Source organism: Talpa europaea, assembly GCF_964194135.1.
Source record: "Talpa europaea genome assembly, chromosome: 4".
NCBI lineage: Eukaryota > Metazoa > Chordata > Mammalia > Eulipotyphla > Talpidae > Talpa > Talpa europaea.
The window spans coordinates 41,649,729-41,793,907 of NC_140070.1; the positions used below are offsets into that span (position 1 = coordinate 41,649,729).

At 41.7% G+C, this 144,179-nt stretch overlaps 1 protein-coding gene across 1 annotated transcript; it reads left to right on the top strand.

The window, feature by feature from the left end:
- Positions 1 to 29,576: 29,576 nt before the first annotated feature.
- Positions 29,577 to 109,043, top strand: MFHAS1 (multifunctional ROCO family signaling regulator 1; the record flags this gene model as incomplete). The annotated part of the gene is made up of 3 exons (XM_084232186.1): positions 29,577 to 32,574; positions 98,475 to 98,601; positions 108,585 to 109,043. The coding sequence occupies 3 exons, from the start codon at positions 29,577 to 29,579 to the stop codon at positions 108,616 to 108,618; spliced, it is 3,159 nt and encodes a 1,052-aa protein (XP_084088312.1). The 3' UTR covers positions 108,619 to 109,043.
- Between the last annotated feature and the right edge of the window lie 35,136 nt (positions 109,044 to 144,179).

Genomic DNA, 144,179 nt, shown 5'->3' on the forward strand with positions numbered 1-144,179 from the left:
AGGTCTTTTATTGAGATTACCAGGTACATGGCAGGCAGAGGTGCTGGGGGGCCGAGAGGCTGGCAGTCCTCCCAGCCCCCAGCAAGTCCTCACTCTATCTGGGCTCTCCGGCCTTCTCTGCTTCTCTCTCGGCTTCTGTTCGTTCTCAGCTTCTTGGCTTCTACTGGCGTCCCCATGACGCCGCCCTTAAAAGCCCAGTCTCAGCCCAGGTGAATCCCATCTACCTATGCCCACACCCTACTCCAGGTGCCCACCATCAGGCATGCATTCAGGACCGCAAGGATCCATCATCTATCCTGATGGCGGGAGGGCAGAAAAGCCTGACATTTTTCCTTTACCCTACAGAGGCATGCCTCAGGATTAAAGAAAATGTGACTATTTGCCTTTGGGAAATTGTGGTATGATTTTATTCGTGCTGACTTAGTACCACTGCTAGGAGTAGATTTAGTTTTGTAATTCATCTGAGTTGTGGTACATCATAATTAACTAGTTTTTTACGCTAAGAAGATTTACACCATCTAAAGAAGAATGTCTCAACTACTATTTGGACACAGTTACTGCACTTCCAGGAATTCATCCTAAGGAAATATTTCAGAAAAAAAAATGCTAATCATGCAGAGATGTTTATAATCAACTTGATTTATGATAGCAAAGAGCAAGAATGAGCAGACAATTAAACAATGATTAAATAAACCATGCTAACAATTCAGTTAGAGTAATACATACCATTAAAAATGATACACAGAAAAGCATGTAAGATGCAATCACATGTGAGTATTATGCCTCATAATTATCCACTTTAGAGTTTACAAATTGTGTTTATATTGCATTATCTCACTAGTTGTCACAACAACCATGTGAAATAGAAGCAATTTCCTCCAATTTCAGATAGAAAACAGGAGCTGCATATTTTGTGTGGGGCTGCTAAAGAAATAATATTCAACACATTGACCAAAATTATTTAAAAAATAGGTGCATAGATCAAGATTGGAAAGCTCTCAAGTTGCAATAGTTGATCCATGAAAACAGTGTTTTTCTCAATCAGTATATCTGTGTCTGTGGTTTTACTTTTTTTGTAATGCTCCTTTAAACACTGAATATATTTAAGAATATTTTTCCTAACTATTGAAGCTATGTTCTTCAGCTTCCTTATTAAACATAAAAATCTGGAGGTGAACTGACATAGGATCTCTTTGCTTTTTGCAGAGACACAATTCATATTTTTGATCTGCATTGCTATATAGACTGGAAAAGTTCTCCAAGGTGGTCAAATAAATTCTCCAGGTGACTTTTACATGTGGCTTGCCTACTGTGTCTGTGTCCCCAATTCTAACACAGCTATGGCCCCAAGACAGCCCATCCCCACCCAATCTTGCTTGAGCAATCACTTATATGATAATTAAAGTGACTCCTCTCTGAAATTCAAGGCATGAGCTTGTCCTACATGGTTGGAGATGCTTTCAGGGGAGGTGCCCTGCAGTAGCCAGAGTGATGGGATAAATGTTTGTGATGAGGTTTTCAGCTTGTGCTCTTGTTTTAATCTGACAAATCTCTCATCAATATTTTGCTCCTTCTGTTCCTCTTTGTTGCTTTTGAATCTCAGTGTCGTTTTTTAGAACTTAAGCATTCTCTTTAACTTTGGGGATGTTCATTCTGATTCAAGCATCTTCAAAGCTGGAACACGTAGAACATAAGACAGAATTGTGATTCTCCTTGTCACCACAGAAACAGACCTTCACTTTCATGGAGCTCATTCTTCTGAGGATAAGAATGAAAATTTCTATTAAAAGTCATCTTTACAGGGTTACTGCCTGCCTGCAATTGTATACACAAATATACCAGAGGAACTAAAATCCTGAAATAATTTTCAGTTTTAAGTGGGCATCCTGGGAATATTCTCTCTGTCTGTTTAAATTTTCAAGTCTTATGAACCAAGATTACTTTCCCAGATCTCAGTTTGAAGAAAACAAAAACAAAAACATTGTGGACTTTTGGCTATAGCCCTCTTTTCTCTCCTCTCTTTCCAAGTCAAACTATCTGAAAGAGTTGTTCACACACATTAGATCCACTGCACTCTCTGATGACCCCATGACATGCCACTATAGCTGTCCTCTGAGCATCTCTTTTGGAGAAGACACAGTTTGCACTTAGTCTCAGCACCATTGTACAGCATTTTTGTTCTTTTGACAGTTCCCTGCTCTTTCTTATCTTCATAAGTAGATCTGTAGTGCCTCATCTAAAGTCCCTCAATCCTAGCTTTCTCATGTACTCTATTCTCGGGTCAGTTCTCAGCTCATCGGCTGAGACTGATGGATCTACTGAAATACACTGCTGAGGGGAGCAGCAGGCGAGACAGGAGCGGTCTGCTGCACCACGTGGGCCATCTCCCTGGCCGGAGATGGAATTCAGGCTGAAGTGGCTGCCAATAGCTTCATAGTGCTGAGGACTTAAGCCCTTGCCACCAGGGAGGTCCCATTTTAACCATTTTTAGGTGTACAGTTGATTATCATTAACTACATGTACAGTGTCATACAATCATCACCACTACTAATTTCCAGAAATTTTTCATCTTCTATTTTTCCATCTTTATGTATTTGACTGCTCTAGGTATTTTGTGTAAGTGAATCATGCAATACTTGTTCTTTTGTGACTTGCTTATTTCACTTAGCATAATACTTCAAGGTTCAGCTATGTTGTAGCCTATAGCAGAATCCCCTTGCTTTATAGGCTGGAGTACTCTTCTATGTATAATATATTATGTTTTAATTATCTATTCATCTGTTGATGGGCAATTGGATTGTCCCACCTCTTGGCTATTGGGAATAATGCTGATATAAACCTTGGTGTGCCAATGTCCATCTGAGGTTCCATGACTTTCGATTTTAGCAGAATTCTCATTTTTAAACAGATAGCATATATGATGTGTATTCAAACTTTATTGAAAGGTTTTCTTTTTTCGAGAAGTTAGATCTCAAAGCCATTACAGTGAAATCATACAGATGAAAGATTTTTTTTTATGATTGAAATACACAAAGAAAATAGGTATAAACAAGAAGGGAGACTTAACACAAAGGAAATAAAGGTACAGCATAATGACAGGATATAAATATCAAATACCACAACCACTGTAATGCATCCTGTATTTTTCCTTTTATAGATATTTGTTTTAGTTTCCTGGAACTGAACATAAACAGATGAAAACTTGGGAGGTGGAGTTAAAGTGTTTTTAGAATGATACTAAACTTCAGTAAGAATTATTTTATTTTTATCTAAGACTAATTTAAACTCTTTAAACATCCTGTTCGTGTAAGTAAACTGTTAATTTTCTTACTTAAGAATCTATTTATAAATTCACATAGCTGTTATCCCTACCATTTAAGAAGTTGGAGACATGGTTTTTTTAAAAGATTTATTTATTTATACAAGAACTGGGGTACAGTCAGAGCACGGGAGGGTGAGAGAATTCATCAGCAAGAGAGCGGGGAGCAGAACAGGCACACGGACCAAAGACACTGCTGAGGGGAGCAGCGGGCACTACAGGAGAGGTCTGATACGCCATGTGGGTTTCTCCCTGGGCTGGCTGGGGATCAAACTCGTGCTGCAGAGGCTGCGGACAGTGTCACAGTGCAGCACTCAACCCGCTGTGCCACCGGGGAGGCCCAACATGTTGTTTTTTTTATAACTTCAAATATTGTCAATTTTTTTTATAACTGAAAGTGGCTTTCTAGAAACACAGAAAGCACATCTACTCCGTCAGAGGGTGAGATAAGACAAATAAAACAGGTGGTCATTTGCACATCAGCCCTCAAAACCCCCAAAAGGTGGTTTTTATTTTGAAAACCACACAGATGAGAATTTTTTTGGAGCAAGTAGGTAGCTCAAGCAAGCTTTATAACTATAAACTTCTGGCACTATTCCTTGTAGCTACCGTCTGGGACAGTTGCTAAGTAACCATTTGAAATGGACACCTAGCAACTATGAACTGCCATCTTCCTTTTCTGCTCTATCATCCTATGAACAGATGTGCGATTCCTAAACACAGTATAACATTAAAGGCCCAGGAGGGAGGGGCAGAATAGGAAGAATGAGAAAGAGAGAGAAATCTTAGACTATAACTGCCAATTTATGGGAATACCTAAAAGAAAAAGAGCATGCCATTCACAAGTGATTATTTTCTTAGTATTTTCATTGTTTTGGGCCCAACACTTACTACCTCCTAAACCAACATTTGCTGTTCTTATTCTATGTTGTTATACATTTTTAAAGGTTATGCTTCTTGGAATTTCTCCAAAAATTTAGTAAGTATGCTGTTTTAATATAAAGAAAACAAAAGCCAAATTTATACTGTTGCTTGGCTCCTTTTAAAATCTCTTGTGAAGATGATGAGTTAATACAAATTATGCTATGGATCAATTGTTATTCCACGCAAGGGCATAATTCTTTTGTGAGCAAGAGTCCAGTTTGTGAATCACTTACATTAGCTAGAATTAGATACTTAAAGACATTTAATGCAAAAATCATAGGGTATTCAAATTTATATCATGAAGTTATGTAGCCTCAGTTTTTTTTTTTTTTTTTTAAGATTTATTTATTTTTACACAAGAGTTGGGGTACAGGCCAGATGGTGAGAGATGGGATGGTGAGAGAATTCACCAGAGACAGAGCAGGGAGCAGAACAGGCAGATGACAGAAGTACACTGCTAAGGGGAGCAGCCGGCGAGACAGGGGAGGAGGTCTGCCGCACCATATGGGATTCTCGCCGGCCAGCCGGGATGGAACCCCACTGCAGAGGCTGCAGACAGCTTCACAGCACCAGGGAGGCCCTAGCCTCTTTTTTTTTTTTTTTTTTTTTTTTTTTTGAGGGATTCAGGGTTTGCTGGAGGGGTAAAAGGCTGGAGGAGAAGATAAAGTCTTTTTTATTTGGGATTAGAATCATCTGTGGCTGGAAATTCAAAATAAAAGTAGATTAAACAGGGCTAAAGTTTCTTTTCCATTCCATGTAAATACAACTGGTTCACAATCATGAGAAGACAGCCTTCTATATTCTTGTTCCCATGGTCCTTAACCCTGTCTTCCACCTCATGGCCCAAGATGGGGATTCCACCTGGACCTCATGATCTTTTTACCAGGTAGGAAAGAAGAAAAGTGAGGAGAAGACACCCCCTTCCTTGTAAGGGCACTTACTGAAAGTTCACCTAACTAGAACTCAGTGTTCATGTGTAGTTACTTCTGCCTGTAATGTGACAGCCTCCACTCATTTCCAAAGTTACTTAGCTTAAGACTCCCCGCAACCTCTGCAGTAATTTTGTCACATACATTTCTAATACAGATAGATTGTTTTGTTGCATTCTTCATTCCATCTGAGATCCTTCTACTCCAAAATGGCTTATAAATTTGTATACATTAAAGTCACTGTGCTATAAAATTCTCTGGGTTTTGGGCCTCCCTGTTGGCAGAGTGGGTTGAGCACAGCACTGTGAAGTTGTCTGCAGCCTCTGCAGTACTGGTTCAATTCCCGGCCGGTCAGGGGGATTCCCACATGGCACAGCAGACCTCTCCTGTCACACCCACTGCTCCCCTCTGCAGTGCTTTCAGTCCGTCTGCCTGTTCTGCTCCCCACTCTGTCTCTGGTGAATCCTCTCATCCTCCTGTGCCTCTGGCCTGTACCCCAGCTATTGTATAAATAAAATAATAATAATAATAAAAAGATTTAAATATTTTTAAAAATTCCCTGGGCTTTTCACATGTCTTTCTAAAAATTAAAATATATTATTTTGATGTTATTTAAAGACATGCTTAGTAAATTAGCAAACAATTTGTGACAATAACAAACAACAGCAAATAATTTGCTCAGGACTGTTAAGCTATTAAATGGCAGAGCTGGGATTTCAACCTGAATGAGGGGCTCACCAAGACCCCCTTTCCTTTTACCATGCCATTTTTTCTTTTTTCAAGAATCTTAAATTTTTTTTTTAAAGATTTATTTATTTATTTATACAAGCACTGGGTACAGTCAGAAACGCGGGAGGGTGAGAGAATTCACCAGAGCCAGAGCAGGGAACAGAACAGGCAGACCAAGGAAATACACTGCTGAGGGGAGCAGTGAGTGTGGCAGGAGAGGTCTGCACACCATGTGGCACTCTCACTGGTGGTGGGGGATCGAACGAGCGCTGCAGAGGCTGTGGGCAGCTTCGCAGCCCAGCACTCAACCGCTGCGCCACCAGGGAGGCTCAAGAATCTTAAATTCTGAATCTTTTCATATGCTAGGGAAATCTTGAGATTCCCTGTGTGGAGTTACTTGCTCTTTCTTTGTATATGTAATATTTCCTTGACAACAGTTCAAGTTTGGAGAGAGGGTATGGAAAGATTTATTTTTAGAATTACCAGGTGCCACTGGATGAAAATAGCACATTGACAACTGATTAGATAGTAGATCAATGAAGGGGCACAGACTCGTCAAAATTGTGGGGGGACCTCATTAATGGTCCACTGTAAAAACTGGACCCATCACTCACATTTCTTTCCCCTTGTTGTATTAATATCTTGGGCCAGTCAACACCTTTGTAGTCTCTGCCACCATCAGCTTCCCAACAACTAGCTGATACTTCCATCCACCATTCCCTGCCACCTCCTTACTCTGCTGTGCCCTCTCTGACAGTTTATAATGTACTCAATAAGGTTTCTCCCCTTCTGTTAGTGATGGCTGATGACTGCACTGGGTGAGAGAAGATGCAACTGGCAAAGTGACAAAGGAAGGAAATGAGCATGTGTCGAAAGATTGCAGTCTGAAGAAGAAAACAACTGATCTTTTCATAAAAATGCAGCTAAAATTCCAAACAAAGCCATTGTATTTTTCTCTTTCCAGTGCATTCTGTGGTGAAGACCATTATGTGTCTTCCCTTATTGATTCTGCCCTTTTCCCCTGGGTGACAGTTGTTGAATATTACCAAGCTCATGGCTATCCAGAATAATATTTTCCAGACACTCTGGAAAACTACTCTAGTTGACCTGATAGTTGATTGTCATCTCCCACAGGGTACAGGTTAACAAATTAGATACATGTAGATACATGTATATTGGGACTGAACAATTAAAAAATGGAGTGTGGTTGACCAGGCCCAAGTTTTCACTGATGGAACAAGGGGAGGAACTAGAGTGATCCATATGGTAAAGGATTAAATTTGTAGACATCTGCATGAGCATATGTTTAGCTTAATATGGATACAAATGGTTACATATGAAAATATTTATGGATATATGTAAATACATGGATTAATAGATCCACATAAAGTTCTTCTCTCTTTCAGCTGTGAAGCAAAGGCATCCAGTAACAATGAGTATACCTATCATTCAGATCTTGATTTCTAATACCATTCTCTAGGGTTCCTTAGAGAAATGGTTAGTTCCATGACTGGGGCATGATATAGACAAGATGTTCCAGAAATATCTTGTAGAACCTGAAATTTAGGATGTCCTGGAAAAAAAAAAAAAACCCTCATAATGAAGGAGTAGATCAAAGGGACAAGGAGTCAAGTGAAAGAACTTCCCACGCCCGGCAGCTCTCCTGCCCAATTGTGACTATACAGGTGCTTCTCTTTTTCTTCTCTCCCTCATAAACCTGTCCTTTTAAAATGCTAAAAAACAAACTTTCCTTGCCCAAAGCTACAAAAAAATTGCAAGGAAGTAAATAAAGATATATTGGATTATAATCCAAATCATAAAAAAATCTTGAGTCCATACTGATATAAATAAATGACTCAAAAAAATAGGAACTTCAAATAATTGAGTCTGCCTTCAAGGAGATGGATCATAACTCCCCACACCATAAGTGTGAGGTACTCACAGTGACTTTCTTCAAAAGAGTATGTTAGTACATGTCTGAGGGGACACCCAGGGACTCCAAACTGTTAAGGGGTACACTCTCTAAAGAGATCTACCATCCATGCACACAAAGGCAAAGAAAACAGTTTCTTAGTGTGAAAGATCTTTAATAGAACTAGTGTACATCGAGAGAGAAGAGGAGAAAGGATTTCCCGATTATCCCCACCCTCACAACCAGTTACCTGTCACCCTCATAGGCAAATGCCCAACCAAACAGGCTTGGCCCAAAGTGGGGCTGCTGAGGGCCAATAGCTTGCCACAAATCTAAGGTACCTTCTGGCAGGGAGCCACAAGAGAGGAGTAAGACAGTTGTTAGAGAAATGGGACAAAAGGAGAGATTCAGAATTCAAAATGTACCAAATAATGCACCATGAAGTCAAGACAATGACTGCTATTGTCTTGTCAGGAACCAGGATAGCAGCTTCCCCACATGTCCCTTACTCACATGTCTCTTTCAAGTGTCTACATGTCTTTTATCACATGTCTCTTCCAAGCCCCCTTCCAACAATACCAGGGTGTATATCAAGGTCACAAGCAAGATTGAGAGAGCCCAGTATCTAAACTGTTATAAATTTTCAACTAGCCACTCAGCTCCAACTTTAGTTCCCAGTGGCTCCCCTGCTCACAACCTGATTATGGCATCCTGGGACTTGTGATCCAAGGTAACTGTATGTATTGTAAGTGGGAGCAGTGTGGGGGAACGGTGCCTGTTCAATGTGCTGTGATGCTCCTCCCCCTTTGATGGAGATACATTCTATATCAAGTACAGAATGGAAAGGGGCAAAGAATAAAGTTACTGTAAAGTTGCAGTAGAGAAATTTGGCAAATGATTACCTCGGTCAAGTAATCAAGATTAACATCAACGATGATGTCACATCGATGGTATATGCCGTTGACATGACATGATGAGAATGCATACTACCTCTAATCTTCCTCTTGAGAACACTTAACCTAAGTCTAATAAAAAAAATATTAGACAAATCCTAATTAAGGAACAGTCTACAAAATACATGACCAGTACTCCTCAAAAATGTCAAGTTCATCAAAAAGAAAGTGTGAGATCTGTCAGTCAAGAGGCGCCCAAGAAGACATGATGACCAAATGTATTGTATCTGGGATGGGATCTAGAAATGAAAAAGAATATTAGATAAAAAATAAGGAAATGTCAATAAAGTATGGATTTTAGTTAATAGTAATGTATCAATGTTGATACATTCTTGTACCATTATACAAATTGTATCAAATTATACTAAGCTGTATTAATAGGAGCAACTGGGCTTGGGGATATATGGGAACTCTGTACTACCTTTGTAATTTTTCTGTAAATCTACAACTGCCTCAAAATAAACCATTTATTTTTGAAATTATGATCTATGAAAAGCACTTGGCACAGTATCTGTGGATTGTCCTGAACTACAGGACTATTTGTATTATTGGTACAAATTCCCAAACTGAGGGAACAAATGGCTTCTTGGCCCTGGGAATTTTGTATAGTGTGCTAACTTTATGGGAATTACTTCCAATTCCTGTGGAGTCAGCTTCAATCCTGAGAGGGAGTATAGAATATATTCTCAGAAAGAAAACAAACAACCTTTCTTTAAAAAAAAATCTTCTGTCTGTAACAAACGTAGACTTGAACATTTTGAGAGCAGGGAGTGACAAATGAACACAAAGCTAAAGTTGAAACTGACTCACTTCATAGAAGATAACAGCGGTGCTGTGAACTGCTGTGAACTGACTGATTGGTCACACCACCCTGCTCTAATTGTGATACCAAAAGTCAAACTGTTTTTATGGGAAACACCCAAGGAGACAGACTAAACGGGAGGAATTAAGGGAGTGTTTGAATAGGAATGCTGAATGATGACACCAGTTTCTGTTGCTTCAGAAAACCTACACTCCAAAAGCAAGCCCAGCAGCCTGGAGCAAAAAAAGAACAAAGAACTTTTAAAAAGAGTTTTAGTAATCAAGTGATAAGAAACCCAAGACCCAATGTCAGTGAAGTGGGGGAAGGACCCGGAAGAGTAGACTTCTGGAGACCTCCAATTAGTTGCCAAGCATGATGAGACAGGATTTCTTGTTCTAGCTGTTAGAGAGCTAAGCACATGAACTTCTTGCTGATTTTTTAAAAAAGATTTATGTATTTATGCATACAAGAACTGGGGTACAGGCCAGAGGTGCAGGGGGTGAAAGGATTCACCAGAGACAGAGTGGCGAACAGAACAGGCAGATTCACTGAAACACACCACTGAGGGGAGCAGCAGGCAAGACAGGAGAGGTCTGCTGCACCATGTGGCAGCTCCCAGGCGGCCAGGGGATGGAACTCGTGCTGCAGAGGCTACTGATAGCTTCATAGTGCTGTACTTAACCCCTTGCATCACCAGGGAAGCCCTGGAGTTCAAAATGTTGAAGAAGGTACAGAAAACAAGCTAACAGTGGAGAGAAAATGGAATCCTAGTAAGCATTCAAGTAATCTAAAAGAAGATAGGGAAAAAGGAACAAAGATGAATTTTGCTATTTGTTTTGTATTTTTCTCTTGTTGACTTCTTAAGAAGTAATTCTTTTTCAGTGATTCTTTTCTCATTGCATCTATTTTTCCATGTTGCCTCTGTTACCACTCACAACTAAGCAAGCACTCAAATCAAATAAGTATCAAGTGGAAGTACTTGATAGAAAACAAATAAAAACCTCGTATGGGAGTGACTCTTCATAATGGTTTTGTTATAGAGGAATCTGAATTGTTAAATGTATTAACCAATGTGTTACAGTAGTATTCTGTTTTACTTTAGCTGTAAGCATCAGAATGTGTAGAATTTTTCATGCGAGAAAATACTTTTCATTTTCCTCTAAGTGCGAGTGATTAATAATGAAGGCAAAACATCTCCAAAAAAAAAAAAAAAGGGCACTTTTAAAGTAAATGTGGTTTAATATTAAGAATTATTTTGGAAGCAGTTTATATCACTTGGTTCTGTAGCATGTTGAAGTTTTTATTAACAATAACAGTCATATTTCACATTTTGTGGCCTGTTACATGTTAACAGATGTTTAATATACTTTAACCCAGTTGTCTTCTTGAAATCCTTTTCATTATCTTCCTGGCATACTGAATTTTGGAATCACATTTCTAATAATGTTTGAAGAAACAAAAGTCAAGTTTGACTTTGAGAATATCCTTTACAGATACTGCATAAAGGGTTTTCCCCGTACTTACAGTAGATTTGGAGGTGATGTAATCCATTTTAAAACTAAATAAATCTAAGTGGTAAGTTACTTACAGAACATATATTTCTGATAATGATAGCATGTAATGAAGAAGTACACAGGAACCCCAACTCTAAAAGGAATCTGGCCATCTGTGTGCATAAAAGGAAGAAAGAATACTCCTACTGTGAAAGCTTTTTAATACAGTTGATGTGGGGAGAGAGAGAGAGAGAGAGAGAGAGAGAGAGAGAGAGAGAGAGAGAGAGAGAGAGAGAGAAAGAGAGAGAGAGAAGTGATCTCAAATAAGAGTTTCTTAATAAAGCTCCAAAATTACCATCCCATTGTGGGCAAATACCCAGCTAAACAGACTTGGCATGAATTGGAGTCACTGAAGTCCAAAACCTTGCCACAAATCTAAGGTACTATCTGTCAAGGAACCATAAGAAAGATGTTAGGCAGTTTCCATAGAGCTGAGACAGAAGAGACCCAAAATTCAAAATATACCATATAATCTCACGAAGTCAATATAAGGACTGCTGCTATCTCTTGGCCATGGACCAGGCCAAGCTTCCCCATCTGTCTGTCACCCACACATCTCTTCCAGATAGCTCTCCCTATCTCTCTTTCACATGACTCCTTTAAATATATCTTCACATGTGTCCCTCTTCCAAGTGTCTACCCCTCAATATATCCACCTCATTCCTTCCCAACTGCTCCCCATTCAGGAAGTCTGGTGCATGGTATGCTAGGACTTGTAGTCCAAGGCAATGGCATGGAAGTGGGGACAGGAAAAATGGCACCTGTTCAGTGCTCCTCCCCTTTTTATAGAGATGCCTCTGTAACACTAATACAGAAAATCATTTTGTGAATTATTGGATAAAGATTGAGGAATGTGTTCTTGAAAGACTATTTACAGGGCCTCCATGGTGACACAGGGGTTAAAGTCTTAGTTCTATCAAACTTTAACCAGACACTGCTGCGTGAGTTTGATCTCCGGCCAGGGAGCTAACCCACATGGTGCAGCAGACCTCTCCTTTCTCACCTGCTGCTCCCTCAGCAGTGTATTTCAGTGGATCTGCCTGTTATGCTCCCTACTCTGTCTCTGGTGAATCCTCTCACATCACCGCACCTCTGGCCTACTACCCAGTTCTCATATGCATAAATAAATATTTTTTTAGAAAGAAAGACTATTTAGAGTAACTGAGTCACCTGCTGTTACAACACCCCAATTTCTTGCCTGAGAAGCTTTTGAATTCAAGAATAATAAATGCTTTTAAGCAAATTGTAACAAGCAGGTGACATAGCTAAATGACTTTGGGGAGTCAGTTGCTCAAGACTAAATAGCCAAAATTCTTCACTAAATCTAGCTATTACTCACTCATTGATCTTTAGGGATTCAGGGTTTTATGTGCTTTAGTTTTTCCATCAATAAAATGGTGTATTAACAGGTTTCATGGAGGTAGTTAAGAAGTTATTAATTATAATGCATTTTGACAAAAAAAAAAAAAGTACCTGTAATTGAAGTCCAAAAGGGTTCCTGGGAAGGCTGCTAAAGATTTAACAGAACTAGCTAGAAGTTAGACTCTCATTAACTGTAATTTTATTTTCAACTCTTCGTTCATTGATTCAACAGATATTAAATTGTGATCTACCATATGCCAAGGTCCAGACCTGTGGTGAAAAAGTTCCTTGTCCTCACGAAGTTGGAGTCTTATGTGTGAAACAGACAACAAACAAACACATACAGGGTAGTGATAAGCACTTGGGGAGGACGTAGGAGAAGATGGGTAAAGGAAGATAGATTTAGACAGGGTAAGACTGAGGAGCCAATTCAGTCTGTGGTTAGAAACAGTATCTAGGGGGCCTCCCCGGTGGCGCAGTGGGTTGAGTGCCACGCTGTGAAGCTGTCCGCAGCCTCCGCGGTGCCGGTTCGATTCTCGGCTGGCCAGGGAGAAACCCACATGGCTACGCAGACCTCTCCTGTCTCACCTGCTACTCCCCTCAGCAGTGTATTTCAGTAGATCTGCCTATTCTACTCCCCGCTCTGTCTCTGGTGAATCCTCTCACTCTCCTGAAACTCTGGCCTGTACCCCAGCTCTTGTATAAAAAAAAAAAAGAAATGTTATTAAAAAAAAAAAAGAAAAAGAAACAGTATCTAGGGAAGGTGAGAAGCAAAAGTGGAGTAAGCAGGTTCATTCCAACATCTTAGAAAAGGGATTTGCAAGCAGAAGGACCCACAGGTGGACTATGCTTAGCACCTTCAAGAATAATACAAAAGTTGTGGAAACTGTGTTATAATTGGAGGATTTACTTTAGTTTCAGCCCATGCATCAAAAGAGTCAGAATAATATACCTAGATTTTTTCAAGTATATCATAACAGTTTACATATCAATTTAGGAAATCCAGAAATGAAGTCTTGAACTTTTTTCTTACTCAAATATTTATTTGTAACTATAACTATTATTTTTGAGATTAAGAAATACAAATCTTCTTCCCAAGATGTATACACTTCAGAGAGTATCTACATAAGTACACTCTCAGTTGAATGAATCTAAATTAAATTAGTATTAAGTTTATATCAGTGTTTATGCAGTCTATGGTGATATGTCAAGTTTTTTAATCTAGCAAAGTTGTATAAATAAAAGTGACATCCAAAAAATAACGACAGTGGAATGAGGCTCCAAAGGAACAATTTCTATTTTCTCTATGATCTCAAACAAGTCAGTAAATATATTTGAGACTGAAAGATCATTCAGAAGAAAATAGTGAATGCTTTCTCAAAGTTTGTATCTTATAAAATATAGAATTAACAAAGAAAAACATATTAAGTTGTTTATAATCAAAATAACAAGTTTTGAAAAAATATTAATATTTTAGACAAAGCAAAAAACTATAGATAAAAATGAAATGATAATTGGTTAAACATAGTTTATAATATATATTTTTTATTTTATTTATACAAGGTTAACAGTAGTACATGCTTTTAAGCTTCCTCTTTTTCTGTCTTTCTCTTTTTATATTTAATCAATGAAACTAAATTAGTATTAAGTTTATATCAGTGTTTGATGATCAAAACTGTTTCACCTATACTCAAATGACAGATATCTTATGATTTTATCTGTAAATATTTTATGATGCATCTCAAAAAGAGTCTTAAAAAACAGAGCAATACTTCCTTTATAATAATTATATATCCAGGGTTCAAATCTCCTTTATTTTCATAATATGTTAAATTCAGTGGATTTTAAAAAACTCTTGTGAAATGTATATAACATGAAATTTATCATTTAAGACTTTTAAAAAAAAAAGATTTATTTATTCATTTACACAAGAACTGGGGTACAGGCCAGATGTGCAGGAGGGTGAGAGGATTCACCAGAGACAGAGCAGGGAACAGAACAGGCAGACTGACAAAATACACTGCTGAGGGGAGCAGCAGGCGAGACAGGAGAGGTATGCCACGCCATGTGGGACCCTCACTGGCTGGCAGGGATAGAACCAGCGCTGCAGAGGCTGCGGACAGGTTCATAGTTCTGTGCTCAAACACCTGCGCCACCAGGGGAGGCCCTCATTTAAGCCATTTTAAGTATACGTTTCAGTGGCATAATTACATTGATTATTGCTGGCTGGGCAATACCACCACCCGCCTCCAGAACTTTTTCATCTTCCCCAGTTGAAACTTAAGTTGACTCCCAATTCCTTCCTTCTTCCTCCCCCAGCAGCATGACCACCATTCTATTCCCTGTCTCTATGTGTTTGGCTCTTCCAAGTATGTCATATAAATGGAATCAAGCAATATTTGTGCTTTTGTGACTGACTTACTCATTTTACTCACCATAATATCTTCAAGATTCATCTGTGTTGTAGCATGTATCAGAATTTCCTTTCAAGACTGAGTAATATTTCATTGCGTGTCTATACCACATTTTGTTCGAGATGTTTCTTAATCCTTTTTAACTTGTAATTTGATCTTTATTTGCAAATTCACTGAACTCTTTAGAGGTAAATCTGTGCATTGGATCGATATCAGTGATAGTTTTCAAAACCCAAAGAAATGAGGAACCTAAGAATCAAATGAAAGAATTTAAATGTTTTGTAAGACCTTTATAAGAGCCCTGACAATCCAAAGGTAACTACTCCAAACATAAAAACAAACTGCTCTCCCCAGTTGAGGGGCTTGGCTGTTCTTGTTTAGTGGATACGGTATGTGTCACATAGTGAGACTTCCTTGTGGAGAAACAGCAAGCTTGGCTCTAGGGCCCGGCTTGTCTGGCTGGGAAAGAGAACTGTGTTCTGGCATGTTGATTCATTGCCCCTGGCAAACACACTGCCAGAGTTCGTTCCCAGACAGAATTACCCAACACATCTGAAGTCAGCTTGTAGAGCAACAAGATACTGTGTGCTTGTATCATCACTAAGTCATTTGTAATGTGGCCTCTGGAAAGAATATGCAAATGTCAGCGAAGCTGATGTGAATATATTTGCACTATTGATGCAAGTAGAGAATGAAAATCTGAGGATCTTTACTTCATTATAGTTACTTACATTTGCATGAGGTTGGGGTCTTGGAATTACCATTTTATGAATTTCCCAACTTCTTTCCATCTGACTTTAAAAACGTTCTATTGGGCCTCCCCGGTGGCATGGCAGGTTGAGCGCTGTGCTGTGAAGCTGTCTGCAGCCTCTGAAGTGTGGGTTCCATTCCCAGCTGGCCAGGGAGATTCCCACATGGCGTGGGCAGACCTCTCCTGTATCAACCACTGCTCCCCTCAGCAGTGTCTTCCCTTCTTCTGCCTGTTCTGCTCCCCGCTCTGTCGCTGGTGAATTCTTTCACCCTCCCACACCTCTGGCCTGTACCCCAGTGCTTGTATAAATAAATAAATAAATCTTTAAAAAAAATAAAAAGAAACTTAAGTATTTAAAAAAATAAAAATAAAAATGTTCTATTAAGTTCAGCATCAGAACCATATAGTAGGAACACTGTATAAATTAACATATATTAAAAAATTCTCATTAGATCAACTAAATTAGCAAATTGTGTCTAATTTCACATAATTGCAAAATGTCCATCATGATGAAAAATAATAGATGTCAAGAACTTTATTTTCTTACTGGCTGCCAGTGATGGCTGGATGTGGGTCTGACTCATCATTTTCAGTGCTCATTGGTTTGACATGTGGGCCATTATACACTCTCAGCAGATTCCAACATCCATGGTCATGATCCTGCTGTTAACTATTTTAACAATAGTTTTAATAATTACACACTTTCTGTGCTTTGTGTCCTGCGTGCACACACACTTACACAGACTCTTGATAAAGAAGAGAGGAAATGACAATATTCTCTTCATGTTGAAATCTGACTTCACCAGCTTGAACTGTGAGTAAACCCATTCAGGTCAAAGTACTATTCCAAATGTGCCAAAATGAAGACTCATAGACTATTAATGTTCAATGGAATTTAAAGACTGTATAATTCAATGGCCCATAATCTCTTTGGATTCATGAAGTGAGAGTCTCATGAATGCTATGGCTCTTCAGAACAATTCATATGATTTTGCTTTAATTTCACATGTCCATGGGCCTTTGGATGCCCATTGTCGGACTCCAAATTAGGCATCTGATGTAACTCCTTCCTTTCATGTTCATGGAGTAGAGTCATGTGGCTAGTGATTCACCCACAGCTAGAGAGGGAGGGTGGGTGTGGTTTTTACTATCGCTTGGCTTGGCTCTGGGACTTCTAAATGAGAGTTCATCTAACTGAGTTGGTTAGTGTGGGAGGAGACATTGGCCCAAATAAGTCTCCCCACCCATCCTGGGAAGTGCCTCGGATATGCCCATGTGGGGTCTTCTAGTTGCAAACTTCCATTACCATTGACCAGACATGAGGCACTGTCCTCCTTTCAAATGCCAGTTGAGGCAAACTAGGGCCTGGTGTATCTCATTAGATCAATCTCTTTTTCAGGCTGAAATCTTTTTTAGGATTTATGATCCTCTTATCTACTACTGACTTTGACCTCTTTATACATTTGCATACTTCTCCAACAAGCAACTCAGCAGAACGAGGAGGAAGGGCTAGAGGAATCTGTGTCAAAAAGATGGGGTGGGACAGAAAACTTTCTTCAGTAGGATTCAAGTTAAAGGAAGCATCGTTATTCAGAATTTCATCTGCTTCAAATATTTTTGCAGCTAGAATTGAGAGTTCCAGAAATGTTTTATAATACGAGGCAACCATATTCCTGACATTATTGAAACACATTTAGCTCCCACTCTGTCTCTGGTGAATCCTCTCACCGCCCCCCCACCTTGCCCACTCCCTGAACCTCTGGCCTATACCCCAACTCTGGTATGCATAAATAAATAAAATAAATCTTTAAAAAAAAATAAAAAGCCCCGATTTTATGAGTTTCATGGAATTAACTTGGAGAAATTGCACATGTTCTGGAAGGTTTGCATTGAAGCCAAGAAGGAAGCTTAGATTGATATTCCAGGAAATGGGGCATTTCCTTGTGAACATATTTGCTCTCAAACAAATCACAAATTGAAATATAGAAATGTAATATTAAATATATCAGGTGCCTTTTGTGATTGTCTAAAAAATATCTTATAGTTTTTTTATATTTTAATTATATTTTATTTTATATTTTTTACATCATTTTTCATTTTTGCACAATGTATGCTTTTGCATTTTGGTTATAGTCCCCATACAATTCCCACTCCCCTTATTTTGACCGTAATCCCTGCTACCCCTCCTACCCCAGATCCCCCCGTTAGTGTGTCTCTGGCTTATTGTTGGTTGTTGATTTTGATTTTTACTTTATTATCATTAGTCTTTCTCCTGGTCCCTTATTTAGGTTTTCTAAATACCTGCTATGATATCTTGTACTTTTTTGGCATGACTTTCTTTTGAAATATTGTATAACTCATTTTAATGATAAAGATAATACCTATTATAAAAAAATCTAGGAAATAAAAAAGAGAAAAATAAAATCGCTATAATCCCAGCAAGCAGAGATAACAATCACTGAAAATTTGATGCATATGCTTCAGACATTTTGCAGTGAATGGATATTTATACACACATACTATCTACATCTACACCTACATCTACGTATGTGTGTGTCTATTTGTAATGAAGTATGGTCATGCTTTACATGAAGAACTATTCTTCATGTAACTTTCAACAAATATTACAACATATTTATTAAAGCTATTGAATTTTCTTGGTTACATAGATTTGAATCATGTATGCATGCCAACATTTACTTAACCATTAATCTACTGTTGAAAATCTAGGATGTTTTCCATTTTCCCTACTGAATATCCTTATATGTGGATCTTTGGTTACATCTTTTTTACAAAATAATTCCCAGGAATAGAATATTTCCTTAGAATTTTGCTGCATATTATAAAATGCCTTATACAAAGTTATAACAATATACTCTTAGCTGGAATATCTGAAAGTGCCCCTTTTCTCTATTCTCCTATTGATAGTGTGCTTAAAAATCTAAGCCAATTTGATTGATTAAATATGCTGTCCTATTTTAATATTCATCTCTTCGATTACTCTTGAGGTTAATATTTCTTATAAATTTATTTATTATCTATTTGTATTTCTTCTAATATAAACTAGGCTTTTTCCTATTATGGTATTTATCATTTGCAAATTGATTATAGAAATCCCTTAAATTTCTTGAATATAAACCCTATGTTGTATGTATTAAAATACTTCCTATATGTCATCTTCTTTAGCTTATGATGGCACTTTTCCACTTTAACATATTATGCAATGTCATCCCAAGTTGATTTAGCTAAACTGATTTTCAGTGAGGGCAGGTCTTTTTTTTTTTTTTTTTAAAGATTTGTTTATTTATGCATACAAGAGCTGGGGTACAGGCCAGAGGTGTGGGGGGCGGGGCGGTGAGAGGATTCACCAGAGACAGATTGGGGAACAGAACAGGCAGATTGACTGAAATACACTGCTGAGGAGAATAGCGGGTGAATCAAGAGAGGTCTGCTGCGCCATGTGGGTTGCTCCCTGCTCCATGTGGGTTGCTCCCTGGGATCAAACTTGTGTTGTAGAGGCTGCAGACAGCTGCAGAGGCTGCAGATAGCTGCAGAGGCTGCGGACAGCTGCAGAGGCTGCGGACAGCCTCTTAGGTTGCATCTTAACCCCTTGCTCCACCAGGGAGACCCCCTAATGAGGGCAGGTCTTATTGCATTTATCTGATGGGGTAAATGGAGGGTTAGGGGAGGTAGAGTTGAAGACCTCAGTACTTCTGGTTATCCCCAGACATCCCCATTCTAATTGCTGAAATTGTGCATTTTCTCAAGGAGCACACTGATTTTAGTTTCAAAAATGGCTACAATATAGAATCTGGTTGTACTGAATCGTATCTTTTTAGGTGCGCTTTATGCTGACATTGAACAGTCTTACACTTTCAAAGTCAGAAGGGTTTCGGTATATAATTGTATTCTTACTCTGCTTTACTGCTTGCATCTGGTTAGGCAACCTTGTCCAGGAGCTACTCTTCTTTTTTGCTCTTACTGCACTTCCTTGAAAGGTTTTAAGAATTGAATCTACTTGAACACGCGCTCCTCTGTTTCCAGGGCTACCACTTCTCACCCCATCTGCTGTCACATAACCATTTTTTAGATGGTCCGTAATTTGAAAACTCACTTCCAGACAAAAATTTCTATGCTAAGATTCTTTGCATGATTCAAGGATACTCCAGCAAAGGCAAGGAATTTATTGTAAGTCTTTAGGGCAGGGAATGTAGCTAAGCCTTAGGAATACTGAGCAAGAAACTAAAATATTGATGGAAATTCAAGAAACATGTTCTTGCTCTCATATCTGTTATCATTTAATACCTGCCTTTTTTCTTTTTTGGTGAAGTGACTTTCCTGTGTCCCCAAATCTCTCATCTAACCTGGAGATGCTGCTTGTGGCTTCCAATTTAAAACCTGGACCAAAAGAAAGATTAACTTTGCTATTCTTGGTCCTTAAGGGAAGCAGAAGACTCACTCAACTCCATACCCCTCTCCTCCCCCACCCCCAAAAATTTTGGATTATTTTGAACTGAGAGTTAATAAAAAAAAAGCAGACACAAGAAAAGCTCTTTGCCCTCCCCTTATTTGCCTAAAAGTAGGTCATAAATTGATAAGGGTGTCTCTCCTCCCTTTCTACCAGGAAAGACAAAGGTTAATCCCTAGAGACAGTTCTAGACCCTAATCCACCAGAAAGGCACTAACTTAAATGTGCACAGCCCCTCTTCCCACCACCCTAACTGGCCTCCCTCACACCTGTCTATGTCTTCAGGGAAAATACTAGGGAAATCAGAGTTTGAAGATATTGCACTGAGTTACTCATTTTCTGCTTGCTATCGCACATGTATGTATACAAGAGGTCTATGCTAAGACACTTTGGTTTGCTTTTCTCTTATTAGCTTATCTTTTACTGCAAGGTTTTCAGCCAAGACTCAAAGATTAGAGGGAGAATCATTTTCCTCCCCTACAATCTATTCCAATCTATTGCAATTGTCTAGAATAGGAACTTTGGCCTGGATTTGATTAAATATCCATCTCAGGTCTAATTAACTGAGGGTAGGGGTTTGTGGTCACACTGGACAAATGGCTGCTATAGTCCACTGCTGAGTTGGACATGAGACTGCTAAAGGGACTACTGTGAATTTACGCTAATACCATAAAGTCATGCATCATAACAATTGTATTTTAAAGACTCACATCCTGTAATCTTCTATCATGGGTTTAATGTTATATACCAGAGATTTGAAAATCCACTAAAATTATCTATTTTAAAAATATCACCTGCAAGAAAGTGAATATTAACACACCTTGTTTTATTGCACTTTATTGCATTTTACAGATGCTGTGCTTTTTATAAATTAAATGAAAGCAACCCTGCATCAAGCAAGTCTATAAGTACTGATTTTCCAATAGGTCAGATGATGGTTAGCATAGTTCAGCAATAAAGCAGTTTTAAATTGTTATCTACATTGGTTTTTTAAGACATGATGCTATTGCACACATAGACTAAAGTATAGTGTGCATTTAACCTCTATATGAACTAGGAAACAACAAAAAAAATGGTATCGCTCACCATTGTGATTTTTGTTTTATTGCAGTGGGATGGAACAGAACTTGGAATGTCTCTGAGTTGTGCCTGTACTTAATGTTAAGAAAGACCTTGAGTGTCTGGCCCTAGTTAATTCAGTTGTATTGCAGAGACAGCACTTCTGATATGATAATGACAAGCAATAGGCTCTGCAACTATGTAAAAATGTGCATGGAACCAGAATGTGCCACACCCAACCATGGCCGAATTCAGAACATGCCACCTTAAAATATGCTGCTTTGGTGTGTTGATTATTTTGAGCTGTAGGCACCTGAGCACATGTCAGGAAAGGCTTTCTCCAAGTTCCCCTTATCTGTCTAAAGACAGATCTTCCAAAAGGAATTCAACTGTCATGGAACCCCTTCTGGCAGTGTCATCAACCAAGGGAGGCTGACCATCATCGCAGGATAGGAGACCAGAAGTGGATACTTGGCCAGACAAACTTTGTCACAAACCATCATTTCTTCTAAGGGACCATTTGTCTTTCCTAAAAATCATTTCCTCTCCTCTGAGGGGCCTACATCCTGGTCCCCTTTTCATATTCATTTTCCTCTGGGCACGACCCACACATACATGAGGTATCATGCTAATATTCTTCTGTTTGTTTTTCCCTTGTGAACCTGTCTTTATTACAGGTATCTCAGAAAAGTAAAGGGAAAGTGATTTTTTTCCCCTCCCCTACAACCCTAAGCTGTTAGGAAAAGGGGCCTATAATTTTTCCTGGGGGATATATAATTTCATTTGCATCTCATATTAAATTTATTATTAAAAAGTTATTAAAAGAAGCTAAACTAAGAAAAAAGAATTGGTTTAATGTTTTATGCTAGAACAAACCTGAAATCCTAACATACAAACTTAATACTCTAGTTTTGAAAATGTAAATTAAGTGTTAATATAATATATTCTAGAACCACCAAAATCATGGAACAATGTTACCTTACAGAGGAAGGGAAGGGCTTCCTCAAATTGTTCTGTACACCTGAAGAACAATTGTTGTTCAGGAACAGAGGAATAAAACTGAGGAGTCTGCTAGAATTCTATCAAATCAGCGCTACGAATTTTGAAATAGTATCTTTTTAACTTCTGAGGACAACAGCTTTTGAAGATTGTCTTAATTAACAGTGAATAAATATTTTTATACCTTGATGATAAGAATGGAGAAAGGTGTCTCCTCATGTTATCTTGTACTCAAATACCCTGCACAGACCCTTCCAAAATGCATATTAGGAAATGATAAAGTTATGATCAAACTGTGTGATGCTTATAATGAAAACTATGGTCCTTTATGTTTACATGGTATCATTTCAAAACATCTCGCAATTTCGTAGGATGAAGTGGTATAGATAGTGATCTGACTTTATTCTGATTTACAGAAGACCTGACAGAAATTCTTTTTTTGCTACAATAAGTACCAAGAAGATCACAAATGTAACTTTGACTTCCCTGTCTTTTAGATACTGGACTTAATATTTGGCAATAGTTAAAATGAGAGTTCTTTGGGAGCAGTTCATATATTTTTTTAAAGATTTATTTATTTATGCATATAAGAGCTGGGGTACAGGCCAGAGGTGTGGGGATGAGAGGATTCACCAGAGACAGAGTGGGGAGCAGAACAGGCAGACTGACTGAAATACACTGCTGAGGGGAGCAGCAGGTGAGACAGGAGAGGTCTGCTGTGCCATGTGGGTTGCTCCCTGGCCAGCTGGGGATCAAACTCCTGCTGCAGTGGCTGCAGATTGCTTCATAGTGCTGTGCTTAACCCCTTGCGCCACCAGGGAGGCCCAGGAGTTCATATTTTTCATACTATTCTATGTTTCATGGTGTATGGCTATGCCACCATAGCCTTTTAAAAAATTTTAGTAATACACTGTTTAAAAGGAAGTTGCCATTTACCTGTCATTTATTTCAAAGCTAGCAGTGAAGGTAATTTGTTTTTAATGTAGGAGGTACATTTTTCAAAACAGTGCAGGCAAGCTTAAGGTCTTAAACCATTTGTCTCATTGTCACCAAATCACACAAACAACATGGAGACTCAGAGATTCCAACTCCTCTTGAGGTTGCACACAGCTCTGCACCACATACTGGAGGGGGGTGGGGGGCTGGAGGTTGACAGCACCTGGGCTTCTTTGCTCATCAGGCCAAGGAGAGGCCAGGTCTGCTGCAGTGGTACCTTGCTCAGCCTTTCACTAAGGTACCCATGGGCGCCATTCACCAGGATGTACTATACAGTGGTCTCCTGCCCATGCCTTACCTTCAGCATTGGGCATAAAAGGGAAAGGGAAGATCTCTGCTCCCCATCTTTCTCATCCCTTCCCCGTAGATATGCTTCATCTCAAAGTCCCAAGTGTGTGAGATCATTAGCTTCATTTGTCCTAATGATTTCACAGATGTCTTTCATTTTTCTTTCATTAAATGATTTTCTTTCTTATTTCTCAAAAGGAGAACATTTGCACCAGGATTGGGACTGAGAATGGTGGGAGAGTAACAAGGGGAGGACACTCATGGTGCCCTAGGGTAAGTTCTGGAATTCTGGGTGACATTGCAAAAAATGCTTTGGCCTTTAGAGAAATAGACTGGATCCTGCAGAATATCTTCAACTGAAAGTACTTCCAACGGATGCTAAAAATACATTGCAGTTTATTTTCCTCACCAGGGAGCATATGTGTTCCTACTTGACCTGGAAACACAAAGAGATCCAAAGTTAAATTTAATGCTGCCCATTCCAAGATAAATTTGTTTTCTGTAGAGCAAAGGAAAGAAAAAACAACAGACATATATGTATAATTCTGCTTTTGCTCTCTGGGGGAGGCGGTGTCTGGAACACATTTTTTATGCTCCCTGTTGGTAGTTAAGTGACCACTTAGCCAATGCTGATACGAACTGGCTTGCATTCAAATCAGACAGAACATTTATTAAATTTTGAGAGAGGCATAAGGAATGTTGAATTTCTCTACTCAAACCAACGATGCCAGAGTCTTTGTACCTAATCTCAGTTTAATAATTTAAATCTCCTATCTTTTTGTTTTTAATGTTCTTCTCAAATGACAAAAATCTGAGATGCTCTCTAATTGAATATAGATTTTATGGGCACCAGTGTTAATTCCTTTCCTTTAAAGCAAATAAATCAACTTATCTGCAAATGGCATAGAAATTCTGTGTCCTCCTATAACAGTTAGTAACAGTTCTTACAGTTTGGGAATACTGTTTGTTTAAAGCTTTTGGTTGCCCCATATGACATTGTTCCAAAGTTCATTTCTACCAAAGACTGAGTGTTGACCTTGTGCTCCAGCTGGTACTGCTCTTTACCGTTTAAAGCATACAGTCCGCTCACAGTGAACTGAAACTAACTCCTCTCTGGCCTTCTGCCTAACACCCCGAGAAATAACATGCTGACAAAAACATAAGCCTTATTTTCAATCTGGGTTCTGCTACTCAGTAGCCCTGCTTTCATTTTCCTCCACTGGTAAAAGGAGGAGAGTAAGGGAATCCAACCCACTATTCAACTTGGTGAAGGCTAAGTGCAATATTGGTGCCCCAGGGTAAGTTCTGGAATTCTAGGTGACATTCTATGCAGCATGCAGCCCAGCACCTGCACATAGAAAACCTTTAATACAAGTTAGCTGTGATTACTGGTGTCTTTCCTAAATACCTCAGTCAGTCATCCACAATAGGAGAGTTTAAATGACATGACCTCAAAGATTCCCTTTGACTAAACTGTCTTATGTGTAAATTCTTAAGGCTTTATTTCTAATCTTTGAAACAAGCCTAAGATCTTTTAGAAAACTACCCCTTTCTTTTCCTTTTCCTGTTTAGCTAAGACGGATGGGGCTTGATTAAGATCAAGCATTGTTTGTTATTGTATATATAAAGCAAAATACTAGTGAGATCTGAAACAGCAAAAAAGGAGAAATGTGGAAAGCTCCCTCCCTCTCTTCATGATAAAGGCAGCATAGTCTTGACACCTCCAGACTTCAAGGAGAGAACTAAATGAATCTTCTCATGAAATGTTATAAGCCAGCTATGCATCTCATTTGCTCTGAAGTTTTAAGGAATCAAGACTAGACAGGTAGTTTCTATCCCCAAAGTTAGTTAGAACCTCAAGCCCAAAAATGTCTTTTCTGACAAGTAAGCAAGCAGTTAAATAAATTAAATCGGCCATTTTGGAAGTCTGAAGTAGCTCAAGCAAGTTAGTGCTGAATTTCTGCTGGGCAGCTGTGCTTTCTGAACTCCTGAAGGTACAGAGAAAGCAAGATAATGGTTTCTTTTTAAAGGCCAAGAAGGTTAACAAATTGTACTAGTTTCCTAGGATCACCCTGGTTTTAAAGTGTATTATGTCCCTTATGTTGGGGAACCCCTCAGTCTAGAGCATGCTGGGACATGGTCATGCTACAATCAAGCCTTGATTAAGTTGTGGTTGATAATATTGCAATTCAGTAGAAAAGGGTACTTACATAATATTCCAAATTATGCATCTTTAATATAAATAGAATCATACAACTATAAGTGGAAAAAGCATAATGACTAAATGCTCTCCTAAGAAACTATGCATATGTACGTCATTGGTGGCTGTGTCTTTGCAACATTAGTGGTTCATTTGGCAGCACTTATTCTAAAGACAAACTTGATTTCTATAAAGAAATAACTGGCCTTTTTAGCACTAGTTTGTTTGTTTTGAAAATCCAGATCTTAAAGAGAAACCAGTCATGCTACCAGCCAAGAAAAGAGAAAGTTCCCAAAGGAAGTTGTTTAACATTTTCATCGATGGGAGGTCAAGAAAGGAGAAAGGGTGAGTTGGCCATTTAGAGAGAAATGCTGATGGCTTAGTGTGGATGGAGGCCAGAATACTGGGTCCAAGGAGGGAAGCAGTGCAAGGAACCAGACGTACCCTAGACCACTAATGTAAAGTATTTGACAGGGAAAGGAAATCAAGCAGTGAGGCAGTATCTGGGGGTTAGCAAGGTCAAGAGAAAAATCTGTCATGATGGAGAAAAGTCGAGTATTTTGAAGACAGAGTGAAAGAAGCCAGGCACGAAAGCTTGCTTGGAGCTTGTTGCTAGACTTAGGAAGGGGCGAGAGAGGAGCATCCCTGTCCCTGAGCCATTCAGACTGCTATTGACAGACATTTAAATGAAAGACTCTTGTCCAGTGAAAGACTCTAACTCCTTCCTCTAGTTTGCCCCATCTTTTAATGTTCTAGCTCAAGACCCAGCCTCTTCACATGCGCTCTCCCCGGCCCCTAACACAGGGTCTGCACTCTGGGAGGAAGCCAATGGCAAGCACACGACAGAAACTAAAATGAAAACAGTCTTAGAGTAAGAAAAACAAAAAAAATGAAAGGTTTTGGAAAATTTATAGTTTAGGTTCATGATATTGGATAAACATCCGAGGCAAGAAAACTTGCAATAACTATAGTCCATTTTTTTCCAGGTTGATGTTTTTGTAGCTTTAAGGAAAACCCTAACCTAGGCAAGGCCTCTTGATTTTATCAGGGTCTAGAGCATGAGTACAAATGGAGGCCCCTACTCTATATGCCTAAATACTTAAATGTGCTACATTAGACTAATAAATGTGACAACCCCGCCTCCATCCTAACTTGGGCTGCATCCAGCACAGCAAGGAGATTGTGGGGACAGTCACATTCCACCCATTCTCTGGCGGCTGAGGTACACTAATACTAGCAACTCCTGAATGACTATGAAGTGTCCCCCCCCCCCCTTCCCAAGCAGGCTCGAGGGTGTTCATACTGGGAATTCTGGATTCTTCCCATCCGGAAACTTCCTACCAAGAATATTCCAGAAGACCAAGGGGGCAGGTTCATCACGTCCCTTGGCCCTCTAGAAATGACACCACAAGGTGTGGGTGTGGCAAAAGGAGAACCAAGTTGGTGCTTGAGTTTAAAGAACATACTAGACTCAATTACCTTTCCTGGAGTTTCATTTCATCATTGCATTTTCCTTACCTGAACTTTTGAGTTTTTGCATATTGACCATTGACGACTCTAGGACAAGATTTTATATAACAGAGAACTGTTCCTAGACATACCCTAGACCACTAATGCAAAAACTCACTTACACCAGGCTGTGGTGCTCTAGTAAGGACCCAGAGTCCCCTGAAGGGGTGTTCCCTGATCCTAGCCAGCTCTCTATCAGATAAAGCAAATTACAGATTATCTCCTGACAAAGGAAAAACAGTTTTCAAAGACATTTAAAATAGAAGTATAATTTTGTGATGGCCCCTAAAGGAGAACAATTTAGCACAGATTATTTAAGTCTAATCCAGACAGCTTTAGGACTTCAGTTTAGCTATTCAAGGCGGGCAGGACGCAGATGCTTTCTATAGTCTGCTTCCCCTGGCAGAAATTCAGATTTGCATAGAAGGATGGAGGTGAGCTCTGATTCAAGACCCCTTTGAAGGTGAAGCAGGAGGAGAATAACTCCACGTGGAAAGTTAGCACACCTGGGTCTGCCCTTTACCTGGTTGGCTGGTTGGGAAGATCTTATCTAAGCCTGTTTTCTCCTGTGGGAGGAGGGGGGAGGTTTAGCCTAGATGATTTCTTGGGCATGGGGATTAGAGTAACCCTTGTGCAACTAGATCTCACAAAAAGTCTTTCAAGGTGAACACAGATCTTTTGATGAACACAGCTCTCTCTTAAAGTGCACACATTTCACCTGTACTGTGAAACCTTCCAGAACTGACCCAGTCTGGGCTTAATAACCATTACTGAGGTCTATGTTCATTGCTCTCCTTCAAGAGACAAACTATTCCTACCCAAATAACTGCCCCCAATGTGCTTCTCCAATAGACAGCAGTGTCATAAATGGGGGAGAGCCGTAATGTGCATTAAGTGGTGCATTTAATCATTAAATTCGTTTGTGCCCTGGCAAAACTACTTGCCTCATTGTTAGTCAGTTGGAGGCAGTGGTGGTGGTGATAGCCAGAGATTTAATAGGTTTCGAGGTTATGGTAAATTCTGAAGAAATTATTTGTGTAGATATGACCTCAAAGAAACTTCCTCATAGAGGAAAAAATAAACCGTAATACTGATCACTGGACTGTGAATTTTGTCAGATACAGCTGCCATTTTCTTGAATCTGCAGCATAACAAGTACCGTGCAGTTGGAGATCTGGTATTCCTTTCACCAGGTTGTTGTGAGGCTAAATGGACACACCAGATAAGATATCTTGCATTGCCCCTATTCTCACCCCTTCCAGGCTGGCGGGAGCTGCTCAAAGCCTTCCCCAGGCAAAGCGGAGAATGTCCGTGTCAGCAAATGTGCCACAACGTAGGGCCTTAATAAATATTTACCAATGAATGAATGGCAGCCCGCTTTCCTTTTGTTTAGCCACGCTCCGGTCCTAGGCTCCTACAATGAAACCCAGGCTCCAGGGTTTTGAGTGTTGCCAACGCCATCACGGTGGGGGTGCAGGCTGAGTGTGGGTGCAGAGGGAGTTAAGAATGAATAAGGGAAGTCGGCGGGAAGAAGAAAAAGAAATCCTTAGAGGCATGGGGCTAACAAAGAGCCAGACTCAGGCGAACCCACCCAGGTAAGCCCGTGAGCCCTGGAAGAGCAGCCGGGACCAGCTCCCCGGGCGCCCCCAGCCGAAGGCGCCCTCGTTGCGTACCCGCACCTGGCGAGGCGCCCCGGTCCCGCACCCGGTGCCGGCCCCGCGCTCCCGCCCCCGGGGCGGTGCCGGGAACACGCGGCGCCTCCGCCGGTCACGTGGGGGCCGCTCCGCCGGGCGGCGCTGCCGCTTCCCGATCGCGCCCTCCCAGCGCCGGGGACGCGGCGCTCGCGCTCCCGCCGGAGCCGGGGAAGCGGAGACAAGGAGGCGCCGCCGCCCCTCTCCAGGCTGCGCGGGGTCCTGCGCCCGCATCATGCCCGCCGCGGGGCCGGGCGCCGCCCTCCTCGCGGAGCTCGCGGAGGCCACGGCGCTGCCGGGCGCGGAGCCGCGGCTGCTGGGCTAGCGGGGCCGGAGTCCGCAGCGAGGAGCCGCGAGGCGGGCGGAGTCGGGGGAGGAGCAGCAGGCATCCTCCGCGGCGCGGCGGGCGGCGGCCCTGCTGCCCGGCGCGCCCATGGCCCGGGAAGAAGGAGAATGCGAGCTGCACTCCCCGCCGGCCGCCGCCGCCTTCCCCCGCGCCGCGTGCTCGGCGCCCCCCGGAGCTGCGTGCGTCGCCACCGCCCCCCGACTGCGGGCGCCCGGCCGCCGGCTGCGCTAGGACCCACGGCCGCCGGTCGCCGAGGGGTGGTGGGAGGCGAGCCCGGAGAGCCAGAGGGCCCGGGAGACTGGCGCCCGCCGGGGCGCAGCGTGGCATGTAGCTGCGGGCTCCCGCGCGAGGGTGTCAGCCCGGGGCCCCGCCATGGCTGGGAAGGACAGCGGGAACCTGAAGACGGTGAGGCTGTGGCGGGACGCCGCCCTGCGCGCCAGGAAGCTGCGGAGCAACCTGCGCCAGCTGACCCTCAGCGCGGCCGGGGGCTGCCCGGGGGCCGGAGCCGACCAACCCGGCTCCCCGGACGCTCCCCAGCTCGTGCTCCCGGCCAACATCGGGGACATTGAGGTGCTGAACCTGGGAAACAACGGCCTGGAAGAGGTGCCAGCCGGGCTGGGGTCGGCGCTGGGCAGCCTGCGAGTCCTGATCCTGCGCAGGAACCGCTTCGTCCGGCTGCCCCCGGCGGTGGGTGAACTGGGCCACCACCTCACCGAGCTGGACGTGAGCCACAACCGGCTGGCCACCCTGGGCGCGGAGGTGGTGAGTGCCCTGCGGGAGCTGCGCAAGCTCAACCTCAGCCACAACCAGCTGCCAGCCCTACCCGCCCAGCTGGGCGCCCTGGCCCACCTGGAGGAGCTGGACGTCAGCTTTAACCGGCTGGCGCACCTGCCTGACTCCCTCGCCTGTCTCTACCGCCTGCGCACCCTGGACGTGGACCACAACCAACTCACTGCTTTTCCCCGACAGCTGCTGCAGTTGGCGGCCCTGGAGGAGCTGGACGTGTCCAGCAACCGGCTGCGGGGTCTACCCGAGGATATCAGTGCTCTGCGTGCCCTGAAGATCCTCTGGCTGAGTGGGGCTGAGCTGGGCACCCTGCCCAGTGGCTTCTGCGAGCTGGGCAGCCTGGAGAGCCTCATGCTAGACAACAACGGCCTGCAGGCCCTGCCCGCCCAGTTTAGCCGCCTGCAGCGGCTCAAAATGCTCAACCTCTCCTCCAACCTCTTTGAGGAGTTCCCTGATGCGCTGCTGCCCCTGGCTGGTCTGGAGGAGCTCTACCTGAGTCGCAACCAGCTCACCTCAGTGCCATCCCTTATCTCGGGTCTGGGTCGCCTTCTCACCCTGTGGCTGGATAATAACCGGATCCGCTACCTGCCAGACTCCATTGTGGAGCTGACCGGCCTGGAGGAGCTGGTGCTGCAAGGGAACCAGATCGCAGTGCTGCCTGACAACTTTGGCCAGCTCTCCCGGGTGAGCCTGTGGAAGATCAAGGACAACCCACTGATCCAGCCCCCCTATGAGGTCTGTATGAAGGGGATCCCCTACATCGCAGCCTACCAGAAGGAGCTAGCTCATTCCCAGCCTGCAGTGCAACCCCGCCTCAAGCTGCTCCTGATGGGCCATAAGGCTGCAGGGAAGACCTTGCTCCGTCACTGCCTCACCGAGGAGAAAGTGGAGGGAAACCAAGGAGGAGGAGATGAGGAGACGAACTACCCACCCTCCCCTCCTCCCATGAGCAAGGGCATCGAGGTGACTAGCTGGACGGCAGATGCTTCCCGGGGCCTGCGCTTCATAGTGTATGACTTAGCTGGAGATGAAAGTTACGAGGTGATCCAGCCCTTCTTCCTCTCTCCTGGGGCCCTGTATGTGCTGGTGGTGAACCTGGCCACCTATGAACCCCTCCGTTTCCCCACCACTGTAGGCTCCTTTTTGCATCGGGTGGGGGCCCGGGTGCCTCATGCTGTGGTGTGCATTGTAGGCACTCACGCAGACCTGTGTGGCGAGCGGGAGCTGGAGGAGAAGTGCCTGGACATTCACCGCCAGATTGCCCTGCAGGAGAAGCACGACGCGGAGGGCCTGAGCCAGCTAGCCCAAGTGGTGGATGAGGCACTGGCCCGGGACTTCGAGCTGCGTTCTGCCAGCCCCCATGCAGCTTATTATGGTGTTTCAGACAAGAACCTTCGGCGGCGCAAGGCCCATTTTCAATACTTGCTCAATCACCGGCTACAGATCCTCTCCCCGGTGTTGCCCGTCAGCTGCAGGGACCCTCGCCAATTACAGCGCCTTCGGGACAAACTGCTCTCTGTAGCTGAGCACCGGGAAATCTTCCCCAACTTACACAGAGTGCTGCCTCGATCCTGGCAGGTGCTGGAGGAACTGCATTTCCAGCCACCGCAGGCACAACGGCTTTGGCTAAGCTGGTGGGACTCGGCTCGCTTGGGCCTGCAGGCAGGTCTGACCGAGGACCGGCTGCAGAGTGCCCTGTCCTACCTACACGAGAGCGGCAAGCTGCTCTACTTTGAGGACAGTCCGGCCCTCAAGGAGCATGTCTTCCACAACCTCACCCGCCTCATTGACATCCTCAATGTCTTTTTCCAGAGGGATGCTTCCTTGCTGCTGCATAAGCTGCTCCTTGGGGCCAGTGGAGAGACGGAGGGCGAGGGGGAGAGCTCCCCTCTGACGGGGCTGCCCACCCCGAGCCAGGACCTGCTCAGGGTCACCCAGCTCCATCATTACGTGGAAGGCTTCCTGCTTCATGGACTCTTGCCAGCTCATGTCATTCGGTTGCTGCTTAAGCCTCATGTCCAAGCCCAGCAGGACTTGCAGCTGCTGCTAGAGCTTCTGGAGAAGATGGGACTCTGTTACTGCCTCAATAAACCCAAGGGCAAGCCTTTGAATGGGTCCACGGCCTGGTACAAATTCCCATGCTACGTGCAAAATGAGGTGCCCCACGCAGAGGCCTGGATTAACGGGACCAACCTGGCCGGGCAGTCATTTGTGGCTGAGCAGTTGCAGATTGAATATAGTTTTCCCTTTACTTTCCCACCCGGGTTGTTTGCTCGCTACAGTGTCCAGATCAACAGCCATGTGGTACACAGGTCGGATGGTAAACTTCAGATCTTTGCCTACAGAGGGAAAGTTCCCGTGGTGGTGAGTTACAGGCCCTCCAAGGGGGTCCTGCAGCCAGACACTCTGTCCATTGCCAGCCATGCATCATTACCAAATATATGGACAGCGTGGCAAGCCATAACCCCCTTGGTGGAGGAACTGAACGTGCTGCTTCAGGAGTGGCCTGGACTGCACTACACCGTGCATATTCTCTGTTCTAAGTGCCTTAAGAGAGGGTCGCCCAATCCACACGCTTTCCCAGGTAAGTGCGGAGAGGGACGTGATTCTCCCGTGATGTGCTTTAAGGTGCAGTTTTGAAGATACTTGCTTTTCATTTGGCGGAATGTTTGCTTATCCTCTCAGGTTCCCAGGAAAGCTTTTCCAGGAAAATACAGAGGGACTTGGGGACAGACAGAGGCAGTAAGTACATGAGCAATGAGAACTACATCCCCAATATCTTATTCCTACTAGGAAAGTTCAGACCTCCAAAGCGGTTGCATTCAAAACGTGGGCTTCCTCTTTCCCAGCTTAGCCAGTCTTTCATGGGAGGAAATTTCAGGTGAGCAGTGGGTGGAGAGTGTGAGGTTACTCTTCTGCTAAGCCTTGGTTGTAAAGCATGGTCCACACAGCTTGAAAGGGTGCTGTGAACTTGAAATGTCTCTTGTTGTCTTTATTTGTTTAGATTCAGAATGTAATCATAAAGTAACATTACTGCTCACTTTTCCTAAGAAATTCCAGGGAAGAATGTTTTGTAACATGGGTGAATGATGATGTAGAAAAGACAAAAATGTCAGTCTGAATTTGCGTGACTAAATCCTGGGGCACAGTTTCCACCCAGCCCACTAGGGCATGAAAGAGTACAGCAATCTCTGAAGGGAGTTTCCTTGGGTATTTCCCGACAAGTTTTGCTTTACAGACATCTTAAAGTTTGGTTTTTGGTAAGAGAGAGTGGGACTCTTTCGAAGTACTTTGTAAGCAGTAGATGGAAAGGACAAGCTATTGGGGAATGTTTTCCAATAGCCTTTTTTTTCTATTTTAAACTATTCTAAGAGAGTTGGACAATTCCAGGATTAGTTGTCTTGACTTGAACCTGACTAATTGGAGTCCTGAGGCTTTTGGAACATATCCAGCGGTAGGCTTTTCTTTAAACAGCCCTGGCTTTTTTTTTTTTTTTTTTTTTGAGAGCAGGTTTGGATAACAATACCCCAGCTGTCCTTAGCACAAACCTGCTGATAGCATCCTATCCGTTTCGCCCCTTGGTCTACACTGCCAGGCCACATTGAAGGTGATGAAATTAAGAGGCGTGCACTCTGATTTTTAGTCTAGTCTGAGTATAGCTTGTAGTACCAGGAAGGAACTGGATACTAGTATTTCTGAAGGGCAACATCTTCCCGTTGCCCTAGATCTAGGCTGTTTCATTCTTCAGCTTGAAAACAGCCACCATATTCAGTTACCAGTCACCTGAACCACACATTCCCTGTGGTTATCTGGTCTTTGCTAGAGTTCCTGACTTGGTAGAGTCTTTAGTTTGTTTTATATTTGCCATTGTATTCATGAAAACAAAATGCTTCTCTTTTGGGTTACTAAATTAAGTGAAGGGGCCCATAGTTACGTATTTATAGAGTAGCTTTTTGTAGAAACTACCTAAAGCCAATTCTTAATTCAGCAAAAGGGCATTAATAAAACTGATGTTATTAACAACAAAGGGAAAGACATCAGTTATTGAGCAAGTGAAGATCTGTGCAAAGGAATTCCAAGAACTCTAAGGCATACACAATAGGGCTGGAATTTAACCCCCCCCACCACATTAACTCCTTATTTTTAATGTTTAAGAAATAAATTCCACAAACAAGCTTATACAAGAGGCAGAAAGTAGCCCATTCTCTTGTTATTGTTTTGACTGCCTTTCAACAGGGGTACACCTGGTTTGCAATCCAGGCTCTAAGGAAGAGGTGATTTTTTTTCACTATGTGAAACAAATAAATGGTGGAAAATCATAAAATTTTCTTATAAATTAAATAGGATTTAATCATCAGTTGCTTTTATTATATAGACTACATTTCTGTCTGTGGTCAGAGAAATAAGCTTTTTTGCTTTGTCTAGCATTGTATCTCTTTCAAAAGTGGAAAAGGGCACAGAATATTGGAAAAAAATAATTATAGTTCATTCATTACATTAGGAAGACAGAAAAAAACCCATTTTCCTTCTATTTTTCTGATCGCCACCATTTGTTAACATTGTCACAATTCTGAAAGATACAGGAAGAACAAAATAATAAAATACTAGGAGGTGATGCAGAAATTATAATGTTGGGTGTTCAGTTATAGAGCATCGATTTAGAAATATATTCATGGAGAACCTGATTACTAAGATGTATTTTAATTTATCAGACACTGTTGAATGTACTGGTAGCCTTTTGTCTTTTTAAGAAGTCATTTTACTTTTTAGAGACATTAAACATTTGTTGTACATTTTATGAAAGTGCCAAGTTCTATAAACTATAACCATTTTATATACAATTGTAAAAAACACTGGATTTTTAGTTTTTTCAAGTTTGGGGCATTATGAGTAAACAGAAAATTACTATTGCCCTTGATTTTATACAGAAGGAACTGAGTTACGTTAGTATGTTAGAATACTAAGTGTGAAAAGCTTGTTTTGGCCTATCAGTGTGGACAGGACAATGAATTTTTAGGACTTGAGCTACACTAATATCATCATCCTAGGGAGATAGAAAGATAGATTTCTCTTATTTGGGTTACAAAAGAAAAGTAATGTTTTGGAAAATCTTCAGCCAGTTACCACTTAGTTTGAAAATTTCTTATTAAAAAAGATCAAATCACACTGTCAGAGAAATTACCCATTTGTCTGATTTAAGACCAATGGTTGAATGACAGGGGATGCTATTGGAAACGCAAAGGAAGTCTCTGAAGACGCCTGTGTGTCCGGTGAGTGTCTTTGCCTGCTGTTGTAGGTACAGGCAGTACCACCAGCTTTGACAGGGAGGCTTCCCACCTCCTTGGTTCCTTGAGTGAATGTTTCTGTCCTAGAGTAAGTGGAATATTTTTGCTTTTGTTCAACTTCTCTTTTTTTTATGCCAGTTTGACATTTAAACCAGAGAAGCTGAATACTCCTAATGTTGGGCGAGTATATTGAGCAAGAACAGAGGCTAGGACATAGGCCTGCAGCAAGATTCTAGTGCTTTTACATTCCATTTATGGAGTTGAATGAATGCTGTTAAATTGCAAGTGTGTGTCTTAGTGAGTGGAACTGGGGTGAATGTGACTTTTCACTGAATTTCCTACTCTCCAAATTATTAAAGGTCATTTCCAGAGATGTAGGCAGCGAATTGGTAAGATGTAGGCAGCGAATTGGTATATGGTCTTCATATTTGGTCTCTTTCATTCACTCATTAGGACATCTTTCCATATCCTTCCCAAGTAAGGGCCTTTGACCTTGTTCAGTTTCTTGCAATTGTGCACATCTCTGAGGCAATCTGGGCATTTTATGTTCTGTTACTCTTTGTTTGTCATATCATCTCTTAGATGAGCTGTTCACTTGCTTCCTTGGAGCAGGAGAGGCTTTGTCAAGTCTGTCAGAGTCTCTCAGATGTTTGCTGAATGATTATTTGGTGTTTTGTGAGCATTGCCTTTTTTCCCTTTGTCACACACTGTCCATGTCCCAGGTGGTATTGTATTATTATTTTGTTTTGTTCTGTGTCCCAACACGCCCTGTCCCCACTATGGTCCTTCAGTGCTCCCATTGGGCCTGGTTTCCCTTGAGTGGGTGCTTTATTTTGACCACTGAAGCAGAGCAAAATTCTTGCCTTATTATATCTAAGTTTTAGGATTCCTGGAATTTGAGCTTGACCTAATTGTCTGGATTGAATTAGTCATTGTTTTTAATTTTACCAAGGTTGTTAAATATCTTATTCAGTTTAGCCTTATTAATATTGATGCCTCTTGGCTTTTATTTTTACGAACAGTCCTCTTTGAACTCTCTTGGGCTTTGTTTCACATAAAAATCAAAACCTTAATCATACAGTGGAAGAAAGAAATACGTGCATCATTGGATTCAAAGATGAGGAAGGCCTTTAGAGCATTCAAATTATTTTAAGTATTAGATGCCTCTTCTTTAAACTCTAGACTAGAATCCATCCCTGTTGTTTAGAATTTCCTAGAGAAAGTATTTTTTGTTTGTTAACAGACATTTGTATCCTATTCTGCCACCTGCTCATCTTACTCCACAGTAAACCTCACTTATTTATTTTAGTTCTTACTCATTTACTTCATCTTAACACCCAAAACACTTACAGGGTGTACTTCACAAGGAGTGTTGTGTCAATGAGACTGTGAGGGGCCCCTCCTGTTGTGTCGGGGGTTAGGTGAGAGAATATGTTGGGTCAATGAGACTGTGAGGGGCCCCTCCATCATAGAGGAGCTACTGGGGGCTGTGGGTTAAATATTTCTGGTTGCTTTGTCCATCTACCCACTAACTCGCTTCTCTGCTGGGGAACCAAATGTTTTGATTAAGGACCTGACTCTCCATCCATTAGGGAACTTATTTTTATAATAAAGAAATAATCTGAGTATTTCTTTGGCCTTGTCTCTCGGCTTCCTTGGCACTCCTGTGCCCGGGGGTGGAAAGGAGAATTGCATTGTGCTGCCAGGCTCTGTGGAAAGCACCCCAGTTTGGTCTTTGTGGGGCAGGCCCAGCCAGGTCTCTGCTGTCCCTGGTTCAGCAGCTCTGGTTTTAAAGCCGGTTGTGGGGTGGTTGCCAGGTTTACTGCTTTCCTCTGGGCCCTGGCTGCCTTCACTTCAGGGCGAGGCCTAAGGAGGTCCTATCTTGGCCTGTACTCTCAGTCCTGCTCAGGCAGCAGTGTGGCCCAGCCTCTGCATGCCATTTGGCTCCTTGTGTTTGTGCAACCCGTAGAACCCAGAGCAATCTGATGGGTGTCTCAGCCAACATAGAACCATGTGGTGCCATGTCCTTGTCCAGCTACACAGGTTCAGGGTCCTTACATTCTGGATCCACCCTCTTTTCTCTGAGTTTGGAGCCTCATGTGGCATAGCCCTCCCTGTGCATTGCCTGGCACATGGCTGAGCAGGTAGAAGAGGCTCAATGCGAATGTGTTATTTTTGAAGAACTCAAGAAATTCTAATGTTTCTTAATTGATTCTTTGGCAAAGTGTTTTCTTTGGTTGTTTATGATGTTCTTTATCTTAAAGTGTGTACTTGAGGGTGAGTTTGCAAAATTTTCCCATGTAGATTTTTTTTGGCTACATATCCTGCCCTCTGTCAACATTACCTCTTAAGATATGGGGCTGCTTATCAGTATCCTGAGGTGAATGGAGAACAGGAGCTGACTCCAGGAAGCCTCCTTCCACCTGACCTCTCAAAGCAGCCAGCACCCCTCCACAAAGCCAGCTCTTTCTTTCTACCCATCTCTAACCTTCCCTTGACCTTGACCCCTAAAAGCCAAAAAATCTCAGTGGTGAAGATAGTGAAGGTGTTGATGGTGGACATGCAGAAACGAAGACGTTTTCCATGGAGTAGACCGGCTGTTTTGTCTTCTTCCAAGTGTTGTTGCTTTCCAGAGGTTCACCTATAGGGTTGAGGTTGCAGGTTTGATTTCATGGAAGAGCCTGGGAGAGTTGCTGGCTGTAATGAACGCCGAGATGGTTCCATGTGTACTATATACTATGCATAGCAGTTCCCAGACACCACTGCCAGTAGGGATGACTTATTTGTGGAGAGGGAAGAGGAAAATTTTTTGGTTATTTTTAATTTTGGCACTGAATGCTTGAAAACATTTTCTCATTTTCCCTTCCTTAACATAATCTCTAAGCTGAAAATACTGGTGCTTTGTTTCTTAAAGAATAAATTAGTGGAAATCATCACTAAGCTTGTTTTTTCTTTAGCTGTAGGTTCACAGAAGGCAGAGAATAAAAGGAGAAGGAGAGTGGTGCAGGGAGAATATGGAGGCATCAGGTAGAGGCACTGGGGTCCTGGCAGTGGATTCCAAGGGGGCATTGTGAGCCTGGAAGCCCATTCACAGCCTCAGGAAGTAACTTCCTGCTCTAGATGGGCAGCCCCAAACACCCAGTCTGTTCCAGCTGTTTCCTTGCTTTTGCAAATCTGTGTGCAAAGACAGGGAGAACAGGAACACTGGGGTGGTGTCAGGGCTGCTCTTTGCAGGCTTCTGATTTTATGCCCTTTCTGCCCTTTGGGTGGGATGGCTTAATGAGTCAAGTGCTGCTCCTACTACTCCTTCCTACTCCTCTTCTTCCTCCTCCTTTTTAGCGAGGTGAAATGTACATAACACGTGATAACCATTTTTAAGCGAACAATTCCTTGGCATTTAGAGCATTCACAATATTGTGCAGCCACCCCTTTATGTCAGGTGCCTCTTGAGGCTGGGGGCAGCTTAGGTTGGTGGCTTCCTCCCTGGGACAAATGGACTGGGAATTCCTTTGCTAGGTTCTTTGTGGAACTTGCTGTCGAAGGTGTGACTTAGGAAGAGAGGAGCAATTTAGGCTTGACTTTAAGAGTCCATGTTGGTGAACATGGCTTTTAACATAACTGCAGTGGGAATCACTTACTTAGCAGTGTTGGTGAGAGACTTGGGACATGGGCCTTTTGCTCTGTTCTGTGGCATATGTGATTTAATGTGGGGTGGGAAAGGGAGACTGATACATAAAAACACATAGAAGAGAAGCACAAATAAGTATTGTGTGATTGCTTATCTTCTCTATGGTGCTTTTCTTCACACACATTTTGTTTTTGTTTTTTTTTTTAAAGATTTATTTATTTATTTATTTATTTATTTATTTATTTATTTATTTCTACAAGCACTGGGTAAAGTCAGAAGCGCAGGAGGGTGAGAGAATTCACCAGAGCCAGAGCAGGGAGCAGAGCAGGCAGAAGGACCGAAGTACACTGCTGAGGGGAGCAGCGGGCGGCAGGAGAGGTCTGCGCGCCATGTGGGATCCTCCTGCAGTGGCTGGGGAGCAGCCGGGGATCGAACCGGTACTGCAGAGGCTGTGGGTAGCTTCACAACTCAGCGCTCAACCGCTGAGCCACCAGGGAGGCCCTGTTTTTGTTTTTTTAAAGATTTATTTATGCATACAAGAACTGGGGTATAAGCCAGAGGTGGGGGAGGGGGAGAGGATTCACCAGAGACAGATTGGGGAGCAGAACAGGTAGATGTACTGAGATACACTGCTGAGGAGAGCAATGGGCATGACAGGAGAGGTCTGCTGCGCCATGTGGGTAGCTCCCTGGCTGGGGATGGAACTCATGTTGCAGTGACTGTGGATAGCTTCATAGGCTGTGTCTTAACCCCTTGCGCCACCAGGGAGGCCCTCTTCACATACATTTTAGATAATGGTTCTCCAGTGATTGGCAAGGCCATAGGTGGATATGAGATTAAGAGGATGGGGTTGCACTGCTACAAAATTAGGTCATTGCCAGATTAGACAGACAAGTGTGCCATAAGTTTATTAGCATCAGTCACTATTGAATACCTGCTGGTACAGAAGTTTATGCTGAACTGGGAGTGTTAGGAGAATAAAATGGAATACATGGCCTTGGCCATGGGCCATTGAATTAGGTTGTTAGTTGATGCAATTGTTATTTTTTTGTGTGTCTGTCTATACACATAAATATTTCTCCACATATGGAGAAATTTATTTGCATGTTTGAGTAATATAATAGTTACTGGAAAACACTTGCTTTGGGTTATTCCAGAAAAAAAAATTTGATAGTGAGAAAAATTGGCTCTAAGTTTGAATTTGCTTGGTGTAGATGAGTAGGTGGAAAGCAATGCCGACGTCAGTCTTTCATGTGGTTTTCATTTTGCAGCATTTGATTGCAAAAAATTTCAGGCAGATCTTGAAAAGATGCTGAAAAAGAAAAATGCATTGTGTCTGAGGATTTCTAAAAACTTCCAAAACTTATCAGCTTTTTGAGGGGGAGTCTTTACATTTCTCACAGTCTTTCATGGATTTGCTTCCTTTGAGAGGGATTGAAGCCATCCGTCATTTTTGAATGAACACTGACTGCATTGAGATTATAAATTAAATTGGACACTGTCATCAAAATGACATGTGGCTGCTAATTATAGCTATCTTTGTTGAGGGATGCTTCATTGAGGTGGGTTTCTATTCTCAGCATATTAAGTGTTGAGAGGATTAAAGAGTTAATTCTTTCAGATCCTCCCACTCCTAAAATGAAGCCTATGATGTTTTAACATTGTGTTAGTATTATATTAGAGTACTCGTGAATTTTGGGGTAGTGGAACAAGCCATTCTCCCCCTACCCTTCCTGCCTTTCTTATTTATTTATTTGGAAAAGAGGGAGCTAAAAACAGAAGTTATGAAGAGGAAATATGTATAAAACCAGAAAAGTGATATTTCTATAGGTGGTGTTGTTTTAATACCTACCAGTGTTGTTGTTTTTGTAATGTTCTTAATTTTCTTGCCATGAAGGTTTTTGTATTAATCGTCATGTTGGTCTTGTAAAAAGTATAGGACTAGAAAAAAACAGGACATGGGTGGTGACACCATTGAGTTCTCACCAAGTTCTAGAGGCAGTGCTGAGTGCTTTTCGTTCATGCTCCTCGCATCACCTAGGAGCTAGGCATTATCATTGTCTTCATTTCCAGGTGGAGATATTGAGCCTGGAGAGCTAAGTGAATTCTGACACTGACCACTGCCCTGCCCTGACTCTGAGGGACTGCTGCCCTCTGCTCTCTAACGCGCACGGATTCGCCCCTGTCCCCCTCTTTCCTAGGTGTCCGTTCTGTTTTACTGCGAGCTGGGCGTGGGGCAGCTGGTCATGCATGGGAGCTGCCCAGAGTTGGTCAGCAAGGTCGTGGTCAGGTGTGGGGGAGAGGTGGGATCTCAGACAGGGATTTCTGAAAGTCTATGCTGCAGCTGAGTATTAAAGGGCATGATTTCCATTTAACCACCTGAAGAAGTGGAAAAGGGTATTTAAAAATGAAAATCCATTTAAAAGGGCGGGGGATGCATGCTGCCCCTGTGGGCTTGTGAACACAAAAGCAATTTTAGAGAGGAAGAGGCATCTTTATTTTAATGACATTTATGGGCTGGTGAGTTTACCAGTTACCGCGGCTAGCCCCTCCACTACAGTCTTGCACACATGGTCCCAGCCTGTGGCTTTTCCATCAGGCAGGGCTCCTTCGAGATCATGGAAGAGATTGACACTGGGAGAGCGGGAGGGTGGTTCAGGTGATGTGCTCAGACTCCTCCCGTTGGGCTGATGACATCTGTCCTGCAGAGCCCTGTCTGAGTGCCGGGGTCGCTTTCTTCACGTCTGGGGAGAAGAGGAGCTCTGGTTGTTCTAACAGCCAGATGGCCACATACCTCTGTGATCCCTCGGAATGTGTCTGGAAACATCGATTTTCCTTACTCTAAATCTTACCATAACAGATCCTGTGATAATAGCAAATTTGGCAGACACAATTGACATTTTATTGTGGACTGAGTTTCACTATCTTTCCTTTTGCTTTTTTTGTGGCACCACAGAGTGATTTTTTTTTTAATTAATTTCACATGTGGGGGTCACTGTGCTCTGTGCATTTCCTTTGTTTGGGCAGCACTCACCACATCGCAGTGTTTCCTGGCATCTCCCAGTGCCAGCCTTTGGCGACATCTTCCCTTGCCTCTCAGTTTATCAAATGAGCTTACATACCTTTTAATTGAAATCCTGGGAAAGGCAAGATATTTTGAAGTTTTACTTTATATTTTGTTTATATTTACTTTGTATCTTGCCTTGAAACATTTGGGATTTTGCCTTGCAGTTTAAAATGGGGGCATCATGATATAGTGCTTAGTGGCAGGCACTCTTGCGTGGGCTGCTGGGACCCAGCCCTGTTCCACCTCTTGTTGGCTGTGTGACTTGGGGTGTCATGACAGTTTCTGTCTTGCAGGGCGGTCCTGACAATACAGTGAATATGTAAAATGCTTAGAACAGTGCTTGACTTGTGGCAAAAGGTAATAGGTGGTCACTGCTGCCTCTGCCATTACATTTATTCCAGGGAGCATGTGAATTTCAACATATATTTGGGAATCTGATAAGCTGGTGGATAAAACTCTTCTTTTTTTCTTGAAGGAGTATAGAGCAGTGTGATCGCTATTCATAAACACCTTGCACCCTTTTCAGAGTTGTCCCCGCCCCCCCCCCCTTATTAAAGTAAAGGGAAAAATAAAGGGGAAAATAAAGGGGAAGGTAAAGGGGAAAATTCACTCATAGCTGGTATCTAATATAGCTACAACCTTTGCTCCATTTTTGTTCAGCTTTCCCCTTTAAATTTAGGTTTATTAAAATGCGTAGCTATAACCATCTTGCCTAAATAATTTAAATGTTGTTTTACTATACCTAATATGTTATGTATCACTAGCAACTACACAATAGTTATAATTATCCACCATGGGGGCTTTACCTTTATTTAACCTCTAGTTATGATTGTTTATTTAATCATTGGACATGTAAGTTATTACAAGTTTTTGTTATGACTATTTCTATGGTCACTGCATTTCTTTATAAAATCTCTTTCTTATTTGGGCAATAATCCCTGAAGTGGAATCACTGAGTCAAAGGCAAGGAATGGCTAAGAGTCACACGTGTTTGCATTGCTTTCCATGTGAGTTCATTCTCCTACATGCTGCTAGAGCACTATTGGCTTCTCCATTTCTCAGGCACTAGGCATCCTCTCAAAAAATGCCAGATGGTGTCAGTTATGTGTGGGATATAGAAAAACAAAACAAAGGAGCAGGTAAAACCAAACCAGTAACAAATCCTAGAAACCAGACTGTAGAATTGAGGCTGTCAGAGGAGGGAGGGCAATGTGGGGAGGGGGGCACAATGAATGGACTTTGATGGAAAACTTTTGGGTGCCTTGGTGATGGGTGTGGTAACATACACACGTAGTGTTATAAATGATGTTACCTCAGTAAAATAAACTTGTAATGCACTAATAATTAATGGAAAAGCATTATGTCATTTATGGTTTAAGATTTTAATTAGTGAATGTGAATGTTTTAATATTGTCTTGTGTTGTCCTTTTTTTGTTTGAGATGTAGCTGCCAGATAACTATTCATTTCAGGTGTGCCGAATTTCTTCTGTTTTGTGAATTGCCCGATGTTGTCTCTGTTTTTTTCTTTTTAATCACTGTGATTTCATATTTCTTAGAATCACAGAATTCAGTTTACATTAACTCTATTAAAGAGATATGACCTTTTCTCTATCATACCTAAGATGTTTATTTTGTAGACTGTTTGCCTTTTTCATGTTTAAAAAACAGGTTTTTTTAAGTTTAAAATTTTATTTGATACAATGCCTTGATGGCCTTCTTTGTGAGCAAATGATATACCATTACTAAATACCATTTATAAATGCCATTTATAAATACAGAGAAAACAAAGAATCTGACAGTGAACCCTACTCTCCACCCATATGACCTCTACTGACAATAAAAAAAGTATACACGGACAGTAAATTCAAAAGCAAAAGCCCTTCTCTCATCACCCCATCCCTGAGATCTGCAATCAATTTCTCCTTTGTAAACCATTTCTTATGATTTTTTTTTCAAGGAAAGAAAACATATCTGCATATATTATAACCTGATAGAGATCATGCTATCATTATTTTTCACCTTTCTCTTACTATATTCAAATACATTAAGATGTATTTTGGAGATGCACTCAGATGAGCAGTTAACACTGTTGTGTGTGTGTGTGTGTGTGTGTGTGTGTTTGTGCGCGCGCGTGCACACATGCATACTTACAGAGTATAGTATCTAGCTGTGGATGCACTGTTAAGTCAGTCCTGTGCTGACAGACTGTTGATTCTTTCCTGATTGTTTATAGATCTTAAGCTAAGTAAGTCCTTCACCTTCCAGATTTTTGAGACTCTGTTTCCTTCAAGGAATTCCTCTTCATGCTCAGAACTGTTGAGTGCAATTAGAAGGCGAATCTTTGAGTCAAAATAATGGGACTTAAAAAGGGGCTTGGGAACTGTAAAAGCTTAAATTTGTGATTTAAAATAAGGGAATCTTATTAATTGACTTTTGTGATGCATATTGGAATGCCATTGTTCTCAGCACAATTATGCATTTCACAGCTTAATTCACGCAGGACGGTGTGATACAATGTTTAGACATAGCAATAATTACAAATCTTACATGCCTACAAATAAACATATCCCTGATCATAACCAGATTGTGGCAGTAAGAATAATGCTGTGACTGTGTGAGAAAATAAATAAAAAATAACTGATAGTCAACTGTACCTCATTGACTGAAAACATTACTTTGCCTTTCTTCTCCAACAATCCTTGAAAGGAAAACCCTCCAGTGCCAGTAGGGCAATTTTCTCTTCTGTTATCTAACTAGCCTCCAGGGTTCCAACCATTGTATTTTCTAGACTAAGTGTGGGGTGTTATGCACAGGAAATGTGCCTTAGAGGTTTTATCCTGGTACCATTAGGAGTTTAGAATTGAAGAGATTACTAGCATGGTTTGCTCTGTGTGTGTGCGTGTGTGTGTATGTGTGTAATGAATAAATAATGGGTCTGCCCTCCTATACGAACATGTTTTGGGCCTGTTAAAAAAAGCAATAGAATCCTTTCATAGTGGCTTTTGTGTTTAAAAGATACATAACTGTATATGTTGTTTCAAGCTAAGGAAATCATCACTGTGGTTCTTGGAGAAAGACTTTTCACCTGGCTTATTGAAATGTTTGGTCTTTAAAATCCTTCAGCTCACATTAAATGTCCAAATCAGTGCAGACAGTGTAGAGGAAAATAGCACAGCATGTTTTCTGAACACATGATTAAATGTAGATATTCCCCGGGATACTCTGGACTCATGCATGGGCATGGCACTGCTGCTGTGCCCTTAGTTCTGGGGGCTTGTGGCTCATGAATTACATGGGGAGTTGCTCGTGAATTTCCAGAGCACTGTGATGCCAAACAACAGCTCACTGACCTGCTGAGAGCCCAGCAGTTGTGCCCATGGTGCAGTAACAAAAAGTGGGATGCCCTGTCCCCTGCTGACCGCTCACCCCCAGATGGCTGGTGAGTGGCACTGCCTAGGGTGGGTCCCCTCTCTAGATGAGGGCAGGTGTTCTTTTGAATTTATATCTATTACAAACCCTCTGCAGCTGTGCACGCCCTTCCCCAAGAAAACCGCACACATACTTGCTGCCTAGTAACTAGGTAATATATTGTACATTTTCCCTGGTTACTGCATTGTTTCCATCTTATGTTCCTGTATAGGGAAAAGGTAAATCTGCTTGTTTTCTCTTTGGTCATTTTAGGAATTTGCCTTTTGGGCTGTTGGGCCAGATTTTACTGCTGCCCAAACAGCTAATAAAGTCTGTGTTCCTCTCAATCACGTCTAGAAAACTGTCACCGTCATCCAAACCTTGTCTGAGCTTACCCAAATAGCAGGATTGATTGCATCTTGTTGATAACCAGGGTTGTTAAATTCTCTTTGGGTCCCCCCCAAACAGGTGACAGTTTCCTGGAACTGAAAAAGCTGCTGCCTGCGGCCCCAGATGTTCTGTGGGAAGGTGGGAATACTCACGCCACCCTTTTTTTACAGTCCATAAATCTTCTGATTCATGGTGCCCTTTGTGACTTGAGACAATTTAATTCACGGGGGGATTGAAATCAGAGACCACTGTAGGAGGAAGAATCAGGATTTTGAGGAAGCACATTGTTCTTTTGTTTTAGAAAAGAATCCTGGTTCTTCTGTCACAGACAAATACTTGCTTTTGAAGAATCTGGTGGTGTGTTAGCGGCTTTGTTCACATCCAGGCACAAACACACGCTCTCTCTCCGTTTAGGGATACAGGCACACGTGTGTTGCGGGTAATTTTATAATGCTTGGAATCTGGGTGTGCTACTTAAAGTATGAATAACGGACTCCTTCCCCCTCCTCCTGTAACTTAGCTCATTTCTGTAGTGGGGCAGATCCTACCCATAGGAGCCTGCAATGACTCTGATGTGGTTTCCCTAAGAGGGTGTCCAAGGACCGTGTCCCTTTAGCTTCAGCCAGTGATGAATGCTGCCTGCAGCTCTTGTGCTGTGCTTGCCAGCATCAAGGGAGGCCTCACATCTTTTCTTTCAAAATCAGTGGATGAGAAAGAAGTCTGGACACGGGAAGCTGCCCTGAGCCTCAGTTTCTTCATCTGTAAACTAATAGAAATAATTTTACTAGTTCCTGAGCAGCTCTTCCTGTCCTCCCAGCCTCTCTAGTCATTGTAAGGATTATGATTTAATGGCAGTCAAGCATCCAGTCGTTTTTACTGCATAACAAGTTCTCAGTAAATGTTAGCTCCCCTTACCTTCACCCCTTGTTACGGGGGGCGGGGGGGGGGAGTCATAGGAGGTTGGAGTCATATGGCCAGGTAGTCACCATTTGTGGCAGGGGCTGGGCTGTTCTGTACAACCTCTGCTCTCAGCCACCTTCTGGTACTGCCTCTCAGGAAAATGAATGCTTTCCACGTGCCAACGAGGAGAGTTACTTGAATGAAAAACAGAGTAACGGGTATGAAAGGCGGTGTCTTATTCTCTAGTGTTGTAAAGGGTAACGGACCCTGCAGTGCTGAGATCTTGGGGGAAGGTGGAGGAGAGTCAGGTGAATGGGCCTGGGTCCCAGGTGGCTGCAGTCGCAGTGGAGGGAAGTGACACAAGCTCTGAATGCACAATTGCAGTGCTGTGTGTAAATGCCCAGATAAAAAGTTCTGCAGGGCCAGGAGAGGGCTGACAAGGGGTGTTATCTGGCAGAGCTGTGGGGGTGGGCATGGATGAACAGGGGAGTCTCCTGAGGTGGTAATGCTCAGGGACTTTCTGCAAACCACCAAGACCCTTGCTGGAGAGTAAGGTGGGGGAGAGAGGGTCTTGCAAATAAATGGCTGGGAGCCAGCTATTTTACTTATCAGTGTGCATGCCATGTCAATTTATTTTTAGTCTGTCTCCCTGTTCAGCTAAGAATTTTTCTTGTTGGTTGGCAGAGCAACACAAAGCTAAATTACTTAGATTTGATTTGATGATTTTTCCCCACCCCCCCAACCCCCAACTCCGTGAGGGGGAACAGTGAACAGTGAAGGGTCAAGCAGGCAGTGTCACATTTATGTTTTGTAAGAACACTCAGGGCAGCAGCAGGGAAGATGGACTTAGAAGGAGTAAGAATGGAGTCAGGGGAACCACAGTGATGTAATCCAGACAATAAATGATAGAGGATTTGAGGATGAAGGAAACAGGCAGGGTTGTCGCTGAAATGGAGGCCTGGGCCTGAGATTTGGGGCACGCCACATAACTGCGGTGGACTTCAGTTCCTTTGCTATGATGTAGAAGGCATGGCTTTTTGATTTGGGTGTATGGGATGGCGTGAATGTTAACCGTGGTAGGAAGAAAATCGGAGGATATATTTTTAAAACAGAAAGAGGAAGTGACCAGGGAAGATTAGTTTCCACAGGATTGATATATATGGCCTGCTTACTTAATGGGCTTGTTAGGGTTGTTTAGCGATCCTCCTATGATGGATACCGAGTGGATTCTAGAAGGTTTATAGTCTTACTTTTTTTTTTTTAAAGATTTATTTATTTATTTATTTATTTATTTATTTATTTATTTATTTATTTATTTATTTATTTATACAAGCACTGGGTACAGTCAGAAGCGCGGGAGGGTGAGAGAATTCACCAGAGCCAGAGCGGGGAGCAGAGCAGGCAGAGGGACCAAAGTACACTGCTGAGGGGAGCAGCGGGCGGCAGGAGAGGTCTGCATGCCATGCAGGACCCTCCTCCGGTGGCCGGGGAACATCTGGGGATCGAAACGGTGCCACAGAGGCTGCGGGCAGCTTCGCAACCCAGCGCTCAACTGCTGCGCCACCGGGGAGGCCCTATAGTCTTACTTTTTAAAGTAATATCATTTGCACAATAATAAAGTTCCCCATTTGTTCTTACATTTGGAAGGGTCTTGTAGAAATAAGAGACTTTATAAATATCTGGTAGCTTCTCACCACTTTAAAATATTGAAAGGATAAATGATGCTGCTTCCCTTGCATCATGAATTATGTATGTAGCGTGTGTGCCCTGGAGTTCTTGATGGCTGTGCATATCGAATTGCCTTTTGTTCTAGCTTATTTTCAGTGGTGGGACTTGTAAAAGAAGAGGTCAAAGCAAATGCATTAGAACGATCTGTCTGGTGCAGGATGATATCTCTCTCTCTTTCTCTCTTTTTTTTTTTTTTTTGCTGTCCTATTCTATTAGTTGCTTTTGTTTGTGCTTTGTTTATTCATTATCAAATTGGTCTTCTGTAGGGTGGGATTTGGGAACAGTGGGAGGAAAAGCCCCTGTGGAGTTAACAGCTGCGGGTCAGGGAACAACAGAGCACAGAGCTGGCATGTCTCTTCTTGGTTCACCAGCTTCTAGAGGTTCTCTTTTGCCCCCTTCTTTCTTGCCTATGCACCTTCCTTATGTTTTCTTCAAGGTGCTGGGCCCCCATGAAGATCTTTATGCTGTATGTAAGAGCGAGTCAGGGCTTAACTACTTTTTAGCCTAATAACAATAAAACAATAAATGGGAAAAAATTATGTAAAACATGCTTATCATCCTGTTTATTTTCTCCAAATGCTAGAGGCAATTAGAGAAGATTGAAACACCCCAAAAAGCAAAAGGGACTTGGGTTGTTCCTTCTTTCCCTTTCCCTCTCCTCTAGCAAAAATTCCATAATGAGTAAGATATGAAAGGTTCTGTTTAAATTTCCCATAAGAAGTAATGATGGGGCCTCCCCGGTGGTACAGCGGGTTGAGCGCTTGCTGTGATGCTGTCCGAAGCCTCTGCACACGGGGGTTTGATTCCCGGCCGGCCAGGGAGAAACCCACATGGCACGGCAGACCTCTCCTTTCGCTCCCACTGCTCCCCTCAGCAGTGTCATTGGTCCGTCTGCCTATTCTACTCCCCGCTCTGTTTCTGGTGAATTCTCTCACCCTCCTGTGCCTCTGACTGTACCTCAGTTCTTGTATAAATAAAAAAAAAAAAGAAAAAGTAATGATGACTGCAAGTGGAAGTCCAGCACTGCTTTTTTTAGTCATTCATAACGTTTCTCTCTCTCTCTTTTTTTTTTTAAGATTTATTTATTTATGCATACAAGAGCTGGGGTATAGGCCAGAGGTGTGGGGGTGGGGGAGGGGTGAGAGGATTCACCAGAGACAGAGTGGGGAACAGAACAGGCCGATTGAAATACACTCCTGACAGGGCAAGACAGGAGAGGTCTGTTGCGCCATGTAGGTGAGCAACGTGGCTGGGCATTGAACTCGTGCTGTGGTGGCTGCCAATAGCTTCATAGCACTGAGACTTAACTCCTTGCATCACCAGGGAGGCCCTCATAATGTCTTTCTACAGTGAAAGCACCTACCTACTTTATGAAGGTGGATACTCCCAGATAGAGGTATCACGCCTGGCTCGAGGGAGTAAATGGGAAAAGATCTGCACACCAATGTGGGTTGGTGACTGTGTCATTTTTCCTGAGATGATCATTTGTGGCGATGATTCCAGGCAAACATCCAAGTAGTGGCTTCAGATTCAGGTGAGCACATGTCCCGTGGGCCACCTCTGCTTGGAGGGACATGTCTGCCAAGGACTGCTTCCATAGGAGACAGAATTTTCATTTTATAGTCAGTTGAAAAATGCTGGGGCTGTTCTTCTCAGTAGGTAATTATAGTTTTATCTTGCAGCTGATTTTTTTTTAAATCTTTGTGAAAATATTGTTTAACTTGGCTTGTATTAATTAAAAGGCACAACAAAGTGTTCATACAATATGGAGAAATGGGATAATTTCTAGAGTTAACACATATTTGTCAGAATATTTCTTTAATTAATCTCAGGCCTTCCAGCAAGGTCCTGGTACCATAGAGATCCATGGGATCACCCCCGGAGACTGGCCTTGCTGATTTTGACCTAGAAAGGAGCAGAGACATGTGCACAATTGCAATGATAGAAAAGTAAATCTGGGGCCTCCCTGGTGGAGCAAGGGGTTGAGAAGTAACCTATGAAGCTAACCGCAGCCACCGCAGCACGAGTTTGATCCCCGGCTGACCAGGGAGCAACCCACATGGCATAGCAGACCTCTCCTGACTCGCCCACTGCTCCCCTCAGCAGTGTATTTCAGTACATCTGCCTGTTCTGTTCCCCACTCTGTCTCTGGTGGATCCTCTCACTGCCTGCACCTCTGGCCTATACCCCAGTTCTTATATGCATAAATAAATAAATCTTTTTTTTTTAAAAAAAAAAGAAAAGTAAATCTGGACTAAGTGCTATGAGAGTCAGAGGAGAAAGTATCTTCAACCAAGCTCGTTGTAAAGACACTAGAATTCCATTTATTAGCAGTGAGAAAGGCATTGTTATGAGTAAAAGAAGTTACAAATGGTCACTCTTCTTCTAGAGAGCTCATCAAATCCTGGGGCTGATAATCTCGTACTAAAAATGTACAGTAATAATTTTTGAGTTCCTGTTAGCCCATTCTCTTATAACAGTACTTCGCATTGTTTTTAATCCTGGGATTGAATTAATTTTTAACATAATGATTATTTGAAAAGATTCTTTCTCTGTGAACCATATAAGGAGGTACATCTGTACATCTTTAAGTTTTTACACTATTTTAGAAATGCTTCTTATTTTTGCTGTTTTGGGAATAGTTAAAAACATACTTTAAATAGTTTGAGATTATGTTTTTAATTTGTGCTGTAAAAATGTAAGAGAAATTTCATATGATGAAGAATCTGTATACTTTTATTTTAATAAAACTAATCTTTGATTTTAATAAAATAAATAAATAAATCTTTATTAAAATAAAATAAATCTTTTATTTTAATAAAACTAATCTTTTGATTTTAATAAAACTAATCTTTGCTAGCACAGAATTGAAGAACTCAATCTTGCTCAATCTGAAATACTATTTTGTTTTCCCTTCTTGATCACACTAATGCATCTTACCAATATAGGATGGATTGTGACTATACTCTATGTAGCTGAATTGTGTGCTAAAGGGTAAGTAGATCAGACCAACCCATTCTCCCCCTAACCCCCATATCACCTTCTAAATTTCTGATTAGCTTTTGCAATTGATAGGATTATACTTTTAAAATTGTCTTATATCTGATATATATTGCTCCATTCTCTAAAGAAGGGTAATATGCAAGAAAATTGTGCTTTCTTGACTTGTGCATTCATATCATGATTTTATTCTAGGATTCTTTGAGATAATAGCTTATTGGGGTATTTACAAGACTTCAGTGATCCAAGTTGTAATAGGAACATTTTCTGTCTCTTTCATACAGTTCTCTCTCTCACAGAAAATAAATGAAGCAATCACCTTGTGAATATATTGGAGATTAGAGAAAGGAAAGAGAATCAGTGGCTACTGATCCTTTTTAGCAGTTCTAAGAGTGATATTCACTAAGTAACCATGACCCTCTTCTATGTCCTCATTTAAATGCCTGAGTTTTAGCTCCTAAAAAGTAATGATCTATATGGAGTGATTGGGGCAGGCAAGCTGCCCGTCCAGTGGCTGCACTGCAGTGTTTAAAGAGTAGCTTTTTTAGGCCCCCTGGCTCTCTTTTCCCATATCTTTCCTGCTTAGAGAAAGAGAATAATTAAAACCTCTTTAGCCATGAGTAAAACTTTCCAAAGCTGCCCAGCCAAGTACCAGGAAGACCCAGCGTTTAGGCATCTTCTTCATTGTCTTTTGTGCAGTTGGCAGGGTTTGGTGCTTTTTCTTTCTTTCTTTTTTTTTTTTTTGTTGTTAATTTTTTTTTTAATAGAGGCATGTTTTATTTATTTATTTATTTGTTTGTTTTGTTTATACATGCACTGGGTACAGTCAGAAGCGTGGGAGGGTGAGAGAATTCACCAGAGCCAGAGTGGGGAACAGAGCAGGCAGAAGGACCGAAGTACACTGCTGAGGGGAGCAGTGGGCGGCAGGAGAGGTCTGCACGCCATGTGGGACCCTCCTTCGGTGGCTGGGGGAGCAACTGGGGATCGAACCCATGCTGCAGAGGCTGCGAGCAGCTTCACAACCCAGCGCTCAACCGCTGCGCCACCGGGGAGGCCCTCTTTCTTCTTCTTTTTTTTTTTTTTTAAAGATTTATTTATTTATTTATACAAGCGCTAGGTACAGTCAGAAGTGCAGGAGGGTGAGAGAATTCACCAGAGCCAGAGCGAGGAACAGAACAGGCAGACTGATGAAGTACACTGCTGAGGGGAGCAGCGGGCGCGGCAGGAGAGGTCTGCGCACCATGTGGGACCCTCGCTGGTGGCCGGGGATGGAACTGGCGCTGCAGAGGCTGCAGGCAGCTTCACAGCCCAGCGCTCAACCACTGCGCCACCGGGGAGGCCCTGGTTTGGTGCTTTTTCTGTGACTGCATTTGAGGAGAACAGCCAGGGTTAGAGGGAACTAGGAGGGATAATGGAGGACATACACTCTGTAGCAGAAGTAATCCCTCTCATTGTTCTGTCTTCCAGAATAAAACAAGAGGGTACCAATTGTTTTATATAAACCAGGCTTCTGACCTTTGTGAATGATAAAAATCTAATTCCTCTAAGATACTCTGTCCGGTTTTTGCTCAAAAAGCAATTGGACTGAGGGGCTGTGTGGTTTGAGAGTGCGGACTTGAGTTTTGTAATAATTATTAGGGATTTCAAAGGAAGTATGGGCAACTCTGCTTGAGTAGCCTAAAATTATACCTAATCACCACTTTCTAAAACTAAGAGTAATAATATTATGTGTCAGTTGCTATGTTTCAGCACAACCCCCTTCTGCAGGGCCTGTTGGGGCCACAGCACAAATTGCTCAATCTGAGTTAGGCTAACTCAGGGTCTCGCCCTCCTCCATCCCCTGCATCTGCTGTCTGCCAACACATTTGCAATCATTTTTTCAAGGAGTTTCCAATTTTTGACTTTTGGGTTTTGTTTTTTAAACTAAATGGAGTGAGGATTTGTGTTTTTTTTTTATTTTTATTTTTTTAAACGAGGAAACATTCTAAACTACTCATTCTGGGGGTCAAACATATATTCCTTACCTAGGTGAACTCCTAATTGATTTATTTGAAAACTGTATATCCTTTTTAGTAGCTAATATGTGATTTCTGTGTATAGCTTAAAATGATTTCAAGTAATCTTGTGGATAAGAAAATTTCCGTGCTTTGTTGTATAATTTTATATCTGAAATTCTGTCTTCCTTCCTATCTTCTTAAACAGCACCTCCAACTGTAGATTAGTTTGAAGGTTAAATAACTGCTGAGAAACTGTTCTAAGAGCTTTTATCCTGGGATGCAAGGGAGAAAAATTTATTTTACATCATAAAATAAATTTCACATCCTCCTGGTGCAAAGGAGGGAATGGCTTACTGTGTGCTCAATTTTTCATCTAAGTTAAGCATCATATTTTACCTCATTTTGCTTTAATTCACTTCAGTAGAGGCTTTATGTATCTCTGCCACTTTCAGGGCATTCTACTTGGATTACAGTGGGTGGATATAAAGATGAGTTTGATATTGCCCTGCTCAAAAGAATTTAGATGATGAAATCGAAAGAGATGTATACACATGGTGATAATCATGGATAAGGGACAGTGCAAGAGAACTCAATCATTGTTGCCATGGAAGCAACTATAAGAAGGTATTTGGGTTTTCCCACAGAAGAAATAAGTGGTTGTGGACTTTTATTTATAAATATGTATGCATATGTGAGTCCGAAGCAAGAATGAAAACAAGACCAGCAATCCAACTTGCATGAAAATTAGAGCAGTCTGTTGAAGGAAGCCTCTCTTACCCTTTTCCAGAGAAGTCTACGGAGAGTGCCATTATTTAGTAGGTGGCCCCACACAGACTCTTCCTTTGGATATTAATTGAGTTTTGAGTCATAAGTCCTAAGGAGGGCGGTTAGGGGTCTTCGTGGTGTCTCATTTGTCCTGCAGAAGATGCCAGGAAAGTGGCTGCCCCTTCATCATAAGCCAAAGCATCATTGTTTGCTGGTGGCAGGGACTCCATGCAGCATTGAACGAAGAGCCCTCGGAACCATCTATAGACACATTTGGAGAATTTAGTGCAACTGTGTGCCTAGGCTGGTCAGCTGGATGCTACGCTCGCTCAGGTTTCTGCATGGAGAACACTCGAAGGAAAAAGGACAAGGATGGGATGCGTGCTTTATGTTTTCTAACTGCAGATTTTCCCCTTTTCTTTTTCTAGTAATTAAGCTCAGGAGACTGACAGGGCTGGTGGTTGTTCTTGTGTGTGGAGTGGAGCTGTCCTGGCGGTCAGAGATTGTTGATACACAGCACAGAGTCTGTTATCGTTGGACAGCTGCCACAGAAGAGAGTGTACCCGAGTGTAAGTGGGATAGGTTTCCATGTTTTGTTCTGTGTTCTCTTTATGGAATCTCAGGTCTGTGTGTGTGCTGCCCCTGACAATAGCCTTTTCCCTTGATCGAGGATTTGCAGCTCTGAGAGGGAGCAGACCTGCCCAAATAAATAGGGATGTTGGTAGCAGTAGACGAGAGCACAGGCTTTGGAGCCAGCCACATGTAGCTTCGAATCCCTGCTCTTCCAGCCAAGGTGCATCATTCTGGACAAGTTATTTAATTTGGAGCTGACTCTTTATTTGGGAAATGGGATGAATATTAAATGTGAGAGTTGTTGAAAAGACAGTAAGTGCTAACAGTCCTTTTTTAAAACATTTAAAAAATTGTCATGTAGTGTAACTGACCTTTTGAGGTTTACGTTCTATGCATTTTAACTGATGTGTAGATACATGGGATGACCATCACAATCAAGGTACAGAAAAATTCTATTAACCCCCAAAACTCCCTCCTACTACCTTTTATGCTCACACCCTCCACCTATCACAGAGACTTGTTCTTGAAAAGGACCTGGGCTACAAATGTGGAAATATAATCCTACACATCGGAAAAGCTAAACTCCAGAGGCTTCGTTCTAGAACTACTTCTTCAGCTTTGTGGTTCTTTCTAATGAAATCATCCACTGATACAGAATTTGAGAATGTGTTTTGTACACATTTTACATTAGCACCAACAGGTCATAAAATGCACATTTTTCTTTATAACATTCTCCATCTACTGAGGAAATCAGAGTTCTTTGAAAAATGTAATCAGCCCTTAGAATACTTGCATTTTAATTTAAAAGACAATATACACAAGCCTCCCTGTCAGTTATAGATCAAATTATGTCCCCTGCCTCCAAGTAATGTACCTGACATAAGGGGTTCGGTAGATCATTAACAGAAGCCATAGTAAAAAGTGACCTATGTGTAGCGACCAGACACGCAGAGCATATGTTCAGATATATGGAACATCAGAGAACACAGAAGGACACTCAGATTGGTCACAAAATCTGTCCAGCTCCCAGTTCCTCAGGGAGTGTAAATCTGTAAACAGGACTCCTGATGAATTGTTTGCCAGTTCAGCACTGCCAGTGGCTGTTACAGTTGAATTGTGTCCCCTCCGATTTATATGTTGAAGTCCTAAGTCCTGGTACCCCAGAATCTGATGTTATTTGGAGACAGTCCTTACAGAGGTAATTATATTCAAATGAATTCACGAGAAAGGCCCCAATTCAATATGGTTGGTGTCCTCTTAAGGAGAGGAGATTTGGGGGATAGACAAGCACCAGGGAGTACCCGTTCCTCTACAGTCCAGGAGAGGGGCCTGAGACACATCCTACCTCACAGTCCTCGGAAGGACCCGACCCTGCCAGCCCCGGGGTTTGGGGTTTCTGGCTCCAGAACTGGGAGAGGCTGCATGCCTACTGTTGAAGCTCTCGGCTTGTGGTCCTTTTTTAGGGGAGCCCGAGGACACCATCATAGAGGGACCCGGAGGACTTGTGCAGTGGGACTCACCTTCTGCACCTCTGCTAACCTCCTCCCTTGTCTTCAGTGTCTGAGCTGTGCTCACCATCCCCTATTGCCATCCAAGAGAGAGGGGCTGTTCCTGAGAGCAGAGCTGTGCTTACACTGTAGGCCAGGTTCTGAGAAACCCAGCCTCTAACCTCCCAGCCAGGGCAGACCCCAGGAGTCTGTGAATTAGAGCAGCATTTCCCAAAATGTGCTGTGTAGACTATCAGTCCCAGGAGATCATCTGAAAAAGGACTTCTGGTCAGAGTAGTTTCAGAGAAGTTGTATTTTTTTTTTTTTTTTTTTTCTGTTTTTGAAAAGCACGGAGGGTCTTAGCGGGTGAGAAGTTCCATGGTTATGAGACATGGGAATCATATTTAACCAAGCATTTCTCCAAAACCTGTGTGTGTGTGTGTGTGTGTGTGTGTGTGTGAATGTGTGTGTGTGTGTAAAACATTTGTTAAATTCCCCGAGAACTGGTATTATATAGAATATATTTTGAGAAATGCAGACAGGAAATCTTGCTTCCCTTTGTTGTATGGCCTTTTTTTAAAACTCAGGATACTTTGTCAATTATGAGTATTTTCATTATTTCTATTTATGTCTGACCCATGAGCATAAACTTTGCTTTTATAGTTTATTGAAGGACAGTTGACATACAATAAACTGCACATAATTTCAAGCATACAATTTGGTTAAGTTTGTGAGTTTGTGTATACCCATGAGACCATCACTGCAATCAAGATAATGAATGTGTCCATTACCTCCTAAGGCATAGCATGTTTAATGCAGTTGTAATCATAGTATCGCATAATCTTTTTAAGGAGCGTGGAACTAGTCTATAGCTCTAGGTCCTAGTTAAATCAATAACTCAATATTGAATACTTCTTAGCCTCCAAAATTGCATGGGCCATTTAATATAATTTTCTTATATATCAAAGAGTAATAAAAAGAGGTATGATAAAGAGTACTTTGATATATTTACATTTAGGTGACATTGGGACATCTGAGTCTGTATCCTTCACTCTAAAGAAAGCTAAATCAATTTCAAAGAGCTATTGTAAGGATTAAATAAGAAATAGGTGTGAAAGTATATAACAATGCCTGGCACATAGTAGGCACTAACTAAGTAAGTTCCTTCTTTCCCTTAGTTCTTGGCCCTGTAAGCACCCTCGATCTCTCCCAGTTTTGTACAGATATTGGACAAATGGCTGTTGTTCTGAAGTGGGTCAAGGGTTGTCAGGACTAAGGTAGAGACGTGACCCAGATCAATACACACCAGTCACTGTAATAAAGGGTGTCTGGTGCAGCTCAGATACCTGAATCCACTTGTTTTTTTTTTTTCTCAATACTTTTATAAAATGCATTACTAAACGTTGGTGTTGGTGGGTTATTGAGAGCAGTGTGTGTCTATCTTGACAAAATCAGCACATGGCACTTGCCAAACCATACAGGGAAACTTGCTTTAAGTTTTAGGTACTGTTGAAATTCATTTACAAAAGTCAGCTTTTGTTAGGATAATAGTTAAAAGTCATGCACGTCTGTTGAAGACACAAAACAGAAAACTGATTAATTTTGGATTTATTTTTATTTAAACTATTTTAGAATTAATTTCATTATGCCATTTCATTCGCCATTTATCTTTATTCATTTTAAATTTAAAGACACTAATTATGTGTACTACATATATAATGTATAACATTTTTATTTCTACATTCTTTATCTATATTATTAGATGTGGTGAGGTGACTAGACCATGTGTGGCCGGATAAGAGGGAAAAAGAAAGTACCTACACTCAGAAAGTACATGTGCTTATTTCAGGGTAGAAAAGGTTGGCATATTTTGTCTTGGAAGCTATCTTATAACATGAGTCAGAGATCTGAAAAAGATGCTAAATTCAAAGCAATCTGGCTCTATGTTGGTTAACCAATGAAACTTGGATTGACTAATAGTTAAATAGTGGGGTTACATCTGGAATTTATTAATCTTTTATGAACTTTCTGTCCAAACCTTTATTGCCTTGAATTGAAGTGGTTTTTTCCTCCCTCTTTGTTTAGAAGTTTTTGCTTTTTAAGATTTTTTTTAGAATTTGTTGGTGCTTTCCAAAATGTTTCCTTCTGTACTGCCTCCAAAACAAAATTATAAACAGGCTGACTTTTTTTTTTTGATATATTATGAAATCATGTTTTACTTTTTCTGACTTGTGAAAATGTCTGGTTTTGAGTAAGATTTAAATTGGGACTTGAAAGATGAGAATTCAACAATACTTACTTCTCCTTATCACCTAGAGAATCATGTTGGCTGTTTGGACAAAAGTGTGTAAACAAAACCATGTGGCTGCCAGCCTCCTGTGTGCAGCAGTAAGTCAGTGAGTGCCCGCACTGGGCATCTGCTCACAGGGGTGGGACTTCCTGGCCACCAGCCATTAACTCATTAGTTTAGCAAACACTCTGGGGGGTCTCCCAAGTGCCCTGGTGACTCAGTGCTGGGCAGGCAAAGACGAAGAGGCAAGTAATAAAAGACCAATTTTATTTTTTAAAGTGTTAGTATTTTTAATCCTGAAATATGAGCCCTTGGATGTAAAATAATATTAATTACTCAATTTTAAGCCTTTGAGCTATTGTCTTTGCTGTAAAATATGCTCTAGTTTTCCCACCAGTAGATCCCAAAGCCTTCCTTATGTAGTGCTTGGCAAGTATGCTGCCCTCTTTTCTGTGGTCTTAGGCAATTCCAGCAGGAAATAGGTACCACTAGTTGTTTCTTAGCTTTCTTGCTTCCTTCCTTCCTACCATCCTTGTGTTGACTTCATTGTGATCTCAAAATCAAAGGGTAATGAAATAGTTCTTTGCAGAAGCTTCAGGTAACTTCTAAGCTGGAGTCATTTCTGTGCCAGACTTGCAGGTCACAGCCCAGGCATCATGAAAGAATGAAGCAAGCCTGGCAGCTCTCTCGGGCACTGTCCTTGCTTGGCCCCTGCTGACCAGTTCTGCCCTGCTCCATGTCCTTGGATGCTGGTACAAAAAAAAAGAACTCGAGATATAAAAGGAGAGTTAGCTTTCCAAATAGGAGCTTCACATCGTTCAGAGCTGTGTACATGAGTTGTATGTGGGGAACCTCTCATCTTAGTTGAAATGCTGACCACTGTCCACTAAACTGTACCTGAAACAGGCCAGCTCTCAGACCATGCTAGCTTTCAAAGTCTCACTGATGAAGATTGTTTGGCAAGTGACTGACTCCATTTATTCCTGATCTGTCTCTTATGGCTGGTATTTTCTAACTTCTTCCAGTTGACCTTGAAGGGGAATCACTTCAGATGCAAATAATGCATAAAGCACAATGCCTGTTCTCCACAATTGTTTCAGTTGTTGGTTTACACGTGGAGACACTGACTTTTGTGAAGTTTAGTTTTCTTATTCAGATGGTCCTTTTTGAGCATTGAGAGTAGGCAAGCTTACTGGCTTTCTGCTTTTATGTGGGCTCTTGGAGGTTGTCACAAAGCTCTGGGTTAATGCAACTCCTGCAGTTTTACTTCTTCAGGGGTTTTACTTCTCATGCTGTGGCTATTACTCCTGAAGGAGGGATGGCAGGTGTAGCCGGTGAGGGAAGAACAGTTAGGAAGTTCATGAATCAAGATTCAAGAATCTGCAGAACATGGAAATTCCAGAATGAAAAAAAGAACTCCTTGTTTCTTTTCATTGTGAAGGATAGACATGTTAGTGTGACACATTAGGACTTAATTGCTCCTTTACTTGTGTTTCTGAGAGCAGTTGCTAGTACAGTACCTTCAATCCTTGATTGGAACCTGGATTGTTGTTCAGGTCTGGCTCTCATTGACTGAGCTTTTGGTGGTCAGATACTGAGTCTTATTCATCTTTATTCTCCTAGGTCTAGTGCAGTTGTAGGGTTGCTAGATAAAATACAGGATGCCCAGTTAAATTTGAATTTCATATAAACAGCAAATCCTTTCTTACTCTACATCTGCCCCATGTATACATATATTATTAAATTTGAACTTTAAATAAGCTACAAGTAACTTTTTTAGTATAAATATATCCTATGTAATAGTCAGATTTACTTTCTCATCCTATATTTTTAATTGCTAAATTGAGCAGCCATATAAAATGTTCACTATTTAGAAATGATGTTTTTGAACCAAAATAGGTATAACACTTAATGTAATTCCTGCAGCACATCAAAGTGTTTACTGGGCTGTTCTCTTCAATGAAGTGTAGGATGGGTATTCAGGAATAATTATCCTTCACAAATAAAATTATCCTTCAAAATCAAAGTGAAGATGGACCATTTCACCTCTAACAACTATGCAACCTTGACAAAGGAAATATGAACCTAGGACCTGAATGAATGGGTTTGCTAGTGCTTGTGCCTTCCATGAGCTGGGTACTACTTATCCAAGCTTTTTTTATGTGAATGAGCAGCCGTTTTGGGAGTTTGTACATATTACCAGAATAAAGGTCTGGTATTGTGGAACCACGTTTGAGTCCAGTGCTGGCTGCCTTCGACCTTTCCACCCATTCTATTCTTTTCAGTACAGGTCTCCTGGACTCTTCTTCCTGAGGGGCGGGGAGGGGCAGCAGCTGTTGAGCTAGAGGGAGATAGCTTCAGCTCAAGTTCTAACAACAGGGCATGTGAGTGCGTATGTGTGGGTTGGTGTGTATACACAGTATAAATAAGCACGAGTGGATGGTAAATTTCCATTTTTATAGAAGGAGAAGGTGGAGCAGGTAGGGCTGAAATCAGTGACTTGAGAGCAGACATAAGCTGAGTCAGGCGGCAGCAGCTGCTGCTGAGAATAGTATCAGAACCTCCTGCCTCCTTTTGTTGATAATTAGCTTTTTTAGGCTATCTTCCCATCCCCCCGGCCAGCCTCTGAGAGAGCTCTGGGTATAATTGTTTTTGTGGAAATGAAAATAGTTGTGACCTTAAGTATTTGGGAAGTGAGGACTCTTGACCCTTTTTCCCCAATGTTAATTTGACTCATTAGGACATAAAACAATTAGATCCTAATGTAAGAAACCATTGAACAGACTTTGTTCTGATGTCAGCCAAATTAGAGCTTTGCACAGTGGGGTGTGTTCTGTTGGCTGGACCCTATTAGGGAAAATGAAAATAGAAAACCTTTTTTCCTAGACTTGAGAACCAAATTAATACATGGTTGTTGAAAGTATCAGTGGCAAATGGCCCCGGAAGTTGGAATCTTAGCCTTAGTGAAGGGCCTGAGAGTCCTAGGGACAGAGAATTTGCAAAGAAACAAAATACCTGCATGGTTTTGCAGCCTTGGAAACCTGCAGATGTTCAATCAAAACCCTTGTGCTGTGTTTGAGGTGGTCATGCTAATGTCATGTGTAGGGGGCAAGCACTCCTGAAACCCCAGCTCCCTCAAGAAAGGACTGAGATGGGGTGATTCCGTGGCCCTGAAGCTGGGTGTCCTTGGGGCGACTGGTGCCCCACCCCACCCCCTGCACCTCTAAAGCTGGGCTCTGGAGGTGTTCCTGAGGAACATTCAGTTCTTGTTGGGTCCATCTAGGGATGTGGAATTTAAGCGTCTTTTGTGCCCAGAAAGATTTTCTCTCTCTCCCTGAGGGCTCACTGAGGATGGGGGACACAATGTTCTTGAAGTCTGATGTGCAGAAAACCTTTGTTCTTATTTTCCTTACCTTCCTTTCCTAAGTTCAACAGTACTGCTAGGGTTTCAGTCAGATTACCTTCCTGTATTTGTTATTTCATGTGCATTCTTTGGTTAAAGTTTTACTTAGCAAATGGAAGAGAAAAATAAAGTTTATAAGATTAAAGAGCAGAGTTGTGCTTCCAGATCTGTTTTGCAACAGTAGATAGAACTTTAAACTTTGCATTCCCTATTTATCTAACAACATTAAAACTCCACCATGTAGTGCTAGATGGTATGATGAATGGTTCATCTGCCCTTCCAAATGAGCCAGCTTGCTGGGATGGCTGCTCCACCTGTACGGTTGAGAGACTGGCCTGTGGAACACAGACCCAGCTTTGGAAAGCTTTCTTCATGCAATTGTGGGTCACATTGTTTGTTCAGTGCTTGTTGTGTGTCCATAGGAGACCCAGTGTCCTCACTTGTCAGTAGTGCTAACTTAAATGACAGAAACTTGGCAAATACCAAGTGCTCAGAGAATAATAAAAATTGATATTTGGGATCAGACAACAAAGTCCAGTTCCTATTAAGCTGCTACCCCAGACTCAATCAGCACACAAATCAAAAGTACAGCTTCTCTTTGGTAGAGTGGGACATTGTGAAAACAACTAAAACTTAATAAAAAGGGGAAATAAACTTTGACTTTATAATTTTTTGCAATATACCTAGCTCTGGAGTTTTTTCCTAAGCATTTGGGTGAGACTTACATAGACCTCGGTAAGTCTTCTGGATTATGAAGTAGAAGAGATTCACTTTATTGAGGAAAAACTAATGGGCTGTAAGTAGAGCAATTATTGGGGTGTACATGGAACCTGCTGGAGGTGACAGTGACTCCTTTGGAGACAGACGGGGAAGGAGCATTCTGGTGAGATGACAGGGGTAGTGAAGGGGTAGGTGAGTTGGTGTGTGCAGGATGGTGACCTGGGAATTCAGGGATTCATGGTCTTCTGACATTATTTCTGCTGATAAGCTGTGGCATTTCAACTCTTTGGTCCTGTCTCCTCATCTTCAAAGGAGGGACTGAGTTAAGTGATCTCTAAAGTCTTTTCCTGTTTCCAGGCCCAACTCTGCTATTGGGCCTCCTTGGTGGCGCAAGGGGTTAAGCACCACACTATGAAGCAATCCTCAGCCTCCGCAGCATGCGTTGGATCCCCGGCCAGCCAGGGAGTAACCCACATGGCGCAGTAGACCTCTCCTGACTCACCTGCTGCTCCCCTCAGCAGTGTTCTTTGGTCAATCTGCCTGTTCTGTTCCCCACTCTGTCTCTGGTGAGTCCTCTCGCCCCCTGCATCTCTGGCCTGTACTCCAGCTCTTGTATGCCTACATAAATAAATCTTAAAAAAATAATTAAAAAATCTGCTATCATTTGCAAATGCAGTATTAGGAAAATATCAGCTCTACAGTTTGGAAATGGGGTGACTGGTGGCTGGTTGTTTATCTGTTATGAATAGCTATTGCTGTTAACAATTTATAGAAAGTGGGAGATTATTAATGTGCAATATCATGCCAGTGTTAAGCTATTTGCTTTTCAGTTAATGAAAGAACTTTAAGTACTGTTAACCATTTATCAAGGATTGTGTTTGAGAGTTAATAGTTTATAAATACCAACTCATTCAATAGCTGGAAGGTGGTTCTGGACTTAAAAGTTTACAATCTGACTTGTTTTGGTAGCTTCAGATCTAGTCAAGAATATGTACATAAAATGACCTTCATTAGCACTGATGTACTATTAGCTATCAGTGTTGTTCAGGTGACGATTACAAGCGCTGACAGTTTTAAGTCATTTGATTTCCTTTGCACTTAAAAATATTTCTACCATCCAGAGAAAGTCCAGTGGCTTCTTCAGAGACCTGACTGCTTTCTTTCTTAGATTATTTAAGCAAAGTACATTTTCTCAAACTGGCTGTTTCCCTGGGTCATGCCAGGCAATTAGAGCTTTTAGCCATAAACTGTCTCCCAGGTTATGATTCCCTTCAAGAGACAGAAAGGAGATAACTTTTGTACTTGCTAGAAAGTTTTTGCAGTTTAATGAAAGGAATAGTTTATTTCATACAGAAGCATAGCTCCCCCCAATAAGAGTAAAGCAGCCACTTGGGCTGCTCATTTAGTGTCCAGGACATACCAACTGCATTTTCAGCTTCTGGAATCCTCTTTTGGTGCCGGATTCAGACTGAGTTCTGAAGGAACTGGGAAGGTATAAATATGCAACTGGGTAAATGTCTTTATAAAACTTCACATTCTTTTTTTTTTTTTTTTTTCAGAAACATGTGATAGTCTTTTTTTTTTTTTTTTTTTTTTTAGATTTATTTATTTATTTATATAAGCACTGGGTACAGTCAGAGGCACAGGAGGGTGAGAGAATTCACCAGAGCCAGAGCAGGGAGCAGAACAGGCAGATTGAAGAAGTACACTGCTGAGGGGAGCAGCAAGCGCGGCAGGAGAGGTCTGCACACCATGTGGGACCCTTGCTTGGTGGCCGGGGATCAAACCAGTGCTGCAGAGGCTGCAGACAGCTTCGCAGCCCAGCGCTCAACCACTGCGCCACCAGGGAGGCCCTAAAACTTCACATTCTTATTACTGATCTGGAGTGTGTGTGTGTGTGTGTGTGTGTGAGAGAGAGAGAGAGAGAAAGAGAGAGAGAGAGAGCGAGTGTAGATAGATAGATAAACTGTAGTGATGTGTATGACTATAGGTTACTGTATCATTTATAATAGTAAATATTACTGGCATGGGATGCACACACCCACACACACTCAAACACACCCCTGTCTGAACATCTATATACACACACAGAGGCATGTATGGGTGGATGAAGGAATGAGCCAGTGCCTCCTAACTTTCAGAATTGTTTTTAGACTGCTGTACTTTCAGCTCTGTACCTTTTCCATGATAATTGGGGGGAAATAGCAAAGATCTTCAGTTAGTTAGCAGTTCAGGAGGAAAGTAAGTATAGCGGTAGTTTGAAATGAAAAAGAAATCTTTCTCTTACCTTCAGGGAAAAAACAAAAAAGATTGTTTGGTTTAGCTACTTTTTTCCAAGCCAGTGTTGCAGAGGAAGTTGACCTTGTCTGCATTCGGTAGTAGTTCTGTGGACATTCAGTTCTGTGTTAAGTAGCCTGTGAGCTGGTGACTTACTACATTTTCTGCATTTTCCTTTATGTGCTTTTAAAGAAAATTCTAATGTAAGGACAAAAAGCTTTATTGATTCTCTCTTGAATACTTTACTTTTTATTAAGAAAGAATTACCCAGTTCTGTGATTAGGTGAAAGGCTGCCTTCATCTCATAAAGTATTTTAATATTTCAGCTCCAGGCTCCCCATGAGTTCTACTTGCTATTATACTCGTGTCTCTCTATATTACTGTCTGTCACTTTTATCCCTTTGCTTGAGATGGAGAAGGAAATGAAACTGGATGCTTTTTTTTTTTTCTTTTTTCATTTTTAAGCCCGACTGGCTCTTTATAAAATGGAGGTTAAAGTCACTCCCTCAAAATGACTAATGTGTTCAGCCATGTGTAAATTGGGGTCATAATCCTTTCCTTGAAGAGTAGGAGGAGTGCTATTATGATCAGCGTGCTGGAAATGATGAGAGATAAGAATACAGTGGGACACAGGTGGCCATTTCAACCCTCTGGTGTCAGGTGGGACACCCTCTGCACCCAGCTGGAAGACAGAGAAGCAAGGCATGGGCAGTCACTGGGTGAATTTCTGAGCAGTTCCCCTAGATAGGTGTCCAAGTGGTGCTTCGACTTTTCTCATCTTTCCCCAAATAGGAAGATACTGTTTAGTATCTCCCCTGTTTGTGTCATATCAAATATAGCCCCCTCTCAATGTCTGCAGATTCTTTCCTGAAGCGCTAGTGTGGTGGGAAGTTGAAATGACTTGGCTATATAGGCGATACCAAGTGCTCGTCATATGAAGAGGAATATGCCATCAAAGAATGATTTGATTATGTGTCTGCTATTTCAAGTGGTTGGGAATGTAATATCCCTTTCACCATTTATGATGCAGTAGAATTTTATTCAATGCTTATTTTCTGAAAGTATTGAATGTACAGGGAATTTGCTATATACATTCAGTCTTCATTCAGGTAGTCAATCCATGGTAATTTTAAATATAGATTACTTTTATTTCATAGTATATACTGTAGTATATAGTATATAACTTAGTATATAACTACATGTGATTTTTATCAATAATGAAGTCCTGTTCTAGATCATTTTCTTTTTACAAGTTAAGTAAATCCTATCTACTTCTGAGACTCTGTCTCAAGACATTTTCTTCTAGTTTATTGTAAACAAAAGACAAAAACCCTGTGACCGTCCCTTCCAGGAACAATAAAATGTTTACGTCAATGCATAAAAGTGGAAAGAAGAAACAAAAATCATTTGTAATCTCACCATCCACAGATTGTCAATTATAATTTTGTTGTACTCTGTTCTTAAATCTTTGCCAAGCACACACGTACATATAAAGTACATATAAAACAAGATCAGGATCTTACTGTATATTTGGTTTATTTTGACTCTTTTATACCACACATCAGGAAAAACGTCAGACCCCATGATTAAACCATTCTTCTAAAAGTTGTAATCACCACCATTGTTTCACCACCATTGTGTAAGGCCATGTCTCAGTTTCATTTGTCCAAAATTGTTTGCTATTTATGTTCTTTCCCATCTAATTTGCCATTATAATTATTGCATTTTAAATCATCATACTTATATATTTTTGTGCATCCAGGGCTATTTTCTTAGTACAAATTTGTAGAATGGGATTTGCAAGACCTGGGTGAATATACCGATAGCCATTGATTTGACTTTCGAAACTTACTATGTAAAGTGGCTGAGAGCAATATTCTTTCCATCATTTCTGATAAGGCCAAATTTTAGTTAGTGAAGCCATGGCTTCTGAATGTGTAGTACCTGTTTCTTTTCTATTCCCCTTGCCACTTAGAAAAATCTCATTTTTAGGCTAAATCTCATGAATTAGCCTCATTTGGTAAGTGGTTGCCCTGAGAAATCTAAGACAGTTTTGAAATCTAATAGAGTCTTTTGTTGAACCTGGTTCGAAGAGGGAAGTTAGAATTCATTTATCTAACCATTTATCCATCTATCCAGTCAACAAATAATTATTGTGACTGGCACATACTACATGCATTAAAAAGTGCATACACTCACAAAGATTTGAGCATCTAAGTGTATCAGAGATTATTCTAGACACTAATCAAAGTTGTTGCCTTCGTGGATTTTATGTACTAGTGGTGAGAGTGTAATAGAAGGGAAGGTGCTGTTTTAGACAAAGCAGCCGAGGAATACCTCTCTGTCAGTGGTCATTGAGCAGAGCCATGAATGAAGCAAGGGAAGGAGCAACGTGGCTATTTGGGGGAAGAACTTTGGAGGCAGGGAGAACAAGTACTAAGGCTGGTGACACCAGTGACCCTAGTATGTCTGAAGCACAACAGGAAGAGCACAGCCAGTCAACAGGAGAGCTGAGATCAGAGAATGCCAGGTACCAGAGGGATAGCCTATGGAAGTTGGGAGGCTGATGGAGAGTTTTGAACTGAGAAATTTTAAATAAAATACTTTTAATAGTACTTGGAGGGTATGTGGTAAACATACAATGGTTAGAGAGGGGAGGTGAGCAAGGATTGTTGAGGTAGTCCAGGCAAGAATGAAAGGTTCTCCAGGGACACACTACAGTGGGGGAGGAGGGAGTAGGATCGAAACAAGAAGGAGTGGGAATTGTATGGGGACTATAACCAAGATGAAAGTGCATACATTGTGCTATAATGAAAAATGATGTAAAAAATATATTAAATAAATAAATAAATAGAATGAGAAGTTCTCTGGATGACACACCTTCAGTGGGGTGGGGGAGAATTGGTCTTATTGTAGAGCTGTTTGGGAGGTAGACTAAAGGGTTTCTTGAGAGATTGTCTCTGGGTTATGAGAGAACAAATGAAAGAAAGACTTAAAGATTTTTGTCTTGAGAAACCAGAATGATGGAATTGCCATTTATTGAGCTAGAACAGACAAGGAGAGGAGATTTTGAGGGGAAAATCAAAAGTTAAGTATGGGACCGCTTTAGTTTTTTATTGCTGGCATTATTAAAAGCCATTATTATCTCATTTAGGTTTCCCAGTGCTTTTCCATGAGGCTAACTATGCTTTCATTACTCAATCTCAGGGTAATGCTAAGCTTAAAGCATGGAAACATTAAGTCAAAGAAAGAAAAATTCAGGATAAAGACCCAAAAACACCAGTTAGGAGAAAGTATCCCCAGGAGCATGATAAGGATCCCAGCAGGAAGGGCTTATAAAAGGTAATTTAATTAAACTGTAGGCTTCTCATTGAGAACCTTTTGCTCCACAGCCTCACAGAGGCCATTTACAATCTTTTGTTCTGTCTGGCTCTCACTGGTCTGCACACAGGCTTGGACTTTGTTGCCTGGTATACGGTGTGATGGGGCTAATTACCATGCAAAAGGAATATGGATTTTCTGGTGCTTTGTATGTCAGTTGTAATCTTGCCACTATTGGTATTCTCTGCAAAAGTAGATCTTTTTCTTTCCTTTTTTCAAAAAGGAAATGTTTGGGCTTTTATAGCAACTAACCTAGAAAACTTCAGTATTTGTTCATCTGATTGCACGTGAGAAAGTTTGGCAAATGAAGCAATGTTAAAAAAATCTATTTTCTGGGCCTCCCCATTGGTGCAGGGGGTTGAACACAGCACTGTGAAGCTGTCCGCAGCCTCAGCAGCGTGGGTTCAATTCCCAGCCCGCCAGGGAGATTCCCACATGGCTCGGCAGACCTCTGCTGTCGCGCCCGCTGCTCCCCTAAGCAGTGCTTTCAGTCCATCTGCCTGTTCTGCTCCCCACTCTGTCTCTGGTGAATCCTCTCACCCTCCCACACCTCTGGCCTGTACCCCAGCTATTGTATAAGTAAAAAATAAATCTTAAAAAAACAACTATTTTCTTTGCATATCTATAAAAGGAGGCCATTTTAAATCTCTTTCCTTAGCTTTAAGGGAAAAAGAATACTTCTGCACTCAAATTATGGAGGGAGGTTTTAACTGATTCCATTTTAAATGCCCACATGGTGGGGACTGGTTAGAAATGCGGGATACAAATACATGATTGAAACTTTGAGGAAGTATAAGGAAGGTCAGGGCCTGGAGAGTAATGGGCTCTGCTTAGGATCATCTGAGAAGGAGGCATCTGAAATCTAGATCTGACCTTGCAACAGCCTCCTGGTTTATGACAGAGGAGATGAATGCTACTGTCTCTGCAGAATTGTACCATCTTAATTGTGTGGCATTAGATCTTTTCAGATAAGAAACTGGTGTAAGAATCATGCTAATTTTAAACAATGACAGGAGTTTATATGTGCCTATGCATATTCTATTTGTATTTTTTTATATGAAAAAAATCTGGTTAGGTGTGAATAGAACCCTATTTTGAAGAAGGCAGTACTATTTCCTAAAATGAACAGTTAACACATTTGAAGCCGGCATCTGGTAAGAACATCTGTTGGTTATTTTTCCCATTTTTAAGAGCAGTAGTAATATGGAGACAACTATGATATGGCTTAGAATCATGTTATTTTTTGGATTGAACTGGAGGATCTTCAGAGACTATCTAGTCTGATTTCTCCCATTTCTTTGAATGACAAAGCTGAGAGAGACAAACCCTGCTGAGGTTTCCCTGTGGGCTAATGGCAGCACCATCCCTGCAGTCCAGTATTCTCTTCCAAAGAATTAGAATCTGGATCTCCATGTCTTTCAACATGACATCCCTGTGGCTAGTGGCCCTAGATGAGGATAAAATAGACAATTCTTCATTTTCTATCTTTTCATTTTGGGTTCATTATCACAGACCTTAGTGTAAAAGCTAAATTTAAGAGAAATGGTAGTCTTCATTTTCAGCCTCTAAGATAGGGATGAATTTATTAGTGTTTATGGGCATAGGGTGCAAGGTGAAGCATGGGGAGAAATGACCAGAAATGTGGTTATTTCTCCTCTCCCTTCTCCTCCTCCTCTTCCCTGCCTCACCTTTTCCTTTTGATCTTTTTCTCCTTCATTCTCTTTCTCTCACATACAGACCCACCTTCCCTTCTTTCACATTTTGACAGGCAAACCAGAGACCGATTTTCTTGTTTTTATGTTGGTTCAAGCCATGCTAATTTATAAGTCAAAATTACCGAAACACAAGAGAGAAAAATGAGAGATACTACAGAATGCCACCAGTATCTCTGAGCCCTGAGGTGCTGGCTGGGATGGAATCAGAGCAGCTGGGGTATCTGCGAGACGCGCAGGTGGTCACCAGGGTTTAGGCAGTGCTCCTCAAACTTGCACGTGCACACAAAACAGCAGGGCATCTTGTTCTGGTAAGGTGCTGCTGGAGGGTCTGCAGTGATCACAAACTCACAGGTGCAGCTGCTCAACCCACATATGTTAAGCTGTTAGACTAAGATTTCCTCCCAAATCATTTGAGGTTAACTGTGTATCAAGGAGGTGTCACTATCTAAAATTAATTCCAGTTTAGAAATTACAGTTTCTCAAAAAGAGTGAAGGGAGAGGTTAGTAGTGCTTCTTCCCTTTAAACCCCACAGTGTGTGTGTGTGTGTGTGGCGGGGGGCAGGAACAAAGGAGGTGGGGACCCAGTGGACTATGTTGGAGGACTGTGGGTGCTTTGGTGGTAGGTACATCTGAAGAGGTATAAACCTATCCTTCTGAATCATACACAAGGCTGTAAAGCAGTGTTACCACAAAACAAAATAAAGCACCTTCGTCCTATAAACAGGAAAAGTCTGTTTACACTCAGCCTCTCTGCTTTGCTTTGCTCTCCATTTCATTCTTTCACTGTAGAAGCAAGCCCTGATTATTTTTAACTGCATGTCTTGGCTAGACTGAAGGAGGGTTTTTTATTTCTAGCACTGTTACAGAACACACACCCTTTCTCCTTTAAATTCACAAAATCTTATATATAGTTGGCAAACAGAATGGTGGTTTTTCCAAATTTATGGAGCAATATAGGGGGCGATATATCATGGGACGAGAGTGGCAAGATAAAGGCTTTTGTGCTGCTCAGCACAGAGAGAACACAGAATAGAGTGGTGTAATTGTAGCCAGGGGGATTTTGGGGAGCAATGAAGAGTGGGGTGTTAGGGGGGTTTCTTATTCCTGTTTGTAACCTGGAATGTGTAAAACCTTTTTTGGCTTAGTATTGCCATTTCTAAAATAAGGCCCTTGACTATTGGCAAGGTCATTGCTAGCTCTTGTGCTCCTGCTTTATGGGTACCTGCTGGGGTGAACTAGTGTTTCGTTTTTGTAGGTTTGTCTTCACAAAACAACAAAGGATGGTCTCACTCATAGCAGGAATCTAGAATACTTAAATAAGGGACCAGGAGAATGAATAACTATAAGAAAGTGAAAATCAAAATCAACAAAAACTATGAACCAGAGACACTTTTTGGGGGGTGGGGGGCGGGAGGGGAGGGATTGGGGTCAGAATGGGGGGATTGCAATTGTATGGGGAATATAAAAATAAAATTTATTAATTAAAAAAGAAAAGAAAAGAAAAGAAAATATCTTTATTCAGTCCACCATCAGTATTTTTTAGCAAATATTCTCCAACATATTAATTTGATGATCTTAACTGGGGAGCTTTACTTTGCCCCCCTCCCCCCCTTTTTTTTTTAGTTAGAGTTAAATGAAGACATTTAAAATATTACATACAAATAAATGTTTTGGTATCTGATTACATATGACATTAAAATTTTTGTGCCTTGCTTTAAACAAACCCAATAAGAAAATAGACCTTGGTATAAGAGTGTATCATTTTGCGAAAGAATTTATAATAGGATATTTGCTAATAACAAGTTTCTTTAGAATTTTTAAAAGTGTTACTTTTATGCCATCTTTTTAGGAGTACACTTATAACACAAGGGAAGGCATGTCACCAAATCAGACTTCCATGCGGGGGGATTTATTTGGGGGTGGCAAGTGGGGGATAGGGACTCTAAATACCAGCATTTAACTAATGGAATTGTCCCTAAAGAAACATTTAAGAAATGATCATTCAAAAACATTGTGTCTTAAAACAAATGGAGAACACTTTGCTCTCATGAGGTGTGATGTGTTTGGTGGTGGTGGTGTGATGGGTGACATGGCCCCCAGTCCTTGAGGTTTGGGTAGAGCACTGCAGACAGTACTGAACCAAACTGCAACATCCCTGGATTCTCCCTAATAATGGGTTTTGAGACAGTTGGGGATTGACTGTATATATATATATATATATATATATATATATATATATATAAATATATATATATATTTATATATATATATATTTTAAAGATTTATTTATTTATGCATACAAGAACTGGGGTATAGGCCAGACATGTGGGGGATGAGAGGATTCACCAGAGACAGACTGGGGAACAGAACAGGCAGATTGACTGAAATACACTGCTGAAGGGAGCAGTGGGCGAGGCATGAGAAGTCTGCTACGCCATGTGAGCTGGTACCTGGTCGGCCTGGCTGGGGATTGAACACGTGCTTCAGAGGCTGCAGATAGCTTCACAGTGCTGTGCTTAACCCCTTGTGCCACCAGGGAGGCCCTCAGCTGTATATTTTGATAGCTAACAATCTTTCAAAAACATTGATTTATACCATACAAAATTTATGTTTTTTATCCACATTCTAGAACTAATCATATACTTGAATGCAAACAGATACTAGTGGGACTCTAATGTAACAAAGTACCATGCTCATTTTAAATTTACATCAAAATTTTTGACATATTCATCTGGATCAGGTCAGATTTAGACGTTGAATATACTGAGCCTTCTGTAATTCTAAGTGAATTTAGATGTTCAGTGTTTTTTAGACACAGTTGGGCTAACTGGGTAACTTATCCCTTGGGCTTATGTTACAAGGATATAATGAGCCTTTTCCATTGGTATATAGAATCTGTAATGCATTAAGATGTTCAAACCAAACTAGTAAGAATAAGTAATATTACCTTTGGTTGTGAGAAGCTCAATGGTCTTGTTAGTTTATTCATACACAATTATCAGTTCTGCAGAGCAGACTCCTGAGATGAGGGAGGTAGAAAGTGTTAGACATAAGAAAACTGAGGCTTAAAGAAAGTGGTTACTTGCCCCAAGTCACTCAGCAACTCCTCTGTCAAGTGGGATACAGAACTAAGATATCTGAATTGTAGTTTGGTGTCTCTGTGATCGTATGTGTGATAGTTAATTTTTCATTCACTTAACTAGACCAAGGGATCCCCTGATTAAACATTATTTTCTGGGTGTTTCTATAAGATTAGCATTTGAATTGGGTGGCTGCCTTCAGATCTGTGAAGGGCCTGAATAGAACAAAAAGGCAGAGGAGGGCAAGTCATTCTACTGGCTTCCGAACTGGGACTTGGCTTTTCTCCTGCCCTTCGTGTTCTTGGCGCTCAGGTCTTCAGACTTGGACTCCACTCTCAGTTCTAGACTCCGGCCTTTGAACTATACCGCCACCAGTCCCTGGTCTCCATCTTGCAGATAACGGTAGTGGGGCCTCAGTCTCCATAATTGCATGTACTATTGCCTTGTGATAATGCCCTTTGGGTATATTTCTCCTTTTGGTTCTGCTTCTCTGGCAAACTGACTAACATGCCATGTTAAAGGCCATCAATGATAATAGCTTGCAAATATCTAGCACTTTGCAGTTTCATGGGTTGGAATGCATTGATGTCACATTTTCTTCACAATTTAAGTGATAATGCTAACTTTAAATCACTTACGTTGAATGTTGAATGAGACTTGAAAAGAAACAGCTTTATTTTCCTCCTAGTTAATTCTTGCATCAGATATTCTAACTTAAAACCTTATTTCTCTATATTCTCTCTTCCTCCAGGTTTACTTTCCTTAAAAGGATAAATTACAATGGTAATTAGTATCCAGGATAGTTCCTGTATGGAATGGGCTTATCGATCCCGTAAAGTTTAGGATTCTGGTTTGTCAATCATATTCTCATTTATCTTTCTATGGTAGCAATTTATAATTGAGTTAAAGTCTCTCATGTGTGTAGAGTTAAACATCAAACAAATCCTTTGTGTATTATGACAGAGTACACTCTGGGGCATAATTTCATTGTGTTAGATCAGAGGTGAAAGTCCTCTAAAATTTTAAAATGACTGGTACTCAGGAAAGGAAGATAAATTTGAAGATATTGTATGGAATTGTGTGTGCGAGATTTATTAGTGAGGATGGAAGGACAGGCCTCCTGCTTTGCTTTAATTTTTTTTTTTTTTTTGATTTGTAGGTCCTTTAGACTATTAAAAAAAATTATTGGTATGTAATTTACCAAAAGTAAAATGCACTATTTTAAATGTACTGTTCAGTGAATCATTGCAAATTTATACATGTGAATACTCACTGCTGCAATCAAGAGCATAGATCATTACCAGCCTCCTAAGTTCCTCTGCCATTTTCCACTCAGGCCTTTCTCATTGCAGTCTCGGCAACCACTGATGTGCTCCTGTCACTGTAAATGAGATATGTATCATCTACAGTTTCAGACAAATGGAATCATCATGATAGTCTTTTGTCTGGTCTTTTCACTTAATGTAATGTTTTCAAGATTCATCCACGTATTGCACATATTAATAGTTTGCCCTTTTGTTGGCAAGTATATTCTTTTTTATGAATAAAGTTTGTTTATCCATTCACCTGCTGATAGACATTTGGGTTGTTTTCACTGAGGAGAAGGAGACAGAAAATGAGATCCAGTTTGCTTATTCTCTCCTGATTAAAAGTGCACATGAAGACCTAAAGTTAGTGGATGGATGGATGAATGCACCCAGGAAGAGTTCCAGATGGGAACCATTGGTAATTGCAACTTAAAACAACCCATAGGAGTTTCTGTTTTTGTTTTTGTTTTTTTTTTTTTGAGTGGAGCATAAGAATCTGGTGTTGTTCAAGCTACACATTTTGTTGGAAACAATGGACTAACCTGAACTTTGTATTTGAAATAATAACCTTCTTCCCAGATCACAGCCTATTGTTCTCGGTTAGTTGTGTTTGAAAGGTAGTCCTAAATTTTAGGTGTTTGGCTTTCTCTTCTTGCTGCTCTGTCTTGCATGGTATATGTTGTTTTAGGTCAGGGACATCCTAGGTTAACACTGACCAACCATTTTCTATAATGGGGTAGATGGAATATTTCAAATTTTTAGGTCTTCCAGTTTCACAGCTGCCCAACTTTGCCACTGTGGCCACGCTGGTGAGCAGGGCTGTGCCATCTTAGAAAGTAGCCTTGGGTAATAAGGACAAGCCATGGCTGCATTGCAGGAAAACTTGATTCTTAGAGCAGACAGTGGACCCCCTTTTGCTGACCTCTGTTCTAAATAATCACGGGTGATCCTGAAATGTTTAACCTCAATACATGGTCAATGAGCATTACCTTTGAATGTGCACTCTTCTTCCTGGTATTGTTGGGGTCCCCAATATCCTTAGCAGGTTAAAACTTTTCAAATTTTAATTTGCTCTGACATACACCATCTTTAGTGACTAGAATCCTGGGGGAGTGAGAGAGAATAGCCTTATAAATATTTATAAATACTAAAAATGAAATTGCTGAATTCATTTGTTCTTATAAAAAGGTTATTATGTAGCAAGTTTGGGATTCAAGTGCAGTTTTCATCTTGTGGAAACATCTTCATTGTGAGGAAAAGTAGCTGAGCAAATGTTTGCTGCATGAGCAGGATGCCTCACTGGGCTCTGGAAAGCAGGCATGTCACACCCTCCCTCCATGTGGCTGTCACCCAACATTTCCTCTGAGATGCTCCTCATCTTGGAAAGATGCTTAAGGCCCATGAGAGGTTATTATTATTTTATCAATATTAATGTGTGTTTTTAATTTTTGGTTATTTTAAAATAAACTTTATTGTGGCATAGTTGTGACAGACTTGGACATGAAGCAGATTCTAAAAGCAAGGAAACTATGCTGAGGTAAAGGACAGGTGATTTTGTTTCAGTAGCAGCTTCAATGACCTTGAGCCTCAGTTTCCTTGCCTGTGAAATGAGAACACTGGTCTAGAGGTCTCTAGAATGCCCACCACCACCTACCACCACCCATGCCCCACTTAAATCTGTTAATTTTAGATGGACCATAAATACTTTTTTACTTGTGCCTCAGTCATGATTCAGGTTTTAAAATAGTCAAGCAAAATCAATGCTGAAAACCAAATAGATTCATGAAAACAGTGGCTGGCATTTAAGAATAACTTTCTACCCTTTTGGCCAGAACACTTCAGGAAAATCTTGATGCAAAATTGGATTCTTGAGTCTATTTTAGGAGCTTTTCCGGTCATTCCTACCTTAGACTTTCTAGGTTGGTGTATCTCAACACAGCTCTCTAGCTTATTAACTCTTAGTTACTGGCTCCACAGGCCAGAGGTCCTGCATCCCTTATTTAGTGTCCACTGGTGAGTCTCAGGACTGGAGATTTAGAGGTCACCAAGCCCCTGGCCCTTCAGGGTGTGGCTCTTGGGCCTGTTCCTTCACATGACCTGGGAGCTTGTTAGAAATACAGTCTTGAGTCTCACCCAGACCTAGTGAATCAGGTGTGCACAGGTATGCACTGTTAAAGGGGTAGAGAAACACCGTTTCAGATGGACAATGAGAATCTTTTGTGGCCTTCCCTTCAGATCACCCACAACATTTGGATATTTCCAAGGATAACTCCACTCATCAGAGATAATCTGTCATTTGTGGAAAGTTCAAGTTTCTTTTTTATATAGATCTGAAATACATTTTCCTATACTTTCTAGTTTAAGACCTTGGTACTGCCAAATGTGCCAGTTACTGAGAATACAGAGATAAATATCATACCATCCCCTTTTTTCTAAGAATTCTAGAAACAGAGTCTGTGAAAGGATGATCGTACAGTGTAATAAACCAATGGAGATTACGGACATGCTGAGGTGGCATGGAGAAAGGAGTGGGTGATGGCTGAGGTCAGGGTGTAGGGTGCAACCACTGGCACAAGCTGAATGGTGTCTGCTAGTCATGAGTGCAGGGGAGAGGTCCTGGGAGAGGGCAGGAGGAGGGGGCCTTTGAGATAGACATTTTGCAGTGGCCATGGAGATGATGTGTGTTAGGGCAGCATGGAAAAGTGTGATATTGCTTCTGTTGAAGTGGCAGGGGCTGGAGACATGGGCAGGAGCCAGTCACAATGGCCCATGCTGCTCTGTCCATGGAATTAGTGCTTCACAAGGCAGTGTGGGAGATAGGTTGATGTTTTAGGAAGGTAACTGCTGGCTGCAAAGGGGAAGATGGAGAGGAAGGTGATGAGATGGAGGTAGGGAGCACCCTCAGCCATTGCTGACAGTGTAAAGGAGCAAAGATGGAGGTAGATCACCTTCAGAAATCTAAAGAAATAAATTCTTTCCTCTAAATTTTTACTTTTGTTCAATAGCTATTTATTGTTATTTTATAATAACTTATTATAACAACAGTTATTTATTCAACAGTTATTTATTTATTAGGGGCCAATTATTTCTAGAGACAGCTTTGGGAGATGTATAGATAATAGAGGCAGGAACCTCCTCCCCTTATACTCCTCTGTCTAATTTCACTGTTTATTCATTTTTAAAATGCTTTTATCCTTTTTTCCTCATGGAAATGATTCAGCCTGGGTTCTCCTAAAAGTGTATTGTCCAGAAGACAATGCTCCAGGTGATGTGTGACCACCTCAGTGGTGTAGAACAGGACCTGAGCTCTTGCTTCCTTTCTATTTAAATGGTGCCATCTAAGGTGAGACTGTATAGGCCTGAGTTTTTGAGGTAGGCTAAGATCACTTCAACTTTTTATCAGCTACAAATCAGAGCTACTGACAAAACCTCACAGAAGACTTTACCTTTCTGTGTGTCTATGTTCTGTAGTCTGTATTTGAGGCACTCGACTTCACTGCATTTAACTGTAGCCTCTGTGTCCCTAGTAGACATTATCTTTTTTTTTAAAGATTTATTTATTTATTTATTCATTCATTCATTCATTCATTTATTCATTTATTATTTATTTATACAAGCACTGGGTACAGTCAGAAGCGCGGGAGGGTGAGAGAATTCACCAGAGCCAGAGCAGGGAGCAGAGCAGGCAGAAGGACCGAAGTACACTGCTGAGGGGAGCAGCGGGCGGCAGGAGAGGTCTGCGCACCATGCGGGACTCTCCTCCGGTGGCCGGGGAGCAGCCGGGGATCGAACCGGTGCTGCAGAGGCTGCGGGCAGCTTCGCAACCCAGTGCTCAACTGCTGCGCCACCGGGGAGGCCCCAGTAGACATTATCTTGTTACACATTTCCTGTTGCTCCAGTCTTTTTTGAGATTGAAAAAATAATAATAATAAAAGGCTCTGGTTTCATTCTATTAATTCATAAGCCAGACTCAAGATTTATGAGGTCCCTTGTACATTTTCATCAACATCATTGACAGCTGTCCATGAGGCGAGCCCTGAGGCAGAGGCCTGTCAGATGTGGACTCTCCCACTGTGACTTGAGGTGGGAAAGGTGGCATTTCTAATCAGTGGGGGAAATAAACTCACCACTAACTGGCCTTTGGAACTGCTGGGTGCCTATTGGAAAGGAACCCTCTGCATTCTTTAGGTAAAACAGATTTTAAAAATTACAGATGTGGGCCTCCCCTGTGACACAGGGGTTGAGCGCTGGGTTGCAAGGCTGCCCGCAGCCTCTGCAGAGCCCGGTTTGATCCCCGGCTGCTCCCCGGCCACCAGAGGAGGATCCCACATGGCGCGCAGACCTCTCCTGCCGCCCGCTGCTCCCCTCAGCAGTGTACTTCTGTCTTTCTGCCTGCTCTGCTCCCTGCTCTGGCTCTGGTGAATTCTCTTACCCACCCACGCTTCTGACTGTACCCAGTGCTTGTATAAATAAATAAATAAATAAATCTTAAAACAAACAAACTCCCAGACATTTAAAAAAAAAAATTACAGATGGCTCAAAAATTTAAACTTAAGTAATGAAATCTTAAAAATTGTTAGAAGAAACCTGAGTAAATTTTAAACATTATTTTGGAGTGGAAACAGAAGACCTAGTTTTCATAAGCATGCCGCGAAACAGGGAATCTCTGAAGGAAACACCTACCCTCTTAAGAGGACATTTCATGTGAAAATTAAAGAGTTCTGTTTGGCAAAGATTCCATAAATGACTTATAACATGCTGAGAAAATATTGTGGCATGTGTGATAAAAGGTTTATTACTTTTATATGGAAAGAATTCCTTGGATATCATAAGAAAAAGATGAACAGCAAGGTAGCTGAATTGGTATTCATTGATAAAAGTAAGTGTATTACAACATACTAACTTTTGTTTAACATTTCAAATGAAAACAGTTATGGGATGTCATTTCTTTACTTATGAGTGGAACTGTGATGAAATTTAGTAATACCACTATTGGGGAGAGTATGAGGCAGTAGGCAGTGTTCGTGAAGGGAATTTGGACAGTATCTATCAGAATTCAAAGCTGTGTATCCTTAGGCTTGGGAATTCCATTTGTGAACCTGTAAATATTTTCCAGCAAATGCACAAAAATGCTCCCCAGATATTTGTTATAGCAATGTTTGTAGCAGGGAAAAACGCAAGCAAACCGAACATCCGTCAGTACGCAGAGAGTGGGACACTACAGATTCTCTTGAAGGTCCAGAATATCACATTTTTCAATGTACTCATTATGAAATGTTCAAGACATTAAATGAAAAAGCAAATCAGTGTGTATAACCTGATATCACATGTATTTTATAAAAAAGATACATATTACATCAGTCAGGAAGGTATTGACTGAAAATAACAAAAAGCCTAAGAGGTGTGTTGCCCTTATGCACCAAGAAGTCTGAGCATGTTGGCCATACAGGCGTGGCCTGGTCCCACCTTGCCTTTGTGCCCTGGGTGTGCTTTCTGATCTCTATTTCTGATGATGTGCACCTCTGACTCATAGTTTTCACTTTGTCTCAGTAAGAAGGCCACACTCTACCAGGCCCCACATCTGCATATCCAGGTAGGAAAAGAAATAATGAGAAAGGCAGGAAGAAGGAATGATTCCTGTAGCACAAAAGCCAAACCATATCCCAAAATCCCCAGTAGATTTCTGCAGACTAAAGCCGTCCCAGACCTTCAAGAGAATCTGTGAAGGCAAGAATTTTAATTAGACTCATGTTCTTCCTTCACACATGATCTAAGGTTCTGTGAGTGTGGAAGAAAAGGAGAGGGAATATCAGGTTAATAGCTCGAAGTGTATCCCCTCACCACCACCCCCCCCCCACACACACATACACACATTGTGTTTGCATGTATATTTCTGGAAGGCACCTGAAGAATGGATAACAATAGCTATCTCAGCAGTCAGGATGAAGAGGGACATTTATTTTTTACTTTATATTGTTCTTTGCCACCAAGATTTTTTTTTTGAATAATGAATTAACTTTAAAGGAAGGGAGTTGATAGGAAGTTGACATCAACCTATTATCAAAAGCCCTTGGGTCCAGCTGTCCAGCCGTTTTTCAGAGCCTGTGGGTATCAGAGTAAGAAGAAAGGTTAGATAAGGTAATACCATGGACTCCCAGGTCTGTACCAGCTCCTACTTAATTATCCAATCTCCAGGAACCAAAGATGGGATTGAGTTAGCTACTTTAATCACATAAGAAACCTGGCAGTTTGAAGAGCTTCTTATTTAGTCTGTATTACAGGTTGAATTTTATTCCACCAAAATTCTTTATTAAAGTTCTAACCTCCCGCCACGACTCCATGCCCTGAACCTCAGAATGTGACTGTATTTGGAGAGAGGATGTTGAAAGAGGTGATAGAGGTTAAATGAGATCGTCTGGTGTTCCTTTATCCAATGTGACTTCTGTCACATTGAAGAGATTTGGACACAATTAAGCACAGCACAAAGGGAAGACCTGTGAGGACACAGGGAGAAGACAGCCCTCTACCAGTCAAGAAGAAAGACCTTTGGAGAAAAACAACCCCTCCCCCCTTTTTTAAAAAAAGATTTATTTATTTGTTTATTCATATAAGAGCTGGGGTATAGGCCAGAGGTGGTGGAGGTGAGAGGATTCACCAGAGACAGAGTGGGGAGCAGAACAGATGGATTGACTGACATACACTGCTGAGGGGAGCAGCGGGTGAGTCATGAGAGATCTGCTGCGCCATGTGGGTTGCTCCCTAGCCTGCGGGGGATCGAACTCATGATGCAGTAGCTGCTGATAGCTTCATAGTGCTGAGACTTACCCCTTGCGCCACCAGGGAGCCCCCTCTCCACCCCTCCCCAACCCCGCCCCAGAAAAAAAGCCAACCCTTTTGACACTTTGATCTTGGGCTTCCAACCTCTGGACTGTGAGGACAAATTTCAGGTTTTTTTTTTTAAGATTTATTTATTTATGCATACAAAAGCTGGGGGACAGGGCAGAGATGCGGGGGGTGAGAGGATTCACCAGAGACAGAGCAGGGAACAAAACAGGCAGATTGACCGAAGCACACTGCTGAGGGCAGCAGCAGGTGAGACAGGAGAGGTCTGCTATGCCATGTGGGTTGCTCCCTGGCCAGCCGGGCTTTGAACTTGTGCTGCAGAGGCTGCGGATTGCTTCACAGTGCTATGCTTAACCCCTTGCGCCACCAGGGAGGCCCCAAATTTCAGTTTTTTAAGTTGTATGTGGAGCACTGTTTGGCAGCTCTAGCAAGTGAGTAGTCTTCTTTCCCTTTAAACTTTTGTGGGGACAGTTCTGAATTTTGCAGATTCTCCAAGACAGTTGAGATTGCACTGGACTAGGCTATACCTTCTATTCCCCTTTCTGGTGAAAGCTGGTCCCTAGGGTGCCAGGGAGGCTTCAGGACCAACATGTGCTCTTGCTTGCCCTTGATTTTCATGCCTGACTCGACCTGCTGAATCTATCTTGGCCAGGAATGCTTTTGCCTTTTCCAGATGATATGCACCTGTGTAGCTGGTGTCAGCTGAGAGCGGGATCCTGTGTATGAGAGTGAGAGTGACCTTATAGCGCATACTGGCAAGAATTATATTATACCTTTGATGGAGTAGGAGGGGGTATAGATGAGAGAAAGGTAATGTTACCCTTAAGCATTCAAACCCTCAGCCCTTGGGGTCTGCACACCTTCCCCTGCCCCGCGCCCTCTCCAAGCAGGACCTTGGCTTGGGCCAGAGGATTCTGAAATGGTCCTCAGTGTGAAGGAATACTCAGTCTTGTCTAGGGCCAATCAGGGCCCCACTTTCTAGCTGGAGTGGGCCATAGCTGCAGGACTCCCTTGCTCTGGGAGGGACCCCAGTCTTCCTGATGGATGCTCAGTTGACTGAAGCAGAAAGAGAGCTTTGCCTGGGGCATTCTGCTCCCTGCTAAGCCCCTGAGAGGGGGCCTCATTTGTGAGGTCTTGGCATCTCTGTCTGTTCTCACAGGGTCAGAGAGCTTGGATGGGACAGAGTGACCTCCTGGCCAGCGTGTCTGCCTTGCAGAACGACTGGTGTCAGCAGAGCTGAGCACACAGCCATGGTTAGGCCTGGCTCATGGCATGTACCTGGGAACTCCTGGAGAGAGCTGTTTTGCTAAGTGGGGAATGAAAAGTACTTTATTTATATGGAAAATTAAATCTCACCTCTTTTTATGTGATTTGCCTTTTCACTCTGGGGAAGTTCGCCTTGATAGAAGACAGTGACAGACTTTTTATGTGAGCCCTCCACTCAGGCACTGCACGGCATGGCTGAGTTCCTTTGAGCCCAGAGAGACCAACCTATCTCTGAGTGAGGACTTCACTCACCACAGAATTTTTTTTTTTTCTGCCCTGACTAAGCACAGCCACTGTGGGCTGTTGAAATTTCACAGATAAACTCCCTTCTTTGTGCTCTGCATAGGGGTACCACACACTGCAAGAGGATGGTGACTTGGGGATGGGGTTGGGGGGTTGGCTAGGGAGAGCCCAGGATATGTTTATTTGGCCTATTTAAGAGATTGTTCTACTTCATGCTAAATTTGCAAGGAGTTTAACTTGAGAAGCCTAGAAAATTAAGTAGAAAATACATTTTCAGGGTATTTTAAGACGGAACAGACTATTTTAAGCAGAACAGACCCTGGAGACAAACCAGTTCAGTTTCTTTTGCAGCTGAAGGGCTGATGCCCAGAGGAGTCCCGGTTTGTGGAGAGGGCGCCTGGGCCCAGAGCCCAGGTTTCCTTGACTAGTTCTTGCTCCTTCTCTTCCAGCAACAAAGCTCACCCCGCCTTTGCAAAGCATTTCTTTGGCTATGGAAAAATACGTTGTTACTCTTAAAGCCAAGTTTCCAAATGTTGCATTATAGTAATTGATTAGTGCTACATAATAAATCACAAGTAATAAGTTAATGAAGAAATGGATACCTTCAGTGAAAGCTGCTTGCTAATTATGTTCTACTCAGAGCTTTTAAGCTAATTTAAGGGGACAAAGCAGGATTATGGCAAGGGTAGGACAAGCTCTAGAATCCAAAGGAAGGAAACAAAGCACAGACCTTCTTTATGTGAGTAGAATTTGGGACAGGTCTGTGTGTCTCTGTCCCTCTGTCCTAGTCTCTGTGTCCCCTGGCCAGATAATATCTCCCTTGACTAGTCCCCACTTACTCGATTGATGCCTGCTGTGTAGTCTGCATTGTTAGTCATCCTCAACTCCCGTCCCCATCCCTCTGACTTGGCCCCCTGTTCTCTGTTTCTTGGCCCCCTACCCCCACCTCAGTCCCCTGTCTCCCATCTTGTCTACTTCCACCTTCCCCCCTTGGCCTGACCTGTACATGCCATCTCTGCCTATCCCAAAGCACTTGCTCTATTTCTCTTCCTTGTCTCAGAACAGCTTCCTCTGCAACTCACACATGATCCCAGCGGTTGGCCCAGCTTCTCTCTGCACACCATAGACTAATTCTGTCTCTCACCCCAATTTTCTGTTCCCCAGGGAGCCATCTGGTCTATCTACCTCAGCCTTTCTCTCCAGGTTGCATGGTGTTATTACTCAGGAAGTGGCCACCAGTGGCCAGCCCTGGTCTAGTTCTGGGGCCAGCGTCCCTGGGGTCTCAGCAGCTCTGAGTCAGGCAGCTGGCCTCTGCCTGAACACCTGAGTACATGATCTCATTCATCGCATATAACAGCCCTTTGTGGTGTGACTTCCATGCCCCACAGGGATGTGGACTCAGACCTAGCATTGTCACAGCCGGGTCCCCACTGCTGAGGTGAGAGAGCTGGAAGCCAGCCTCTCAAGTCAGCACTGCACCATCTCCTCTGATGCTGGGCTTCCTGGAAGTTAGTCCGGGACTCCCTGATGAATCAAAGTGCTCTGGTGCCCAGAAGGTCTAACTGGCTTTTGCATGGTTTACAAGTTCCTGTAATTAAGGCATCTGGGCTATCAGTATGGACTTGATATCAGGATTTAGGAAACCTGCCTTGATAATCCTTGTGGTGTCTGCTAACATCCTCACAAGCTTGGGGTCTGAGAAGGAGATTGGTGACAAAGGTCAAGACCTGGTAGCAACACCAAACTAAGATTAAAACATCAGTAGTTGATTTGTTGGGTTTTGGAAAGCCCCTTCACCGCTATTAAGGGAAGTGTGAAGCTCTGGCATAAATCAAATTTTGACTAATCAGGGATGATTGACTTATGTACTCATACCCTGGCATCAGTAAAAATTTTGTATGGATATAAGAATTGTAAACATATTTATGAGCCAGGTGATTCCCCTGCCCTTATGCTCTTAGCTGAGCAAAGATTGTAAGTACTTTTAATTGCATTCCATGAAATTTGCTGTGATGAAATATAAGAACCAAGAAATGCAGGGTGGAAATAGACTTAGTCATAAATGACCTTCCATTTCCACTCCTGCCTCCTTATTCTTTGACCTCTTGCCACAGGGGCCTTAGAGGCCTCCTGTTGCACAGAAGCTGCTAATCCCCTGGCAGTGCAAGCGTCTCCATTTGGCAGCTGCTAGCTCTCACGCCCAAGGACAGTCAGGGAGTGGCTGGGACCCAGTGGGCGGCCAGCATGAATGTCTGTGTGACTGAGATGCAGATACCTAGTCTGAATCTCCCTCACAGACTCTGTCACCTCTGTTGGCTTTTAAAGGAGGGGACGGATGATGGGACAGAGACCTTCACTTGCCTGAGAACTTGCTTTGTCACTTGTGCTCTTTTATCTTAACCAAAAGTGAGATGTGGGTTTGTGTGAAGCTTCTAGCGGCTTCTCCTTTTAGATAGTTTAATTCCATGATGCAAGAGTCACACTTCACACTTGGCCAGAGTTCGTGTTCCCAGATGGCCCAGTGAGCCCGCTGTGGCTTGCTCCAGCACCCTCGATCAGAGGCCCTCAGAGTGGAACCAACCCCCATGGGAAGAACTGGGGAGGACCTCAGGGTTAGGATGTGTGCCCTGGATTCACTCTCTAAGGGGATAGGAGACTGTTTCGAAGAGGTGAGGGCTGGGGTGGCAGAAACCAAACAGCGTAAAAGGACTCCATTATAGACAATGGTTTAGGTGCTGCCTAGTAGATAAGAAGTCAATAACAGCAATTCCTGGGGTGTGTGTGTGTGTGTGTGTGTGTGTGTGTGTGTGTGTGTGCGCGTGCATGCAGGTGTGCACACAAACACTCTCTGAGCAAGGGGAAGTGAGGAAGAAACACCAGTCCAACCCTGAATACATGGGCAGGGAGGAGCAGGGAAGTGGTGATGCCCTCTCCTTCACACGTTATATTAGCCTCCTTATTAAAACCAGCATATGCCAACTTTTATAATTAGGAAAAAAATGTAAAGAAAGACTTAAAAAAGAAAAAAGAAAGCTCTTCTAAGGAGAAAAAAGGAAAAAAACTACATTTGCACCAGGGTTGATTAAGTTTGGTATTTAAGAGGTAGTCTGCATTAACAGGACAGAATAAAAGGAAGTCTCTCCTGTCCACAGCCATTCATTTCCCTTCCCAGAGGCAGCCAGCTTTGCCAGATTCTTGGGTAACCTTCCAGAGAAGCTCTGTATTTACAATTGAATAATAGAGTAAGAAATAGCCCTCTCAGGTCCCCCCCAAATGGTAGCATGATAGTTCTGCTTCGTATCTTGTTTTTAAATTAAAAGTATATCCTGGACATGTTGATACATATAGAATTGTCTGAGCTGTTTTTGTTGGTTGTGTGCTATACCATTATGTGAGTTGGTTTTATTTAACTAGCCTTTTATTGATAAGCATTTGAAATTGTCTCAGCGTTTTATTGTAAAATCCATACTGAAATTAACACTAGTGACTCTATCTTTTAACATTTGTGGGTATATCTGCAGAATAAATATGTTGAAGTAGAATTGTCAAATCTCTCTCCAGAGAGAAGGGTGTAATTTATATTTCCTTTAGAAAAGTGCTAGATATTCCTCATTGTTTTGTAGAATATAATATAATGACTGCCATGGGAATTTGGGGGAAAGTATTAGGAAAATTTGGGCCTTTTTGGTTATACCTTTATTAGGCACATCTCTTTCAAGAAGCTGTTTTTACTCAAACCTTGGGTTTTTTTTTTTTGTTTCAGAATAATAAGAATGTGAGGAACAAGTAAACACCTTGTGAGCTGCTATAATGAACCAAGCATAGGGTCAGGTCAATTACAAATATAATTTAATTCTTGTAGCACTTTTAAAAACTTGACACCCAAAACCTGTAGTTCACACTTGAGAAAAATGAGGCTCAGAGAGGCTAGGTAAGTTCCTCAAGGTCACACAGTGGATTAGTGGCAGAGTCGGCTTTTTCAGACTTTGTCAGAGTACTTATGCTCTTTTTAACCCTTCTCCTTTTGCTCTTGGAAGATTAAGAATCTCTACATAGCCCTAGCATTAAGGAAAATCTGAAGTTGCATTGAGCAATGAACTGAATATAGAATCCAGCATCACCTGTGGTTGATATAAGATGTATGACATTCCTTGTGCCTGAGAGTCCCTTTTAATAAGTTTGTGGGGTAAAGAGAGTTTGCTATTAGATTACATGGATTATCCTTAATCTACAAAGGACTATGGTCCAAAAGTTATTTTCACTTACTAACTCTGAAAGAAGACACAACCCCAAGCAGCAAGGCTCTGAATGTCACTTGCTTGACTTCCAAGTAATCCAAAAAGTCCAGGTTCAGTGTTCTGAAAGAATATGAGGTGCTCTCAGCCCACTAGGCATTGTGGGTGTGTGGATAGATAAGGAAAGGCTACAGCCACAGCAAGGAGGAGCTAGGAGAGCCAAGAGCTCATGCATCTGTGGACTGAGATGTGGGGTTCAGGGGCACGGGTGCAGCTAGACTGGGAGCCGGGCCTGAGGGCACAGGGAGATAGAGGGCTTACTTGGGCATTAAAAGCCTCACTGATAAGAGAAATGGGGCTGTTTATTACCTTGAAAGTCAAATATTTATAGGTTTGGGGCTGCCTATACTTTGTTTTAAATATCTTTATTAAACTAATTATCTATGACACTAATAGACCTTACCTAAAGAGCTTGGCTATAATTTTGTCTAATTTCTCAACTCAAAATTTTTTTCCTCCCATAAAAATCATGCTTACTTTCTCATAGGTGATTGTGATTATTATGGTAGTTTTCATTGTTCATCTAATCAAAGGTGATGTAATTTCCAGTCTAGGTAGAGAGCAGGCAGGTAGTGCTCTTTTGAGCTAATTTTGTGTCCTTCTCTCTTCTTGGGCTTAGCCTTCTCCTAGAATTTTGATGGGATAGTGCGGGGTGAATTGCAGCTTATGTTTCACTTCCCAGTTATAATACAGTAGTTCCCCCCAACCCAAGGTTTCTCTTCCCCTACTTTCAGTTACGTGCCATCAACCACAGTCTGAAAATAATATGCGTAGTGAGATATTTTGTGAGCACATGAGCATATGCACACACTGTTACTGCAGTATAATAGTGCAATTTATTGATTGCTGTTAATCTCTTCCTGTGCCTAATTTACAAATTAAACCTTGCCATAGGTATGCATGTGTAGGAAAAGACATATATCATACAGGGTTCAGCACTGTTTGCAGCTTCAGGGATCCATGGAGGGCCTTGGTACTTCTCCCCTTTAAAAAAATGGGGGCTGCTATACTCTTAGCCTTGCGGTATGCAAAGAGTTATTTCTTGAGGTTGAAGAAGAAGAAGAGAGAAAAGAAGCCAAGCATACATATCTCTAGATTATTAGAGCTTGGTGGATTTAAAACTGAAATTATACTTAAGTAGAAAGTACTAATGTTAATAATAGTAAATACTATCTAATAATAATTGGTAAGTGACAACTACCTACCTACCAATGGCTGTTAGTAGGTCAGAGTAGCTAAAGAAAATTGATGGTTATAACTTTTAATGAGCGGAACCACACCGAGGGCTGCTGGTCCTATGTGGCGGGAGTCTGCTTTGCAAGGGGCACAGTGAGGCTGGGGCAGAAAAAGGGCAGAGGAGAAGGGTGGGAGTGGACATTTATAGATGTGGGGAAGCCTAGAAAAGGGATGATGTGGGGTGGGGCCAGTTAGGAATCAAGAGTCTGATTTTGGACTCACCAGTAGATAGGTACAAGGTTTATTAGGCAGTCAGACTCTGTCTGATGCTCAGGGAAGAGCAGAGGCCTGGAGGTACCTGAAGCAAGTGGCCTCACACCTCTGGCCTGTACCTCCCAGTTCTTGTATGCAAGAATCGGGGTATAGACCAGAGGTGTGGGGGGTGAGAGGATTCACCAGAGACAGAGTGGGGAACAGAACAGGCAGATCTACTGAAATACACTTCTGAGGGGAGCAGCGAGTGAGACAGGAGAGGTCTGCTGCGCCATGTGGGTAGCTCCCTGGCTGGGGATTGAACTTGCGCTGCAGTGGCTGTGGATAGCTTCACAGTGCTATGCTTAACCCCTTGCGCCACCGGGGAGGCCCAGGAGTATGTGGTTTTGATTGTGCAGTTTAATGCTTTTCACATCATTATAAATGGATTGTGCTTAATATGATGACCTTCAGTCCAGGCTGCATTTTTGAGGAATGAAACTTGGGTCAGTGAGTAGAAAAAGAACCTCTCATGTCGGGAGAGGATCCCAGCTGAGATGTTATTCATGTGCAATAAAGGAGACGGAATCATCTCAGTGTTCCTCGCAGCCTGAAGGTTATGCCGTCCAACTCTGAACCTGCAGGTTTCTCTACAGGCCTCCCCACCGATACCAAATTTTACTGCTCCTCCCTCCTTTCCTCAGAGGAAAATGCATCTGCAGAAATTCTGTATTAGGAGACAAGAAGCAAATACATGGTTTCTGATCATTTTGAAGGACTTCAAATGACTCCTTGGAGCAGTTCAGAGTCAGGTCAATTATGCTAAGGCCATTGGACCAGGGCTTCAAATGGCAGTTCAGGGCAGACAGGTTCCTCCCCTTTTCATTTTTTTTTTCCCTCAACCCTTTTCAGTTGGAAGGAAAGCTGATGTTGGAGGGAGAACATTTTTAGGCTGAATGCTTTTTGCTGTCTGCCTTAACTTCTCCGAGACTGGAATCATTTCCAGCAAGAAGTAGGTGACAGGCTATCCAAATAAAGAGTAACCTTTTGAAAGCACTTCAGCCCAGCACTGTGGGCTTTTCATAATCCCGACTTGCATGTTGAGAGAGGGAAGGCCAGCTTGGATTTGGGTCCTGCTGCTCCCCCTCCCCTGTCCCCCAAACACACTTTGATCTGTGAAGCATGTCTAATCCTCGGCCAAGTCTGCTGGAACTTTATCCAGAGTAGGAAAAAGGGAAATATTTTTCCTTTCTTGGGTGGATTTGTATTTATATAAGCCCTTAGCAGTGAGAATGGGGCCAAGAGGCAGTGCACGCGTCGGGAGGGGAGGGGCGGTGGAAACGAGTGAGTGGTGGGGAGAGGCAGGGCACTGTCCCTCTGCTGAGTCAGCTGTCACTAGGGCCCTGCCTTGCAAGAACCAGCAAAGGGAAGGTGGTATCCGCCCTCACGTGCATTTCCCAAGAATGTGCTTATATGGTGGCGCCCTCTAGACAGCATGGGCTGAATCAGCTCATCAGAAACTCATCACTTAACTCCAGGACATGGTGCAGGGAGTGGGCTGTGTGTTGACGCTGAGTGACTTGTCCACTTTTTTTCTTTGGCCATTCCTAAGAGAACCATGTTGTCTGTTCTGCCTTCAACTGCAGAAGCTTGACTTCACCGGGCGTCCTCCTGACCTACTCACATGCGTGTGACTGCACCTTTTTGGACCAGCTCTTGTCATTTCTTGTGGGTAGTGAGTTTTTTTTTTTTTCATTTTAAAAAAATTTTTAATTTTTAAGATACTGACAAAATACACTGACAAAAAAACTGACAAAATACTGACAAAATACAAAAAAACTGACAAAATACACTGACAAAATACAAAATACACTGACAAAATACAAAAAAACTGACAAAATACACTGCTGAGGGGAGCAGTGGGCGTGGCAGGAGAGGTCTGCGCGCCACGTGGGACCCTCGCCTGGCAGCCGGGAATCGAACCGGCGCTGCAGAGGCTGCGGGCAGCTTTGCAACCCAGCGCTCAACTGCTGCACCACCAGGGAGGCCCAGTAGTGATACAAATACTTTGTCCTAAAACCACTTCATTTAAGCTTCAAGTGGAGCCTCAGGTTCTGTGTTTCCTTATGGGTGCTTCATTTGGGGGTTTTCCAGAGAAATTTACTGTATGAAGATGGGCTTTCTTGTTCCTATGTTATTTCACTACTTGTATATTATCTGGGCTAATGTGGAACTGATGAAGATGCTGAGACCAGTAAGAATGAAGAACTGTGATATAAAAAAACTTTTATTTTACTTCCGTTTCCTCTTCTAGAATTAAAAGCTGGTCCTTTCTAGTAGGCACCCCAGCTTCCTGCAACTTCCCTGAGTAATTTCTCCTGCATATTAATACGCACCACATGAACCAAGTTCACTTGCTATCCCAGGATATTTATTCTGGCCCCCGGAATATTGATTTTGTGTCTATTGGAGTCTCACACATCAAAGTGGAATCTTCCCAAAGTGTTTACCTGGCATCTCATCTCCCCACTGTAATGGAAACTTGAGGAAGGAAGCTCCTGGGGGACTCTGGTGACTCAGACACTGAGGCTTCTGCAGCAGGTGGGGAGCATGAGTGGAAGGGCAGCTGGAGGAGGCACGTGGGGCTCTGGATCCACTGCAGGTATTGGCAGTAGGAGACTGAGGGAAGGGAATTTCAAGCACGAAGAAAAGGTAGCACAGAATGGTACAGAGGATTGCATGTGTTCAGAAATAAAAGAAAGGAAAATAGACACTAGGGAAAGGAAGAGTTAGTGTTTAATATGAGGGGAAGGACTACACTCAGATGGAGATTTGAAAAGAAAGTTTGGGGCTTCCCTGGTGGCTCAAGGGGTTCAGACGTACCCTATAAAGCAATCCGCAGCCTCTGCAGCACAAGTTTGATCCCGGCTGGTCAGGGAGCAACCCACATGGCCCAGCAGACTCTCCTGTCTCGCCCACTGCTCCCCTCAGCAGTGTACTTCGGTCATTCTGCCTATTCTGTTCCCTGCTCTGTGTCTGGTAAATCCTCTCACCCACCACACCTCTGGCCTATACACCTGCTCTTGTATGCATAAATAAATAAATCTTTTTAAAAAATTTAAAAAAAGAAGAAAAGAAAATTTGTCAGCAGATTTTTTCCCCCTTGATTGAACTTTTGCCTGATGCTTTGGAAGGGGCACTGTGATCTGAGGTCACATTCTTCTGATCTATTCTTTTGATCTAGAAGAGGCATCATTGCTTATCACACAGGGACAGCCCCTGTAGCTCTTTTTGGAGTAGCATACCTGGAGCTTTAGTCACCCCTTTCTGTCCCTTAAACATACAAACAAGCTTTATGTCATCATTAGCAAACATTACTGTGAGGGCAATCATCTCCGGGAGGAATAGGGCTAAACAAGGAAGATCTGAGCTTGTTTGCTACAAAGGAAGCACCTGCCCAAAAGGGAAAATTAAAAATTAAGGGTGTCAGTCATTTGTGCCCAGCGTGGGGGTGGCCTGCTTCCATTCTTCCATGGCATTTTTCATCAGGAGAGTCTGAGGACTTGCCCGGTTAGGGTTACCATGTGAGCCATAGAAGTCATCAGAACTAGGAGCTTCCTGTCCTTCTGCCTGTCACTGTCACCTTTGAAGGGGGTTGGGGAGAAGTTGAAGTGTTGAAAGTTGCAAATTTAGTTTGCTTAGTACAACCTGATGACCTCAGTAACCTGAGGACAGGTGCTGATTTGCTTCCTTAGTTCAAGGGCATCTTGTAGGACTCCAATTGGTTTGCCATACTATATTTGACTTGTAGATTCTTCTCCCTTATTGATGATTTTACAAATTGCCCTCAAAGATTCAAGACATAGAAGGTTTTGTGTGTGTGTGTGTTTAAAAAGCATTCAACATCAAAACTATACGTGAGAATTCAACAAGTAACTGGATACCCTAATGTCTTTACATTGCTAAAATATGCAGAAATCAGTGAAATGCTACATTTTTAAGAATTGCAGAACTGTGTGGTGAAAATGACACAGTTGGGGAAAAGTCACAATTCCTGATGCTGAACACTTCTGCAAGTGTCTTTGAAATCCATACCTTAAGATATATCCAAAATTATCCTTTTAAGTCATTTCCAAGAAGAATTGAACTGAAAGCGAATACCGCCCCCAGGAAGAATACAGAATCCTTGCAGTTTGGGGGACCACTCTGTGCATCCCAGAACTCCTTAAGGGTATATGTAACCAATTACTGGTTACCATCTTTGCCCCCCCCCCCCCCCCCCCGCTGACACCCCAGTAACCCAGCAGGAAGGTCCTGCTGCATCTTTGGGTACTCTAGTGAATTTTCTAGTGCATCCAGTAGCTCTACCGTGGGCCTTTCCCAGTTTTGAGGTCACCAGTTGACTTCCCTATGAATTCAGCATCACATCATGGATGAAGCTTCCCAGGGACTCCAGCATGTTCCCCTGCCCCTCATTCCCTGCTTTCCTCTGAGTCTGTGATGGTATCCATCCAGTGTTAGTATAGGGTGGGCATGCTCTGTTAAGTGAAAGAGTGAACTCAGTGGCACAGCCAGGCTTGAGACATAGCAATCTCCCCTGCTGTTTCTCATCTAATTCAGAGCAGGTTGTCTTTCACCCATGAAGTAATTCCTGCTTCCAAGTTACTGATAGCTCCTGCTTCTTACCTATGGTAAAATTTCCAAAAATCATTTCCAAAACCACATTGCCTTTTATTTTACATTTACTTTCAGGTTTTACCTTTACTTTATATGATAGAACATACCTTTAAATGACATGTTACGACCTACATCCTTTGACTTTTAATTTATTTTTTAAATGCACATTTATTCTCACTGGCGTTTTAACAGAACTCTTATAAATTGAATAGGGCATCTTTCCATAATAATTCATAGTTTTTACTTCCTTTCTGTGATAAAGATCACTTGCTGGTGATGGGCCCAGTCCTGGGGTTGGAGATGGGGGTGAAGGCAGGTCTCTTTCTGTTCTGTACACAGACTTTTGGCATTTCTTGCTGCACGTCACTTTCTCTTCTAAAATTAGTTATAATTCATGATCAAAGGGCCAAGAGCACAGTCACTTCACAAAATGCAATTTTTTTTGAAGTCAGGACTACCAAGAAGTACAACCTGTTCTATTTATTTTATTTCTTCTGAGCAGTGGCCAAGCAGGAGCCACCCAGCCACAGTCCTGCAGGAAGCAGCACAGTGGATGAGGTGCAGCTGTGAGGGGCCCACGTAGGAAAAGGCAGCTCCATCCACAAATAGTCAGTCATGTTGGAACCAATAAAAACTGAGCAGATTCTGGGGCCTCCCCGGTGGCGCAGCGGTTGAGCGCTGGGCTGTGAAGCTGCCTGCAGCCTCTGCAGCACCGGTTTGATCCCCAGCCACTGGGCGAGGGTCCCATATGGTGCGCAGACCTCTCCTGCCACGCCTGCTGCTCCCCTCAGCAGTGTACTTCGTTACTCTGCCTGTTCTGCTCCCCACTCTAGCTCTGGTGAATTCTCTCATCCTCCCACGCTTCTGACTGTACCCAGTGCTTGTATAAATAAATAAATAAATCTTTAAAAAAACAAAACAAAACTGAGTAGATTCTTTCTGCTGTCTTTTCTCACATTCTTAAGTGCGCACAGTGGCACATTTAAAATTGAACATTTTACTGTTGTTCAGTGTTGATTTCTCCTGTGCAGATATTTCTGTGCTTTTGTTTTTCATTTTTATTTGTCTGAATTTCCTCTTGCATATAAAAATGACCACAGAGTTCTGCAGTCCCAGCTGGCTCTGATAAATTGGTGGCTTGCAAAGTGGGGACCTTCCTGCTCACTGAGTTCAGCGTCAAGGGAGGCATGTGTTGGTGGGTCCTTGCAGTCACATGCAGAGCCACACGCACTTATTAAACAGCAGAGGACTTTGGAGTAATTTTTGAAATATTGGAGCAGAAAGAGGTCTTGAAGGCATATAGATACTTTCTTACTGAATGGTATCTATGTAAGTATTAAAAATTGTTTTCATTTCTAGACCCCTTATGCTCTTTGGGAGAATGTTCATAACTTAGATTTTTACCCTGGACTAGGAGGCAGGTTTTATTTGCACTGAAAAAATACACTGTGGACTTTTCATATTGTGGTTTCTGTTGTCAGTATGAAAGATTTTTAGTATTTTGCACAATGTGCCCAATAGTTGAGAACTCTGATTAGCTGAAGAAGATGAGCTCATTTCACATCTTCTGTTGGTTTAAAAAATAATAATAATAAAATTCCTGTTCTGTTCTTGCACCATGGGAAGAATAGTTAATAAGAGTTTGTTAGCATGTCAGTGCCAGAAATCTTGAGCCAGAGTAATTAAAAGCCGTTTTTCATAACTTTAATGGGCACAGGGAGACTGCAGTGACCTAATACAGCTTCAGTCAATGCAATGTCCATTCATCAGGCCCCATTTCTGCATCTTCAGAAAGACTGATTGCATTGTAAAGTGGATGTGACTAGACAGTCTCCAGCAGAGGAGAAAGCAGCATTTCAGGCTGGCTTCTCCCATCAGTGTGGAGCATACTTAATTTTTTCTTTTTACTATCGATACAAACATAAACAACCTTGGCACCATTTAATCTCAAATGACTTGTTTCACTCAAAATTCATTTGTATTCCTTGTAGTCTTTTTCTAATGAGAATATACTTTCAAGTTTACATTTCCATATAGAAATGCCAGTCTCATAATTTCTAATGACTCCAAAAAATGCCATCTCATTAACGTGTCAATTTCTAATCATTTCCCCATTGTCAGACATAGGAGAGGGTTGCCAAGTTTTCGCTGTTTTATAAATAGTGTTTCTATGAACAATTGCTGTATAATTCACTCACACAGTGAAGTCTCCACAATTAGATGACCAACGAATGACTGTACTTTCGATTTAAACTCAAGTTTGTGTTAAAGAAATGTGGTATGATTAGCTTCTACTTTAGTAGATATTACACATTATAAACCACTCTTCACATACGTGCTAAGATAGGGTTTTGTTTTGTTTTGTTTTTTTTTTTTTAGAGGATAAACTTTTTCATATTTTCTTAATCTAGCAGCTGGGTCCATTTCATCCAGCCTGAGCATGCTGACACCTGCCACTTGCTGAAGAGGGCACAGGGGTGTTGAAGGTCAGGGACTGTCCTGCTTGATGCTCAGTATTCTGTAGTATCAGGTGAATGTATCATATGGTGACACTTCTCAATGCCTTCCACCTTTGCACTGTTTCTGTAGTGGGGACAGGTCCTGTGTGATGCTGGGAGCCCTAGAGAGGGGGAGAAACAGTGAAGCTGTTGGTTTAATAGACATTAATAACCAGCACTAAATAGTCTGCTACATATCATTTCTAATTATCTGGCAAACAGGTTTTCTGCTCACTAAAACTTAATGCATACCCAGCAAGGAAGCCAGCCTGCCTCACCAGTCTGGTGCCAGGGGCAGTACCTAGGAGTTGCTTGCCATAGGCAATGATGGTCCTGGGCACCGGCAGCTAGCTGCAAGCAGACAGAGCCCAGGCCTGTATGAGATTCCAGTAGGAGAGCTCTCAGGGGACAGCAGGGATGCACAAAGCCCACAAAGTCTCTTCAAGCCTTGGGGGTAATCTTAGGACAGATGGTCGAAGTTGAAGACATCAGGTGAGGAACCGGGTTGGGGGACATGGTCTAGGACCAGGTGTTGAGAAGCTGGGGGTTCCAAGCACCTTCTTGTCTAGTCCATGTGGTTGGTGGTTTGGCTTAAAGATGCACAGCTCTTGATGGGATTTGGAGCAAATCTGGTGAATACACAGATTTTCTGACTTGTACTTCAGTGGTATTTAGCCTGGATGACTTCCAAGTTTCAGCCTGTGCTAACATGTTATTTATGCAACTTTTTTTTATTGCTTTGATAACATTTAATACTATCATTAACTAAAAACATTAATTTATACTTTTAAACTTGTGTTCTTATATTTTGGGAGCTTTTCCTAGTTGGGATTACAGTATCATTCACATCCGTGTATCTGTGATACACACTAATGATGTTAAATTAGTGTTTGCGGTGACTTGGTTTTTATAATAGCTGGTTAAGGGATTCAAATTGCATTCAGTTCATATTGGGAAAAGTCACATAAAAATGTTCAAATAAGGACATAAATGTCTTTCATCAAAGACAAATGTGTCAATGCTTAGTTCATTATTTATTTTTTATTTTAAAGATTTATTTATACATTCAAGAATTGCAATATAGGCCAGAGGTATGGGGGGGGTGGTGAGAGGATTCACCAGAGACAGAGTGGGGAGCAGAACAGGCAGATCCACTGAAATACACTGTTGAGGGGAGTAGCGGGTGAGACAGAAGAGGTCTGCTGCGCCATGTGGGTCACCTTCCTGGCCAGGGATTGAACTCATGCTTCAGTGGCTGCCAATAGCTTCATAGTGCTATGTCTTAACCCCTTGCACCACCAGGGAGTCCCCTAGTTCATTATTTAAAAATAGTGTTTTTAACGTTTGTTCCTCTAGAAAATATGTCTTCTGGCATAAAGAAGCAGTCACTGGTGTGATAAGTTATTAGAGGTGGTGGTGAAGGGCAAGCACCCAAGGTATGGGTTCCCAAGGCCCCACCCCTGTCTGCCACTTGGTATGACTCTCTTCATACCACGTAACCTTCCCCAAGTATTAATTTGCTCACTTATAAAATGAGAATAAGCCTTATAGGGACATTGTAGAAATTAATCAAGATGGACATTTCAAACTCTTCATTCAGTACTGGCATGTGGGCATGTTCTGCTGAAAGGGAGACATTCAGAAATACAGTATGTTATATCATTACATGCTTGCATTCTTGGGTGTCTCTGGAATCCCAAATTAATAATATAAGTAATGGCTACCATAGAGTAGACTTTTCATTTCAGTAGCATCTTTTCTTCATTGGCGTACTCTGTGTTCTTGGTTTGGTTTATTAACTTTCTAGATTTAGATTTATGTAGGGGAATCTAGGTAGTAATGTCCACCATCATCACCCAGAGCAATTTACTGAATACTTTCTGCACCAGAGTAGAGTGCTGGTCATGAGAACAGAAGAAAGCAGGATCCCTCTGGGTAAGCAGACGAGGGGTAGAAAATAAGGAACGGAAGTTTTTACCACTCTTAGGGATTTAATGTTCTAGTTGGAGAAAGATCCTATCTGGGGCAGGCAGAGTGCACAGATTTCCTTTAGGTATTATGGAAATCGATTAAGTTAATTATCTATTTTTACTAGACCCCATGGCTTATAAGCTATTTCAGACATAGCTTATATGTCTCACATACCGCCCAGGAAATCTTGCCAGTAGGAAGCTGGGCTGTTTACCTTGATAACACCTTTAGTCGGCTACATTTCCAGATCATATATGCAGGGCTTTGTTGGAAGGCTGCTCTGCTCTGCCCAAATCCCATCTGCCCTGAATCCTAATTAAGAACACCTCCTGGCAGCCCTTGCTTCTCTGGGCCCTAGGGATCCTGGCTCAATTTGCTGCACTTCTAGATAAAGATCTCGGGAGCCAGTCTGCAAAGGAAGGTGAGGAGACTGCTGGCAGATGCTGTCTTTGTCAGGAAGGATGGTCTTCCTGCTGTAGCCATTATTAGAACCTTCTCCACGATGATAACAGATGAGAATTTAGGCAGTGCAGTGGGAGCCCATCTAGTTCCGCCAACCTGGCTGCACGGTTGTCCTCTGACTCCATCCTCTGTAGCCCTTTGCTTCCTCATTACCTGCCCTTCTCCCTGTTTCCCCATCCCCACGGCTGCATTTCTCTGTGAAGGGATTCTATTCTTTTCTCAATTTGTTTTAAGCAGATGTTATTGATTTTGCATTTGTTTTACATGACTCTATCATTTAGGAAATGCAACTTCACACCTCAGCGGGGGCACATGCTCCACTCAGCCCCAGTTCCAGTGTCTCTCCTCTATCACAGTCTAAGGCCAATCTCCTTAATATGTTTTCTCTCTTCTCCTGCAGGGGAGTTGCTGAGTCAGCCCAGACCAGAAGGAGTGGCAGAGATCATTTGCCCCAAGAACGGCAGCGAGCGAGTGAATGTTGCCTTGGTTTACCCACCCACGCCGACTGTGATCAGCCCCTGTTCTAAGTGAGTTCTGCACGTGGTGCAGCCCCTGCCCCTCACACCGACTTGCCTCGGGTCTTGAGATGTTCCTTGAAAAGCCCCTCAGAGCAGACCCAGTTGTGGTGCAGCATCAACAACATGGCTTAAGCAGCAACTGAAGACAACTTCTTTTTTCTTGGTTGTGATTTTTTTCCCCAGTTTTGCTGATAAAATCTGAGAATTTTTAGCAGCTTTATTGAGATCACAAGCCTACCACATAGTTCACTCATTTAAATTATATAATTTATTGTTTTAAAATGTTTGCAGATATATGTGTCCAAAAAGAGCATTTTCTGGACAGATAACCTTAATTCTGTCATTGCAGAAATTAGTAGACCCTCACTTTATGGAACAGTGAGGGGGCTAGTGAATAAGGAGAGCCTGCAGAAAATCTATAAGAGATTGTTTTTGCCTCCAGAGCTCTGGTTCTCAGTCAATCCATGATCACCGGGGGCTGTGCAGTGTGTTCCCACTTTCCCCAAAATAGACTTTAAGACCGAGAATGTCAACTAAATTTTGGATAGGTTAGATAAGACTCATCCTGGCTTGCTGGCTTTTGTCAGTTTTCTTTGTTTGTAATGCAATATTGAGAACTGGACAGGATAGTTTTAAGCTCAGATAATTAATTTTTAACCTCAAATCTTGAAAAGTGGCAACCATTGAGTTCTTCTTGGAGCAAATCTTGTTACCAGGGCTTAACAGCAACATGGCTTAGATGACAAAGGATTCAAGCAGAAAACTTTATTTGCTTCCTAGTTGCCACATACAATTCCCCCACCTCATATAAGCTTTTTAGAGGGTGGTTGGAAAGTTTGCATTTGGAGAATGTTGTGCTCATCTCATCTTGAGAAACTTGCCATTAGGCTGCAGTGCAGAGAGCCTGCCATTGAAGCTCAAGCTTCCATCCCTGCAGTGTGAGCTCTTCTGCCTTCAGACTCTGCAGAGCAAGGGGGCAGACTGCCTTCTGGTTCATTAACAGCCACAGAGGAAAAGTGCTGCCCCTTTTCTTCAAACCTGGTGACTCATTAGACAGAACATCCCTAATCCATCTGTGCGGGGAAATATCACTGAACACCCCAGGGAAACTCTTACCTAATGCTGTTATGTTCAGAATGCAATTTTAGCTAACACACACAGTATAATTCATCACTACTGTGAGCCTCAGTCACTATGAAATCTTAAATTGCTTCTTGAATATTAAAATAGGTTTACATAGTAACTTCCTATTAACTAGAATATTTCCTGTCATGAGGATACCAAATGACAAATTTTACTGTTCTTTGAGTTTGGGTACATTGGTTTCTTTCTGATACACAGAGAGTAAGGATGAGGGGATATTCTAGAAACAATACACTTTGTATTGGTGTGGATTCTCCTGTGCCAGGAGAGGTGTTAGCCTATTGTTTTGCCATAGCCACATGGCATTTAATAGGTGAGACAGAGGTAGGAGTTATAATATCCATTTGCACAAGAAACCATACTGGCACTGCGCCAGCTTTATCGAGGTGTTCCCATGGGCTTCTCATTGTACTATTACAGAAAGGCATTTATACCAGCCTGAAAAATTGTTATCAGCCCCTCTGTCTCTCACGGTTTATTATACCTAAATGAAAAGGCAGCTTGAAAGTCATGGGTAACCAGAACCTCATAGCCTGAGACATCTCTACATGCCAGAGGAAATATCTTTAAAAGATCAAACTACTTCTGCTACAGTTATGTGGTGAATAGATTTATTTTGAAATGGGTTTAAAAAAAAAAAACTTTTAAAATGGATGGCAGTGTAAGACCAAATTCTAAATAATGGAATAATCCCTAAATATGAAAATTTCACATTTCTGGCAACACTTGTCTTGGAAATTACCATTTTTTTTTAACATGGAGGCAAGGAAAAATGATCTCTATTGTGATCATTTGTGTAAAAGTCCCTGTTTGTACCATGCAGTTGTATATGCACAGACACATGAGCTTGCACAGCCCATACCCATGAAAACAAACAGGCGGGCTATGCCTGGCCCAGTGGAAGGTCTGATTTACAAGTGCATGTCAAAACAAGGAAGTGGGAGCTTTGGAGACTGATAAGAAAGCATCACAGGAGGTAGCCAGTATATCAACACAGCTTGAATCTGCGCCTGAGGTCTCAAACTTAGGGTCCCAGCAGTAGAAATTGGGAGACTGGGTCTGTTGCCTTGGTTTTGCAACTCCAGCCAGTTAACTCAAACACATTACTGCAGGATAGTCTGTTACTTCTGTCATCCCCTAAAACACAAGTGGGTGGTCAAGATTGGACTTTCTCAAGCAGGCACGTGTACAGAATTTCCAGGGCGGGAGGGATCATGAGTCTTCACAAAAACAGAAAGGTTGCCAGGTGATTTTAATGTGCATGTGTTGGACTTTCTGGTCTCAGATGCATTCGTGAGTGTAAGGGGGGGCTCCCTGACCAGCTGGCCTTATCTTTGGTTATAGGGCCTTTCTGGAGTTATAAACCTATTAGTAGCACCATGGCAAAACTGATTCATGATGTATGATCAGCACAATTATTCCACCCCCAATTTACCTTTGTAGTGGAGCATGTAATTTGTTGTTCAAGTCAGGAAAGGATTGAGGGGACAGGACTCATAATAATTATGCCAGGACTACAGGCATCAACCAGAAACATCTCAGGCAGGCCAGAATATTCACACTACTTTTAGGGCATTGATCCAGATCTGGTGGTTTTCAAAAAAGGATTCTAAGCACTTCTTTGGCCAGTTTACTCCTCTCTTTATAGATACCCATCTTTTTACTGCCTGCCTTTGATTCTCTATAAAGTGATGGTGCTGCCATACACTTTACAAAGGAAAACCATTTGATGATTGTGATTTGATTGGCTCTATCTTATGAATCCTAAGCTTTTATGTTTCTCATTTTAAAAAAATTGCACATGTTTTGTTCCCCTTTGGAGAGAGACAAAGAACAAAGGTAGGTAGTAATTTTTCCCCATAACTTATCTCTGCGGTTGGTGGTAGGGGTTTCTAGCAGCTTTCATTGGGAAGAGGGTAATTGCTGTGAGTGAGAAGCGTACCCTCCTGCACTATACCCTCAAGAAGAGACATACCAGCTAAGTGGCTTCTTTTCCTCTTTGCTGATTATCAGATAGAAATGTGAGTCATTTCCATACTTTGGCTATACGGGGATGATTTTCAAAAATTTTTGCAATGGAGATGTGATGAAAATTCAACTAAAAGCAATTTTGAAAAAATTTGACCTAAAGGGTACAAATTTTGTCTGATACATTTTTAAAAGCATTATTGAAGTATACTTTCATACCCTAAACCTCATCCATTTGTGGATTATTAATATATTTAGAGTTGTACAACCATCAGCAAAATCTAGTATTAGAACACTGTCATCAATCCAAAAAGAAACACTATGCCCATTTGCAGTCACTTGTCTCTAAATATGATACCTAGTTCTATGTAGTCAAGAACTGTTTTTAATATCACTTTCAAGAATGATCTTGCTGCTTGGAGTGTTGATATTAAATGTATTTTGAGTTTCAAAGAAATCTTTATAAATTCTTATAAATGCACATTATCTCTGGCCCAGTTCAGTCTAAAGGTAATGAATTAACTTATACCTACCACCCCCTATCCCACCACTACCACTCTCAACCTCCTATTTACTGGACAATAAAGGGGAAATTTAGCTACTCAGTGGGAGATCAGCTTCCTTCATAATATTTTTTTAAGTATAGTTTCAATTTTTAAAACTCAGAATTTCTTTCTTGAGGTTCACAACAAAATCAAGTAGAAAGTATAATGATTTCCCATGTGCCATCTTCTCTTGCACGCCCACCACTTCCTCCACTATCAACATCTCCCCCAGAACACACTTTTGCTATAGTTGATGAATCTCCGTTGAGACAGCCTTATCACCCAGAGTCCATAGTTTACTTTAGGGTTTTCTCCTGGTGCATTGTGGTCTATGGGCTTGAACACATGTATGTGTTATGTCTCCCTCTTTATGGTATCATATACAATATGCAATGTATTTCATTACCCTCAACATTCTCTGTGCTCCCCTATTGTTTTCCCCCATTAACCCTGCCATCTTTTGCTTTTTTAAGCTTTATTGAGATATAATTAATCCCAAAAAAGTGAGATATTTAATGTATACATGGCAATTTGATATAGATCATAGAAGGATTCCCACTATCTTGAAAATGAACACATTCCTCACCTCCCATATTTACCATTCAGAACTTAATGGCAGCCTCGCTGACCCCTAAATATTCAAGGAAGATTGAGCCTTGGACATTGGGAATCATAAGAGGAAAACATTTACTTTTCAGTGGGAAAAGGAGATGATAGGGATGGTCATTTAAAACATGTATTTAAAAAGTATTTGTGAATTCTCATCTCCAGTCTCTTGCTCTGCAGATTGAGACCTGTAACATTCTAACTCAGAAGGGAAGGGTGAGCTTCTTTGGACAAATGGCAAGTTTCATTTCTTTGGGCAGTTGGCAATTTCATGTTAGATACCCTGTAGAATGTTTCGTGTTTTCATTTCCAAAGAGCTTTAACTAGCCTCTTCTCCGATTAGAGTATATGCTCTCCTAGACTGCCAGGTACCTAGTCCATCTCCCGACTTTCACTTAAAGAGTGCAAAGACTGAACTTGACAGGTTAACATATGAAAGAAAGTGTTTGACCTTGAGGGATACTAGAAGCAACCTCCTTGCATCCATGTGGTTTTTGAATGGACTGATCCTTGAGCATGCAGGAAATGGGAATATACTATTTTTTTATTTCCTGACAGTTGCTGTTTCCCTTGTGCTGGTACCTTGTCTGTCTGCACCCCATCCTATGTGGTATGATTGAGCGAGGAAGTGAATTTTCATTTCGGCAGGTCATGTGTTATAGCATGTGGTTTGAAAATGGTTGGGGTAAGCTTTCTCCATCTCCAGAAAGTACTACTACTACTTAGAGACAAAATGGAGATGCTGTGTTTCCAAAATACCTTTTAAACTTGGATTATTGCCTGTATTCTGTAGAATGCCTGTTCAAGCAAGATTCCAGAATTCCAGGAGAATTCTGTTCATAAGAACAAGAATGCTGTTCATAAATATACTTAAACATAGGAATGTGGGCATTTGTATTATGACATAAAGATATTTAAGACCAATTGGACTAGTCTTTTATAAAAATCAGGCGAAGACTCCGTGATCTTTATTGCACTAAATAAATAGGCAAAGTACATTTAACTGCTCTCAGATTAGTTAGTATGGACTTGATAAAATTCTTTAAAAAGCAAAAACAAAGTAGCAAGGTGAATTTTGCTTTATCACAATGGATAATTTTTCATTGACCACAGAATTTTAAAATATGGAGGGTGGGGATGGTTCGGAATTTCAGAGAGAATAGAAGCTACTTTGTGGTGCTTGCCTGTAGGGTGTATCCTATTGATTTGCATTGATTTGCTTTGTTCTTTGTTGGGAGTGAAGCCTCTCCTTGTCTTGCTTTTACAGGCTAGGAGGAATAGCGTTTCTTTGATCATTAGTCTCCCACCAGCCACATTGATACTGGAATTTGTTCCCTCTCTGCTTAGGTATCTTCATACTTTCTTGGAAAATTAAGTGGAAAAGATAGTGCTTCTTTCCCTTATGCCATCATTTTTACTGTGTCCAATCTGTGACTTTAGGAGCACCAATTTTTAAGGGTAAGTCTCTGGGAAGCAGAGAGGGTTTCTTAAATAGTTAAGACCCTCCTAAAAACTTGGAGAGTTTAGGGACAAAAGGAGGGTGGGTGGGGTTGGGGATGAAGCAATTCTATAGCACAGGACATTTTAAGATTATAAATCCTTGTTTTATCCAGAATCAAGACACATTTGGAAATTAAGAATAAGGAAACTGCTGGATTCTTTTGCCTAATTTACAATAATATTACATATATTAGTAATCTTAGATTCTTATTGGAAAAAAGGTATCAAAAATTTCATATTGTCCAAAAATACAACATCAGGAAAAGTTCAAGTCAATTAACACAGCTAGTGGCTTTTTAAAAGTAGTGTTTGTATTTATTTTCTAAAAGCAGTTTGAAGGGCTGTGAGTTATACTTTCTGAGTGAAATCTTGAGGATTTGCTAGTGCTGGGACTGTAGACATCTGTCATTTGCAGATAATAGAAACGCCGATCTCATGGGGCATTTAGAGAGACAGTTGCAGGGACAGCATTTAGCTTTACTTCTCAGAGTACACATCGCTAGAAACATTCAGTCACTGTTATTGCCACTGGAAATCTTAGTGGTTTCCAGGGTGGATGGTGTATAAAGGTAATAATAAAAACCAAAATTTCAAAATGCAAATACAGATACTTGTGTAAAATCCACCCCCTGACTTATGCAATGGGAAGCTTATGAATTGAGGTGCTGCTCAAGGTAAACGTGTGCAGGACAGATGGGGGAGAATGTCCGCTCACCTTCCCATCCACCTACTTGAAGAGGTCAAGACAACCACACGAAGATCTGCTTCTCAGGCCACCTACAGAACTCATTGTCCTACCCCTCTTCAAAGCAGAAATGGGACGTGAGTGGTGTCCTTTCTTTCATATTGTTGTCACAGATGCTTTCTGTGTTGGATCAACTCCTCAGAGCGAAACTCCCTGACTCGCTTGATTCTCCTAGCAATCCCGCAAGTCACCTAGGGCAGGGAGTGCTCAGCCCCAGACCTAGCCATGTTCCCACAGTGACACAGTGACGGAGTGGCCCGGCGGGGCCTCACATCCACAAGTTGGGTGCTGTTTTACGAAACTCTCACTTGCATATTTGTTTTGAAACGTGGTACATGATTGGGACATTGAGGTGAGGTCAGGAAACCACTGCTGTTGGAAGATTATGTGGAGAAGGCATGCCATGCTGGGTGGAAGCGGAGGGATGGGCATCAGAAAGCATGAGGCAGGGCAGTGAAGGCACATAAGGAATCACCAGGAGGCAGGAAAGCCTTGACTGTAGTTTCTGTGGGGAGGTATAGGCCAGGCAGGCTGAGCAGATTTGGGACTGACCAGATTGAAAAATGTCAGCAGCTCAGAGGTGACTGCTGCTAGAACCTTGGGGTGACTAGGGTAGGTGGATAGTGGTCTGGAGTGTGAGAAGCCAATTCAGGTGGTTGGGTGTGGGCTCTTCGTTAGCTGGGCTGCATTTGAGAAGCACACTCATGTTTCAGCTATTTACTGTGTCTCAGAACTGGCTAACACCGAGAGGGGGCAGTTCCTTCAGGGAAGCAAAGCCCTAGAAATCAAAGCATCAAAGTTAGAAAATCTAAGACCTGGTTCTACAACGTGGTATGGCTTTGTTTTCAGCCTAAGCTTCTAAACACCTTGAATAATTTTGCTGCATCTTATGAAAAGCAGGTTTGATAACCTGCGGTGATTTGGGTCTCTGTTACCCATCAACTCCCTTGGGTGCCCTGTGTGAATTACTGAGTTTCCTCCACTCCCTCATGCCAGCTCTTCCTCAGTCTTGGTTCCTGTGTCAGGTGATGGTGTGGCTTTCTACCCATCTGCCACACTAGAAGTCTCTCCCATTTGAGGCCTTCCTTTCTCCCCCATATGCAGTCTGCCACTGACATCCATCACCTTACCAGTGTCTTGACATAAGTGAACTCACTTCAGACTGTCCCTTCCACTATATCCATCTATGACAAGATTTCTGTGATTGAGTCTCAAGTCTTAGTTTCTATTCTTTTTTATCCTTCAAAACAATGTTATCTTTCCAGGTTAGACCCCATCACTCCTCTCCCTAGTTAAAACCCGTGAATGACTTCCTGGTCATTACAAGATCAAGTTCAAAGTCCTGGGCAATCACAGTCAATTTCCAGACACCCTGCTCTGACATGGGTGACACCCCTCCCCTCCTGGATGAGGAAGACACATTGTCCCTAAGGCCAAGTCATATGTCACCTCTGAGAAGCCCTCCTGACTGAAGTCACTCTTTTCCTTCATTACTCCTTGACACTTCTTACACACACACACACACACACACACACACATACACACATGCACACACACATACACACACCATTGGAGTCATCCTCACATCATAGCTTGGATATTTTTGACCTGTGACTTTTTTCTCACATCTTATTCCTCGTTCATTCAGCAGATGAATATTGACAAGTATTTGCCCTCAGCTGGGCATTGTGCCAGGTGTGGAAAGCTGCAGAAATAAGGAGGACAGACTTGTCCTTAAGAATCAAATAGCCTTCTTGGGGAGACTGGGAGTCAAAGCCATAAACAGACAAGTTTGTGAGGGTCTAATCCCAATTGAAATGTGATACCTGCTGGGAAAGGTATCTCAACAAAGTCCTTTCGGCACAGAGAAGAAAGAACTCTACCTGGGAGAATCTGGAAGAGTCCCAGAAAGTTGCCTTTGAGCATGATCTTGATGGAGAAGACAAGCTTGTGGAAAGATGGAGAAGCAGTAGAGGTGGGGAGCTTTGGTGATTTGATGGCTCTTTTCTTCCCCTGAGAGCCCAAACTGAAAGGTAGAATCAATGTAGAAAGTACTTAACTGGGTTTTCCTCTTCTTCCTTTCAGCAGTGAAGCCTGCCCTCCGGGTGCCCTTGAGTGGGTGTTCTTTTGATTCTCAGTCTTGCATGTGGCTCAGGGGAGCTGAAAGCCCAGCATGGCTGTCTATATGTCTGTCTGAAGGCTTGATAGAGTCTGAGAAGCATTGGCCTGGCGCACCACTCTCACCTCAACCCACACTTCCCATCCTAGCGTTAGCCGCTGGGTTGAGGCCGCCTTTTCACTCCGCCATCCTCATTGCAGTTAGCTTTATTATTACTTGAATTCAAGGCAATTTTCAAAGCTTTCTCTACTGAGAAGTTTACTGTATCAACAGACCTTCAAAATGTCCTTACGGCTGAGTGCTGCAGAACATGAAGCTGTCTCTTGGGCCCCAGCTATTCCAACCTCGATTTTAGCAGTTGAGCATGCTTTGGAGTCTAATAACCCTTGTTCAGGGCTGGCTCTACAGCTCACTGGTGCGTACCCTCAGGGAAGTTATTTAATTTCTTGGAAACTTAGTTTCCTTGGTAAAATGTGTAGCAAGACAGAGCTTACTCAGTAAGTCGCTGTGAGTTAAGGATCAGTCAGGCGATACACCGACGTGAACTGCGTGATTCCTGGCGGGTGGTACCTGTGTAGTCCGTAGGCGGAAGTGCATATTTTCAGTGACATTATTGACATCATGCTCACCCATTCTTGTATGTGAGAAATATCTTTGGTGGATTCTAAAGTTACCAGCTTCCATAAGGTCAAGCAACATTGATTTGGGATGGAGGGTGGAGAAGCAGATCCTTTTCTTTAATAGCTAATGCTAAAACACTTTAAAAAAATCACATCACATGTCATGATAGGACAACTGAAATAAGGAATGGGGACATTTGTCATGTTTTTCTCTACCCTTTTCTCTGAATTAAATGCCACTTTGTATAATTAGCTGAAGACACAGCGGTCTCCTCATTGTGTATTCATCCAGCTTCAGACTTTGGTTTGGCAGCCTTGCTTCTAGCGCTTTAAATAAAATCATGTTTTTTAGCCTCAATGGACACTCATTCTCACTTTTTAGTACATATTTGTACTCCCGCAGGGCTATTTAGTATTGTCTATGTGTGTTTCTTGAAAGGAAACAAAACAGTTCTGAGTTTGGAGTTTGGGGTTCATAATTTAAATCTTGTTAAACTGTGATATTACAATGGAGTGGTTAAAATTAGTGTAGTTCCCTCTCTCTGTCTGAATTTAGCATCACAAAAATGTGTGACTCGTTTTCTAGTCAAACTCTGTAATGGACATTTGCATTTTTATAAGGAATCCTAGGAGTAGAAAGGAAAATTATGCAAATAAATAGATTTATATTCTTCCTTTTCTTATAACTAAGAATACCCTTCTGTTGCCTTCTGTCATCTCTACTTTTTTCTCATTTACCTGTATAGGAAGAACGTTGGTGAAAAGCACAGAAACCAGTGACTTATGGCTGTGGAATTTCCATGAGAAAGGAGCATCAGAACTCACCTGGACCACCTTTCGAACCTGGCACACCTCCTCACGCCCCAGCGTGGTGGGTGAACTTGAGTAAAACTGTGGTCAGGGTGCTGTAGGAGGAGGGCACAGACCTGGCCTGTGGATGAGGTGGGAGGGGCGGGGAGAGAAGGGGAGAGCATATGGAGCAATGTTTTACAACCTGAACCTCAGAACTGTGATCCTCCAAGGAGAGCGCTACTTGAAGAAAAGAAAAAAAAAAAAAAAAAAAGTCGAATGGCTTCTCAGGGATTTTGTTTTCTGTGCACATATAAGCCATAGTCCAGTCCAGGTGGCAGTATTTAGAGCACTCGGCTTTCGGTTCTGTTAAATGTGAAAGAGGGAGCGACTGACCATTCATAGCTGTTCCGTAACTCGTGTAAAATATGTATATGTTTATCTTTATTTTTATAATATGCAAATACATTTAAATTTATACCATTTGAGGCTTCTAGCATTAGTTAACACTGGGTGCAATATTCTGCATGAGAACTGTGCCAAGATGGGGCTGGTTTCTTATTTTAGCATAAGACCTTTTGGTCTTATTTCTTTATTCTTTATTCTTTAATCCTTCTCAAATTGGAAAAAAAACGAAAGATCTCTTTAGCCACCCAGGGATTAAGTGGATTAAGTGTTGGTTCACAGAAGTTACCAGCAATCAGCAGAGTCTTCAAATATTTTCAGTGCCCTGCTCCCCTTCTAAATGAAGGTCCCTGCCTACAAACTTCTGGGCAGGGGTGTGGGGAATCATTCCCTGTCTTTTCCCAATGTTGCTAGTGCCAGGGACAGTGTTCCTCACTGCAGACCTCGTGTTAACTAGATTCGTCACTGGTTTATATGCTGGTGGTGTTAGGATTCTTCGGGTGGGGGGACACGGGGGGCGAAGATATCCATGGAAAGCCTGAATCCTTGCGTAGCTTAAGATCATCAGGAATCAGTTCTGAAGCATGCAGAGAGTTCTGCTAATAAGTACTTCCCCCCCCCAGAACAGTCTGTGAAGTTTAGCAGAGCATTTCCAAAGCCCTCCACATCTGTCAGACCTTAAGATAGTGAGCTGCCTAATTGGAGAGCAAAATCCCACATTGATTATTTATAAATACGGAACCATTGATTAGATATTCTGCTGCCAGGCACTAGTCAGACCTTTGCTTTAGAATCTCCATGAAGTAAAACTTGAAAAAATCAAACCAAATGAATCACATTCTACTATACTCCTAATTGGGGCCAAACAGCATCTGCTGCAATAGTAACACATTCTCTGAAGAATGTAAAGGTCTCTGTTTACATCTGCCACCTCCACGCATGTCAATTGAAAATGTGTAAAACTGTTTCTCACCAGTGTAAGACAAGTGAGTCAGCTGGTATTATTCTTTTCTTTTATAAAGTATTGACTCTTAGAATGCCACAATATATGAAGTCTCGACATATTTTCAAGAGAAATAGCAAGCAAGTGACTGCATTGTGAAAAATCACAAATCGATTTTTGTAAAATATTCTATGCCCCAGGAGTTAACTTCACTAACTCCAGAACTTCCATTTCTTAAGATCCTAAAATCTTGAATGGGATCAGATGATTTTTGCAGTTTTTAATACTTGAATATGACACCTCAAGTTGGAGATTTCATTTTCCTTGAATACAGTCACAGATGAACCTGGTTAGTCCTGTTGTCACAGTTCTCGTGTGAGTGTGTGTGTGCACATGCATGTGTGTGTGTGTGAGTGTGAACTGAATGGTAATGTGTAATTACTTTATGGACCATTGAATTGTTGGGCATAAAAGTTTTTTTAATTGGCATGTAACAGTTCCTCAGCTCTCAAATGAATGGACTTCGGACCAGACTTTTGAAAAGACTCATCAGTGTGTGACTTTGGGCTAACTCCCTAGGGCACCATATTAAATGATAAACAATAACTAAATATGCTCCTTCGGGTGACATACCCTGCCAAATGTTTGCCATTATTATGAATACAAATGCCCATGTTCTTAATATCTGCTATATTTTGACAAGTGATGTTTCGTGCTGTTATCTGAACCCTAGAGAAGCAGTGTAAGAAGAAATTGTGGTGTCACATGTGTTTTAACAAAAAGGTCATCATGACAGAGTCATGTGACCAAAAGAAGCTCCAGAAAAGCTTGAGAACTTGCTTTAGGGTGGGGGAAGGGTTGAACACAGAAAACACTCTGCTCTGGAACAACTTTGGCCTACTAGGCAGGAAATTCCGCTTTCTCTTTCCACACCTGGAAAGACTCAGCCACACAGACTGACAGGCATCTCACTAAGCACAAGAAGAGTCTTTTCCAACCAACGAGTCCCTGGCCTTGCAAATAAATGCCCTCCAAGTTTGTTATGGTTTCTATTCCTGCAACTTGTGGTATCAAAACCACTTCCTGGAATTGTAAAAGTGCTGCCAGAATAAATGTTTTCCCCCTTGAGAAAAAAAAAAAATTGACAGTCCTCATATTTGACACTTGTGTATTGGACTCTTTTGAATGAATAAAAAGGAAGGGTTTGGTGTAATTCCTGATGGGGTGTGTGTTATTTTTGCCACAGTTTGTGAATTGTAATTGTGTTTTCCCATTTAAGTGTCATACTGGGCATAAACTTTAAAAAGAAGTAATTTTTAAAAAGTTCAATAAAAATACAAAGAAGTGGTTAACCAGTTATATTTTCAGAGTTTAGTTATTTGGTCTTTTTTGTTTCAGTTTTATCAGTTAAGGAATCATTAATTTAGTGTTTTCGTTCTTACGTCTCTTTTGAGCTATGGGAGGTGAAGGGTGGCAGTGCTGTTTGGGGACTGAAGAGGGGAACTGAAAAGTTTGTATTTCAAATCCCGCCTGTTTTCTGGCTGGGGGTTCAACTCTTCAATATTGTCTCTGTCTCTTAAATCAGTTCCTTTTTTCAGTGATCTGCTATACTCCTCAATTAAAACTTAGGAATAGGTGTGGAAGTTACCTCCCTGATCTTTTAAGGACTCCTAGCAGAAGTCTTTGCCAACAACTTATAAGTACAGATCTTCCTCAGTTTAGGATGGGGTCACATCCTGATAGACCCTTAGTAAGTTGTTCCTGGGAACTCTGGCTCCCCGCCTCCATACAGAATTAGTAGACAAGATGGTACCAAGAGTTCATAAAGTTAAGCAATCCTAAATAGAGCCATCTTGGCTTGAACCATCCTAAATGGGGGCCATCTGTATTGCTCCAGAGATCTATATTGCAGAGGGAAAGAGCTGGCCCTGCAGGGACAGATCAGAGACTCTAATCCCTCTTCATTTTTAAAAGAGTAATTGAGAAGATAAGGGAGATGAGTGTGGCTGCTTTCTGCAGAAAACAACAGCCTCTGGGCAAGGACTAAGCAAATAAGTGCCCTGAGGCTCCGGGACCTTGGGTGCACAGGGAAGAAGGCACCCCTCAGACCAGGAGCATCTCTTTATAAGATGCCTGAGCAGGTAGCTGGAACCATTGCATGCCCTGAATTCAAATGCACTTCTATTGCTGGAAAGCTGTAGCCATGTGGTAGTCAGAATTCTCTAGAGTAGCAAATCCAGAGGTTGTGCTCCCCACAAAGATGCCCTTGTCCTCGGAGCTGTGTTCAAGTAAAGCAAGATACTGCTGCATCTCTCCTGAGGCAGAGAGCACAGGAGCAGATCATCATTGTGCATGGAGTTTTCTTGTACCAAGAAACTCAGAGTTCTTTTAACTTGCTGAGCAGGTCACAGAGAAGCAGGTGTGAGTGGTGAAATTAGAAATGCATTATTTATCACATATGTTATTCCCTCCCGAGGCCACTTCCTCTGCTTACTTGTAAGCTATGTGAAGTAGATTCCAGGTTTGCTTTGAATACACAGTGTCCCCTACACAGTGGCTGCTAAGATGCTGTATTCAGGGACCTGGGCTTTCCTTTGCCCCCATGTGCTTGAGTCCCCCAGGGGTATCAGGGATGAGGAAGGCTGCATCTGGTAGAAGCTGCAGCTGTTGCACTGAGTCGGGAGAGGACATGGAACACTGGAAGGGGTTTTATAAAGCAGATGAGCTTTTGAATCCATCTGGTTTGATAGCATGAAAAAAATCTACCTGTTAACCGAAGCCCTATTTCAATAGTTAAGTTCAAGTAAGAAAAATCTTCTCCATCTTTGTATACTAGAAATATTTTTGAATAAAATGAATTTTATCCTAAACATACTAACTTAATGTTGCCCAAATTGCACCATAAAACATTGATGTCTCCTGACATACTAATACATGTTGCCATTTAGAAGTGTAACAGGGTGGTCCCCAGGAAAGGGGGAGGTTCCCTGCCCCACCCAAGAGAGGGTGGAGCTGAGCAGGGAGAGGAGAAGCTGCAGAAGGGACTGAGGAAGGAAGCAGGATGGAGCCAGGAGACCTGGAGGAGGCGCATGGAGCCTAGAGACACGTGAAGAAACTGCGCTTGTCTTTTGGTCGTGGACAGGGTGACACAGATGTGGGTGAGACCCATGGGGAGGTGACAATGGTAGCTTTTATCTTGATGTTGATTTTGCTCTTTTCCTTCCGGGCTTGTCTGGTTGTTTCTGACCCTTTTCTGTGGGTCCCCACTGGAAGATGCTTTAGACTTGTGGCAGGCTTTGGGGCCTTGCTCTGGGCCAATCCCATTTGGATGGACTTTTACCCACGAGGGGACGGGTAACTTTGGGTGCTTCATTTAGAAACTAGACTCTTTGCCTTACCTGTATTGTTTCCTATTTTTATTAAAGTTCCTTCCCATTAAAGTCTCCTGTGTTTTGTGTTGATGCGGCGGATGGCAGAACCCATTTAGAATAGGGAGTTTTGTGGGATTTGGGCTGCCCCTCTCCCTGTCCTATAACAGATTGACTCTGAATTCAAAAAAGTTTGAGAAATGCTATGATAAATAGCTTCAAAGAGGGTTTTTTAATTTTTTTATTGAGTTAACATTGGTTTATAATACTGTTTATGGTTCAAGTTGTGCTCAAGGTGTAAGTTCACATCTCTTCGGATACGTGTTTCCACACCTTAACCACTACCGAAGCACCCATGATCTCCCATCATAGTCCATTGGGTCCCTTTGCCCCAATGCTCCTCACTCTCCACCCTCTCTCCTCTTGCAGCCTCAGTTCTACAGATGATAGTCTTTATTTTGGCTCTGACTGACTCAGCAAAATCCCCTCCAGTTCCATCCATGTTTTCACAAATGTCATGATTTAATCTCTTTTTATAGCTGTGTAGTATTCCATTGCGTATATATACCACATCTTCTTAATCCACTTACCTATTGTTGGGCACTCCAGTTGTTTTCATAATTTGCCTATTATAAATAGTGCCGCAGTGAACATAGGAGCACATATACTCTTCGAATTAGTGCTTTCGTGTTCTAGTAGAAGGATTGCTGGATCATATGAATGATATATTTATAATATTTTGAGGAACCTTGCTACTTTTTTCCTTAGGGTCTGGCCCAGTCTATGTTCTTCCCACCAACAATGTGTGAATGTTCCCTTTTCCCCACACCCTCACCAACACTTGTTGTTTCTGGTCTTTTTGATATGGGCCGTTCTCGTAGGTGTGGGGTGGTATGTTATTGTGGTTGGAACTTGGATTTCCCTGATGATGGGCATTTTATCATGTGCCTGTTGGCTTCTGTATGTTTTTGGAGGAGGGTTTGTTTAGCTCTTTTGCCCATTTTAAAAGAGTTTTTGCTGCAGGATTCTGAGAACCTTTGAGATGCTGATATAAACTGAGTGAAATATGCACATTTCCACATGTGTCTGTGTGTGGAAGGAAACCTTCCTCAGGCATCTTCTGTGGGCATCCTTCAAGACCAGTGTTGCCAGAGTCTGGACAGTTCCCACCAGTGCAACCTGAGGGGTTGCAGGAGGCATGTGTAGCATTGAATGAGAGGAAATCACTCTTTCTGGAAGCCTTTTATGCTAGTAGGAGGCAGGACAGCCTGGTGGTTAAGTGCATCAACTACTTTCTTGCCTCCATTTGAGTCTTGGCTCTGTCATTTGGTTACCTTGTGCCTCAAGGAAGAAACACTGCCTCATTCAGTTGGCATGGATATTACATGAGATTCTATGAGTAGAATGCTTTTGATCATGCCTATCTGTGTTTAGCTCAAATAGAGCTTTACCTGTTTGTATTTACCTCAAATAGAACTTTCTAACTTAATAGAAAGTTCTATTTACTTCCTAATTCTGTTTTTTACTCAAGAAGCAGGGCTCAATCTCTTGTCATTCATAGTGTTGTTGGGATGCAGGAGAAAATAATCACCTGTCCCACTGAGGTACTCTCATTTGCTGTTCAAGCAAACATGAAAACATCAGACAGATTAGTAGGAGAAAAGAAAAATTAGCAACAAGGAGAATTTCACATGGCTGTAAATTCTTGAGTCAATGGGACAAAACAGGGGCCTCTTTCCAGAACCAGTTAATGGAATAGAGCCTGGGGCATCAAAGAGAAGGGAGGGGGTCACAGGTGATGAGGAGACAGTGACTCATGTCAAAACCAGTGCTTTAGATGTGTGCCCTGTCATAAGATAGGTTTCTTTGATAAAAAGGTTATTTCAGAGATGATCCTAAATCCGGGTCATTTTCATTCTTTAAGGTAAAGAGTGGTAACAGTTTCTCTTGAAGCCTGCAGGGCCTTGTTTCCTTAGTTCCATGTGCTAAAGTAACACGAATTAGAAAAAGGCTGCTCTCGACATGTTGGGGAGGCCAATTGTGCAATATTTAGCGAGAGTTTTTGACAATTTTTGTTTTCATCGTATTTCCTGACTGATATTTACACAGTGATAAAATCTTTGCTTTAAAAATGAATGCATTTGGAAAGAAAGACTTTTAGGTTTATTTGAAAGAAAAATATTGAGTGAATAGGCCCAGATGGTATGCAGCTATAGGAAAATAGTGAACATGTAGCACAGACTATGAAAATGGTATGTGAATGCCCCTGTAGTGTAGTGGAGGCTGGCCGGAGGCTGGGCCATGCTCTACTGCAGTCCACACAGGGCCCAGGAGGTATCTCTGTGAGACTGAGCCCCCAACAGCTGAGATACCATCCTCGGTTTTCAAATTTTGCCAGAAAAACTTATTCGAGGGTTATAGAAACATCGTATTATTAGAAAATTAGCTATTTCTTAAATCTGAAATGTAGCATAAATTCTGCTGCATTCCTAAATACTGTTTAAGTGCAGCCAAATTCTTTTCATAGGAATATAATTCTGCAACTTGAATGGAGAACTTTGATTTGTGAAAAATTAATATTGTTAGGAAGCCCTTATGGGTATAACACTTTTTGTCTGAATATTTTACTGAAGCCAGACTAAAAAAGTGAACTCACATGGTTCACTCATCAGAAATAAAAGCAAAATAACCGATTTGGTACACACAGAACAGAACAAATTGCTTGGATTTATTTTATAGTCACTCAGAACTTGAAAAATCATGGCATGAAATGAAGTTGGGTTCCGGCCACATGCCCAGAGTGTGTCAGGGGTGGATGCCATGCCCAACGTCCGAGCTTTTCTCTCTGACTGAACAACAAGTCAAGAAGGCAGATAAGCAGGATTTCCTGAGTGACAGAGGAAGGAGCTCAGTGGAACTTCTCCTTAGCCAAACAACAATTTAACTAGGGAAATTTTTTTAAAAACAAGCATATAAACAGAAATCATTTAAAATCTCTGAAAATTGTCCTAAGGGCATATAGCAAATGGAAAAATGTTCGTACACAAAGAATTTACTCAACATTAGGTCAGCCAGAATGTGTGACCCTGAAGCCATGACCTCAACCCCTCCTCTCTGACAGCGACATGCTCTGGAAGTGCTCCCCTGGGCCAGGATGGAGCTTCTCTCTACCCTCAACTCCCCATTCATGGCTACAGTTTCACCTTTGGAGAGCGCGGCTGCTCACATCTCCTGTTCTCGTCTTTGCTGCTCTATTACAGTCCAGAGTGGTGAGAAGAGGAGGGCCCCTCCCACTTACAGGGCAGGCCCAGAATCACCCCTGCCCCAGCTCTCAGATAGGTTGGAGATTCCCTTCTCAGGAGAAACAATCCAGAAAGACCATGGACACCTTGTCTTCCTCTCTCAGTGCCACTTATAGAGCATGGGTGTCATTCCCAGAAAAAGAGGGTCCTCACCCTCAGTTCCAGTGCAGGGGGTGCAGGCATTTGTCCGGAGGAAAGGCTGGCCATAAAGGTGAGGAGTTCTTTAGCTCTGCTGGATGGCACCAGCTTTATTTGGAACAGAAGCTAGAGACTGCATGCCTCGGGGTGTTGTTGAAAACAAAGAAGGTCTAAGTGGAGAGCAGTAAAGAAGGTTTGCAGTTCCCTGATTAGAGTAAAACAGCAAAACAGCAGAGCTAACAAGTTTAATAGAATCAGGGAAAGAACCATGAAGAACCTGGAGTCACAGTCAATATTGGGGGTTCTCTGGGCTGCACCCACTCTAGAATAATCAGAGGAGGACAGGCAGCAGACTTGAGAGCATCCCAAGCCACTCATTGATCCTTTGTACAGGACAGAAGCTTTCCTGGCACAGGGAGCTCATCCTTTGAGTAGCGATGGGACAATAAGCTCTTTTGAAATATGGGCTCCTCTTATGAAGCCAGGCTTGGAACTAAAATCACACTCATTCCTGGCAATCTGGAAGACTGCATGGCCAAGACTGAGCCCCTCAGGGGTGATCAGAGAGGGAACTCCAAGCAGCTAGTCCCAGGCAGAATGTGGAGCCAAAAATACACATTATCCGAAGAGTGATATCAACCCACTAGCTACACACACATTCAACAGTAGAGGGTGAACATCTAACTGACAAGGGACTTAAGCATGGCTTTGACCAGTAAGTGACTTATGCAGACCCAGGGGCAACCCCTAGGTAGCAAGGTTCAAGGATAAAAATAGGGTGGGTGGGCCTCCCCTGATTGTGCAGGCGGTTGAGCGTTGTGCTGTAAAGCTGTCTGCAGCCCCTGCAGCACCAGTTCAATCCCAGCCGGCTGGCGAGGGTCTCACAGGGCGCTGCAGACCTCTCCTGTTGCGCCCACTGCTCCTCTCAGCAGTGTATTTCATCAGTCTGCCTGTTCTGCTCCCCACTCTGTCTCTGGTGAATTTTCTCACCCTCCTGCGCAACTGGACTGTACCCCAGCTCTTGTATAAACAAACAAACAAACAAATAAATAAATCTTTAAAAAAAAAATAGGGTGGGAGGATCTGAGCAGGGACTTAAGAGCTCCCAAAAGGAAATTATATATAACAGGTAATGGAAAAAAAAAAAAAAACACACCAAAAAACTATACTTGCATTTGTCTACTCTTTACTTTTATAAATTTCTTAAAAGAAAATAAAATACCCGCCTCAGCCTTGGTCCTACCCTCTATGTTCTTCAACCTTTGTTGCCCCTTTGCCACCCCAATATTGCTGCTTGAAATAGGCATGGGCATCGGGTGGCCTGGCATGTAAAAATGGACAAGGACAAGACTCCTGCTCCTAAGTACAGAAATGGGAGAGGTGACCCAACCAGCAGCAGGGCCAGAGGGACTGTTGTGACCTTGTGTGGCTGGTCATGGTGGCCATTTCTAGAGCAAAGTTCTGGATCAGAGACACAGATGGAGAGAACTGAACAACATCATGTCAGACATAACCCCTGTGGGTGGGCTTGAAGACAATTAGGGGTCCCTAGAGTTATCACCATTATTCCAGTCCAAATATATTCTTAAATGACCCACCTCCCCAGAGTGGTAGAGGTAACTTGAAGGGATCCCCACATTTACACCAAAAACATACTCCCCCGAAGGAGTACACCCTGTAGGAATTCCTTCACTCAGCATTGGCTCTTGGTACGTGCAGGGTCCTCTCTGCAGCACCGGACATGCAGTCCTGAGCTTCTACACAAGCTGACCTTGTGATCAGAGCCCATGATGTTCACTGCTCCGCGATGACTCACCACCCCACGTGCCGCTCTTGCCCAGCTCTGGTGTGTGCCTCTGACTCACGCTGTTCTGTTCGAGAGGGGTTCCTCTTCATAGAATTCTTTTCACTTGCTAAATACAACCTTCCTTTCAGGTTCCAACTCAAATGCTACACATTTCTTGTAGCCTTCCAGAATCTCTCAGGTACAATTAATGTCCCGCTTTCTCGTACCACTGAGCACTCCTGTGCCTACAATGGCAAAGCATTAAATTATTTACTTTTTTCAACTTCAGGAGCTTAAACTCCTTGGGAAGAGAGAATGGATCCAATTCTTCCTCTCTAGGGCCTATCTCTGGACTTCCACATGGGATCCCTGTCCTGCACATGGGTGAAACTAAATTAAGTTCAACCTGTGAGGAGCTAAGGAGGGAGAAAGTGATCCTTTCACTTACTCCCACTTCCCCATCCAAGCACATGGGCGTGAGTCTCTCATTGGCACACTCTCTCCTAGAGTAAAATTACCATGATGATGTGTATCTAAAGACTTTGGTCCAGCTACCTTTCTATTAATCCAAATCAACATTAAGTCATGGACAAGCTAGTTATTTTTTAGCCTTGGCATGTGGTCTGTATTGCCCAGCTAGGAAGAAAGTGTAATGAAAAGCTTCCAAGTGCTTTGAACTGGCCAAACTGTGTTTATACAATTACATGAAATCAAACTAATGTGATGGCATTGCTGAGGTTTAATGATGTGAGGTCAGGAAATTACAGTTCCATGGTTATGTGCTTTACTGCAGATTGGTTTGTATCTCATCAGAAAAATATCTTGATTTGGAGTTATTCTGTCATGCATAGAGATCTGGTTATAAATAAAGGACTGGGGAAATGAATTCTTAAGTGAATTTTATTTCCTCTGAGAGATGCATACCAAGACTGCCAGCAACTGGACTGCACCAGAAAATTCCATTAAGAATGCACAGGTGCTCTTTGGAATTGATGTTTCTGTGTCCTTTGGGTAAATACCTAGGAGTGGAATTGCTGGATCATATGGAAGCTCTATGTTTAGTAGGTCAAGAAATCTCCACACAGCGCTCCATAGTGGTTGGACCAGTTTGCACTCCCACCAACAGTGCAGGAGAGTTCCTTTTTCTCCACAACCTCGCCAACATTTGTTGTTGCTAGTTTTTTTAATATGTGCCATTCTCACTGGTGTAAGATGGTATCTCATGGTAGTTTTGATTTGCATTTCCCTGATTACAAGTGATGTTGAACATTTTTTCATATGCCTGTAGTAGGAATCTAGAAAACTTAAATAAGGGACCAGGAAAATGAATAACTATAAGAAAGTGAAAATCAAAATCAACAAAAAACTATGAACCAGAGACACTTTTTGGGGGGTGGGGGGCGGGAGGGGAGGGATTGGGGTCAGAATGGGGGGGTTGCAATTGTATGGGGAATATAAAAATAAAATTTATTATAAAAAAAAATAAAATAAAATCATAAAGACTAAAAAAAAAAAAAAGAATGCACAGGTGGTAGCAACGTATAGTATGGGCTGTCTTCTCTCAATGTCCAGTCTTCCCTCTCAACCAGTTTTGCCAAGGCCCATTGACCTTGCCAAGACTCCATAGACATGGGCCAGAGACATTAACTCTGTTGTCAAAAGAGCACTGAGCTTGTGATATGAAGACCTGATCCGACAGTAGGTTGGATGATGCCAGTCATTAGACTCTTGCTCACATCTACAAAATGACTGGCACTGAGCCATCAATATCAGGTGCTGCTCTAATTGCTCTGACCCACCACATGTGCTGATCTGCTTTCCTGGTGACTGACCCTGCGACTGTCACACTGGCCTATGGTGGTGGGATCTGGGAGGGGCTGTGACACTTTCCTTTACCCATACATGGTATTAAGTATTGGCCTCGAGGACTGCTGTCTCCTTAGCAGCAGAATCCAAAAGACAATTACTGAACCAATTCATGTGAACATTGCCCTTCAAGGATTTTATCACTCTATTATTTTTAAACTCAAGTGAAAAGAACTAAATGTTCAAGTTCCCAAGTGAAGAGGTTGGATGAGTAATATATTTCCATGCAGGAGTGATGATCCCTTCTAAAAACGAGGAGGACATTCAACACAGCTAATGGAAATAAAACCAAATCTGACTTCACCCGAGATGTTGACACCCAGGGGCGCCTCTAGAATTCTGTTCTTGGAACCCATCTTTTGGAAACATGAATGGGTCAGACTATAATGGGAGGCATTTCTGAGGCCAGACTCCTCAGATAGAATCCAAAATGGACCTGGGTTGCATTCCTCAGTCTGTTAAATGAAGATTCTAGGAAGAATCATGTCAGTAAATCTCGCCAACATATCTCTGATCTCTCATGCCTTTTGGAGCTAAAGACATTCCTAAAGTGCCTTTAAAGTCTGGCCCTCTGCAGTCAGGGCAGAGGCCAGGCCAGTGGAAGAGCTTCCAAGAGCCGTCGATGTGCCCACATTCAACCCCACTCTCAGGAATGTATCCCAGTATCATGGCGATATGCTCAAAAATCATGTGCTATAAGAATGTTTCTAGCAAAAATTTAAAGTAACAGTGGGTTGGGGGCATGATTTAGTGAAATACAAATGATGGAAAATGTTATTAAAGTGTTATTTCTGAAGAATAATATACATAATTTTTGGCTACACCTTTAAGTGAAAAAATGAGATTATAAGTTTTATGGACTATTTTTCAACATACATGAAGATCAATGTGCAAAAAGCAGTAAGACAAAAATCTAACAGAGGTGACTTTAGATTTGGAAGGGAAGGTGATTGTTCCCCCTCCTCCTTTATACTTTTGCTTCCCAACTTTCCTGGGAGTAGCTTTACCTTGAAATTATGTTATCAGTAAAAATACTGATGAACATCCCTTATATGATCACCCCTTCCTTTCTTTGGGATGCCTTCTCCCCCTGTTCATCACCACCTTGCCTTTCTCACTGCATACCCACTGAAAGTAAGAATATCAGAGCCTCAGAATTCACTTCTGCTGGTGGTGATTATAAATGTCACATCCCATGTAGACAGGCTTAATGGAAAAACCTGAGACAGTGTAGGTGGAAATAGTATCTATTTTCAAGTGGTTCTTTTGAAGACAACAGCAAGATGGGCATTTGTGTATGACCACTTGGTTCTGAAATCTTAAGCATCACCGGAGATCAGAAGAGAGCCAACTGCCTACAGCTCTAGGAAAGCTCCAGCAAGTTTTCATATAAAATAAGCCCTCCTAAAAGAAGTCAAGATGGCAATAAACAACATCCGAGTGAAGACTTCAAGTCTTGGGCCTGTGGGCCATGATCAGGGTTGAGGTTTGCCTCATGGGATAACCCGAGTGTAATTTGTAACTGACATGTCACAGGAAGAAATCACATCTGAAATGCTGGAGCTGGGGGTGGGATCATAGCAGGAGAGGTGATAGAGCAGATCTAGGTCTTTTAAAAATATATGCAAAAACACACAGAGCCTGTAGGGATAGCCTGCGGGTATAAATATCTCTCAATGATGAAATGATTGGTAGTTTTATTTAGCTTGTGGTGCAGTTCTTTCTGAATATGCATTGCTTTTGTAAGGAAATGAATTATTTTTATCTTTAACATCATAGTTGAGGCATATTTATAAAAGTGCTTAGAAAAGACTCAAAGTGGTGGAGTAAGAGCTAAATGTACTTGCTTTTTTATACTTCCTTTTGCATTTTCTAATTGTTTTACAATGAAACTACATTCTTTTTCATCAGAAGGAACTTGCACATTTACCTAACTATACTTGAGTCCTGAATGGATTCTGGAGAAAGGTTTGTTTTCACAGCTAGGTGTCCTTTCATTTCCAGGGTGGTGGAGGGATATTTCTCAGTGATTCCTTTGTTCCAGTTCCTTAGAGATGCCCCAAAAGTCTGATGCTGTTAAAAATATTCCCTGTGACTTTATTAAATACTCAAGACTGAAGTTCATTTGCTTCATTCAGTCATTCAATAAATATTTCTGACATTCTATACCTTAGAGTCATTGATAAATACATTTGTCTCTGTCATGAAACTTCCTTTCTTGTTGAGAATATAGACGAGTTACATACAATTATTGTAGAACAGTGAGTCCAAAACTCAGCATTCTTTAGAATCACCTGAAGGGCTCCTGACGCCAGAGGTTGCTGGTGTCCAGCCCTGGCTTTCTAACTCAGTCAATCCGGGTTTCCAAGGTACTGATAGTGCCGGCCTGGTCTCACCCACAGCTTTATAAATGCTTGCAAAGGGGGTGCATAGGTGCTGGGGGTGCATCTGCATCAAGTATATCAGCATCTTTTATTCATGTTTTAGCTATGAAAGTGGAGAGGAGGGGAAGAGGAGAGGATAGACCAGGATTTGCAGGCAGGATTTTGCTCTTGGTCCTTACAATTCAGTGAGACTTACTGGGTAGACCTCTAGGCTACCACCGCTCTTCCAGAATTAACACTTTTCCAGCTACTCTCTGGGACAGAATTCTTCCCATTCCATTTCTTTCCTACCTTGGAGTCTTCAGACTCCAAAGCAATCAGGAATTTCACCTCCTCCAAAAAGGATAGTCTTCAAAATGAAAATGACCCCAAAGCATTAAAACTGTTCTGAGGTTGTGCTATGGACATTTTAATGTCCCCTCCCACCCCCGATTCATATATTTTTAAAAAAAATTTTTAAAGATATATTTATTTATACAAGAACTGGGGTATAGGTCAGAGGCGCAGGAGGGTGAGAGAATTCACCAGAAAGAGTGGGAAGCAAAATAGGCAGACCGACCGAAGACACAGCTGAGGGGAGCAGCAGGTGGGACAGGAGAGGTCTGCCATGCCATGTGGGTTTCTCCCTGGCCAGCCGGGAATTGAACCTGTGCTGCAGAGGCTGTGGACAGCTTCACAGCGCAGCGCTCAACCCACTGCACCACCAGGGAGGCCGCCCAATTCATATATTTTAACCCAATCCCTAACGTAATGGTTTTAGGTGGTGGGGCCTTTGGGAGATGATTAGGTTAAGAGGGAAGAGCCCTCATAATGGGATTAGTGTCCATACAAGAGACCTCAGAGAGTCCCCTTGTTCCTTTCATCATGTGAGAGCATAGGCAGAAGTTGACTGTCTATGAACCAGGAAGCAGATCCTCACCAGACATGGAATCTACCATGATCTTGGACTTTGAGGTCCTTCTAGCTGTGAGAAATAAATGTCTGTTGTTTATAAGCCACCTCGTCTGTGATATTTATTACAGCAACATGAACAGTCTAACACCACTAGACCACATGGAGCATGAACTCGCCTCCAGTGAGATGTGACCCAAATACAAGCCCTTCAAGAAGAAACATCACTGCTGCTATCAGCTCAGCCAGCCCCTGCAGAGATTCCTGAAAATGCTTGTGCTTGGACGCAAAGCACCAGTATCCCCAAGGCTGGAAATGCTAATAAAGGGAACTATGTTGCTCACTGCCTTTGCTGTGGATGCAGTGACTTGTTTAGTGACTCTGTTTTATAAGTGCTCAAGGTAACTAATGGTTTATCCAAGCCTGTGATCACAAAATGTTACAGTTTCTATATTATTAAAATCATAAGTCCACTTACAAAATACTTTCTGAATGAAGGTCAAAAAGATGATGGCAGGGTTTCTTGTGTGTAGGCCAAATAGAAATGGCCATGAGCTTCATTGTCGATGCCCACAAGTATCGTATTTTGTCAGCTGTGTCAGAGTTCAAATGTACCAGGTCAGCCAACTCTTTACAAGGATCCACAGAGTAGGTAATTTTGTAGTGGCATACTTACTCTCTAATTTATGTTTTGTAGAAACTTAGTTTGTCATATCAGGTGCTGGGGATTACAGCTGCAATCAATACATTCCTGCTGAAGATGTATAACATGAACCCAGTCACAAGGAAACATCAACAAACTCAAAACTCTCTTAGAAGATAATTGGTCTGAACTCAACAATGTCAAGCCAGACAACAAAGCATATGGGTGCCTTTCTTCCATACACCAAATTGACTAATTGATGCTGGGTTGGATCCTGGACCTGAAGTTTGTTTTTATTTTCTTTTTGCTAAAAGGGCAATTGGATGAGAAGTGGTGAAATTAAATTAATTCTGGAGGTTAAATAATATAGTAGTATCATTGTTACTTTTCTGATTTTATTAAGTCTAATGTAAGCATACATAAGATTGGATTGTTTTTAGGAAATCTATGCAGAAATATTCAGGGGCTGAAGGGGATGAGTTTGTAATTTATTGTTGGAAAATAATATCTTTGGTGGGGGATAGGGGAAGAAAGAGAAAGCAAATGATTGAGTGTTAATATTTGGGGAATCTGGATGAAGAATGTAATGGAATTCTTTATACTATTTTTACAACTTTTGTAAAGCTGAACTATTTCAAAATAAATGGTAGAAATAGTGAGTAAAAAGAAAAAATATCTTTCTCTCACCAACACATACAGAGGCATGCACACACATGCACACACACCCAGAGACACATGTCTGAAGGAAATTAAGCCAAAGTGTTAATAGTATTTATATCTTGATGGTGGAATGTCAAATAATTAAAACATTACATTTAAATTTAATCTTCCTTATGCTTTTGCATTTTATACACGAAAATAATCTTTTTGTGTATTTTTATTTTTATAATATGCATTGATTGAAATGGTTTAAAAGCACTGGCAGGGCTGTGCTTGCGCTCCGCGGTGATGACACCTTGTCAGTTGTCTTGTCCCTGTCACTACTTCTCACGCCTGGTTCCACCCATCTGGGCTCCACTGCAGCTGTGGCAGCGCCAAAATAGTTCTGAATGGGTTCATCATAGTAAGACAGCTGTAGTCTCAAATGGCTTAGAGTATCACATGTTTCCCCCCTGAGGCGAGGAGTAGACCATATGACAGAAGGAATTCTAAATATGGCCATGTGCATGCGCTTTGGTGTGGAAACACCCAGTGGCATTCTGGTGGCCTAAGAGCTCCATAGTGGTGAACTTGGAGTGTGTCTGCATTGTTTGAGTGTCATTTGATTTTTAAAAAGCAAAATTATTATTTACTACAGATTGAGAGAACATGCCTTCTTCATCGTGGGGTATCTTGGGAAAAAATCCTTTGCCCTTTAGTTATAGTTTTTAAAATAAACTCTACAACAGTGCTTTTCACAGCTGTGGTAGAAATAATAGAGAAAAATATTAGACTGATTAGCTAATTGGGAAATGAATCAAAAAGATGTGAGTGCTGATGTCAGTAGGAAACTCTGCAGTTTGGATTATGCAAAGGGACTGATGGTCTCTGACAAATCTGGATGAGACTTTAGTGAGTCATCAGATTTCCTCTGGTCTCAGGAGACTGTTAACACACCAGCATGTCAGAGGGTAGGCTGTACTGCAGCATTCTCCAGTATATCCAGAAAGAGCTTTCAAAACTTTGTGCCAACAGGCCTCCCCTGGTGGCGCAGCTGTTGAGTGCTAGGCTGCAAAGCTGCCCGCAGCCTCTGCAGCGAAGGTTCAGTTGCCACAGGCAAGGGTCTCACATGGCGCGCAGACCTCTCCTGTTGCACCCGCTGCTCCCCTCAGCAGCATATTTCATCAGTCTGCCTGTTCTGTTCCCTGCTCTGGCTCTGGTGAATTCTCTCACCCTCCCGCACATCTGACTGTACCCAATGCTTGTATAAATAAATAAATAAATCTTTAAAAAAAAAAAAAAAAAAACTTCGTGCCAACAGACAACTTCAATTGTACATCACTCAAAATTTAGACCTACATGTGCAAGCCCTTTATAACACAAAGTTGGGTCTTAATTTGTGGTTTTGGAGAGAGAAGCACGTGACTAGTCTAGATTCTTCTCATTCCCTGCTGTCACTAAGAGAGCTCATTCCCTAAATTTATTCTCCAAGGCTGCCGCCTTTCAAATGAAGAGAAATTCTTAACCCCTCATTAGAGGAATGTGATGTGGAGTACCCATTAACCCAATTTCTGGGTAACCTCTCTCTGCCTCGGACAATTTTAGATTTACTCTTATGCTAAATGGCATGCTCTTAGGGCATGTCCAGCTGATTTTCTGATATTTATAACATACTTAAGTAAAATATTTTGCTCTATTATTTCCACATACATACAAGAGCCTTTAGAATTACACCCTGGCATTTTTAATATATTTCCAAATATTACTATAAGAATATACTATAGCAAGCATTTATCATTCTTCATTGAAATCTAGCATTTGTTTTGTCTCTTTCCAGAAGATAAATTTAAGTCATGATGTGAAATTAAATGCGACAATATCATAAGAATGGTAAATGACTTTAGGATTGTAGAATTCAAGTGTGTCCCTGTTTGCACTATCATGACCTGTCTATTGCCTTCTAACAATAACAATAGCCAGGACTTATAGCTATTCAAAGTGTGTATTAATTCATTTAATTTTTACCATTGCCACATGAAGTAGGTAATATTGTATCTATTTTACAGATGGACACTGAGAGTTAATTGCCCAAGGACAGGCATCCCTGGGATATCCAAATCAGGCCTTCCCAAGATGTGTCACTTTGGCATGTGGCTCTTTTCTAACTAGATTCTACCGAGGCCCTGAAGGGTCAGGAGAGACTTATTGTTCTTGTAGCTACCTAGAAGGATGAAAATTGAGGGTTTTACCCGGATTTTGGATTTACATCAGAAATAGAGTTTCTATCAGAGAAACCCATCCATGTGGCAGGGAAAACATCAAAGCATCTATTTCCATCATGTGAATTTCCTCCTCTCATTGAAGTCCCAGGCCCTTACCCCATTCTCTAGCTCAGCATGCATACCCTCATTTTGCCTCCTTGGCTTTAGAATCTCTTTATATATTCATATGTATGTAGGGAAATTTGTTCTCTTCCCCTACTAATCTGCCTAATGTTAATTTGATCACCCCACTAGCCCAAGAAGAAACCAAAGGGGAATTTCACCTGGGGGGAGTAGTGCCCACAACAGTTTATTAATGGCAGAGCACAGATTCGAAGTCTCAGTGATGACTACAGAGGACAAGTTTTCTGTTACTGAAGTTTTCTAAGATTATTATTCTTACTGAAGATTATTATTCTACTGAAGTTTATTCTAAGGGAAAATTTATAATACCAGACGCCTTTCCCTCTGCTTCCCAACAAAATTTATGGACAGCCTTTCCTTTGCATCACCTGCTGGCATTTGGTAGCTGTTTATAATAACCAGCTTCCTGAAGAGTTGATTTGTAGCATTCACCAGTTTCCAAGAGGTTAATATTCCCCCTCTGGACAATTTCAAATTACCAACTTGGTGCTGCTGAACTGAACATGGAGTTGGGAAAAGATGTGTGGTAATGCTCCCACTATACAGTATTTCTACCATATAATTCTATAGATCTATATAGCCTTAATAACATACAAATTAGAAAAATGTTATGAATTTGACAACAAGTTTTGAGAGTTTTTTTAGCATTTACTGTTTTAGTCTGTATTACCTTTGTTTTAAATATTATCTAGTTAATTGTAAATTTATATAATCCAATTCTAATTTATTTTTTTTACTTCCTAAAAAATTTAGCAGTTGACTCCCAAGAGCCAGTTCTGTTATGATAATACATTTTCTGTATGCACCTTTTTGCATAAAATGAAAGGGGTGAAATTAAGGCATTTGTGTCTGACACTCAGCCTTCCTCCAGACAAATTTCTGCTGTTATTAAACTTCTCTTTGGGAAGAAGTCAAAGCTGGGTCTGCCGTGTGCTGCTGAGAGTTCTGCGCCACCTGGTGTTTGAAATTAGCCATGGCTCTATTCCCCACTGCCGTCTTGCCCACACCTCTTTTGGTCTCTTCTTACTGAGATGAGGATCATTCGCCTAGTAGCACTTTCAGCTACTAATTAGACTTCCAATGGGCTACTTGATTCTTTTAGTTTAAATTATTTTATATGAAGGCTTTGCAATGAATTCCCAGGCATTGAGTCGGCACACTTGAGGAGCAAATTCACAGGATTTTGTCCTCCACTGAGATTACCACCTCTCCTCCAGAGCAGTGGTGAACATCCCCAGATGTGGCTCATAAATGCTGATCAGAGTATATAACATCTTAGAAAACATCCCAGCAATTTTGTCACTATTTTCTAAGAGGACTACAGGATCTTCGGGAAATAGGTTTTCAAGCATCCCATCGTCATATCCCATAGTTCCAAGACCCAAAAGCATAACCTGTCCTCCATCCCATACCCTGTTCTTCCCACTGTAGCTCTGTCTTCACTATGTAATTTGAAGATAATAAGAATCAGATGTAGTCAAGTAGAAATAATTTGGGGGCAAACTTTTGGTTGTGTTAATCCACATCACTGATCTCTTCAGCGATGTAATTGAGGAGTGACCCTCTGGGGGGTATCCTCAATCATACCTCCCAACTTTTCATTGTTGCAGTTATCCCTTAGTATTCATTCATTCATATAACAAATATCTACTGAGCACAAGTCTGTACTCACCAATTGACTGGAAGATGAGGATAGAAAGAATAAGATGAGATACACTTCCTGCACTTCCATCACTTACCGGGCTTGTGTGATAAGGAAATTTATTTGGAAGCATCAGGCAAAGCAGGATTCTGTGAGTGCTACTGGCAAGAGCAATTATTGCCTTTAAGCAGAAATACTGGGGAAGACTTGGAGGAAGATCAAAGCTGATCTTGAAGTAAGTGTAGAATTTGGATGAGGGAGACAACAGGGGTTGATGAATCAAGGAATGAAGAAGTAAGCTGGGAGAACCTACAGCAGGACTAGTTAGTGTGCATCTTGGTATGCACATGCCCCAGGCAGATGGAAGGCGTGATGGTGCTGGAAACTAGACTAGGCACGATCTCCATGGCCTTGATAACCACAGCAGGAAATGTGATGTTTGCAAGTTAGTAATAAAGTTAGACTTTCACTGTTTTAAAGCAAAAGAGTGAAAGGGTCAGATTTATAATTAAATTTGAAATTTGTTTGAGTACAAGTGCCAAACATGGACTTATTTTCTACCTAGAGACACAGGTAATCCAAGCTTCTCACTGCTGATGATGGGAACGTGGGCATTCTTTTTTTTTTTTAAGATTTATTTTTATTTATTTATGCATACCAGAACTAGGGTGTAGGCCAGAGGTGTGGGTGGAATGTGTGTGAGAGGATTCACCAGAGACAGAGTGGGGACCAGAACAGGCAGATCGATTGAAATACACTGCTGAGGGGAGCAGTGGGCGAGGCAGGAGAGGTCTGCTGCACCATGTGGGTAGCTCCCTGGCGGGAGATTGAACTCAAGCTGCAGTGGCTGGTGATAGTGCGGTGGCTCTGAGATTTTAACCCTTGCACCACCAGGGAGGTCCAGGACATGGACATTCTTAGCAAGAGATAAAGACTATTGCTCTCTGTTCCAGCCAGGTGTGGAAAGCCTTGCCTCAGGGAATGAATAACTACTCACTCATAAAAGAGGAGGAAAAGATAACATGAGCAAAGGGGAAACAGACGTGCTAAAAAGAACAATCCCAGTTTAAAAGGAGGAGGAGGAGGAGAGAAAGAGAGGACAGAGAAGAAAAGGGAAGGGAACAGAAAGAACTGGAGAGTGATTCTGGCTGTGAGAAGGTTCTCCTGCAGCCCAGGTGAGAGATACCAGGTCTGAAGTAGGTCACCACGAATGGAGAAAGGGATTCTGGAGGGACAACTCCTTTTTTTTTCCTGTGAAGTTTGGGGAGCTGGGAAATTAAAATAGACTCAGAGTATTTGTGGAAAGTGATCTGGTAAAACATCATAAAAAGCTTAAATGTTTTTACCCATGGATGGAGTAATTTTACTTTTAGGTGTTGATCCAAAAACAATCACAGATAAGCATGAAATGTGTATGTAACATGTTTATCATGATATCAGTATAAGAGAAAGTAACTAGAAAAAGCAGAGCAGATACAGAAATTTCGATGTATTCAAAAGAAGGAATAAATAGAAAATCATTTATTAATAATATTTGGTGACATGGTTAAACGTGAAAATATGTCACATCAAGTAACCACAAAAACAAGAATCACAGTACAATTCCAATTTTGTAAAGAAATTCCATATGTAGAGAAGTTTGTCAAAATATATTAGCTGTGACAATCTCTGAATAAGATAATTATGGATCAATTCTTTATACTTTATCAAACTTTCTAAAGCTTTATGTAGTTTACCTATATTATAATAAACAGAAAAATAATAAATGTAATAAAAAAGGAAATGACTAAACATTCTCTCCTAAATTGCTTATATAAAGTCTTATGAAAGATTTAAATTTGAAGATAGCCTATTATGAAAGCATAGACCATGAAATTGTTAAAAATGAAATAAGCAGGATCAATAAAAATGAAAATATTAATCTTTTAATTATAAGGTACAACATAGTTGTTGTGATTAAACTTTGAATTAGCATATGAGCTATTGGCAGGGCAAAAAGGCAAAACAAAATCAGCACAATTTTCAGCACAGTTGCAATGTATAACTGGGTCTCAAACCAGACTGCACAGGAAACACTACATTTCTAAGCACTTCCTTCTAAAATAAATTCCTTAAGGGGTTTATCATAGGAGAGATTGAATGATGTAAATATCAATATCCACAATGACATTTTAATAAAAGGAAGCAGGGTGCCATGCATGTAACTGTTTGTGACTTTCACAAAATCCCAGCACAAGATGAAAACTCAGTAAAGTCATCTGTGGCCAAAAGATGTAGCTATTCAATAAGTATATACTCGGGAATGTTTCAGCTACATCCGAATATAGAAACTAGATTGCCAAGAGATTATTTCTCAAACTTTGTGTACCTAAGACACTCATAGGTCCCTTGCTAAATAAACAGCTTCCCAAATCTCTCTTCTGAAAGACTCCAGCTTAGTCTGCCTACGGCAGAATCTAGGAATCTTCATATTAAACATATGAAGTAAACAGCCATTCATATTAGTTGCAGGTGGTCCAGGAAGCCCATTTGGTGAGGTGGATTGTTTCCAGGTGCCTTCGGCATCTTGCCTAAACAGTACTTCTCTCAGCAAGCTGAGCTCTTACGAGAGCCTGTGGTGCTGGGCTCCCCAAGCCAAATTTCAGACTGGGGGAAACACAGCCCTGAGGTTACACAGAAATTGCCCCATGCCAGCTTTCACTGACTCCTATTTTTTGATATGGCATCTCTTCTGCCCTTTGAAAGGATCTTGTTAATCATCTCTACATAAACTTGTGGTTGTTCTGGGGAGTTCTTGATGACTTATTAAGATACCAATCTAAAACTGCCTGCATTCCTTTCCTCCTTATCCTGTTCCTTCCAGGATATGAAAGAATCTGTGGGAAGTCTGTGGAATCTGAGCCCAAATATCTGAGCTAAGATTTAGTGCTCAATTAATATTCATACTCTGAGTTGCTTAAATTTTAGTCATGATAAGCATGTAAGAAAAAAATCAATAAAATGAACATCTTACTGACAACTGCTCAAACACTTGTCAGTATAAACTGTCAGCAGCAATTATTTATAACTGATGAAATTGAAAGTCTCATGTTACAAGAAAGGCAAATTTGTTTAGAAATCTTTCTCAGTGACATGATGTCAAGAATTGGCAAATGAAGCCAAACCTACCATCTCTTGGCTGTTGAAATGAACCCCTACTCATGGATCAATCACCCTGAGAATCATCAGTCAGTAGAAATGCAGTGACTCTCACAGTCTCTCTGGTCTCATTTCTTCATTTACTGAGGAATCAAATTGTTATTCTCATTCATAGAGGAAATGAGGCCAGTTTAGTATTTTAGTTTGTTTAAACTAAGACTCAGAGTAATTAAGTAATTTGATTATGCCCTAGTTAAACCTTACATACTTTTTACTATATAGATTATCATTATTTTTTAAAAGATTTTTATTTACTTATTTATACAAGCACTGGGTACAGTCAGAAGCGCGGGAGGGTGCGAGAATTCACCAGAGCCAGAGCGGGGAACAGAACAGGCAGACTGATGAAATACACTGCTGAGGGGAGCAGCGGGCGGCAGGAGAGGTCTGTGCGCCATGTGGGACCCTCGCCGGTGGCCGGGGATCGAACCGGCGCTGCAGAGGCTGCAGGCAACTTCTCAGCCCAGCGCTCAACCACTGTGCCACCAGGGGAGGCCCTATATAGATTATTTTTTAAATGGGTATCTCTGCAGCAATTACACCAGGTATTTGTGTTTCTAGGATCAGCTTTAGATTGAATGGGGCAGGGAGATACCTTTCCTCTCATACTTGCTAAAGCTTAGTATTCATTAGACAGAAGACAAGGTTTTGTATTCCACGGTGAAAGGTAAAACTTGAAGAGCAAAATTCCTGAGCTCTTGTCAGTTCTCACTCCCTGTCCTCACCTTGTCTTTCAGCTGCCTCTCATTGATAGCTCCAGTACAGCCCATTTAATCGGGTCCTCCATCACACCCCTACTTGAGCCAAGATCCAGAGCCCAGGCCACTGCCAGCTTCCGAGGTCACTCTCATCTATGGGTTCATTATCTGACTCTTTGTCCATATACATCTACTTCCCTGTGGTCCCCCAATTTGACTTCTTCATTGAAGCCTTCATTGACTTCTTCATTCAGTGTGATCAGACCTCTATATCAGTTGGGGGAGAGGGGAGATTTCTTAGAAGTAGGCACCAAGATAAAATTCAATGTGCAAGAGATTTATTAAGGAAAGTTCTCATTAAGAAGGAAGGGGAGCAACAGGAATGGGCAAGGGTGCCTGGAGACTGAGTGGGGCAGGAGGCAAGATGGATACTGTGATTCTGGCATTCTCTCAGGACCTGGCAAGGAAATGTTCCTGGTGTGAATTAATCATCCCTCTGCTTTCCCTACCATAAACGAGATGTGTGCTTAAGTTCCTGGTGGGGATGCTCACCATATTGCTAGGGTGTTCCTTTTTTGTATCCATTGTGCAATACCTAACATACACCATCTTGGCAAGCGTGAGAAATAGTCAGGGCAAAGTGCTGTGCCCAGATTGAGACTGTAGGTGGCAGCAGAGATCCAGGCAAAGAAAAAGAAGCTGTTCCCTAGAGCCTTTTGAGGTAGTAAAATTGCGGGTCCTCCTCCTGCTTTGCAGACTTAAGACTTGGAAGCTTTTAGCAGCCATAATTTTACTGGATTCAATACACCATCTGAAGTCTTCCTGTCTGTTCTTCAGTGTGAGTGAAGATATCTGAGATCATTAATATAAAATTCAACAATCCAAGTATTCGTGTTTAAAAAAAAATAATGTCCTTCTCAGCAATAGGGCATTATTAGACTAAGGACAACATTTATTAGGAGGTAATACATTTAAATTATTTTAAATTACAGCCTTGACAGTTACATTAATGTTGCTTACAAGGGAGCACATTCTCCCCTTTTGACCAAGGTCTTCTTTGTGATAGAAAGAAGACAGGTACAACATGACTCCTTATCACTTATAAACCCACATAGCTCTCCCATAGCAGATATCAGATGACTGCTTTTGAATTTCATTTCAACTAGTATCATTTGATTTGTATAAGCCTCATTTATTTTCATCTGTCCCTCAATTTTCAATATATACTTTTAAAAGTACTTCTTGTAGAGAGCATGGGATTTGATACTATTTATTTTTAAAAAAGATTTATTTATTTATGCATATAAGAACTGGGGTACAGGACAGAGGTGCAGAGGCTGAGAGGATTCACCAGAGACAGAGTGGGCAGCAGGATAGGCAGATATACTGAAATACACTGCTGAGGGGAGTAGCTGGAGAGACAGGAGAAGTCTGCTGTGCCATGTGAGTAGCTCCCTGGCTGGCCTGGGATTGAATTCATGCTGCAGAGGCTGAGGATAGCTTCATAGTGCTGTGCTTAACCCCTTACACTACTAGGGAGGCCCTGACATATTTTCTTAATCTGAGAGTCCCTATCATCTGATAGTGGATTTCAACCCATTCACACTTCTTATGATTTCCTACCTCCTTTTTACTTTATGTTTACTCTTTCTTACATATTGTTGCTCAGACTTTTTTCCTTTTTAAATTTCTTTCGAATTAATCAGGGCATTCATTTAAAAAATTCTTCTCCCTCTCTTCTCCTTTCTCCTCAAGAAACATATATTTTACTATCTAGCTCCTATATTTTAAGACATATTTAAAGCTTCAAGGCTCTTTCAATATGCCAGTGTCACATAGTTTGTATCTCTAAAGATTTAACATCACAACTCTTACTTCCCACTACTTTGGAAATGATTTTGATTACACACTTATTCATACTCATAATCCTAAACCCTATATCTTTTTGAAAATTACAATCTATAGTTATGGATTTTTAAAACCTTTTTAAAAGCACTTTTACAATTAGAAAAATAAGTCATGCAGAGACCATATATTTAGTCAGGTTTACCTGTTACTAACCTTGTACCACAATTTATCATTTGCTTTCTTTCTTGGTACATGCATACACACACACACAGAGACACACACGCGCACATATACACACACTATAATTGATTTTTGAAACATTTGAGAGTTTTATATATGTCCATATATATATACTTATATACTCTTTCCTTTTAAATCTGATGAAAATTTATTTATTTATAATTAAATTATTGTTGTTGAGGTAACATTGGTCTACAAAACTGTGTGTTTTAGGTTCACACCTCTTCAAAGGTTTGTTATCACTCCATGGCCACCATTAAAGCACCCATTATGATTTCACTCATATGTAGAATATAAAGAAACAAAGCAAAGGGACAGAAAAAACTTATATGTACTCTTATCCCTAAACACTTTGGTGTGTACTTCCTAAACAGAGTGATAGTCTCTTTTACATCCATAGCATAGTTACCAACTTCATAGATTTATATTGCTATAATATTTTAATCTAATATGTAGTCCATATCCAGACTTTGCCAGTTGTCCTTATAATGTCTTCTTTTGCATTCCCCATACTCTCCTGCGCAGGAGCCTGTGAAGGATCATGTAGTTTTGTCTTTTCAGCCTCTTTAACTCTATAACTCCCCATAGCCTTTCTCAGTCTTTTATGACATTAACATTTTTTAGAAGTGCAGTCCTCTCTGAAATTTTTAAAATAGAATAGTTTGTATTTTGTGGTATTCTGGTAAGTCCGTCCTGATTGGATTCAGGTGGTGCATTCTCAGCTCATTCTTCTCCAGTGAGACTTGGTTTCAGTTCTCTCATCTACAGGTACAACAGCTATCTGCTCTCCAGTGGAGATGTTAGTTTTGATCACTTATGCAGACTGGAGGGATAATTCCTCTCTATAGTCTGATTCTCTGCTCTATAATTATGCTTAGTTGTTCTCTTTTGCAGCTAATAAGCAGCCTCTTGTGATACACCTTCTTGCCAAACAACTATCCTGCTCTTCATCAGGCTTCCCCCCTAGATTTACCATCCCTTGACGATTCTCCCTGATCCAATCATCACTGATGATGTTTGCAAACTAATTATTTCCATCTCTAGCATGTCCCACACATTTGCCAGTCAAGTCTCGGCATTCTATTGTAAGTAACAGCCTCTATCTTTCTTTCTATCATCTATCTATCTATCTATCTATCTATCTATCTATCTATCTATCTATCTATCTATCTATCATCTATCACCCATCCATCAGTATGAACTCATTAATCTCTATGTTGCTAAAATATGCAAACTACTAAAATATGCAAACTACTAAAACAGGGTTGAATTGCAATTCTTTCCCAACCTCAATGGCCCTTGCATTTCCCAAAAGTCAGGCTATCTAGTCAATTACCTCATTTGTAGAATGTTCGGATTAGTCCTATTTTCTTTCCTTCCTTCCTCCCTCCCTCCCGTCCTTCTTTCAGTCCCTCAGCCCCTCAGTCCCTCCCTACTTCCTCTGTGGTTATTTTTCCTACTTCCCATTTAATTGATTTATGATCTTGTCTTTATTACTTCTTCCCTTTGCTTTCTTTGGGTTTAGCTTGCTTGCCTTTATCTGGCTTCTTGAGAAAGAAGCTGAGGTCATTGACTTGCTATCAGTTTCCCTCTCTCCACTGCTTCAGATGTGTTCAACACATTTTGATATGTCAGGTTTTCATTTCAATCAGTTCAAAATGTTTTCTAATTTCCCTTTGAATTTCTTCTTTAGCTTAAGTGTTACTTAGAAATGTACTATTAATTTCCAAGTATATGGAGATTTTTTCCAGGTATCTATCTGTTATTAAATTTCCTTTTTAAATTAATTAATTAATTTTTTAGTTTATTTTTTACATCATTGTTCATTTTTAAACAATATTTGCTCCCCCCCCCCAACCCCTGCTCAGGTGTAGTCCCCATAGAATTTCCTTCACCAATGTGTTACTAATTTCTAATTTAATTCCAGTGTGGTCAGAGGACAGATGTATGACTTGAATCCTTTTGCATATATTTTGACTTGCTTTATTACCCAGTTTAGAGTTTATCTTGGTAAATGTTCTGTATACACCTAAAAAGAATTTGTATTCTGCTGTTGTTGGATGGCATGTTCTACAAATGCCAAGTATCAAGGTGGTTTATAGTGTTTCTCATTTTCTATGTATTTTACTAGTTATCAGTCTACTGACCCTGTCAATTATTGACAGAAGGCTATTGGAATCTCCAACAATCATGGTGGATTTGCCTATTTTCTTCCTCTAGTTTTATCTGTTATTGCTTCATAGAAGATTTGCTGTTATGTGTGCTCACTCAGAACAATTTTGTCTCTTGGTGAATTAATCCTATTATTATTTGATGTTTCTCTTTATCCCTAGTAAGTTTCATTTATTCTGACATCTATTTTATCTGTTAAAAATATATCAGTCCAGCTATCTTTTGACTAATGTTTGTGTAGAATAATATCCTTTACCCTTTTATCTTTAAGCTATCAATATTTATTTGTTTTATTATATTTTAATACAGGTAACATTTTTTTTAATTTTTTTAAAAGATTTATTTATTATTTATACAAGCACTGGGGTACAGTGCAGAGGCGCAGGAGGGTGAGAGAATTCAACTGAGACAGAGCAGGGAGCCGAACAGGTAGACGGACCGAAATACACTGCTGAGGGGAGCGGCGGGCGAGACAGGAGAGGCCTGCTTCACCATGTGGGAATCTCCCTGGCCAGCCAGGAATCAAACCTGCGCTGCAGACACTGCAGACAGCTTCACAATGCTGTGCTCAACCCGCTGTGCCACCGGGGAGGCCCAGATAGCTTATCTTCTTTAAAAAATTCAATTTCAGTAATTTTTGGCTTTTGACTAGTGTGTTTAGATCACTACAATTTAATGTAATTATTTGTATGGTTGTATTTAGGGTTACCATTTATTGTTATTGCTTCTTGTTTGCTCTTTTGAGAGAGAGACAGAGAGAGAGTTACACACACACACACACACACAGAGAGAGAGAGAAAGAGAGAGAGAGAGAAAGAAATTTAGGCTGGCTTTGGATTAACAAATCTGAAGACACTGTATGTGTAAACTGGAACTGAATAATTAAGTGAATGTGTGGCAGGTGGTGGGAGTCAGGTTTCTCACTGCTGGAGTGAGAAGTTCTGGATAAGCAAGAGGAAGAGGCTGAAGTGATTCATATGGTAGTGGATTAGAGTTGGAGAGTTGACATCCTTGTGAACTCATTTTAGCTTAACATAGATGCAGATGGTTACACATGGAAATATTCATAGTTACATGTACATATAGAATTTAGTATACACATATATTTCTTTGCTTTGTCAGCTGAGAGGACCTCGAAGCAAAACACCCAAGGAGCAATAAACATACTTGGCAACCAGATCTTTGTTTAGAATATGATTTTCCAATAAAAGGAACTGGGCCTCTGAGCAATGGTTGATTCTAGGACTGGACCTGAAGGGTCTTGCTGTGTCATAACACTGAGGAAGTGCTCAAATGACAGTGCTGATGGGGATGTTTAAGGACATAGGAACCAAAAACAAACAAACAAATAAATAGATAAATAAATAAAGGACATAGGAACCAAACTGAAGACCTCCCAATGGTCAAGAGTGGGATAATTTGGGCCTCCCTGGTGGCACAGGGGTTGAGTGCTGGCCTGTGAAGCTGCCCGCAGCCTCTGCAGCGCCAGTTCAATCCCCGGCCACAGGGGAGGGTCCCACATGGTGTGCAGACCTCTCCTGCTGCATCCACTGCTCCCCTCAGCAGTGTAGTTCATCAGTCTGCCTGTTCTGCTCCCTGCTCTGGCTCTGGTGAATTCTCTCATGCTCCCGCGCTTCTGACTGTACCCAGTGCTTGTATAAATAAATAAATCTTTAAAAAATAATAATTAAAAAAAAAGAGTGGGATAATTTGAGTCACCCCAAAATTTAAAAGGTAGTATACTATAAAGTATCAGTTCATATTTATTTAGATAAATGCTGAGAGAAAAAAGGAGTGTATGATTTTCTTAGAAATGAAAAAGGATGATAAATTTCTGCATTCTTGAACATTTGAAAATATCCTTATGTTGCTATCATATTTGAATATGACTCCCAGATCAAGTCCTTTCCTCTCAAATTCTGCGAATGAGAAAATCAGTGCTAGCCTAGATTCTTTTTATGCAAGCATCTGCTTTCTCTGTCTGAAACACTATAGTTTCTTCATCTGGGGTGGGGGGTGGGTGGCAGGTTCAGTAATGAATGGTCAGGTATATGACTGTTGTTGTTATTTTTGCCTGGGAATTGGCAATAGAAAACAATTTCTCATTGGTTCAGGGAAATTGTCTTAAATATTTATATGAGCATCAGTTTTAGTCCATACAGTGCTTTTTCTCCCTCTAAAACTCCTATTATTTCTATAATAAAACTCCAGGGTACTTTCATTTTTTTTAAAGATTTATTTATTTATGCATACAAGAGCTGGGGTACAGGCCAGAGGTGCAGGGGGGGAAGAGAGGATTCACCAGAGTCAGAGTGGGGAGCAGAACAGGCAGACTGACTGAAATACACTGCTGAGGGGAGCAGCGGGCGAGTCAGGAGAGGTGTGCTGCACCATGTGGGTAGCTCCCTGGCCAGGGATCAAACTCGTGCTGCACTGGCTGCAGAAGCTTCATAGGTTGCGTCTCAACACTTTGCACCACCAAGGAGGCCTGGTACTTTCATTTTTATCCCTTCATTCACATTTTCTATCTCATTGTATTTTGTTGAGTGTTCTCAGCTGCTTCATTTCTTTCCCTCAGGCCCCAGTTCAGTTCTTAGGAGTGACCGCTATAATTTTCATGTCGTCTGCGAATTTCTAAATCATATTTTGAATTTCTAAGTTTTATTTTTGCTTCAATTATACCTCCTAAACATTCCCTATGGTCTCTTTCACTTTTTATTGAAGTTCTCTCTGCCCCAATGGAAGCCTGAGTTCTTCTGAGCCTTCTGCCCACTTTTCCTCTACTACTGTCTGCTCAGCGGGGTGAGTCTTCTCAGCCCCCACAAAGGTCAGATTGCTGAAAGACCATGGCAAGTGGCAAACTGGCAGGAAATGGTGAGAGGGCAAATTCATTTTATGATGGATAGGGAGGGGCGGGGTTATGTTTAAGATGGGAAGAGACGCAAGTTGGGGTGAAGGGCTCAGGGAAGAGCAGAAAAGCTCTTATTACTACAGGCTGGGAGCAGCCCACTCACTGCTGTGGCCCTGCTGTGGCTCTGCCATCTCCCAAAGACCACTTGCAGCAAACACGCAGTCTCCCAGTTGGGCTTCCTCAGACCGCTCAGCTCCTCTGTCTCTATCCTGGTGTCCATTGCTGGAAAGGCAAATGGACCCTTGGCCTGGGCTTTCTGCTTTCTATAGAATGTCTCCCAAAATGAGTCTTTGCATCTGCCCTTCTTTTCTGGAAAATTCAGTCCTCAGATGCACTCAAGAATTCCTCTAGAGACCTCTGCTTGGACCAGTAGTTCAGCTCTTGTGAATTAGAAATGCTGACTCTCAGGCCTACTGAGCAGGTATGTACATTGTAGCAATGTACACAGATAATTTTCCTGCATGTTGAAGCATAGAAAGCACTGCCCCTCACCCTGGACACCTGCTGGCGGGTCAAACATATTTACCTTGGTTACGGGGATGCAAGTTGGAAGATGGATGGAGCATCTGGAAATGTAGACTGACCTTTTCTCAGAATATTCTCCTTTTAAGTTTTCAAGAGTGTTTTTGGATGTTTGCAACAATATGGTTTTAGATTTATAGAACGCTGAAGTTTAAAACGACATGATGTAAATCTTGACCTTATGAGTTTATACATGAAGTTCAGAAACGCTTAAAAATGCCTTAGAGCTAACAAGCAGCCAGCATGGAAAATATTTCAGGTCTCTTCATTTCTAGATCACTGCTCGCTTTGTTCAGATGACTGCTTACATCTTATTGGCCAGTTATTTTTTTTTTTTGTTATTTTATAAACAAATGAGGACTAACTTTCTAATATTACCAAGACATAACTAATCCAGAACAAAATCAAAGCACAAAACCACAACAATGAAAACAAAAGAAGAAAGCTGGGGGACTCCCTGGTGGCTCAGCGGGTTGAGCACAGTGCTATGAAGCTGTCCACAGCCGCTGCAGTGTAGGTTCGATTCCGGCTGGCCAGGGAGCTACCTACATGACGAAGCAGACCTCTCCTGTTCGCCCACTGCTCCCTTCAGCCGTGTATTTCAGTAGATCTGTCTGTTCTGTTCCCCACTCTGTCTCTGGTGAATCCTCTCACCCTCCACACCTCTGGCCTGTACCCCAGCTCTTGTATGCATAAATAAATAAATCTTAAAAAAAAAGGAAGCTGGAAGGAAAGGGTAGGGAGAGAGGGCATGAAAAAGAAACAATCTGGTGGATAAAGTATCGTCTTACTTTCAAATGTGTAATAAAATCAGATCACTCTTTCTATTCAGCAAGATATTATAGTATTTGGTTAAAAAAAAGAAGCAGAGAAAGAAAATTGCTGAGTAGAAGATCTAGTTTTAATGAGATGAAGGGAATATAAGACTGCATGCAGCCATGTCAGAGACAGCCCGCTGCAATGGAATAAGTGGCTCCAAACACACTGGTGTTGACACAGACAGTGAGCACAAACTGCTGAGCAGGCACATGAGAGGCATAAAGGGCACAGGGCACAGGGGGGTGGCAGATGTGAGACAGGGAGGGGACCAGGTACACCGGGTGGAATTACAGCACCTGGTGAGCATCTAATTGAACAAGCAACACAATGGATAGAACAGTAGAGAAGAAAGCCACCAAATGCTGTTTATCTTACTCAAAATGCAATATGTAAACAGAACACATTGGCACAGACACCATCCCCAAACATTTGGCTGTGACTTCAACATTTTTTCTATCTAAACTCTGCTTGTGAGTTTCCATGCTGACATCTGACACCCTTTTAAAATTAGTTATTTTCTTACATTGTTGTTCATTTTTGTATACTAATTGGTTTCTCCCCATTGGTGTAGTCCCCATAGTTCTCTCATCGCCTTATCACCTGTGAATCATCATGACAGTCCCTTGTTCTCTTCCCTCCCCTGTTATGACCCCTCTCTCTCCCCATTCCTTGCTGTAAGCCTCCGATCAATTGCATCTTGCAAGTTTTGTCTTTTTCCTGACCTCTTGTTTGGTTTCTCTATATTCTGCATATAAGTGAAACCTATCTTTTTCCTTCTGACTCATTTCGCTTATCATAATCCCCTATAGCTCCATCCATGTTGCTGCAAATGGCATGAGTTTGTCATTTTTGATTGCTGAGTAATATTCCATTGTGTATGTAGACCACAACTTTTTGATCCATTGTCTGTTTTGAGGCATTGGGGTTGTTTCCTTATCTTGGCTATTGTAAATAGTGCTGCAATAGACACAGGAGTGCAGATTTCCTTTCAAATTATTGTTTTCCTGTCCTTTGGGTAGATTTCTAGGAGTAGAATTGCAGGTTCAGATGGTAGATTCATTTTTAGTGTTTTGTTTTTATTTTAAGATTTATTTTTATTTATACAAGAGCCAGAGTCATGGGAGGGTGAGAGGATTCACCAGAGACAGAGTGGGGAACAGAACAGGCACACAGATTGAAGACACTGCTGAGGGGAGCAGCGTGCGAGACAGGAGAGATCTGCTGCACCATGTGGGATTCTCCCTGGCCAGCCGGGAATCGAACCTGAGGACAGGTTCACAGCGTTTCATAGCGCTGCGCTCAACCTGCTGCACCACCAGGGAGGCCCTTTAGAGTTTTGAAGAAACTCCACACAGCTTTCAGTGGTCAGACCAGTTTACATTCCCACCAGCAATGTAAGAAGTTTCCTTTTTTCCCACATCCTCACCAGCATTTGTTGTTTCCAGTTTTTTAAATATGGCTCATTTTCACTGGTGTAAGGTGGTATCTCATTGTGGCTCTGATTTGCATTTTCCTGATAACTAGTGATGTTGAACATTTTTTTTATATGCCTGTTGGCCATTTGCATTTCTTCTTTGGAGAAGTGTCTTTTTAGTTTTTTTTTTTTTTTTTTGTCAATTTTTTAACTGGGTTTTTTTAAGTAGTGACACCCTTCTTAAGATAAAGAATAATAATGCTATCAAGAAGCACTAATAAGGTATTGAATACTATTTTTTTCCCCTGCTCTATAACTTCAAAGATCTTTTAATGCGAAGCTCAGATTGAGTTTCTGGGGCACTCTTGGGAGAAACACAGCAAATGGAGTTAAGATGGCTCATCTTTGCAAGTGGCAGTAACATTTTAATGGCTTTTCAGAAATGGAAAGTACGACATTTTAAATTGAAACTATAAATGACATGAGTCTGGGCAAGGAATGAAATCAAATGAGTCCATGGAATGGAAGCTCTTCAAGATATATGGCTAAGTGACTGATGAAGAAGCGGGTTGTCACTTAGGATGGGTCAAGCACATCAGCTTTCAAAATGTCACAAGTCACACAAAATTATGTTAGCAATATGCTAATCAGCTGGTGCAGATGGACACCCTTAAGAGACTGAGAAAAGGTGATTCTCTGGTATTTATACTCAAACAGATGGGTTTTTGAAAAGTGACTTGGTTTGCCACATTGCCAAATCAACAGCTAGGAAAATTAACACAGATTTGACTTGCTACATAAATGATCCTTTATAGCATGTCTCTTTTTTTTCTTCAAAATGCTGATTAAATTTCACCTCGTTCATAAAATCATTCTAGGCTGATATCTCTTGGCACGTCATCATTCAACATTTATTCCCTTCAGCTATTTCATACACACATGGACAGTTCTTTGCTATCCAGTTTCACAGACTATATAGTGTTGGCAAATCAACTCACTGAAGGAGATTTGCTATGCCTAACCTTCCCAAATTAGCAAATCTCACAGTTAGAAAATAAAATACATATACCATCAAACAAATTAAATAAATAAATTTAGTATATAAAGCTTTATAGCAATTTACCCCATCATTTTATTATTAATTCAATACTTTCAAATTTCCGTCAGCACCCTTGAAAGATTAAACTGCATCCAGTGATCACTGTAATCATTAGCTGACTGTTTAGATATACGTACTGTGCTAACTATACACTCCTGCTCATAAGTCAAAATTCTGTGTATTCCATTACCCATACTATATATGTTTAGTACAACTTTA